General features: G+C 34.0%; 1 protein-coding gene across 8 annotated transcripts; it reads right to left on the bottom strand.

Annotated features, from left to right (window-relative positions):
- Positions 1-26,531: 26,531 nt before the first annotated feature.
- On the bottom strand, positions 26,532-101,281 carry PAPOLA (poly(A) polymerase alpha). Of its 8 annotated transcripts, XR_012473811.1 has the most exons (23): positions 100,465-101,075; positions 85,059-85,232; positions 79,093-79,159; positions 76,070-76,151; positions 73,549-73,658; positions 73,170-73,223; positions 67,852-67,963; positions 67,115-67,204; positions 66,888-67,026; positions 65,128-65,200; positions 63,173-63,293; positions 62,240-62,324; positions 56,946-56,999; positions 56,193-56,312; positions 44,550-44,659; positions 37,901-38,022; positions 35,862-36,001; positions 35,305-35,405; positions 34,870-35,090; positions 33,312-33,377; positions 32,329-32,403; positions 29,906-30,168; positions 26,532-26,807 (listed from the first exon to the last, which is right to left on the bottom strand). XR_012473811.1 is itself a non-coding variant. In XM_074213040.1 (22 exons), the coding sequence occupies exons 1-22, from the start codon at positions 101,130-101,132 to the stop codon at positions 30,073-30,075; spliced, it is 2,220 nt and encodes a 739-aa protein (XP_074069141.1). In that variant the 5' UTR covers positions 101,133-101,281; the 3' UTR covers positions 27,470-30,072. The 8 variants fall into 8 exon arrangements, 7 of the variants coding, with proteins under 7 accessions (XP_074069141.1, XP_074069138.1, XP_074069137.1 ...); XM_074213040.1 differs by lacking the exons at positions 26,532-26,807; positions 100,465-101,075 and adding an exon at positions 101,125-101,281 and having other exon boundaries at positions 27,470-30,168; XM_074213037.1 differs by lacking the exon at positions 26,532-26,807 and having other exon boundaries at positions 27,470-30,168; positions 33,312-33,374; positions 35,305-35,402; positions 100,465-101,077.
- Positions 101,282-101,934: the final 653 nt, after the last annotated feature.

Raw genomic sequence — 101,934 nt, 5'->3', positions numbered from 1 at the left:
GGTTTTGTTTTTATTCTTATTTTTCTCCAGTCTTTCTTATATGTTTGGAATAAATTACGAGTCCCATACCCAATTTACTTTATATATTGAGTACCTTTCTCCCTGTTATCTTTTAGGAAACTTCTTAGACTTGTGAGTCATATCTAATTTATTATAACTAAAAATTCCCTCCAGGTAGCCAGGTGATGGACCATCACCATACGAGGGGCCAGGTTAGTCTGAACACTGATCAAAACCACATACCTACTTGGTTAAAGACAGAGAGAAGTACAGTATTCTGGACCCTATAGGCCCAGATTAGCATTAGCTCAATGCTAGATTTTAAGTCATCCTTTATGATGGAAGTCTTCCTCTGGGTCTTTCAGGATTTACCAGATGCCAGTCTAATACTATATCTGCACACCTATTAGAACTTGATCTCAGTACTTATTTTTCTACTCCTCAATGTTCTCGGTGATATCTTTTACACCATCACTTCTTGTGTTGGCTTTATTTGGAGGCATTATTCTATGATGTGTAGACATGTGATGTCATCCATAAAATATCAGACTAAATCTTAATATTTTAGAATTTAACCTAAAGTCTAAAAAGATGAACTTAATCTTAAAGTCTAAAAGATGGACTTTTGCATCAACGAGTTGCTTGGGAATATTGAAAAACTCACAAACAAAAATCCACCTATTAACAAAAAGCAGTATCCAATTGTATTTCACTAAAGGGGTAGCATTTGTCTCTCCAGCACAGACAGCACAGTTGAACTCAGATTATTAAGGTTAAGTAGATTTTGCCCTTCATGTCTGCCACTTCAAGTCCTTGGAGTCCTGGGTGACATGATCTGCTTTAAAAACTGCCCCTTCTTTGGGACATCTTCAAAGAGGTTTCATTGCTCAGAGAAAACCAACTACCCTGCTGAGAGAATGTGCCGATTGCCTTAGCAAACTGTTAATCTTCTCCACCCACATTCACAACCACACAAAGGCTGTCGGCCAAAGTTCAATTATTTTTGCAAATCTGAATTTGGTACAGTGGGCTGCATGGCTTTGCTTTAAAAGCCCCTAATCTATTTCCTCCTGTACATAAATGTCTGTAAGCCAGGGTGAGTGTGGATGTATGTGAAAATGAACCAACGCAAAGATTTCTTTATAACTTTTCTCAATATTCTGCTGATTGCTAGTTCAGTAGCAGATGTGCTATGCTTAATGATGCATATACAAGAAACAGCCCCTAATCCCTAAATGAACTTCTTATCTCTAAATATATACAGGATAAGCTATATAAACTCAATTTAGCCACTATGCTATTAAATCTACCAGAACTGAAGACTGAAGGAAGATTGTTAAAGCCAAGCACCTGTTATTGCAAGCCAAAGAATAAGGAAAAAGAGCTCTGATGGCCCTAGGGTCAAATAGTAGCTGAGTAGGCCTGGAGTGTGTGTGTGTGTGTGTTGGGGGGGGGGGGGGAGGTGGATCTCACCTCCTAATCAAAGTTTTTTCTGCACTAGTTATAGTTGGCAAGTGCTATGGGGTACCAGAGCCTCTGTTTCCCTAGGTAGTCATCTTCTTGGACCAATCAATCCCCAGTTCTTGGTTTAAAGTTCATGGGAGTTTGGGGTGAGAAGGCGGGGGAGAGAGAGATTGAGATTGATTCATGATTATTACATCACACATCACACATGTTAGAGCAGGATAACCCTCAAGGTTATCTAATCCAAACCCTTGATTTGTCAGATGAGGAAACTGAGGACTAGAGAAGAAGTGAATAACTCAAGTTCATTTAAGGTGGAAATTATAGAGAAAGTACTCACCTCTCTAGATTTGCTTTCTTCATCAGATTTTAAATGTCGTAAGGGCAAAGAAGGATGTTGAAGAAAAGACAAGTTCAAATCCTAAGTCAGATATTTATTGGATGTACAACTCTGTAAAAGTTATTTAATCTCTCTAAACTCCAGTTTCTTCATCTATAAAATGAGGATATAATAGTATCTACCTATTAGGATTCTTGTGATAATCAAATGAAATAATGTATGTACTTTATAAATCTTAAAATCTTATATAAATTTTTATATATGGATGTGTGTATATAAAAATATGCACACATACACACGTGTGTGTCTTTAGTGCCCCCCCCACAAAAGTCCACAAAACTACAGAAGATTTGGAGTGGCTAGGTGGTGCAGTGGATAGAGCACCAGCCCTGGAATCAGGAGTACCTGAGTTCAAATCCAGCCTCAGACACTTAATCATTACCTAGCTGTGTGACCTTGGGTAAGTCACTTAACCCCATTTGCCTTACAAAAAAACTACAGAAGATTTCTCAGATTCTCTGAGTTGGAAGCAATCTCAGAGGTCAGTTAAGCCAAGTCATACATGAACATGAATTTCCTCAACAGCATCCCAAAAAGTAGTCATCCAGGTTCATCTTGAATTCTTCCAGTAATGGGGAACTGTACTTATGGATAGAACTATTGGTTTTTCATTGACTTCTTCTCAATTTCAACCTTTGAAAAATGAAAAGATTGAGTGATTTTCTTTCTTTTTATTTTTTTAAAACCAAATTCTTATGTGAAATCTCTGGGAAGTTTTTTCAAGAAAAACAAAAAAAAAGGTAAGATTGATGCAAAAGCAACCCCATGAGTAGAGTTGGACATAGGTCTATACTACATTATCCAGTGACTGCTTGGCCTTGGTCTTGGAGACTTCTCAAAAGTGACCGGTACTCACTCATACTATATTATCTCATGAGAAGAGTGAACTGAATTGATTGATAGATCAGACTAAAGAGACACTACATAGCCATTCAGAGACATTAATTAGTACAATGCAAGCCTGGGCTAGGTTCACCTCTTACTGGTAGGATTAGATTCTCAAAAAGTAGTTTGGTATAGTGGAAAAAGCACTGGATTTGGAGTCAGTGGAATGGGGTTTGAAACCTGCAGTCTCACTTTACTGGACCTTAAATAAATGCCTCTACCTCTCGGGGTTTCATTTTCTTCCTTTGTAAAATGAGGTAGTTAAACCAAGCAATCTCTAAGATCCCTTTCAATCATATGATAATATGACCTTGCCTGAGCCCTGGGAATTCCCAAAATTTAATGGTGGCACAGAGAAAAACAAACCACATGCCCCCCCCCCCACAAAAAAATCCCTTTTCAAGCACCACCACTAAACTGAAAGAAAGAGCTAATGCATATGCAATACACAGATTCAAAGACTTTTCGATTACACTCATAGAAAAGCTGTGGCCTAGTTTGGGAAATCTATATTTCACTTTATGGTGCACACAGCTGGGTTTAGATTGGCACATATGCTAATATGCAAACTGTAGTATCTGTATTCATAATGACTTGTTTATGAAATACCAGGAGGGCACCTGGTTCCTTTCTCTTTAATTCCACTCAAGAGTAAACAAAAGGAAGCTGTGCTCATGGTCAGGAGCCAAAAGAAGTACAGAGCCATCAGGGCACTCACTCCCTGGAAGGTAACTCTTCTATAGAGGAGATTCCGATCCCCTGGTAAAGACTTGCTGTGTGAAAGACATTCTGAGTTTCAGTTGTTTCAGAAAAAAATCCAATGAGATTTGTAGATTCTTAACAGTCCAAAAGGGTAAAAAAGAGGAATGATCTTGTGTACTAATCACTTTACAAATACCTCATTTGATCCTCACAACAGCCTTGATTGACCCATTTTACAAGAAAAGAAACTGAGGCAGAAAGGATCAGTGATGGTTGGATTAATGTTAGAAGTCAAATTAGGTCTTCTTGACACCAGACTAAGCCTCCCTATAAAAAAGAACCTTAGAGCATAAAACAGAGATTGTTAGAGCTGGAAGGGGGGCATCTTAGAATCCATCTAGTCTAACCCTCTTAAAGCCATCTACTTTTAATACAAGTAGTAGTAATTGAAACCCAAAGCAAGTGACTTGCTCAAATATTAAACAGCACATTGATATTTAAATTAATGAGGGAGAAAACAAGTGAAGAGCTTTAGGAACCAAAGAGATCTTTGAAGTTTTTAGGAAAATCCAATAATAAATCATGTTTGAATATCTACCAGAACCAAGGTGGGGAAGTCAGATCATTGTCTCATAGTGATAGATATACAGGAGAGGAGAAGATAACTTTTCTGAACTACTTCTTATCCATGGTCCTCCCCTGTGTAGTCATCTGCCATCTCCATACCACAGTTTACATTTGAAGTAAATTTGTTGCTACTCCCTTACCAATTAAAGTTGGTGATCATTCCATTACTCTAGAAGCAAGTAGGTGGTGCAGTGGATAGATCACCAGTCTGGAGTCAGAAAGACCCAGGGTCAAATCTGGCCTCAGACACTTGCTACTTATTAGTGTATGACCTTGGACAAGTCACTTAACACTGTCTCACATCCAGGGCCATCTCCAGTCATCCTGATTCATATCTGACCATTGGATGCAGATGGCGAGGTTGGTGAGCAACCGCTCACTCAAAACGAATTCACTTGTTTATTATGACACCTCCTGATGTCATGGTCTTTTTTGAGAAAAATGGACAAACATCATCACACTATAAACTCTTTTTGAAAGAGACAATTGCTATCACATCTCTATGCTTCTCATCTTCCTAAGGGGGTGGGAGATGAGAAGGGGTCAGGGACAAAGGGAAAAGATTAAGGGGGTGATAAAGCAGGGTGGTAGGCCAACCTCTCTGTGAGATAGGTTACCTCTCCACTGATATGACTACACTTAACCACAAACTGCTCAGACATAAGATGGTAACATGGTAAATAAATCCATATGAGAGATCCCAAAGCCTTTCTACACCACAGATGAGTTCTTCTCTAGTTTGGCCCTACCCTTTTCTCTCTACTAGCAACAATAAACCAAGCGTCTTGGGGTTTCTTTCTCCCAACTATGGGGTGTAATCCTAGGGTCTTTCCTCAAAGGGACTTTGAATGTTAAGGTCCAAGGTCATTTCCTAAGGACTCCTCACTTCATACCACCCTATAATTGCTCCAGATTCCAGAATTATGGCTAATGGTTTTGGCTCTTGCTCAGGGTAGTTCTGGACCTCTCATTTTCTTCCTGGGTTTTCCTTTTGCACATTTCAACTTTTGAATTCATTTTAAATAGTAGAGGAAAATGAAGAAAAGTAAACACGTTTGTGGCCCTCAGAAATATTAATCATTATACTAATAGGGTATTACTTATTTGAACAATATCATTTGTATCAGCTTTTTAAAAATTAAAACTCATGCAATAATAATCAATTTGGATCAAAGAGATCAAAATCCTGGGCCCAAAATCAGGTGACTTAAAAATTATACCAATAACAGAATAATTTTATCTGCTAAAATAATGGTAATGCTACTTTTGCACAAACAAATGTATTCAGCTGCTACCATGTAATTTCCAACTTATACTTAAATGCATTCTTAGGCAGGTGATAGAATGAAAGACTTTGGTTAACAGGCAATTAGCTGTAATCCAATAATGGTACTTTAGACACTGATGCTAAGTAATACAGTATAAATCTGATAACAAGAACAGTCAGGGTCAAAGACTACCTTGCAAGGTTATAGATGAAGAAGGCAATACTTCTATCCTTGAATGGGTTTTCTTTCCAGCTACCAAAACTGTCATAGAGTAATAGTTACCCAAAGCTCAAATTTCTTTTTTTAGGTTTTTTTTTTTTTGCAAGGCAAACAGGGTTAAGTGGCTTGCCCAAGGCCACACGGCTAGGTAATTATTAAGTGTCTGAGACCGGATTTGAACCCAAGTACTCCTGACTCCAGGGCTGGTGCTTTATCCACTACGCCACCTAGTCTCCCCTAAAGCTCAAATTTCTAAAGCACTTTGCTCACAACCCCAGTGACAGAGGGAGTAAAAATGGGAAGAGATAATTTGCCTCTTTGCAGCTAGGTGGTAGAATGGCTAGAGCACTGACTTTAAAGTCAGAAGGACAGGAGTTTGAATCCAGCCTTAGACACTTGACACTTACTAGCTGTGTAACCTTGGGTAAGTCATTTAATCTTAATTGCCTTGCATCCAGAGGCATCTCCAATCATACAGATCTAGCCAACTGGATCCAGATAACTCTGAAGGAGAAAGTGAGGCTAGTGACTTAGCATCCCATCACTATAATTCAATTCATGTATCTGTCATGGCATCATCTCCCTGATGTCATGGTCTTCTTCAAGGACAAAGGATAAGCATCATCAGGATCTGCTTTGTTGTCACAATGAGAATCTTTGGGGGAGGGGACGGTGGCAAGGCAATGGGGTTAAGTGACTTGCCCAAGGTCACACAGTTAACTAAGTATTAAGTGTCTGAGGCCGAATTTGAACTCAGGTCCTCCTGACTGCAGGGCCAGTGCTCTATCTGCTTCACTATGTAGCTACCCTCCACAATGAGAATCTTAACTGATGCCCAACTTTCCCTCATCACTTACTAGAATGGGCAATTTGATATGGTGGAAGAAGAACTAATTTGGAGTCAGACAATCCTGTGTCCAATTCCTGATTTTTGGAAGATGTGGCAGCTATGAGACCTTGAAAAATCACTTTACCTCTCTAGAGACCAATCCTATCTTCTCTAAATTGAGAAAATTACATATATTGATCTTAGTTGTTTCTAAATCTCTATAATCTCCTATCTGAAGTAAACTTTATCATTACTTAACTAGAAACTTTTCAAACCACAGTTATGATTGCTAGACTTAGAAGGGACTTAAAAGATTATCTAATCCTAAAAAATTATCTAACCCAATCCCCTTATTTTATGACCAAGGAAATGGAGATCCCCAAATAAAGGAAGTTACCTGCCCCAAAAGACCAGGGAATTATTAGTAATCTAAAACTCAAACCCAATATAAGGAAGGGAAGAAGAGAAGGGGGTGATATACAATTATCACTAAGCCATGAAGAGTTCATTGACTCAAGGAAATGTCAAATTTGTCTCTTTAGAGTCCTTTCAAAATGCCTTTAAACAGTAACAGTTCCTATTTCTATAGTGCTTTGCAATTTACAAAGCATTTTACCCATAGTAGCCTTGGGGAATCAATAGTACAATAATATTTTTTCATATTATTGATGAGGAAACTCAAATAACTAATCCAATTACATTTTTAACTTCTGTATATAACTTTTCAGTCTTCAATGTAGATTATTATAATTAGAAACAGAACACCAATTAAAAGAGCAATATTAAAAGAATAAACTTTTCTCAAAGCATTCTATTTGATGTGTATTTTCTTTCTCCTGAATTTGTTTCACAAATTGAATCAAATATCATGAAGGAGGATTCATATTACTATACTATGAAGATGAAGATCTAGGGACCTACTGCACATTCTTAGTGAGTTGATGAAACAGAGAAATCCAGTTCCCAACTTTGTCTAGCTTTCTGCATAGTAGGGCAGGAGGTCAGATGGCAATTCTCTATAGGGAGCAAGAGAGACAATAAAGGAGAATAGGGATAAATGCCAAGCATTGCCTTGGGACTAGCAGTTTCATGTATCAGGACTGTCCATATTTCAATTGCTGGTTTATCAGTGAAAATATAAAGGACTGTGTTTTAGTCCTAATTAAATAAGGCCTCATAAATATTCAACCATGTATAGTATTTGATGGATCTCCAAAGAACTAGAAAGGTTTTCATATACAGAGTCTTCAATAAGATGTATTTCTCTACCTTAAAAAGTTAAATATTGGTCCAAGGATTGACTGCATGGAAACTATACCTCTTACTCAGCACTTTTGTTAACTTCAGTGACACATTTTTACTCTTAACATGCCTTGGAAACCAAATGCAAACTGTGTTTGGTACACTTAAGCTCTGTGGTCCTTAAACTACATGAAGAAAATTGCTTCCTTCTCTACTCATGTTTTTGGTTACTAGTGCTAATCTAAACAACCCTAAAAGACATATTAATTTTCAGAGCCCTGAGCCTCCCATATAGCAAAAAGAAGGGGGGAAAAAATCTTAAGACTGATGAATTGTCAAAAGTATGCTGAGGAAATCAGTAGATTTTGTTTTGCTTTTTAAATTATAGATTCCCTGAAGGAGATAGAGAGATCATTAATAGAAAACTAAGTAAGATACTTTGGGACTGAAATTGTTACTATTAATGTTAATAAGGTTCATTAACAATATTCTGATTAATAATTAATGCCTATTAATAAGGACTATTAATAATATGTAATTATTAGGGTAAACAATGAAGTAAAACCAGAATTCAGTAAGTGCAGAGTGAATTGGATTGCATTTAAGAAATGATTTAATGATTTTAATCATAGTGGAACAAAGACACATCTTTTATATACCAATGCTCCACTTGTGATGTTGATCTATTAAATAATCAATCAATAGGAATTTATTAAAAGTTTACTACAGGGGAGGCTAGGTGGCACAGTGGATAGAGCACTGGCCCTGGAGTCAGGAGTACCTGAGTTCAAATCCAGCCTCAGACACTTAATAATTACCTAGCTGTGTGGTCTTGGGCAAGCCACTTAACCCCATTTGCCTTGCAAAAACCTAAAATAAAAAATAAAAAATAAAAAGTCTACTACAGAAAAAGCACTGAGCACACAAAACCAAAACCAAAATAGCCTCTGACTTTAAAGAGTTTTCATTCCATCAGAGGAAACAATATGTGCTCATGTAAGTAGAAGCAATTATGTATGTGGGTATATATGTGTGTGTGTTTGCATGTTTGTATATGTATGTGCATATACATACACAAATATACCAAGTAAATACACCATAGCACAGTGGATAGAACATTGGGCCTGAAGTCAAAACAATTACTAGCTATGTACCCTAGATTAAGTCACTTAAACTGTATTTATCTCAGTTTCCATAACTATAAAATGGGGATAATAACAGGGCCCCCAGCTGTTGCAAGGATCACTTTTTTTGAGGCGGTGGGGGGAGCGGGTTGCAAGGCAATGGGGTTAAGTGGCCTTCCCAAGGAGTACTGTGAAAAGTCACCAGCCTCACTTTCTCCTCTGGAGCCATCTGGGTTCAGTGGTCAAATATGGTCAGGATGACTGGAGATGACCCTGGTGGCAAACCTAGATTATTCCCAGATCACAGCTCAACTGAAACAACACCCCTTCAGTCATTAAGGTTAGGTAAAAGAGAGAGATGAGGTAAAGAGACCAAGAATGATCACTCAAAAAAAATTGTTGGGAGAGTAAGACTGTCATAGTATCTCTGTAATTAAGGCAGTTAAGAAAGAAAAGAAGCAAGAACTACCAGGAGTCTGAGATAGAAATCAGGAATTAAGGAAGAGAGTTGGATTTACCTAATTAGATGAACAGCAGTGTTAACACTACAAAGGGAATAAGATCAAACAATACCTACCTAACTAACCTAGATGGTCAGAGGGAACTGGCCTAAGTATAAAACCCCAATCCAATTACTAAGGCTGAAAATCTAAATGGGACAATAAATTTAGAGATGGAAAGGACTTGGAAAAGAAGTTGAGTGAAGCCCCTTTAATTTACAGAGAAGGAAATAAGAACAAAAGAGTGATTTGTCCAAGGTCATACTAATAAATGCCTAAAACAAGAATAGAACTCAATTCTTCTTCAACTCTAGATTTTATCTATATTGAACAAAATAAATGAGTTAATAGAAACCCAAGAGATAAAAAAGAAGAGGGTAACCACAAAAGGAAAAGACTAACTACAGCAGCTATAAGCAGAGTTTCAAAAGGAAAAAAAAATAACTTGGATACAAGGATTGATGTTTGTCCTTCATTCTTGAAGAATATCAGGACATGAGGGTGATGATGCCATGGCAGCACATGAATTGGATTTGAATGAGGGATGCTGTGCTAAGTCAACAGTCTCAATTTCTCCTCCAGAAAATCTGGAGCCAGTGGTCAGATATGAGTCGGGATGACTGGAGATGGCCCGGGATGTGAGGCAGGCAGGGTTAAGTGATTTGCCCAAGGTCACAAAGTTAGTAACTAACAAGTGTCTGAGGCTGAATTTGAACTCCTGTCCTCCTGATTCTAAAGCCAGTGCTTTACCCACTAGGCCACCTAGTTCCCCAAAGAAGATCATAACTTCAGGGAGGTGATGCCATGACAAGCCGTGAATTGAATTTGAGTGAGAGGGTGCTGTGCTGACTCATCAGACTCACTTTTTCCTCCAGAACCATCTGAGTCCAGTGGTCAGATATGAATCAAGGTGACTAGAGATGGCCCTGGATGTGAGGCAATCAGGATTAAATGACTTGACTAAGTCCATACAGTAGGTGTGTGAAGGGTCTGAGGCCAGATTTAAACTCCTGTCCCTTGACTCCAAGGCTCTATCCTCTGTACCAACTAGCTGCCCTAGACACAAGGATTACAAGATTGACTTCAAGAAATAAAGGAAGAAATGAAATAAAAAGTGGGAGGGAAAAATGAAAGAAGAATTAATAGCTTAGATAAGTAGGAGTAAAATCTTATCCAAGTAGCCAAATTTTTGACAAAAGAAATAGAATAAACAACCCACTTCTCAATATCACAACAGACAATAAGAAATATTATAACAATCTGAAAAAAAGTTTCAAAATTTTTAAAAATGTAAATGTAAATCATCTACTGGAAAAACACCTGACATAGAAAACTAGTTGATGGGGGTGGCTAGGTGGCCCTGGAGTCACGAGTACTTGGGTTCAAATCCGGTCTCAGACAATTAATAATTACCTAGCTGTGTGGCCTTGGACAAGCCACTTAACCCCATTTGCCTTGCAAAAACCTAAAAAACCTAAAAAAACCCTAAAAAACCTAAAAAAAACTAGTTGAGTAGAACTAACTCATGAATCATCAGGGATGGGGCAGCTAGGTAAAACAATACATAGAACACTGATCCTAGAGTCAGGATAGCTGAGTTCAAATCCAGTCTCAGAAACTTGATACCTACAAACTGGGTGACCTTGGGCAAGTCACTTAATCCCATTGCCCCACAAAAAAAAGAATCATAGAGGAAAACATTTCAGATCAATTAGAACCATAGGACAAAGTAAAAAATAAAAAGAACTTATAAGTCTCCTCAAGAAAGAAACCTCAAACTATATCATAGCCAAAATCCAGAGTTCCATGTCAAAGAAAAAATACTGCAAGATGCCAGAAAGAAATATTCCAAGAAGCCAAAGTCAGAATTACACAAAACTTAACAACTTTTGCATAAAAGAGAAAATTTTACAATGTGTCAAAAAAGTACCTTCCACCCCATGTCTCCAAAAAACCAAGAACCCCTTAAAACTAAGAACTCACTCTGAAAAAAAAATGAGTATACTCCTTCAAAGGAAAAAATGGAAACTTTAATAGAATAGGGAAATTTCAAACATTCCTGGTGCAAAGACCAGAATTAAGTAGAAATTCTGAAATGCAAATGTAAGAGGCAAGAGAAACCCAGGAAGGGAAAGGTACCTGAGTAAGTGGAAAAGACAAAATGACAAAGAAGTTCAAACATTCCGATAAGAATATCCTTTCAGGGGCAGCTAGGTGGTATAGTGGATAAAGCACTGGCCTTGGAGTCAGGAGTACCTGGGTTCAAATCCAGTCTCAGACACTTAATAATTACCTAGCTGTGTGGCCTTGGGCAAGCCACTTAACCCCATTTGCCTTGCAAAAACCTAAAAAAAATATCCTTTCAGAATCCTAATGTTTTCAAGAATGATAGGAATTAAAAAGGACAAACATATTACTCTTACAACATGATTATTGTGGTAATGTTTGTCATGACTATACATTTCTAACCTATATCAGATAACTTGTTTCTCAATGAGAGGGTTAGGGCTAGGAGGAAGGGAGAGAATTCAGAACTCAAGGTTTTAAAAGTGAATGCTGAAAATAGTTTTTGCATGTAACCGGGGAAATATTTTTTTTTTGCAAGGCAAAAAGTGGCTTGCCCAAGGCCACAGAGCTAGGTAATTATTAAGTGTCTGAGGTTGGATTTGAACTCAGGTCCTCCTGACTCCAGGGCCGTTGCTCTATCCACTGTGTCACCCAACCACCATGAAATTTTTTTTAAAGGACAAATAAATGTATGTCCTATGTTTGATTTTATTCTATTTCATTAGTAATAAATTATGAAGTAAAAGGGAGAAAAAGAATTCACTAAGAAATAATTATTCTATTATTTTCCATATATGGGCCACGTAAGAGTGCAAAAACACAAGAAAGGATGGGAGAAGTGTCTATCTAAAAGAATGAGAGAGCAGAAGAAGGAACAAGATGAGGGGTTAGTGTAGAACTACATTAACTCAAAAAGAGTTAACTAGGAAAGGAGATAATAAAGAAGATTTGAGAATGGAGTGGATAAAAGCAAAATTTTAGAGAGTTTATCAGATAGAAAGAATTAAAAATAAAGAGTATAAGAAAAATAGGAATCCAGCTTTGAAGAAGAGAGGAGGGCCAGAGGATTAGGAATAGACCACTTCAACTATAAAATTACTTCTCTTTTCAGCACTGCTTTATTCTTTGTAAAGAGTGAGATAGAAGGAAAATAGAAGAAAAAGTATAAGAAGTTATGAAGTAAGGAAATACACAATTAATTTAAAGTCAGCAGTAAATTCCAATGAAATTAATTCACCCATTAGAACAGAGAAGCATAGTAGGCTAGATTAAAAAGCATAATCCAAAAATAAACTGCTTACAAGAAACACAAATGAAACATAAAGATTTAAATCAAGTTTTAAATTAGGGGATCCTGGGGTGGCCAGGTGGCGCAATGAATAGAGCACCGGCCCTGAAGTCAGGAGTACCTGAGTTCAAATTTGACCTCAGATACTTAAAATTTACCTAGCTGTGTAGCCTTGGGAAAGCCACTTAACTCCATTTGCCTTGCAAAAAAATAAAATAAAATAAAATAAGGGATCATAGCTGTTTATTTTGCTTCAATTAAATTTTTTAAATTATGCAATTATGACTTGAGACAACAGTAAAATAATCATGAGAAGAAGAAATAGAGGTAAACAATGCATCATTAGCCTTAATGACTAAGTCTAAATAATGAAGCAATGTAAAAACTTTATACTTGCTAATAAGCCCATTTTAAACTTAGATAATGCTACCAAAAAAAGTAAACAGCAAAGAATTTAGGATTCTGAATAGAATTTTAGAAAAGTTGAATGCATTCATCTTTGGAAATTACTAAATGGAAATAAAAAAGAATATACATGTTGCTAAGTTAAAGTTATGTAAGACATTTTTACAAAAACTAAATATGTTCCAGATCATAAAAACCTCATAAATGCAGAAAAACTAATATCAACCATATCCTTTACTAATAACAAAATTATAATCAATAAAGAACATTTGAGGAAAAGTTTCAAACTTAAACAGAAATGAAATTATTAATTTTAAAGAATTGGTAAGATCAAAGAACAAATAATAGAAGCGATAGATAATTAAAGAAAATGACAATGAGACAATACCTGAAATAAAGATTTTGGTAACCAAACAATCCTTTGGGGATTAATGCATATCTTAATGTTTTCACAAGAAGAAATAAATGAATTGGGAATGGACTAAAATAATTGCTTTTCTAAAGCAACAAATTAAAAAAATATATAAATAGCAAAATAGAAATTCTAAAAAATAATTAGCTAGAAGCACTCTGTGTGTCTCTCTTCCCCCCTCCCTTTCTGATTCTCATCTCTGATTCTCTGCCTTGCCTCTGTGTGTGTGTGTGTGTGTCTCTCTCACACACACACACATATACACACACACACATGGACAAACATATACACAATGTTCACTCTGGGACATTGGAGGTAATGGTGAGTGGATTGATCTGCTGCAAGGAAGAACTGAGAAGGTCATCTAACTATGGAACTGGCTTCTCACAAAATACATAATCTCTGCTACATGTGTTGGGATGGGAAATTCACTCAGCCACTGGGCTGCTTTATCACAAGGCATGACTGCTGTCAAACTAAACATCTGATAGTCTGACTTTTTACAGGGGGTAGCTGCAGCTCTGCAAGGCTGGGTAGGTTTCTCAGGCAGTAAGCTGGCTCCTCAAATGTATGGATCAATCTTCTGGATTTCCTAGCTATTTGATAGATAACAAGTATTTACAACTTTAACCTCAGGAAATTATTAAAAACTATTTCCCCCAATTATATATCAACAAAACTGATAGAGCCAGGTAATCACTGGGGAGAATTATCATAACTGGGGAGTCAGCATCTCCAAGAAATGCAGCCTGAAGGCCTGAAATTACATATTTCTTAAGCGTGGCAGACAAATTCAGGGCTCATAGTACATTTACAAAGGATGACAGACAAATTTCTATACTGGTTATCCTCAGTGAGGCTCTTCACAGGAGGTTTTATGTGCTTCCTTTCCTCTTGGGCATTCAAGTCCAAGGAAAGATCCCGAAATTTGGTCTTAAACTACTCTTCAGTTCCCATAGTATCTTCACATCTTTGATCTCAGTAAAGACAGGACCCATTACCTGCTTGGGATTTAGAGCCATGCATTTGAAAATTATTATTCATAACTTTATCTGAATTGGTTTCTTGACCTTCCTAGAGCCAAGGAGAGAATGGGACAGAATGAGAGTGAGTGATAAGGGGAAAAGTCAGACTGCTGATCCTTGAATTAGAACACTAGAAAAGAATTAAATTGTTCAAAGTTGCAGAATTCCTTTCATTTACATGTAAAAGTACCTTATCATTATATCTCACTGGTCTTTGTATTGATGTTTGCCCCTGAAGAACTTTAATTTTGCTAAAGTCTAAATAAAACTAAAGCAGATTTAAAAAATTAGAAAGATGTTGATTGTTCATAGCTGAGTTGTGCCAACATAAAAAAATAAAAATGCTATTTAAAATAATTTGCAAAGCCATGCCATATGTACCAAACTACCAAAATATTACTTTATGGAATTAGATAAAATAACAAGAAAATGCATCTAGAGAGACAAAAAGTCAAGAATCTCAAAGGAATTTTTTTAAAGTGGGAATGAAGGGAAGCTATAGCAGATCTAAAACATATTACAAAAAAGATGATCATCTTAATTCTTTGGAATTTTTTAAAACATAGAAAAGTTTGTATCTAAAACAGGTTAAGCACACATGTCCCAGAAATATTTAAAAAGAGTAGCAAGAACACCAATTGTTGAAGCTGACAAGAACTGTTGGGAAAACTGGAAACAGTCTGATAAAATTAAATTTAGACAAAATCTCACATCATAAAATAGATAAATGACCCAAATATAAAAGATATCATAAATAAATTACAACAGGGAAAGAGATACTTTTCACAATCATAGGTAAAGAGTTCTTGTTTGATAATAAGGAATAAAGATGACTTCATGAAATGAGTAATTTTGTTCGCAATAAAATTCAAAAGTTTTTACACTCAAAAAATGCTATTAGAATTAGCAGGGGAAGAGTTAACTGAAAAAGTTTCTATCACAACTTTCTATAATGATATACATGAAATATGAAGAAGGGTATGAATATATAACAATAAGAGTCATTCTGCAATGGATAAATGGTTAAAGGAGATGAATAAGCGGTTCTCCAAAGAAAACCAAATTATCAACAGCCATACAAAAAAAAATGCTCCAAATCACTATAAATAAAATAACTACAAATTAAAACAACTCTCTGAGGTTCAATCTCTTCTTTATCAGATTGGCAAAGATGATTTTTTTAAATGATAATTTTTTCTAAAGTTGTGGGAGATGGGGCGGCTAGGTTGCACAGTGGATAGAGCACCAGCCCTGGAGTCAGGAGTGTCTGAATTCAAATCTGACCTCAGACACTTAATAATTACCTAGCTGTGTGGCCTTCTGCTAGCCACTTAACCTCAATGGCTTGCAAAAAAAAAAATTGTGGGAGAAAATGCCCATTAATTGGTAGATCAATGGTCTAGAGAGCATTTTGGAACTAAATCCAAAAAGTCATTAAACTATACATATTTTCTGACTCAATGATACCACTAATAATCATATATTCCAAAGAAATTAAAGAGGGATAAGATTCATATACAAATAAATTCATAGGGATACTTTGTGTTATGGCAAAGAAATAGAAATACAGTAGATGCTCATCAAATAAGAACTGAACAAGTTATGATATATGAATGCAATGGGATATTTTTAGAAAACTGGAAAAGACTGGCAGAAATTAGGTATAGATTAACAACCAGAAATGCCATATGGATACTTTAAACATAAAAATTGACATAGTAAAGTAGAAAAAAATTGACATAGTAGAGTAGAGGAACAAGGAAGTTATCTTTCAGATCACTGAATAGAGAAAAATTTCATAAACAAACCAGGGATATCACAGAAAGTATCACAGAAGATAAAATAAGCAATTTCTATTCTATAAAATTTAAAAATTATAGCTCAAAAAAGTCCAATGTAACGAAAATTCAGAAGGAAACAAGTAAATGGGAAAATAACATTTTTAGTCAGTCTCTTTGATAAGGGTCTCATATCCAAGTTATACAAGAAACTAATTCAAATTTTTAAGTCTAAGAGCCATTTTTCCAACTGATAAATTATCAAAGGATATGAATGGACATTTTTCAAAGGTAGAAATCTAATCTGTCAGCATCAGTATGAAATGGCATGCTCTAAATCCTAATTGTGAAATTGAAAATACATGTTCTAAACAGCTGTAAAAGGTGTTTCCTAATAATAATACTAATATTAATAATACTCAAGGATTGATTCATGTATAGAATGACTTGCACATAGATTTTGTAAAGTTAGAAGAGTAGATTTATAGGCCAATAGATGTTAATATTTTCTGAGTTGGTTATTTTTTGCCTAAGATCTTAGGAGTTTTTTTTTAAGTCTTCAGTATCTTTTCCTCTTTCAGATACTTACAAATTGTGTCTCCTCTACTGATGATTATTTATATTTGGTCCCATCCCATTTTTGTTCTTTTGTGCCATTTCTAAAACTCATATAAATATATTCAGGACAATGAGGTCCAGGGTCCAAGTGAGTCCTTAATCTTATCCCTAATGCTCAAAAGTTTGTTAACAAAAATCTTTCTTCTTCCTCTTCCTCCCCCTCCCTCTCCTCCTTCTTCTCCTATTTATCATCTTTTATCTTTACCTCCTGTATCATGGCCTTGTCATATTGGAGGGGTTTTCACAGCTCATTGAAACTGGGCTATCCTGTACAGAATTAACCAAGAAGGACAAGTCGCAGTAAAGAGTTTTGACAAAAGTTGATTTACCAGAGAAAGAAATGGCAAACCACCTCAGTATGTTTACCAGGTAAAAACAACTAACAGATAGTATTAAATGATAAAAGATATGAAACCAGAAGAGCCCCTCTGGTCAAAAAGTGTCCAACATGCTACTGAGGAAGAGTAAGATACAAGCAGCTCCAGAAAAAATTAAGTGACTGGGTCAAAACTGAAAGGAAGTTCATTCTGTGCTTGTATTTTGTGACAAAAGGAAAGTCTGATGATTTAAAAAAAACAATATTGCATAGACACCCGGAACATAAGGTGGATACAGACAAACGGAAAATGGAAAGATAAAACATTGACATCTTGGGTGTCAGTGAATTTAAATGGATGGGAATGGGTAAATTTAATTGCTATATAATAAAATATTGTGAGCAAGAATCCCTCAGAAGAAATGAAATAGTCTTCATAATAAATTAAAAAAGCAAGGAAAGTATTATTAGTGTATGATTTCAAAAATCACAGAATACTATCTGTTTGAACCAAAGGCAAACTGTTCAACATTACAGTGATAAAAATCTCCAATTACTGATGTCAAAATTGATCAGTTTTACACAAACTTAAAACATTATCCAGAAATAACATTAAAGAGGTGTCACATTTATAAGAGTTGAAATGCTAAAGCATAAATTAAAAGGCAAATTTGGTCTTGAAACAGGGTAGAAGCTAATAAGAGTTTTGTCAAAATAACTTGCTACTCATAGCAAACACCAAGAAATACTAGAATTGTAAATATGTTGACATGACATCAGAGAGATGATGCCATGACAAACACATGAATTGAATTTGAGTGAAGGGGTGCTCTCCTAAGTCACCAGTCTCATTTTCTCCTCCAGAACCATCTGGGTCCAGTGGCCACATATGAATCTGAGTGACTGGAGACGGCCATAAATGTGAGGCAGTCAGGGTTAAGTGATTTGCCCAAAGTCACACAGCTAGCATCAAGTGTCTAAGGTTGGATTCAATCTTATGTCCTCCTGACTCCAAGATCAGTGGTCTATCCACTGCACAATCTAGCTGTCCTACTAGAAATGTGGACTGGTTTTGTGGACTGGTTTTCGAAGAGGAAGAGGAACTAGAAACCAAATTGCTAACATTCACTGAAATATGGAGAAAGCAAGAGTTCCAGAAAAATATCTACTTCTGCTTTATTGAATGCACTAAGCCTTTGACTATGTGGATCACAATAAAATGTGGCATATCTCAAATGGGAATACCAGATCATCATATGTATCTTGAGAAACCTATATATGGGCCAAGAAGCAACACGTAGAACTGAACAAGGAACAACTGATTGTTTTAAGATTGGAAAAGGAGTATGAAAAGGCAGTATACTGCCACCTTATTTATTTAACATATTTATAGTACATTATGCATATGACAGGTTGGACAAATGAAAAGATAGAATTAAGGTCACTGGGAGAAACATCAGTAATCTCAGATATGCAGACAATACCCCTTTGATGGCAGAAAGTAAAGAAGCAATAAGAAGTGTCTTGTTGAGGTTTAAAGAGGAGTGTGAAAGCTGGTTTGAAGTTTAATATTAAAAAAAAAAAACTAAAATCTTGGCAACTGTTCCTATCACTTCCTGGCAAACAGTTGGGAAAAAATGGAAATTGTGTCAGATTTTATATTCTTGAGCTGCAGACAGGCTAATGCAGTCATGAAATTAAAAGATGCTAGCTCCTTGAAAGGAAAGCTATGGCAAATTGGGACAGCAAAGCCAACAAAGGTCCATATAGTCAAAGGATTGGTTTTCCCAATAGTAACATTATGGCTCTGAGAACTGGATCATAAGGAATCACATCACAGAATCAATGCTTTTGAATTGTGGTACTGGAAAATATTTTAAGACTGCCTTGTTCAGCATGGAGATCAAAACAGTCAATACTTAAAGAAATTAATTCAGATTACTCATTGGACGGACAAATACTGAAGCTGGAACTTTAAAATTTTGGCAATATAATGAAAACAGGAGATTCACTGGAAAAGCCCCTGTTGGAAAAAGTTGAAGCAAAAGGAGAAGGGGACACTAGAGGATGAGATGGATAGTCTGTGGAAGCAAAGAACAAGAGCTTAAATAGCCTTCTAGTTACAGTGGAGATTGGATCCCTTGGGATATTTGCTTAGTTGGTTGGATCTCTTGCCAAAATTTCTTTAAATTGGTTTTATCTTCCAGGCATGCTCTTTCCTTTGTGATATGAAGTTAATCTTAATTATCTTCCTTCTTCATAAAATTTGGCAAATGAATTTATATTCTAAACCATAATTGTCTTTAGGTGCCATCTCTCCCACTCCCCACTACCTTATGCTTGACAAAGAACCTAAATGTTTGCTGACTCTGGTTTCCTAAAATATTAATAGATTTAGAGCAATAAAGGTAGAAATGCTACTATTGTGTAAACTTCCTCACGTTACTCCCTCAGAGAGGTTGAGCACCTTGTCCAAGGTGACATGGGTTCTAAGCTTTATAGGCAGGATTTGAACCCAAGTCCAAGGATTCCAAACAAGTACTCTTTCCATTTGTTATATCAAATTGCTGATGCAAACACAAAGGTAATCAGTACACATCTAATTTCTAAAGTACTACAAGGTTTACAAAACACTTTTGCTCATGTCAGCTCTCTATAGTAGCTAATTAAAGTTTGGAATTTTTTCTGTTATTTTAATTGTTCTAATTGTGATTTCACTGGTACAGGCAAGATGCAGATAAGCTTTTCCTCTAGAACTAATGGTCTTTAGAGGGTTTCCCAAGTCACTAAGAAATTGAGACTTGTTAATGATCACAAAGCTAATGCATGGAGATAGGATTTGAACTCAGGTCTTCCCAACTCCAAGACCAATCTTTCCTCCAATTAAATCAAGTTAAAATTCAATACAATTATTCATTTTAGAGAAAAGCTGAACATAAAGTAATTCACCTAAAGTCACACACACACACACACACACACACACAGAGTCCATCTGCAGAGACAAAATACAAAGTTAAGCCTTCAAACAAACAGATCCATTACTCTTGCCTCTTCCCCCACACCTTTAGATGATTGGCTTTCAAAGTTCTTCAAATAACTATACCCTTCTTAACTTTTATTTTCAGGACCTAGTATAGTAACCCCCTTAGTAAGTGTTTCCTGAATTGAATTGCTTTTATATTACACCTACTGGGTACATACAATGTTGTAGGGTGGGAAAAGATACATAAATTAAAGTCTTAGTCCTTTCCCCAAAGGATATATTTCAGTAAGAGAATTGAGCTAAATAGTAAAGATACTTAACCAACCTAGGTGGAAAAACAGCATTCCCAGACAAAGTGAACCATCTTGAGAGCAGCTTCTGAGAAATGGAGGAAATGGTCTAACTAGAATTAAAGGTTCTGTTCATTTCTCCTTTTAGGAAAGAGCATAATTTCTCCCTCTTCCCTTAATGACCACACTTGGCACCTATCTTATCCAAAGGCATAAATCTATACTCTCTGATTTAGAAAAGCAAAGTCATTTGGGAGATATTTTTATTTAGATAATGACGATACCCAGAAAGCTACATAGGTAATTTTTAAAGTTTTCCCCGTATCTATTAAATGTATTTGGTCTATCCAGTTCCCCCCCACCCACCCTCTTCATTTCTACAAATGTCACTTTTTTTTTAATGGCAGTTTAACTCAGGTAGTGGAAAATTATTTCCAGTGGAGTCCAAGATCTGTTCTCTAAAAGCTGATTGAACCATTTTTAGCATCAATACATAGTTTTGTACAAGGTTGAACTATTTCATTTTTTGAGTTTTTAGTAAAAACTTGGGTGACCCATGATTGCATTCAGATTCTGAATGAGAAGGGGATGTGAAGAAAGAATAAAAGAGCAACAAGATTCTTATAGTGCTTGAAGGTTTTTAAAGCACTTTACAGTAAATATTAGTTCATTTCATCCTGAGAAGCCTGGAAAGCAGGTAGCATCATTAGCTCCCTCCTACAGATGAAATGGAAGTAGATCAAGGTGAAGTGGCTTGTCAAGAGTCACACAGCTAGTTAAGAGAGAACTTGAACTCAGGTCTTCCTGACTTCAGGCCCAGTGCTCTCTTCACTTATAACCCCTAGTCATCTACAAAGAGATGACCATCAGAATGCAGGAGCCATTGTCATGCTAAGATTAGTCATGATGAAACTTGGCATAGAAATTGCCCTTTGCTCCAAAGAATCTAGTCTTGGCCTGTGCAAGACAAAAGTCTTTGTTGTCAGTTTTTCCAGAGCTATATCCCCTTAGTCTAGTATATAAAAATGAAGTTAACCTAGTTTTTTCCTCAATAAAGCTTTTATTTTTTTCCAATTAAATGCTGATAGTTTTCCAACAGTCATCCTTCTGCAAGCTTTTAAATTCCACATTTTTCTGCCACCCTCCCTTCCCCATGGTAGTAAGCAATCTGATATAGGTTGAACATGGAGTTAAACCTAGTTTTTTTGTGGTTAAGTTGTGATCATTTCAAAACACTTTAATTTACTCTCATTCATACACTGATTATTCCACTACCTGTGGACCTATGAATTGGTCCAAAATTCTATAAAATAATTTAAAACTATACTAAGTTTTAAATATGCTTTCATTCACTAAGAATGTAACATTGGGAAAGGTCCCATATTTCTAGCTAGGGACTCAAGTTCCTCTGTAAAATGAGATTGCTCTGGTTGTCCTTAATCTCCCACAGCTTTCAAGCAATTTTCCTTATGGCAATCTAACAGGAAAAAGGATTCCCCTATTCCACGGATTCACTCCTGTTTCTAGTATTTAGCTTTTAAAGCCCTGCACAACCTATCTTTCCAGTTTCATCTTGTTAGCCACCCAAATTTGTATTGTTTCTTCTACAAATTCTATCTTGTCTCCATAACTTTGAGCTAATATCTCATTCCCAGAATGCATCATTCCCCTTCATCTCAAAACTTCCAACTTCAAACATCTCATGTACCACTTATGTGAATCCTTTTGTGAACCCTCCAGCAGGAGCTAGTGCTTTCTTTGCAAACTACATTTAACTACTTCTTATATTTTTTTTAAAATTCTTTTGTCATCAGATCCAGTAGAACACAAAATCAATCAAAATTAGATTGTATCATGCTTCTATTTTATTTCCTGGTACCTAGCACTTAATAAATATTCTCGTGCACGCGCATGTGGAGTTGAAGCAGTTCATTTCGGATGTAGTAATAGCCTAGATGAGGAATGAAAGCAATGTACAATAAACACCTGTCAACTGAGTGAGAAAGAGGAACCTGCGAAGCCTTGAAGAAGATAAAATAGGAAAAGTGGAGGGAGATTTAAAAAAATTATTGCTTTTTGGAATGCCGAGAAGAAAGTAGAAAAGTTCATAGGACAAAATGAGCTCTGGGGAGGAGTCTTGAATATCCTCAAAGACCATCCCTTTCCCTCACCTCAATATTCCTTGATTTTTAGAAAAAGGTTGGCTGAACTATGACAGTGGTCCTTACAAAACCAAATGCTACCCCACTACCAATTGCCAAACCATTTCCAAAATTTGGATAATCTGACTTAATAACATGAAATATAAACTGTTACTTAGGAAAAAGGGTAAGGATAACAAAATTTAATTCTCCATTTTTTAAGTTGAAATATTTAGGGAATTTTATGGGTCTTATTCACAGTCCAAACCTTAAATCTTAGAAATTTTTTTTAAGGTTTTTGCAAGGCAAATGGGGTTATGTGGCTTGCCCAAGGCCACACAGCTAGGTAATGATTGTCTGGGGGCGTATTTGAATTCAGGTCCTCTTGACTTCCAGGGCCAGTGAGCTATCCACTGAGCCACCTAGCTGCCCCTATCTTAGAATTCCTAATGGCATACATGGATCTGTAGAAAATAGATTAACCAACTACTCCTACTCCATGGTGATTTTCATCCAATGTTCAAGAAATTCAAGAATATTAATGCAAACAATGATTCAAATAAACCTCCTTCCCGTTCAAGAACACTTATGAGTCCATCATAGAACTTCAGATTTTTAGTAAACTCATGTCCAAAAAAATGAATGCATTCATGTGAAGGCCTCATTTAAGAATTTAAACACTTTAGGAGCAGCTAGGTGGTACAATGGATAAAGCACAAGTCCTGGAATCAGGAGGACCAGAGTTCAAATCTAGTCTCAGACAATACTTAGCTGTGTGATCTTGGCCAAGTCACTTTTAACCCCATTGCCTTGTAAAAAAAACAAAAAAGAAAATAGAATTTAAGTACTTTAAAAAGATTTGTTAAAATAGGATCAGAATTTTTCTGTTTTTTAAAATTCAATTGTAACTCCCCCCTCCAAAAAAAATTCATGGTTTTTCAATCTGAAAATGCACAGGTGTCCCTTTAATAAATGTATTTGTTCAGAGCATGTCAAACTGAACGATGAAAAAGTAAGTGTGAAGAGAGCCTAGATTTTTAAATAAATAAATAAATGTCGTGTAGTAGGCTAATAGTGTAAAAGAGCTCCTTCTAACAGTCTTGGCACAGTGTCCAGGCACGGTCGGCTCTCTGCTGGGGGCGGTTTTCTTGGCTGTGAAGGCAGATCACGGCCTCTGTCATTCATGGGGAGTAGTTCTGTCCAACTGTCTCTTTCCGACAACTTTATCATCAATCTCTTTATTAACAGCTCCACTGCAGACAGAAAACGCAAACAAGGACCAATTCTCATGCCAGATTTCTGGAAATCACATAGCACCAGGCACCATACAGTGCGAAAGTTTGTAAGGAGGGTGTTGTGCCAGGAAAAACACAGCATCCATAAGAAATAAAGCAAAAAGTTGGGGACTTTCAAGTAATTGTCTTATAATAATCATGTCCATTTTTTTATGCCTAAGGTACTATTTAAGCATGCATTGAATTTTCACTAATTTTGAAGAGTAAGAGAAAGATTAATTTTGAAGACTGTTTAACTTGGCTTCATTGTGTACTTTCATTTGAAAAGTTGAATTAGTCAAGAGGTGTGAGGTCTAATATACCATTCAGCATTAATAAATAATTCACTGTTTTATAAAAAAAATTTAAATGCCTTAGGAATGAAATCTTAATACTTAAGAAACATACACAGAATACTGAGGTGATTCCCTTCAATGGGTTTTAACAAACGAACAAATGGGGTCAGATAAATGAAAAATCATTAATAAATGAAAAACAAACTTAGCTTTTTCTACCTAATTCTGAAAAAGCTACATTAGACCAATACAAACAACCAAAAACAACAAAACCAAAGGAAAAATTAGGTCTTTTACAGTAATGGTGCTGAACTCAAATCTACAAAACCACATACTGACCACATAGTCAACAAAAAATTTATATCCATGTTGTATTGTATTTTTATTTTGTTAAATATTTCCCAATTAGCATTTTTATGTTTCAGGAAATTCCAGAGTTTTGTGGACTGAGAATTTGACACCTATTTCAAAGGACTCTCAGAGTAAAATAGTTCAGAAAATAAAATTAAACATCTATAAATTCAGTGTACTGTAATGCAGAGAATAAACTAACTTTTGAGTCATAAGACTTAGATTTGAGTCCTATGTCTGACAGTGAATTCATTTGACTTTCGTCAACTTTTTTTTTAAATTTCTGAGGCTGCTATATAAAATAAATTTACTACTCATCACAACGCTATAGGAATATTGTGGGAAAAAAGTAGAAATGGATAATCCTATTCCTATTTTATACACATTTGGATGAAAAGTGATTCAAATAAGTCAAAGTACAAAGTCCTTTTCATTGAATGTTTCCTATCCTTTATACAACCTGGGGGCAGATTTTGTCCAGGGCTTGTTTTTCCTTCTTATCCTGTTTCCCATTTAAATCTATTAGGACAACTGTACTTCAGAACAATTTTGTTGAAAATGCTATTTGATAGCATTAAAAACTTCAAGAAATATTTCAATCTTTATTCAAAATTAGGACATTACTGAAAATGAACTTACCTTTTTCCAAAATTAAATAAAGTATTAGTATATAACATCTCAGACTATATTTCAAATCTGTGGGGCTTGGTTAATTCAGATGGCTAAAGCATGGTGCCATGCTAGCTAATAAAACCACAATTACAAAAAAGTAGTTTTATAAAGATCTATTGGTTCTGGCCTGTTTCCAGACCACATGCTGCATTCCTAACCTTAGTCAACAAATGAAATACATGTGCTATTGGTCACAAAATGGGCATGAGGTAAATGTGTCAGGATCTGTGTCAAATCACTCACAATTAAAAGTTCTTCTCCTTAATTAACTCCCTCCCTACTTCCACCAAAAAAAATATAAAAGTTCCTGACCTGATAGTACCAACCTAAGATGTAAGAACACTGATTAAATTAAAAATATTTTTTAAAATCTTCATAAAAACTAACTGGTCAAAAAAGTTTATTAACCATTTGAATGCAAATACCTATAACTAAAATTTTAAAATCCTCTAACAAAATGAACAGGGACAACCTCCTCAACTAGGTATTTAATAAATGCTTATTGAAATGAATACCATATAAATTTATATGCAAGTGTAAATATTTGCATATATAAATAACATTTTAACCAGTGGCTGTTTTAAATCTGAGTATTTCAAATAGTACTGACTTTTGTGAACAAAATTTTCACAAAAAAAAAAACTCTTTATGTTTTTGTGGAACAGGTCTTTAAGGATAATTAAAGTAAAAAGTATAATAATTTACACATCATCTTTCCATATGGACATGAAAAGCCTCTGAAATATGAACTTGGGTGTTCCCTCAATCCCTTTCTTTCAAGCAAAGGCTTGTGAATTATAAAAGGATAAGAAAAGAAAGGTACTTAAAATTCCATCATTTTGAACAAAATGCTTGTGTGGTTTACTCAGCTGCAACGATGTTCCCAGAATGATGAAGAAAAAACATGTCTCATAGGGGTAAAAAACCAGGAAGTTGAAATGACGTTCATGAAATTGTTTCTAAAATGAAACAATGCCATGATATGAAATGCTTGAGCTGGCTCTCAATTACTTAATGTCAATTTACGTATTATATTAATTTGAAAAGAACTTTAGCCTGATAATTATGCAGAAAGATATGGCTAAATTATTGAATCAGCAAATATTTGCGGCAGCAATCCCACAGAATTAAGCAGATCATTTGCCTCTATTTAACTGAAGTTCATGATTCTAATCGAAGACCCTTATTATTCCATTTACTATGTTCAAACCTGAATTTAAGATAGCACCAAATTTTTAGCTACATCTTAGGAAAGCATTGTAACTAAACAGGAGAAGGAAAAGTTTGTGGAGAGCAAGGGAAAAGAGAAAGGAAATGGAAAACCCCCCAAAATGCAATTCAAGCTAACAGGCAACTAATTTTCCTCGTACTGTTCATTTTTATTAAGAGTAAAATAAGCAAAAGTATATGCAAAGGATTGTTCAATGCCTTTTTAAGTAAACAGTTTATCTTTTTGTTTAAATGAAGCATTTAAGTGCTCTAACGGTTTAGATTTCCAGAGCTTGTTCTACAAGTTTGTATATTTAGTGATTTATCCTTTCATATGACAATTACTACTTGGAGCTGCTGATCATTTATTGCCACCTTGAGTGCAGCCAGAATTAATGCTACGAAGAACTCTAAACATTTTTCTGTGTGGAGAGAAAAACAAAGGTTTTAATTAGAAAGGTGCAAAACTATATTCTAGAATACACCCTGTTCCACATAACACATAATTTTCCATTACTTTAAGAGTACCATACTAAATTGATTTTTAAAAAAAGAGTCAGTTTACTGAAATTAAAGGTATAGTATTTTTTTTAAATGTCTACATCAAAAGTGCCAGTCAGTTTGGAAGATAAGAGACTGGAAAGATTAATTCTGTACAGGTTTACAAAAGCGGCTAGAATCAATTTAATATAATGGCTGAGATTAAACTACAAAGAGTACAAAAATAAAGTTTGTTTCGAGTACAATTACTTTTGCCCTTTAACCACATGTGTTATATATACTTAAAGTGATTTCTAATTTCTAAATCTGCAATTTGAATATTCAAGTGCTTTTACTTATAAAGGTTTTTCACAATACTCAATCCTTTCTCTAAAGAAAAAAACAAGCAGCTTGGGACATTTAAGCAGAATAGTTGAATTAACAAAACTGTAACATGAGTACATCTTTCCCCCTTACCCAAAAGAATTTAGTGTGTCAATACTAAATGATTTGGTGTCTTGTAAAGAAGAGAAAGTATGCCTAACTAGTTTTTTAATAATGAATAATAAATGCAGAATTGTGCTGGATGCTTCTGTCTGTAAGCTTTAAAAAAAAAAAAAAAAAAAAAAAAGAGAACTCACTGCTGCAAGTGAAGCAACAGTGCCACCTACTGACACCAAAGAAAAACAATAGTGCTACCTCAAAAAATCAAGAATATTTTAAAATGAAGACAGAAACTACAAATACTGGATGAATACTGCTTTTGAGATAGATTAAAGGGAATTTCTCAATTAATTACATTTCTTCAATAACATGTAGGAAACTGAATAGTAGGAAACAAATATCTTATGAGTAATATATCAATTTAAATATATTTACTTTAACACCCTATTTTCCCCAGGCATAACAATTACTAAAGGACTATAGCTATCATACAACATATATAACATGCTAAAAATCAGCAAATTAAGATAAATTTTCTTCCATGTAATGTTGTTTTATGCGATATTACAAATCATCTGCTAGAGTAAACAATTAACCAATTAAGTCAAATCCTAATATAAAATGAAAAGAAAAAAGTAATTTAAGTCAGTCAAAAGAAATCAGGCAACTGTGGGATTGTGCTGTTTTTTATTGTGTTTTCAATGGAGAAATACATCATCTGTTTACAAAATAGCTCTTGAAAAATACAAGGAGTACAGATACTATAAAACAAAGCAAACTCCAGTCATGAGACACTACATACATCATGCGAAAGCAACAGTCTGATCTCCAGATTATGAAAACTAGAATTAAAAAGTCACTATACAGAAAAATTCCAAGTTTCCTGCTTGGAAAAACTTGGGTGCAGTTACATGAAACGTTTAATAAACTGAATTTTATTTTCCCCAATGTGTAAACAAAATGACAAGACTAAATTTGTGCCTGGCAATTTCGATCTAAACTCCATAGCTACACAAAATACACAGACACCTTGTACGCTTCAACTGTTAGTATAATCATCTTTTCATAGGTGGTAGAAAGGGAGGGCAAGGTGGCTGCACAAGGCAGAAGATAAGGGAAATAGAAATATTGTATACTAGACATCTTAAAGAAATGGTGAAAAAAAAAGCCTCAATTACTGCATAGCCTAAGGGGAAAAAGAAACTACACTCCAACTTTATAAAATTAATTTAGAAGGACAGTGGAAGAGTGTAAGTAATTGCAGTTTAACATGAAAAATGCACATGTAATAAGATGGAGCACAATGGGGGATTCATAAAACATGCTAATCAGAAAATATGGGAAGGTTTTTGTTGGTTTTGCTTTTTCCCCCCCAGATTAAGAATAAGTAACTAAGTTTAAGTTTGCTATCTACATCTGGTATCCCTCACAATTTCTAGATACTGGTATTCTGTTGCAATCAGGAAGGATTTTAAAATTCCTTTTAAAGAAAGAAACTCCTATATCTTTTTGATAGGACTAAAGAAAACAAAAAGGAGTAAAGAGAGCTGACTAGATGTCAAGTGCTTGCTAGAAATGATTTTTTAAGTATGCTTTTTTTCTATCTAAAATTTACTGACAATTTTTGGTGAGCCATCTAAAAATAAAAATCAGTTTTTAAATTTTTGGAGAAAATAGCTTTGCCTTTATGTTCAAAATTTGAAATGTTTTACTTGGCTGCAGCAGGAAATCTATGGAGTGTACATACAAAACTTTTTTATGTTAAGTGATCAAATGGCCATCCCGAGAGATGTTTTGCTTTACAGGCACCATTTAGTCACCCAAAAGTTTGAAGCATATAAGACCAAAATTTGGTGTTAAGTGCCATGTGGTCATAAGGATGGTTTGTTTCACATCATGGCTTAAGTAAATACTGGCATTCATTTTTGATGAAATTATTCCTATTGTGTGCATACAAACGGAAAAAAGGAACAAAAGCTTTTTTTCAAAGAGAAAAGATTGGAGGCAAGGGAGAAAAATGGAGCTTTGTTAGCTCAAAGAAAAAATATTTGCTTGCTTGATCGCTGATTTGTATGCACTATAAAAGTTTATAAATAAAACCAATATACTATTTCTTAATCATGTCCCATTCAAAACCAACTAATTTCCAATTATTCTTTTAATGTCACATACCCAAGATTTAATATTTCATTTTCAAGGGTTATGGCTACATCAATGGGACTGAACTAGATGAACCCTTATCATTTTTCTCAAGTACAATAGTATAACCACTGTACAATATTATCCAATTTATAGAATGATGAAGAAACTTCAGGAAAAAATAAAAAGCATCAAGCTCAAGATCTAAAAATTAGTTCTACCTTCTAATAAAAAATACATAAAAGTGCATCATCAATATAAGGAATTCTTATGCCAGTTTGTATTGCAAATTTTTCAAACAATGCATCAAACAGAAATCCAATCAGATGTTAAATATGGATACAAATATAACTTGAGGTTTTTTTCCTTTTTTCTTTTAAAGGCAGTAATCCTTTGAAATAGTTAATGCAACTGTTGCTAACACATTACTATAGTACTCCTGGCTTCACATACTAACCTGGACTTCCGATCAAGTGCTGATTAGCCCAGTAAGGGAGGTTCACCAAATAAACCTAAATCCATTTTCAGTCATGTCTAGTCTTGCACCCTCCATTCTCCTTTTTAGCATTAGAAGACAACAGGTTGAAGTTGGCAGATATTGTTTATGGACCCCTGAGGTTGTTTTTACCGGTTCAATCTCAGTTTTATTGAATTCTTGATAACAGGAATAGGATTTGCAGGGAGAGCAGGGATATCTGAAAGGTCTGTACTGGATGTTTTCTGAGAAAGAAGGTGAAAATAACAACATGGTTGAAAGTTTTATAACTCTTCAATGTAACTACCAACTTTTCACTTACTATGAACTGGGTGAAAGCTGGCTCACCATGAAAGAATAAATGTTTTATAAACCCAACACAGGTATTCCAAATGTTAGCTGAATAATCATGATAAAATTAATGAATGTGCAAAATTAAGCATGGACATATCTGGAACACATCTAAAATTTAAACAATATATATATATATATATATATATATATATATAATGTAAACAATTTAATGCTAACACTTTAAGCAAAGTGAAGTTAACTTCAAAGGAACATCAAATTTTTTTAAAAGTCTCGTAACAAGTATAATCAACAACTGTAATACAAGTTTTACAGTTTTCTTTTATGAAGTCAGTGAAGATTCATTTCAATATATCTATATTTCGTATTAAAAATTATATATATGACAACAGTAAAACCTTAATGTTTGTTTCCTAATCTGTATGTTTCAAGGAAGCTTTGTTTTTCCTTTCCCAGTGATTTTTCAAAAGTCACTTTAAATTATATAGATTTACATTTGTTATCAGTAAAAGTGCAGGATTGATATATTTCCAAATTTCACAAAGTAATAAAAATATAAACTACTAGCATTGTTTCAAAAGAATTTAGGGTTGCCTTTGTGAACATAAAATTTTTATCCAAGGCACGCAGTTCTTGCTTATGAAAATACCCCAAAGTATGATATTCTATACCCATATCTTATTTAATATTTCTTCTCAACAGTAAAAACATTTCCCTAGACTGTAATGTCATATGGTAATTGAAGTGTGCTATTCATAAGAGTTAATCATAAGGAAAAGGTCTAAAGCAAAGTAACTTATTTATCCCCATATGCATTTCATACATCTATGTATTTAAAACATTGATTGATAAGGCATTTAGGAAGAAAAATAAAGTAAAAAAAAAATACTAAATCATGATACATACATGCTTGTCTCCTACAACAGACTATATACTCCCCTTAGAACAAAAAATGTTTCTATTATTGTCTGAATTCCCAGAAACTAGTATAGGGCTCTGGCGCATAGTAAGTGCTTACTTAATAAATGCTTACTGGTTGATAATAGAAATTAACAAGAATAAGCACTGGTCAGGCTATACTGATCTGCTTTTTGAAGGGCTTGCCAAATTTACTAAAATAAAACTCTGCATACCTTCTGTGCAAATGAATAGAAATGTTCCTAAGTTAAGCAAGAAAAGTGAAATGTTTATACTATTCTTGGAAACTGTTAGGAAGGTTTTAATTTTCACGTGTCCACTGGATTTAAAGTTTCAGAAAAATACTTCCTTTGAAGCAAAGAGGAGCTGGATATCTTAGTGCTGTTTCTAATTCAAAAGAATTCAAGTGAAAATAGTGGTCATTTAAAAAGAAAAAGATAAGAGTTCACCAATCAGTATGTAAAGCAATATTCATAAAACATAACAAGGAAATGCTTCTGGAAAGAGCAGTAAAAAATTGTTTAAAGATCATTATTTACATGCTATCTTTTTTTACTTCACTCATTCTAATCACAAAACTGCACTAATTTATTTCTTACTATGGTGTATTTTTCTTATTTTTGCATGTATATATTTACATTTTGCACACATCTTTTAAAATTTACACATAAGGATCCATGAGTACCACTGGTACAAAGCATTAAAATGAACACAGTGAAATATTATTTGGTCAAGGAAAAATACATAAGTTAACTAGCAACAAAACTGGGTAACAATGTACAAATTAAAAGTAAAACAATCAAAATTACAAAGAATTACAATTTTCAAATAATTTTTTAATCTTTATCCCCTTTGTCCTGTAATCCAAATTTTTACATATCACAATGTGAATATAGCAAGTGAAGATTAAAACAACACTTCTTGAATCATCAACTACTATTAAAGAGATGAGTCAGCATCTTTACACACTAAAAAAAGAAAAGGTTTGGCCAAATTTGGTCCCTTATTGTCTTCAGCCTGCACAAAAAACTCATATTAGTTGAATAAGTCACTTTCACACAACTGAAATTAGGAAATTTAGTTTCATAAGCACTGTAATTATTCCTGAAGCCTTACTCATCTTAGGAACATTAAAAAAAAAAAAAACCAAAGCCCAACTCTACTTGCTTTAGTACCTGAGCAGCCAACAGAGGAGCCGCTGTCTGAAGAGTTTCAGATTGAGTTGTACTTGTTTCTGTATCAAGTTGTTCCTAAAGAGGGGGAGGGGGGAGTTGTTAATTCTTAAATGAGAGTATCACTGGAATTTTGTACTTTAATAAAGAGCGCCATAAACTAGGTAGCTTAGAATCCTGCCAAGGATTCCAACATGGAGAGATCCAAAAAAAAAAAAAAAAGCTAAATATTATAACCAAATACAATCAAGGTTTTTCTTGAAAAATAAGTATTTTTTTCCCTGACTCAAATATTCCATTTTGTCATCTTCCATTTGAGTAAAATATCTCAAGATCTTCAATAATCCTCCAAATTGGTGGGATTCAATCAGGCAATGAAATAATCCATTATGTATAATGTACTAAAATGTAAATGAGTGCTGAGATAGTATTTCACAGAAAAGAAAGTAGAAGAAAAGCACTTCTAGGTGAGGGGAGTTGGGAACATCTTCCAAATAACTTTTGTTGGATTTACAGACATTCAAAATGGCAGTTAGTTAAAGAATTAGAGTAAAGCCTTATCCTATGGACAGGGAGAAAGTTAAGCAGGTTTTCAGCAAAAAACAAAAAAAACAAAAAAAAAACTGGCAGTTTCTTTAACTCCCCTACTAAAGCACTAGCAAAAGAAGTGAAGGAAAAAACTGTTATTCAGAGTCAATAGAACAATAATTTCAATCTTCAAATTTTACTGCTAAATCTTAATTATTTATAATATACTGCAGCATAGCAACAGAAATGCATAAAGACAAACATTTCCATCTCAGCAGCAAATCCCAGACCATGTTTTCAGGCTAAAAGGAACTGTTACTTTGGTTATGAAAATAAAAAAAAGAAAGTTAATTATGGAGGGTAGAAAGTAGAATGAAACCCTGTCATCTAGCTCTAGAAGATTCTAGTTCTGTGAGAGTTAGATGGCACTATTTTACACACAGAGTAAAGGAGCATACCTTAGTTTCCTGTTTATCATGTTCAATCAAATCAAGACAGTTGGCATCTTCACTTGTCTCATCCTGCTATTTAAAAAACAAAAAGGAAAAATGTAAAAACCTATAATGAGAAAAATAAAACACGTTTACAATAACCTATCAACTTATGCTTTAAACTCTAAAAACTACTTAATGAAGTGTTTCAATTGAATGAAGATGTGAATTCTGATTTAAAAGAAATTATTACTCTTTCTAAAAGCAATTTTTAAGATGAATTAAATCCATAATTATTAGTGAATACAAGAAGAATTGGAGAAAAAACATCTATTTTATGGAGATATTCAATTGCATAAAAAGATAGCTAATAAAAATATCCATAAATAATCCATCTTTGATCAAAAAGGCAAAGAAAGAAGTCAAACTGTAAAACAAAATACAGTAATGTTAAAAAAAATTCTTTCCTCTGATCAAGTCTAGTTATACTTACAACAAATGATTCTGATCTTGATTCAAATCACTGAACTGTTTTTTTCTGGCTTACTTAGGGAATAAAGCTAAAACTTAAGCAATAAACATAACTTGGGAAAAATATAATCAGCCAATTTAAATGGGGAGGGATTTTTTTTCCTGTTTTCAAAGACAGATGTAAAACAGACACTCCTTCAAGTTTCCTTCTGGCTATTATTTTATAAAACTTTGTGACTCCTCCTTTTGTCAGTTAAATGTGTACTGAGCATCTATATGAAATACCATGAGAGAATACAAAACTTTTTTGCGATAGAAAACTGAAGAGCACTGTCCACCTTAGAAAAAGCTAACTATCAAAAAACAAATGTAATTTATTGAGAAAAAAGAAACCAACACAATGCTAAACAATGGAACACTAAAGACTGAAGAGCTGAGAGAAAAGGTAGGCACTGATTAGCCTTTAATGGTTTGCAGTTTACCCAGGGACCCAAGAAATCAAAGCAAGATGACATAATTTCCAAATTATGCAATATAGAGCATTGGAATTCAGATTTAAGTGTCTTACTGTTACATTTCTCTTATTTATCTTACCAGACTATAACTTCTCTTCCCTAGCTACCATTTCCCAACATGAGAATGGAAACTCTTTAAGAGCATGGGTAGTCTTTCAAGGTCAATAAGGACTGCTATCAAAGAAAAGGAATAAATGGAGGGAAGATCTGAATGCAGATCTAGAGCTGGAAGGGATCCTAAAAGAAGGCTTCCAGGATAATTTCCTCATTTCCTAAGAAAGAAAAAGTCCAGGAAGGCTATATGACATACCTACAATCACAAAGGTTATAAAAATCAGAGGTGGTATTTGAGCCCAGGTCCTCTGATTCCACAATCTGTTCACTTCCACTGTACCATACAATATACTGTAACCTCAGAATATCTTAGATTTAACAACTATTAAAAGTCCTGATCATCTACTCTTTCTTCCCCTCACTAAAAGCTACTTTACTACTTTTCTGATATACAAATAATAAACATGACTTAGTCATAATTTCCCAGGTATTTATAAAACTATTGATGAATGATTAATAATTTTACTTCTAAAAATATAAATTACCTCTTCTGTTTTGGTTTTCTTGGGACTCTCTTCTTTATGAGGTGAAGACGTCCTTTTGACTCCTACGATAGGATTAGGTACTTTTGTTGCCGTGTTTCCTGAAGGTCTTGGTGGTTGGTTTACCAGACGTGTTGAGGAAACAACTCTGGAGACCGTAGGCTTTGGTGGTGGAGAAATGGCTGGCTGTGTGGCAGTTTGAGGAATGCTTTCACTTGAAGTACCTACAGAGGAAATAAAAACACATCAAACAATAATAAAGCCAGATAACCCACATAAAGGTTTCTTCAATGTCTCTGAATTAAATTAAGGTCTAATGTATAAGTTAGTAATACTGCATATATTTTCCCCAAAATACTATAGCCACAAGCTATTTAAAATCACAATTGAAATTATAATGTCCCACCTTCACATTGTACATTCAATGAATTTTCTTACCCCCTGAGCTTTCACTGGAATTTACTTGTGGCACAGAAACCTCAGTTGCCTGGATGTTGGTCACAGATGCTGCTGTTACAGCTGGAGCAGGACTGTTTCTGCTAATGCACAAAAAAGTAGTATAAGAAAAGTCAATACATATGCACAAACTATTTTCAATATGGAACTTATTACCTATAACCACTTTATATACAAATTTTGACTTGATTCAGTTAAGAAACATGAACAACTCAAAAAAAATGTGATTAAAAAAAATCATTAACTACCCTTCATGGTTTTTTTAACTATTTGGAAAAGTGAAAGTTAGGTTTTTTCCAATTATGAGAACTCTTTTTGCATGCATTTAGGGCACAGGTGAAAAGACTTAATGACTCATGAGAACAGACTTAGCTCTACTTCCTCTGCATCCCTCCAGTATTTAAGGAATTTTGAAGCAAGGACAGTTGTTTCTCATGACATCTGTATCCTCCCCCCAATTTTTAGTAGTGTCTACAGAGGTCATGTCTACTCTTCAGTGATTAGTACATGAATACTTATACTGTCTTTTCTTGTCTTACCCCTGAGAGCTGCCAGAACTATTCAATGGACTGGTTTTCATAGCACTGGTAGGAGAAGGCACAGACATGCTGTTGTCACTATCCATAGACAAGTCTAGGCTGCTGTCATTCAGAGCTGTCAATCGAACTTCTGATGAATGCTGCAACCAAAGAGACAATGAATCATACATCTCTATTTTATGAAAGATACTAAGACATGATTAATAAGTGGCATTTCAAACACACATATAAATTAAAGTTCTAAAATAATTTTTTCATGTAATATTAAAATTATAAAATTTATTCATGATATAAAGCAGCACTTAAAACTTGGGAGTTTTAATGATATACACATGCATTCACAAACATGGAAAGAGTCTATGGTTTCAACATTATAAGCAATTCCAGGCAAATCTTAAAAAATATACCTGAGATCCTGAGCGGACTTTGACCAGGGTCACATGACTAATTAGTTCCAAGAGCAGAATTTTAACTCAATTCTTATTAATGGCTACCATTTAAATTTAACACTATTATTAGGTTGCTACAATAATACATTGCAAAAGACTAAGAGTAAGAAATAAACTATTGAGATTTCTAGATGAACCATTTAATACTACCTTATTAATGAATATAGAAAAACATTTTAAAATTATAAAATTTAATAGGGCTCAATATTACTATGAAATTTTTAATGGAGCAACATCTATGAATAATTAGAAAATATGCTTTAATTTGCATTCAACAGTTCACAGAACAAGAGTTTTGTATTTCTTTCTTAAATACTGTAGATTTAAAAGATAATGTAAGCCTAAAGAGACAGGTATCATCTGATAGTAAATCTGTGAAATCAACTTGTATTTCCTGAAAAGAGTTAAGTACTTAGTAATTTTAACTGATAAATCTGCATTCTATTTAAAAGTACTGAAGTAGGTTAGATGCTTGAAGTTTTTTTTCCCTTATAATAACTGAGCTCTCCATATTTTCTCATCCCTTCTCCTTATAATTAAGTTTATATTCTTTAAAAGGCTTATTAGACTTAGGAATGTGTCCTCTGAATGTAACAAGTTAACTTCTGGTGAACTCTAATGTCTTTTATCTTGTCTATACTCTAAATGAGTTATTGGAATTTATCAATGTCAGTCTCAGAGTAAAAAAACTAAAAAAAGTAAATGTTAAGTTTCAAAATTGGTTGAGAAGAAATGAATTGAACTGATTTTCTAAAAATAAAGCAAGGATACATAAGGGAGAGAGAGAGACAGAGAGAGAGACAGAGAGAGACAGAGAGACAGAGAGAGAGACAGAGAGACAGAGAGACACAGAAATATAAAAACATTCTGGTGTTGAAGGATTTAACCTTTGGTATATATTTAACATATTATATACAGAAATATATTAAGCTTTAAACAAAAAATTTGCAAATAGCCAAATATATTTATCATTGTTCACATACATCAACTATACTAACATAATAATTTATTTCATAAGAGGAACTTGGGTATAACATAAATTAAGCATTTGGTTCTAAATTTTTATGTTTTATTGCCATTTGATGATTTCCTCGAATTAAAATAATCAGTTTAAAAAACTTGTCAATCATTTACTGATTACATAGTAATAATATCAATTAACATTTAGCTGTGGCAATAAGAATTAAGTCCAGATACTTTTAAAGTTTTTACTTGGCAGAAAATTGCATTTCAAAATGTCTTATTGTAATTTTCATATAGACAGATATGTCAAATAGTTAAGTTGCTCAAAAATCAACATTAAGACAAATATCACTTCCTCCAGATTTATATAATTTGGAAATAAAGCAGAGAGGGCTGCAATAAATTCTTACTGAATAGTATACATGCTTAAAATACATTTTCTTGAAGCAGGAAAGTATACCAAAATTTTATTAGCACAATGCAATCTAACAGAAGAGGTAAAAATTCTTATGTTGCATTTCATAATTGTCATACTCCTCTAATACCTTTGGCTAACTCAGAATTCTATGTTATATATTCAATAATGATGTTTCATTAATGTTTTTTAATAGTTATTTCTAACTTTACCTTTTTCTTTTTCTGAAGCACGTGATTAGGCAGGAGCTGATGAAGTTGCCTTCTTTTAACATGCATTGCAGCAATTTTCATATCCATCTCAAACATTTTGCTATTTATTGCTTGCCTATAAACTACAATTAGAAGAAGATTATGATAATATTTAAACATTTTTCAGGAAAGCATTTATTCAACCTAAAGGAAACTATCCTATAAAACAAATAATTTTTCTTCTTCCTCATTTCCTTTCCTTCTAAAATGTCTTTTCTAATCAGATATCAGATATTGCCAAAGTTATATTACCCATCCTAGTGGAATGGAGAAAAGGAAATGGAATTAAATTTGTTATAATAATTGGGGTCCTATTGTAGTTTTGAGACTTCCTAGATGTGTGATGACAATGCAAGTCCCTATCAACCCTCTGGGCCTCAGTTTCTTCAAGTATAAATTTGGGAAATCACACTTGCAGAACAAGGTTATTATGAAGAAAATACTTTAGAGATCATAAAGCACTGTAAAAGAATTACCATGTAAAAAAAGGAAAAGAACCATTTCTTGTTGCTTATAGTATTTAACTGAAGAAAGTAATACTAATTATTAGGTCTTATCAAAGACATTATTTGGTGACAAGAACTACCCTATCACGCATGAGATTAAATTGTCAATTTCACTACCTTTTCTGCATTTGACAGGCATTTGCTTTCAGGACACTATTAAGTCAAATATTTGGTAACTTTGATCCAGAGCTATGTCAAATGCTATGGACAAGTAGAATATTCTGTAATGGATAACAACTTTTAAAATTTTCATTCTCAAATGAACAAAAAAACATGGTCAGGTAAAATCATTTTCTTTTGAATCCAAAGCCTCAAGATGGAATATATTCATCAGGACATATTTCAAAAAACTTTCATGTGATTTTTTAGAACCAAATTATAAATATACAACAACTTTACATTTCCTTCATAATACACCCAAGTTAGTATCTTGAGAGGCATCTCATAATAGTTTTGTGGTACAACTTTCATTTAAGAGTCTAATAAGCACTACCACATATTACAGTATTAAAGAGGCACAGTGGGGTGAAAGAAAGGAAGTAAGGGAAGATCAACAAAGAATGTAGAAGAGAGTTGCAATGGCGAATTTCTCACTAATAAATATGCATTAAGTCTCAATTCCTTCATAGCCAATTACTCCTTCTACATATACTCCATATATGTATCTTGAAACAAGTATAGCAATAGCAACAAGCACTGAACTATATTTTTATTGCTATATAAAATAAACTATTTCTAATGCAATTTAAGGATTCAACTCAAGAGTTTTTTTAATATAAAAATATTAATCAACTTATCCAAATATTAAAAAAATTAATCTTGCTGGGCTAAAAGACGAGTATTACCTCAAAGACAACTCTTAACAAAACAAAAACATAGGTAGTTAAAATTAGCTACTCCAATCTATATTTCCTAAAAACTCTTCCTTGACTATAGTTATCTAATATCTGTTAAAAGAAACATTTGCTAAATAAAGACATCTCAGTAAGAAATGGCAATATTTGTACAAATCACAGTAAATTACTACAAATATTGAATAAAAATAAGCCAAATAAACCATTTAACTGTAAGAGTATTCTGTAGCTGCAGATCACATCAACCAACAATTATTTATTAAGTTCATATTATGTATGACTGTACTAGTCATTGTAATACACTATACTGTAAGGATACAAATAAAAAAAATCATCCATCCCTACTCTGGAAGATTATTATATTCTAAAGGGAGAGACAAGCATTTATGTATATATGAACATTTAGAGAATAAAAGACTTCAGATACACGAGAGTTTTAAACTTTTTCATAGACCCCCCCCTACCCTTTTGCAGTCTGTGAAGGTTATAGACGTCTTCTAAAATGCATTTAAGATTACAGAAGACAACAAATTGAAATAATTATCAAAAATTTTTTTGAAAATTCAGATTCCAGGTTAAGAACTTCTGAGGAAGAAGGTGGAACAAGAACTATCTTGAAAGAGAAGAATTCTATGAAAAAGAGAAAAAAAAAATTCTAAGAATACATGCCAGATACATGGAGAACCATATGTTAGGAAAAGAAAGGAGATGAGTATGGCTAGCTAGATTGAACTAAGGAAAATAAGTAATGTGCAATGAAACTGAAAAAAAAATACAGTGGGGATAAGTTATAAAGGACTTTAAAAGTCAAAGAAAAGAGTATATTTTGTCCTAAGACCAATAGAGAACTGATAGAATTTACATGGACAAAAATACCCAAGTAAAATCACTTTGGAAGCATTAAGGAGGTTGAACCTGAGGCAGTGGAGATCAATTAAGAAACTAAGGCAAAATCTAGGTAAGAGGTAAAAGTGATGACTGAGTGACAAACAAGAAAAAGGGACAGCTGTATAAATAATTATGGCAAGAAATGCAACAAATGAAAAGATATGTAGAGAGTAACTAACAGTTCAGATTAACATTAAGAACAAGCAAATGAAGAAAGATAGCGCCCACAACAGAAATAGGAAAAGTTTAGTAGAGCTATGAGGCAGTGAAGAAGATAATGAATTGTTTTAGATATGTTGAACTGGACTATATTTGTGCTATTCAGTTTGAAATGTTAAACAGAGATTTGGTGATAAGGGTTGAAGATTGGGGGGGGGGGGGGCCACTGGGTGGGTGAAAATTAAGTTCATAGAAACTAAGGAAATCTCCGAGAGAGAAAATATGCACATAGAGTCTCAGAGAGTAATTCTATATATTTTAAGGGAGGAGGGACATGTTACATATAATAGAAAGCTAAACAGAGATAAAAATTTCATAGCATAAAAAGTACTAGACCCTGGAGTCGAGAGACCTGGGTTCTAACACTAGTTATATGACCATGGGGACTCTAAAAGCTTCCATTCATGAAGTAGAGAGAAACATACTACCTGTTTCACAAGGTTGCATCAAAAAAAGAAAGTGATTAATCATGTGTATCTAGCAAAACACTTTAACAAAATGAGCTTAGAAAGAATAAAACAAGTATATACTTTAATGACCTTAGAAGTTTAAAGACAAATGAAGGAAATAAAACAAATGCGAAAAACAAATGCCCACCTTGGGATACAGATAGTCAAAACTGCAGTTAAGAAAGGATTGTACTCATCTTACCCTCATGGCTCAGGTTAAACTTTTTTTGCACAGTACTTTCAACTATGACAAAACTTTTTGATAACTGTCTCATTTTAAAAAGCATCTGAAAAGCATTTCCAATTTTATAATTGAAGACTTGAAGAATATTTGTGTAAAAATGAGAAAAAGGGGCGGCTAGGTGGCACGGTGGATAAAGCACCGGCCCTGGAGTCAGGAGTACCTGGGTTCAAATACGGTCTCAAATACTTATTAATTACCTAGCTGTGTGGCCTTGGGCAAGCCACTTAACTCCATTTGCCTTGCAAAAAATTAAAAAAAAGACAGAAAATTATTTTTATATCTTAACCAAAAATAGATATTAAATAAAATTATTGTTTTTAACATAAACTCAAAATAAAATGGATACACATTCAAAAACTTAAAAGTTACAATATAATCAATATACTTAATTTGAATCTATTTTTATGTCTGAGGATGAAAAGTCATTTATTAACAAAGCCTTCATAAGACAAATGTTTCTCATGTACAGCATTCTACAATCTTCAAAATGATTTTCTCCACTATAGGTCAGCCTCTTATATTGGCTAAGTCTAGAGATTTCTATTTTGGGAAAACTTCCCAAAAGAGTAAAATATTTTTAAATCATCCAGAAGTTACAATTAATCCTTAAAGGGTTAAGGATGGGAGAAGAACTATCATAAATATCCACTATGCCTACAAGGAGAAAAATTCCAGGATTTAGAACTGAAAAGGCCTTGGCGTTTATCTGATTACTAGCTCTCTCATTTTATGAATTATTAAATAACTTAAAGAGAGGCTTTTGTCCAAAATCACAAGGGTAGAAGCAAGACTTTTAACTTATGATTCATTATTGTATAAATATAACCCTAGTCCACTATCCTGCCCAATCTTTAGGAAAGGTTTACTGCCTTTCAGTCCCATGTCAATATAATAAAAATGGCACCCACACACACGAAAAATGGCACATCTATAACCTTTTTTTTTTTTTTAGGTTTTTGCAAGGCAATGGGGTTAAGTGGCTTGCCCAAGGCCACACAGCTAGGTAATTATTAAGTGTCTGAGGCTGGATTTGAACTCAGGTATTCCTGACTCCAGGGCCGGTGCTCTATCCACTGCGCAACCTAGCCACTCCCGCATCTATAACCAAACTAATAAGGGAGATACTTCATAGAGATTGACACTAACACAATTAATTTGGAGGAAATCAAGGTCTGGAAACTCATAGATAATGGGGGGGGGGTGACAAAGAAGAAATAGCACTTCCACAGTTCGAGTTATATCGTAAAGCAGCAAAGAAAGAACAAAAATATTTTACATTAATTAAAAAATGTCATCATTTAACTCAGTAACCTGGTGTTCATAAAGTCTGAAAACAAATTATCTAGGGAAGAATTTCCTATTTGACAAGAATTGCTGGAAAAACTGGAAAACAGATGGCAGAAATTAAATTTAGAGCAATATATCCTAATATACACAACAATTAACTCCAAGCGGATATTTTGGATTTAAATATTAAAGTTTATACTAAATATAAAAAAAAGAAGAGAACCAAATCTTTCTTTTCCTTTTACAAAACCATAGAAAAAATAATGAATTCATAACCAAAAATGGAGGAGATAATCACAAATAATCAAAAAGATCAATCAGATTACATCAAAACATTTCCAAACAAACAAGAAACAACTGGAATAAGAAAGTGGTCAAAAGTAAAAACATGCTTGTATCAAATATTTCTGATAAAAGCCTATTGCCTGGTATATATTGATAACAAAAAATACGGAAACCCAAGTCAATCCCCAATAAACAAATGAAAGTATAAACTAACCAATCACATGAAAGTCCCTAACAATAAGAAAAAAAACAAAACCCAAATCAGAACACCTTAAGCTTCACCCTCACACCCAACCAAATTGGCAAAGATGTCAAAAGATGAGAACAGTAAATATTGTAGGTGCCATGTAAAGACAAATAACTCACAGAGTGAAGTTGTGAAATGATCCAACTACCTTAGAAAGCAATTCAGAAAATTACGTGCTAATGAAGTGGCTGAAATGTCCATATCTTTTGCCACTAGATTCTAATGTTAGACATTCTCTGGCATTCTCTCTCTCTCTCTCTCTCTCTCTCTCTCTCTCTCTCTCTCTCTCTCTCTCACACACACACACACACACACACAAACACACACACACAGGCTACATTGGGAAATGCATGATCTAAAAAAAAATCAATGAAAGGCTTATTTTTTTTAGGTTTTTGCAAGGCAAATGGGGTTAAGTGGCTTGCCCAAGGCCACACAACTAGGTAATTATTAAGTGTCTGAGACAAGATTTGAACCCAGGTACTCCTGACTCCAAGGCCAGTGCTTTATCCACTATGCCACCTAGCCGCCCCAAGGCTTATTTCTTTAAAAACCATTTATACCATGATATACATCAACCTGATTATTAGGGAGGGGAAAACTCCTCAATTTTTTCCTATAAAAGTACAATTGACCTATAGGTGCTGTAAAGACCAAACCTCCTACAGCAGCTGGTGGATTAGGTGCAACCTCCAATTCCAAGATTCAGAGTAGGAAGCAGGGCAGGAATGCCAAGCTATCCAGATTTCAGTACATTTATTCAGATCATTTCAAGTTCCAAGCAATTCACATACAAGGTTCAACTAGATTGTATACAGATGAAATATATTTTAAAGTCAGTATGTCCTATGTTTTAAGTTTCCCTTACAGTAACAGTAAGCCAGATTTCCTTCTATATTAGACAGTGACTACAATACCCCCAAAGCAATTAAAAATCATCCTGAGGGAATGTTGTTTTGTCTCTAGTTTTTCTGATCTCTCCCAAAACTGAAAGAACATTTACAGGAGGTCATCTATTGCTCTGGATATTCAGTATGTCTCCCTCGTTCTGCCTAACAACTTTGACTCCTTTTCTGAAAATATTCATACCTTATTTTGGATTTAATTTTATTTGTTTATAATTCCTAGCATCTCCACATCTGTGAAATCAGAGACAGAAAACCACCTGACCATCCTTCCTTGATAAAAGCATGATGCTCACCTGGCTCAGTCAGTTGCCCATCTGAAGAAGAAAGCCAAGTATGTCAAATCTAAGGGCAATCACTCTAAAGAAACAATGCTGAATCCCATATTACACTTTATAGTAAGTGAAAGTCAGATTGCATGCTTTCCCTCCCAGAACTGAAACCCAGATATCCTTTCCTTTGAATCTTCATGTCTTTGCCTCTTACATCTCAACTTAGGCCATGATCCTTCCTGACCTTCTGTGAGCTATAGTGTGCCATAATAAAGATCTGCTGCTTTATGTATTACTGGCCTAATTCTTTTCTGAAATGTGTGTATCACCCAAATGCAAAATAAAACTGGGGCACTTTCACAGATAACACTATCACAAAGACTATTCGAAATTCAACGAAAATACATGCTAAGTATCTTAAATTTAAAATATTTTTTTAAATTACAGAACTTACCTGTATCTGTGAAAGACTGAATGTCATATGTAAGGTCAACACTGAGGTTTTCAGAGTTTTCTGTTTTTTTAAACACTAATCCAATCACCCACATTGTACGAAATTCTTCCCTGAAAAAGGGAAGTACGTTGTCATAAAATTTCTTAAAACTGTTTCAATTTGATCAATGTAGACATTCAAATTTTTTAAATTGTTATACATAGAAAAGTGAAAAGTAAACTTCCTAAAAAATTATACAGATGTTAAATCCTTTATAAAAGTTTATCACAGATATATGATTGAACCCAAATAGTAAAATTTAAATTATATAAAATCCAAATAATTTAGAACACGTCTAAAATGAATTCAATCTCTGTTACAAGGGACGGCTCTTTAAGTGGGAGAGCAGAGAAGGAAATAGAAATGAGAATGATGTAAAAGCAAAGGACATCAATAAAAATTTTAAAATGCAATCAAAAAACTATGCAAAAATTTTCAGTTATCTCAACACAATCTCACTTACATTTTCTATATTTAGGTTCCTATACACAACAAGTTCATAATGACACTTGAAAGCACAAGAAATAAAGCAATATATATATAAAAAAACTGTTTGACTCAACAAAGAAGATCAAACCAAACTCTTAAACTTCTATAACTATAGAACTTACCTGTCTGTATTTGTGAAAGACAGATTTGGAGCAGAAAGGTAACATCAAGTGGGGTAGTAGAATAAGCAGTGGATTTGGACCTAGGTTCAAATCCTTGCTCCACCCTACTAATTTAGACAAGTCACTTAACGTTTCTGGGCTTCAGACTCCCCAAATATAAAAAGAGAGTCCATGACTGGATGACTTATGAGGTTCTTTTCAAAGTCTAATTATATGATTCTATTATCATATACCTCTAAGGTTCAATTCTAATCTAAAATAAGCATTAAGTATGGCAAAGGATCAAATCTTATTTCTATTACCTTACTTAGGCAAGTTACTTAACATTTTTTGGCCCTCAACTTACTCTATTACAAAATAAGGATTATAATGGATAGCTTCCAAATTCTCCCTCCAAGTCTAGAGACTAAGATTCTATGATTCTTTATTTCTAAGATTTATAATTCAACTTGGTTAAAGATGAGGAAATTGAGGTTTCAAGACTCCTAAGTGACTTGCCCAATTCCATAAAAAGCACAATCTCTCTTCTAAAATTCATTTGTGCATATCCAACTTGCTAGACATCTAAATTTGGATGTCCATCTGGCACCTCAAACCCAACAAAAGTCCAAAAATGAACACATTTTTCCCTTTCCCTCAACTTGCATTGCCCCCCCCAAAAAAAATTTTCCTGTCTTTGTTGAGGGCAAGACCTTTCATATTTATCACTTTGATGTCAATAATATTTCCTTGGGGTGGCTAGGTGGTGCAGTGAATAAAGCACCAACCCTGGAGTCAGGAGCACCTGAGTTCAAATCTGGCCTCAAACACTTAATAATTACCTAGCTGTGTGGCCTTGGGCAAACCACTTAACTCCAATGCCTTGCAAAAAAAACACTTCCTCCCTGTACCCTTGGTGCTATAACTCAGTCCTGTCACTTCTACCTCAACACCTGCAATCATTTATTGAGTATATACCATAGTCCTGATGATTCTAAGAAAAAATGAAATATTCTGTGTCCTTAAGATGCTTGTCTTCAACTGAGGGATACAAAATGTACACAAAAATTGTATTTAATTTAGAAGGAGAAGCACTAGTACCTATGAAGTTCAGGAAAAGTTTCATTTAGGAAGCAGTGCTTGATGTAAGCTTTGAGGGAAACAAAGGGTTCCCATGAGGTGAAAGTGAGAACAAAATAAAATCAAGGAGTGAGGAAATGGGAGGTAGAATGCAATATATGAACAGAAAGGTCAATTTGCCTGGACTAAAGAATATAGGCAATGGTGATATATGTTTTAGGACTTTTAAAGGTAAGTTGGGGTCAGTTTGTAAAGGAAGGGCTCTATTAAGAGAGAAGTTAATAACTGACACTACACAGCAGAGGAAAAAAGAGAGGAGAGTGAGTCAGAGAAGGATATAACATAGTACGACATTAAAGTACAAAGTAAAACCTGTGATTTAGAGAAGTCATTGGCCTAGCTATGTAAAGGATAGAACTTAGTTGGGAGAAGTTTCAGGAAAGAAGACCAATCAAAAGGCTCCTGCAAATAGTCTGAATGAGAGGTGACAGTGGCTGGCTTCAACTAGTATGCAGTATGAGAGGAAAGAAGGAACGAAGTATATGTGGAAAAGGAAGAATGAGGACTCAAGAATATAATGCTGAGATGAAGCTAATAGCATTATCCTTAACAAAAATTGACAATTTGGAAAAAAAATAGGTTTTAGGGAATAATAAATTCCATTTTAGGATAGGATGAGTTTGAAATGTCTTAGGGGATACCAGATCTGAAAAGTTCAAAAGGAAAATTAGTGATAGAAAACTGGAGATTAGAATAGAATTATATAATTGAATCCAAAGAAGCTGAAAAGATCATTAAAAGAACATTTATTAAAAAAGAGGAACCAGGAAAAAGCCCTGGAGGCAAACCCATAGTTTAAAGATAAGGTATAGATGAATCAGGAAAATGAAAAAAGTACTGGGAGCTTGCAGAGAGAGCAAGAAAGATAATTATGAAAAGGTCACTAACTGCCAATTAAGAAATTAAACTACATATTATCACTAACACAGCAAAACCACTACTAAGCATATGACCTGTAGGAGTCAGAGACAGAGGTAAAAAAAATCTATATGAACAAAAACATTTATAGCATGACTTTTTGTAGTGGCAAAGAATTGGAAACAAAGCAGGGACACATTTGGAAAATGGATGAACCAACTGAGATACGTAAATAAAACCAATCTTGTCAAAAAAGGAAGATGTGAATTAGTGCAAAATGAAATGAGCAGAATGAGAGGACCACATGGTAAAGAATAAAAACTCTGAAAGATTCCAGAACTCTTATCAAAGCAATGGTAGATCATACTTCAAAAAAACTGGTGATAAAATATGTCTCTCCTAGTTCTAGTCAAAAAAGGCAGACTAGAGATTTAAAATGAGATAGCCATTTTCAGACACAATCAATATATTTACTAAACTTGTTAATTCTAATTGGGGGGAAGAGGAAGGTTTACTGAATATTTATCCAAATGCAAAAAAAAAACTACCCAAAACAAAAGTCATTCAAAAGGAAACACAAACAGGACACCTTTGTTACTACTTTTTCCTAAATTTAAGATACACTTAAAACTGCATACACAACCCTCTGTTTTTATTCTCATATATAGTGAAATGTTTGTTTTGGTGATTGAGTTGATTTTTTTTTACAAGGCAATGGGGTTAAGTGGCTTGCCAAAGAACACACAGCTAGGTAATTATTAAGTATCTGAGGCCGGATCTGAAATCAGGTCCTCCTGACTCCAGGGCCAGTGCTGTATCCACTGTGCCACCTAGCTGCCCCAAAAAGATTAGTGGGGTTTTTGAGAGAGTTGAGTGGTAAGATTGTAAGTCAGTTATTCAGAAGTGAGAAAACAAGAAATAGAACAAAGAGTTGTAGATAACTTTCCAGGGATTTTAACTGTAAAAGAAAGAAGAGATAAAGGGATAACACAGCTTGAGAACATGGTGGAGTTAAAGTAAGGGTTTTGTCAGGTTGAAGAAAGCTGGGCAGGTTTGTAGATATTAAGAGGAAAAAAACAGTAGAAAAAGACTGAAAATGACAAGAGACCGACAAGAATGAGACTGACTGAAAATGAGAGAAGAAAGATAGATGAGGGAAAGAAGAAACTTCAGAGGAGATGGGATCAAGAATACAAATAGACAAGGTGGCACCAGCCCTGGAGTCAAGAGTACCTGAGTTCAAATCCGGCCTCAGACACTTAATAATTACCTAACTGTGTGGCCTTGGGCTGGGCAGGCCACTTAACCCCACTGCCTTGCAAAAAAAAAAAAAACACTAAAAAAAAGGAATATAAATAGAAGAGACAAAAAGAGAGTACATAAAGAGTAAATGACCATGGAAAGGAAAAGGTGAACTCTTCATGAAAAAAAGGTAAAACAGGAGAGAATGAGGAATAATTTCAAGGTCTAAAGAGTTCAATTAGGGAATAAAAAAGAAGTGACAGCAAAATTTTCTCAAAATAAGGTGAGGATCTGAGCTATAAAAGTGGAGAGGCTTAAGGAGAAAAGCGGTCTGGCATAGCCACTATAGGAACTGAGATGTAACAACAACTTACATTTATACAGCACTTACTAAGCACCAGGTACTGTGCTAATTAAGCACTTTACTAATACTATCTCATTTGGTCTTCATAATAAACTTGGAAGGTTAAGTGCTATTATTATCACTATTGTAAAGATGAGGAAAACTGAGTCAAACATAAATTAAGTGACTTGCTATCACACAGCTCATGCCTGTTGCCCTGTGAGGTCTCAGATGATATAAAATAATGTGTATTATGTATATAAAATATGTATTATGTATTAGACCCAGTGGAAAAGATTATATGTTCATGAAAAGGAACGGAGAGTACTGGTAAGAATAATTAATGACTGGGGTCAGAGAAAGTATGAGCTGCAATGGGACAAGGCAGCAAAAGATTTGAAAAGTACAAAATAGTTTTATAGTTCAAGAGAGATGGACACTTTCACAAGCAGGTCAGACTTAAGAATTTTTTTAAAAAGTTTATTAATAAGGGAGGTAGATTGGAATTTTACTTTAAGGGTAGAAAAAATGGTGGCCCTGGTTAGTACAAAGAAAAGGGTTTAAGAGGAATGAGGCACAAGTGGTATGAAAAGTTAAAGAAAATTAGAAAACTTGATAATACAAATTTGTGAGTGATGGTCACCACTCAAGTGTCCCACTTCTGTTGTGACTGGGATAGAATGGAAGAGTAGACTGAGGAACTAAAATATCTGAGCAAATCTCAGTGTGCATGTTGAAGTGATCTAATATAAAAAGCAGAGAAGAAAATACCGAATCAATGCCAAACTCGAGGAAAAAAAAAGAAAAAATGACCTAAAATTCTTAATAAACTATCACAAGGAAATGAAATGGGTAATATATTTGATATACTTGACCCATAGAAGAGAAATTGCTGAGTGACAAAGTGAAAAAGGGAATGCATGTGTCAGGACACATAAAAAAATGTAATCATTAGTGAACAGGATGAGGTGGTATCTTCTGTAAAGGATCTAGGTTTCCTTGAGTGACAGAAAGAAGGAAGAAGCAAATGAGGAAGAGATGAAAGATGAAGAGGCGCTTGCAAAGAATCGGGATTTCAGGAATTACAATGAGAGGGATTATTGGAACTATATTGTGATATGGAAGGGTAGAATTTAGTAGATTAAAGGAACTGAGATAAAAAGAAATGGTGGGAGAGAAGAGGAATTATCACTTAAGCAACCAGAAATTTATTGTTATTGAAAAAGTGAAGCAATTTTGCTAACCATAAGTTTTTTAGTCTGACTAGGTTCGAAAAGTCAAGAATACACTAGATAGTGCAGTGGACAGAGAACTCCTGGAGTCAGGAGGACCTGAGTTCAATCAGACATTGGTAACTTACTAGCTGTGACCTTGGGCAAGTCACTTAAGTCCTCTAAATGGGAATATCACTTCTTTTTCAAGTGCTAGGGCAAAAAAGTAGCTTGGATTTGATGTTAGTAAGTACCTAGATATGAAGCTCTTATGGCATAAGATCTACTGTCTAAGCCTTTGAGTCTAACCCAAGTCATTAAAGGGAGACTCTGCTCCTAGTGGTGAAGAAACTTGTATCTGATAAATGGGCATCAGGGAGGGTACTAAAGTATTTGATAACATATGAGAGCAAATTCAGGAGGCTTAAACTGCAAGACATGGGATTTATTTTGGTCTCAGCACAATGGCAAGAAAGCAGCAAGATGTCATACCAGATGAAGTTAACAGTAAATCCCAGCAACTTCACCAATAATGACTGACTTAAGTCTGACTTCGGCAAGACTCCTTTAGTGTCAATTTCACTAGGGTCTCAGAATCACTCCACAATGTTTCACATAAGTCTCTATAATAAGTCTATGATAACCAATCTTTTCAGATTATCACCTCTCATCTGGTATATTGCAAAAGTCTTCTAAGAAGTCTGTTTGGCAGGGCGGCTAGGATAAAGTGGATAAAGCACCAGCCCTGGAGTCAGGAGTACCTGAGCTCAAATCTGGTCTCAGACACTTAACAATTGCCTAGCTGTGTGGCCTTGGGCAAGCCACTTAACCCCATTTGCCTTGCAAAAAACTAAAAAAAAAAAAAAGTCTCTTTGTCTATATAACCATACCTCCCCAATCAAACCATCAAAGACAGATTAAATAAATTTTTGGAAACAAATTTTCCACCCTACCACACAAAAACTTGGTTCCCTATTCCTTGGGGGGGGGGGGGGGGGGCCAGGGGAAATATGCAAACTTTTTAGTCTCTACCACACAAAAACTTGGTTCCCTATTATTTGGGGGGGGGGGCCCAGGGGAAATATGCAAACATTTTGGGCTATCAGTTAATATGCAATCAGATTTCAATTTATCTGTTTCTGTGGTAAATTACTTCTCTTCAAACTGTATTATGTGCTATTCTCCAAACCATCTTCCACTTCTTTTTGCATTTGTATGAGCAATTCCCCATGCCTGAAATATACTTGGCTCATCTCAAAATTTCAGACTCCTGCTCTGTAGGCAGACTTTTCTGCAAGCCATATTCTACAGAATCATACAAATGAAAGAAGCAGACCAGAAAGGCCAATGATCATTGTTGGAAGGGTTATGAGAAATCTGGGAAACTAATACATTGGTGGAGCTGTGAACTCATCCAACCTTTCTGGAGAGTAATTTGGAACTACACCCAAAGGGCAACAAAAATGTGTATACCCTTTGATCCAGCAATACCACTAGGGTCTATACCCTGAAGAGATAATGAAAAAGGGTAAAAACATCACTTGTACAAAAATTTCATAGCAGCCCTGTTTGTGTTGGCAAAGAATTGGAAATCAAGTATGCCCTTCAATTGGTGAATGGCTTAGCAAACTGTGGTAAATGTATGTCATGGAATACTGCTGTTCTATCAGAAACCAAGAGGGGTGGAAATTCAGGAAAGCCTGGAGGGATCTGCATGAACTGATGCTGAGTGAGATGAGCAGAACCAGAAAAACACTGTATACCCTAACAGCAACATGGGGGTGATGATCAACCTCAATAGACTTGATCATTCCATCAGTGCAACAAGCAGACACAATTTTGGGATATCTGTGATGGAGAATACCATCTGTATCCAGAGAAAGAACTGTGGAGTTTGAACAAAGACCAAGGACTATTACCTTTAATTTAGGGGAAAAAAACTGGTATCTTATTGTCTGACCTTGCTATCTCTTATACTTTATGTTTCTTCCTTAGGGATATAATTTCTCTCTCATCACATTCAATTATGATCAATGTATTCCATGGAAACAATGTAAAGACTGACAAATTGACTTCTGTGGGGGGGAGGGGAAATTAGATTGGGGAAAACTGTAAAACTCAAAATAATCTAAAAAAAAGACGCAGAGACTTCAAGATCTTACTTTGTTACTAATTTGTCTCAAAAACATGGCATGATTCAGTAAAAAAACCCAACAAAATGTTACTTTAAAGGACATCTCCAAAGTAACTCCTGTATTTGTTAAAAAAAAAAAATTTCCAAGATTACTTTAAAGATGGAACTGAGGGGTGGCTAGGTGGCAAAGTGGATAAAGCACTGGCCCTGGAGTCAGAAGGACCTCGGTTCAAATCTCTCAGACACTTAATTACCTAGCTGCATGGCCTTGGGCAAGCCACTTAACCCCATCTGCCTTGCAAAAACCTTAAAAAAAAAAAGAAAAAGATGGAACTGAATTACTTTGTTCATAGGATTTGTTTATAGGATTTGGACATTCTCTTAGAAGACACACAGTGAAGAATCCAGTAAGAAGAGAGATTCCTAATAATGAGGCTCTCCAAATGATTCTCTTCAAGAAATTTTGATTTCATTAAACTCTTGAAACACCGCATAGCTTTCTAAATAAAACTCACAATTAATAAAGAATTAGATCTAATTATTCTCATAGTAAAATCCAATGAAGCTCCAATCAAGGATATGATTTGTCACAGAACATAAGACAAAACTGGTCCATATGCATTTACATCTTGCATTAGAGACACTAAATAAAACAATGAACTAGTATTAAAATGAAACAGAAGAAAAAGAGCAGGCTAAATTATCTTTGGGAAACTTTTGAATGACCCCATGCTTTCCCCTGACATAAATACCTATCTTTTTTAATATTCTTGCAGCATTGCTATATGGCTATAAACCATGGAATAGCAATCTCCCCCCAAAAAAATAAAGTTGTGGATTACCCAAAGTGCAATGGGTCACACAAGGTAATCATGAGTATGCTGTAAAACATAATCAATAACAAACTGCACTGTCCTGAAATGAGAGCAACCAAAACAGGCAGCCCACATACTGTACCATTACCAATGCAGTAAGACCCCAAAGAATTCAGACTGGACACCCTAACCTTATTTAAGATTCATGAGTGACAGAGGAAAAGGTGGGGATGAGCTGAAATCTGCACTGTTGGAAGGCATTCAAAATTTGAAGATTCTTTGCCATATTTAGATATTTTTCTTCAAGCTTTAACTAGGGAGCCATCTCATCATTAAGTCTCCCTTGATCTCCTTAGCTATGGCACACTCTCCTTCCTCAAACATTCCTGGATGTTTGCCAGATTCTTTACTCACCATATTCTAATATTTAGTTATGCTCAATTTTGTATCTCACCCTACCCCAACAGATCTTAAACCCCTTCACAAGGCAGGATTCATTAGAATATCATCGTTTAAATGCATACAAAATACAATAGGTTTTTTAAAGAGAAATTTGATAAATAGAACCTAAGTCATCTACCAGTGTCATCAATAGTTATCAATTAGATGCCCTCATTAGAAAAGCCTGTTAAGGGCAGCTAGGTGTCACAGTGGATAGAGCACCAGCCCTAGTGTCAGGAGTACCTGAGTTCAAATCTGAGCCTCAGACACTTAATAATTACCTAGGTGTGTGGCCTTGGACAAGCCACTTAACCCCATTTGCCTTGCAAAAAAAAAAAACCCTAAAAAAAAAAGCCTGTTAAAAGTCTTTTAATTGTTAAGTCTTTCTAGAGAGTAAATTTGGTTTCTATCATTGATAGATTTCTTCTACAGCTATTTTCTCCTATCCATTCGTCTAGAATTTGAAGATTGTCATTCATGGTTACCCACAATTCTCACTGACCAAGTTAAATATTCTCAGTACCTTCAAACATTTATTGTTCATATGGCAATGATTCTTAGACTGTTCACCATTGTATGTTTTATTTTATTTTCCCCCAATTACATGCAAAAAAAGTTCTAACATTCATTTTTTAAAATTTTTGAGTTTTGAACTGCTCATCATTTTGATTGTCCTTTAATATTCTAGCTTATTAAATATCTTCTAAAATTTTACATCTAGAATTTGCTAACACAGAAATCCAGATGAACAGTTCAATGTACAGTTATTAAGTATCTGATTTGTACCAAATACTTTATTAGGTACAAAGAAAAATGCCTTAAAGGTGCTTAATACAAAGTATTAGGCAAACTAGAATTAGGAGAACTAGAAAAAGTCTTCTGAAGGAAGTAGCATTCAAGAGACTTAATACAAACCAGGCCAGGCACTATGATGTAAAGGTGAGAAGGGGGATGACACCATGTGCCAAAGACTCAAATATGAGAGAGGGACATTCCTCTAGGAAAAACTAGATTTTACTGGAGTGCAATAAAAGGGCTTAATTTGATAAGTCTGAAAAGAAAAACTGAAGCCAGATTGTGAAGGCCTTTAAATGTCAAGAGAAATTTGTGTTTTATTCTAGAGGATGTAAAAAATCCAGCTATGTCAAGGATGGACTGGATAGAGAAGAGGGTGGTAGCCGAAAAATCTATCAAAAACTATCAAACTAGTCTGTGTGAGCAGTTGTAAGGGTCTGAACTAGGGTGATGATTAGATATAACAGATGTTTCAAAGACAGAATCACTAAGGTCTGGCAACTGATTAAATATGGAGAGTGAGGGAAAGGGAAGAGTTGGAAATGACCGAGGTGAATATCAATGATTAGGAAAATAGTGTTCATGAGAGGAAAAAGAAAGTTTAGAAAAAAGGAAGAGTTTAAATGAAGAGATAAATGAATTCTATTTTGGACATGGATGAGCTTCTGATACCTACAAGACATCCAGGTGGAGATATCTAGGAGGCAGTTGGTAATGCAGAATTGGAGGTCAGGAGAGAGATGACAACTGGATATGTAGATCTGGGTGTCATCTGCACAGAGATATTAGTTGAGTCCATGGGAACTGATGAGATCATGTACAGGAGGGCCTAGGACAAAGCCCTGGTATACACTCATGCACAGAGGGCAGACACAGATGGTGATCCAACCAGGTAGACTGAGAAGGATCAGTATTAGTCAGGAGAAACAGAAGAGAGCAATGTCACAATAACCTAGGGAGGAAAAAGTATGCAAGGAGGACAGGATGGTCAATGGTATAAAAAGCTGCGGGGAGGTAAAGAAGAATAAGAACTGAGAAAAGACCACTGGATTTAGCACTTAAAGAGATTTTACTCTTGGAGAAAAAAAAAAGCAGTTTCAGTTAGGCAGTGAGACTGGAGTTAAATGGTTGAGAAGGGAATGGAAATTGAGGAAGTAAAGGAAATAAATGGAGACTAACCCAAAGTATAATAGAATTATCAGATTTTTTTTGCTGAATTTTATTAATGTAGGCCAAGACAGCATTTTTGGGAAAGCATGTAATGGTACTACTTCTTTTTAAAATATAAGTTAAAATACCAGAATTTTTATAAAGTATCAAATCATACATGTCTATACTACTTTCTATTTGTTACATATTTCCCCCATAAAATACATTCATTTCTACTTTTCATAATATTTAGATTCAAATCGTTTTTCTACAACGTCCAAGTCTTTCTAGATAACATTTAAACCATAAATTCAATGAATACATCATTTGTCTTTAAGACACTGCAATTTTTAGTACACTGCAAAGATCTTTAAAGAGAACTTAAAAAAAAACCCAGAATTTCTGGTTAAACTTCCAATTATACATAGTCAAGAAATTATATAGTATCCCTTGAAAAAACAACAGGTTAGCTGAATGTATTTATTACCAAAAAATACATTTTTTAAAACCACTTAAAAAACAAAGCTAAAAATACTAAAACAGTTATAGTATTACATTCCGGTTTTAGCTATCAATATGGGAAAAAAGTATTATCTTGAAATATGAATTATACATGTTAATATAGTTTAAAAACTTAAATGAAGCAAACATTCTTTAATTATATATAAGCTTTATGGTATTTCAGTTTTTAATCTGCTTTCAGTAAGGTCAATCTAAAAAATAACAGTTTTAATATTTTTGAAAAGCAAAGGAAAAAACATTTTCTGTATAGTTTTAGAAAGCGATATTCTCTGAACTATGGAAAATTAGTCTTAAAATTTGTTACGTCAGATTAACATTTTATTCTTACAGCTACTGAAAACTTTAAAGGAAAAAGTTTGCTTACTTGTCAGGATTTTCCTTGGGTGCTGGAAATGACTGAGGATTCACATGAGCCAGTGTAATAAATTCATTCTTCTCCAAACTTCCAACCAGGATTCGGATTTTTGATTCCACCAAGCCCACCCTGAACAAATGCCACTTAGTATTACTAAAAGTCTGTTTACTTTTAAACAAAAATAAAAGTTAAGCAAAATGTACAGAAATAGAAGAATTATATTGAAAGAAGTTATGGTACTCTTTAAAAAAAATAAGAATACCAAAATAAGCAGTTTAATGGACTAATTGTCCCCTGTAACTCAAGTTGTTAGTAACTTTATAGTACTCTCTCTACCTTAAAGGTCAAGAGATAATATTTACCCTCTTTCAAAAAAAAAGAAGTTTTAATCAAATCAATAAATTCAAGAAACCAAGTCTTTTCTCAAGACCTTTAAGGAAAAGATATTAATAGAGCAGTTTTAAAAATGAATAGCTTTAAGTGAACTTCAGGTAATAGTAAAAACCATAGTAGTAAATAAAAAAACTAAAGATATTATTGGCAGTTATGTGGCATCCATTCACTGAACAAAAAAAAAAACAGACCTAATTTCAATGTCCTAGCAACTTATATGACTAAAAAAAAATTTAAGTCAAATTGAAGGGTTCATTGAGTTATTCTTCCTATTATCCAGTGTCCATTTTATTTAGATCTGTGCTCTTAATTCAAAGGGTCATTTGGAAGTTTATGGTTTCTTTTCTGTGAATCTTATCTTATACTCACCATTCTAGTCGCTGCTTTTCTGTTGGTGCACTTGCTAGAAGTACAATATAATGCCTTTGAAGATAAAGACAATATGCTATTTATTTTATTTATATGTTTGGAGTTGGATATTCAAGCCATAATGCTATAAGCTTCCTTGAATTGTTCTAACTTTAGAACAGCTAGCCCAAAATTCATTGCAAAGTGAAAATTTCACCTAATGTACATTAATGGATAATAGTTTATAAATATTTCACAAATGCTCAAACTACAGGATAGTTTAATCTCTTCTGAAAGAAATATACATTAACAGATTATGTTAAAAACATAAAAAACAAGAAAACCAAAACAACTGTTGCAATAGAGAGCAACACAGATATGGCATCTTGCCCCTCAAAACTACTTAAAAACAATTCAATCAACACATCAATTAAAATAAACTTGTTTTAAAGGGACAATGGACAAAATTCAGTGCTTCAGTCATGTACCTTACAACTAATTATGAAAACTTTGCTAATAAACTAGTAAATGAAAATTGGATTCAATTATTATAAAGATTGTAAAGGAAAATACTTCTAAAAGGAAAACCTCAAAAAGCTAAATTTAGAAACTGATACCAAACTAAAGTAGAAAGGAAAAAAAATCTAGCTCCATCTAGAAGTATTTGCAATTTTTAAAACTTTATTATAACTTCCTCATCTTGATCAATTACCTTTTCTTTACAACGAAAGTAATAGTGTATTAAGTACAACTGATGTACTTCAATTACACACACACACACACACACACACACACACACACATTTATAAAGCATTCATAAGTGTTAGAAACAAGGTTTCTTCCAAAACATTTAAACCGCAAAACAGATCAAATTTAACAAGTCAAGAATACCACCAAAATCAGTATAGTTTGATCATCTCTGAAATAACTACTTGCCCACTGCTCTAAAAGACTGGCAATAGTCTGTGGACAAAATAATATTCTGACCTAAATCATAATAAAGTCACCTAATAAAGTTCTGGTTTACCAAGAAAAATTATTTTAAAAGATACTACAAATCTTTCAAAAGTAGGAAAAAAAGAAAAAGGAGAAAACTTTATTAAGCTTAACTATGTTCAGTCCATATTCTCCTGTGTTTATTTTTGCTGACAAAGAATTGTTGCTAATGGTTAAAAGAAAAAGTTATCTGTGATTTAAAAAAAAGTTAATTTGCTAACTTTTATACACAGGCACAGGCTAACAACATTCACTTATCCAGACCTTAAAACTATGTGGAGCAAAAAAACAAAACTAACAAAACAAGTCCACCAAGTCTCTGAGCAGTAAAAAAAAAAAAAATTTCAAATAGCTACAAACTAAAGGCTCTTAAAGCTAACAGAACCTGACTGATTTTTGTTGATACAGAATTATAAAGTCTGATCGTATGGTTTTCTAATCCATGGCAATCAAGGTGGGAGTTTACTAAGGTGGGGGAGAGGGAAGTAGGGAGAAAGCAAATACAAGAATAACCAAAAAATTTTATAACATTTTTTCTGGCTCACTTCTTAAACTTGTAGGTGTTTTACTAGTTATACACTAACTGTATATTCACACTATACTATGTTTATGGCTTCCCTCTAAAATTTAGCTCTGTAAGTTTTCATCTTTTCATCTCCAATGTTTTGTTATTGCTTACAAAAATGTGTTCAATGAATAGCATTGGGAAGAAACTTCATATATGGGATAAATAGATTTATATATAAAATAAACTATTTTTGGTGCACTACAAGCTAGGATAACTAAAGTTCATAATGATTGTAATCAAGGAAATGTTAATTGATAGTCCTAGTTTTAAAAAGCAAGAAACTACATAATATCTTTTTAAAATACATCAAAAATGATTGAAGGTATTTAATCTAAGGTTTGGTATTCAGAAAAGTGGATTATTTTCTTAATCCTAATGACACTAGAGAAATGAAGTACTACTATGTGCCCATAGCCATGCCACAAAACTAATAAGCAATTCGATTTGTACAGTGAGAAAATGCTAGAGAGCTACAAACACAGAAGTGGACACTAAATTAACATTTTTAACAATCTTTAGGATATAATTATTCAGATGTTTAAAACTTTAGGGAGTAATCTTTGAAAGTAAATTATAAAGTTTCTAAGATGCTAAAAATCAGATATTTACACACAAAGCAAACTTTCCCCTACCTTTCTACAACTAGGCATATTGACTAAAGAAAAGGCAAATGATGAATCCATCAGAGTTCCCTTGACCCTCTCCAAAAATTATTCTCTCCTCACAAAGATAAAAAATTCATATTGAAAAAGAGTAGAAATTTACCTTACATCTAAATTATTTTTAACTTTCTATTAAAAATCTTTCAAAATAGTTTACAAAAATGACTGTCATATTAAATGTTTAGTGGATTGAGTACTTGAATGAGGCAAATCAAACCTGAAAAGATTTCATGCATGTTTCAAGTATTAGATTGCTACGTTAAAATGAGTAAAAAATTACTGGTAAACAAAGAACCTTGGATGAATCAAGTTATTATAAACATTCTATCAAATCAATGTAAAGTTTGATATTTTTAAATTCAGTTCTAAAAATATTTTGTAGCAAATTCAGAATGGAATTTAGAATTGAAATTAAGACCCAAACAAGTATTATATCTTTAGGCCACTGATGCTCACCTAATCAGCCACATCTCAATCTGAGAAATGTAGAAATGCCATAAAAAGTTATATTAGCTTCTTAAAAAACTGCAGCCTAATGATAAGAGAATTGTTTATAAAATCCAAAGTTGAGATACTAGCCATTGAAACTTGGATACTTCCTCTAATATTATTTATTACAAGTACCTCTCCAAAAATGCCTAGATACCTAAATTAACTGGGTATAAAAATCAGAACACATCTCAATTACCCTTATATCTCAACTGCTGATGTCTTCTTTGTTAAATCTTTTTTTTTGGCATATTGTGTTTTGTCTTTCAATATTTTTCATCAAAGGAAAGTCTTTTCACTATCAGTGCACAATTAAGTTATCTTGAATCTGATGCAGTCAAAAGTCATTCCCAAAGTTGTGTCTTTCTCAAAGTTCTTAAAGAAATGTGAGCCTCAATTTTATCACATTAAGTGTCCTTAATACATTGAGTTTAAAAATGAGAAGTCAAATGCCTTTCTGTTCTCAAAAATAATTTCATATAAAGTACTAAGCATTTCCAAGACACCACAAATCAATGTGCTGTGAATTCACATTTATACTTATAAAAGATGTTGACAATTTGGTTTCCTGGAAGTTTGGTTGTAAAGAAAGGAAACATTCTTGCAATTTTCTGGATGATTTCCTTCATATAGAAACACTTGAATATAATGAATGAATGGCAGAAGAGTATGTAGTAAATTGTATTTTAAGACAATTGCAATAATGAAGGATGCTAGACAAATTTAGGTAGTTTATGCTACAAGAGATACATATTTCTGAAAGAATATTATTAATAAAATAATTCTCAATATTTGTTGTATCTAATGGGTTTAGACATATCCACAACTTGAGACTATAATAAAGAGTGTCTACAAACCTTTTATCATCAAGAGGTTTTTATTGTTTAATATTTCTAATGCTTAACTTCCTTTGTAAAAATGGATCCTTTGGAGACGAATAGCAAAAATAAAAGAAATTTTGTGCGATATAGCTGACATGTCATGATTTTAAGCATTCAAATTTAGATGATTTTTGTTACATATTTAAAATATATCCATATCACCAACTTCATATATTTTCTGAATTAATAGATGAAAGCAAACTACATTACACATATGCAGCAAAATAATATGTATGCTTTCAGGTTGAAAATTTAGAAAAAACAAATTAGAATTGACTTTAAAAACTACTATTTAAGTTAAAAGAGATCCCTGTCAAGGTGTTCTCAAATAAAAAAAAAATTTTTTTTTAGCTTTCTTTAAAAAGTACATAGGTCATTGGGTTCTAAAGAAGAAAATATAAGTTTGTTGCTTCCCTACTTGCATGAGATGAACTAATAAGTCCAACACCTGAATATTAAAATTACAAAGGGAAAATTTGGGTGGATGAGGCTTCTTAAGAAGTTCGAGTGGTATCACTACATATTTTTGATGATTTTTTGTTCTTCAGTTGTCAACTACTATTCTAATTGATTTGTACTAAATTAGAAAGAGTAGTACCTAAGCCTATATCAAACTTAAATGCTCCTGAAAAGTAAAAAGGGAGAAAATCTATACACCAACAAAATTACTAACGAAAAGGTAGAAATTATGAATATTATAAATTATTTAAATTGCCACTGATAACACAATCTTCCAAATGCAATTCCCAGAACACAATTCAAGTGCTCTAATATTGTTTTTTTTCCATGCAAAAGATACAGAAACAAAACACAGAGACATTATGATGGTCATCATTCATTTTTTTAATTGGGGAATAGCATATTAAAATCTTGCTTAGATTATTACATAACACAATCCAATACAAGATCAGATGGTTAGAAAAGTTTCAAATCTTAAAAAAAATTGAAAAGAAAAAAAAATGGGACTCTGGCAAAATTTCATCTCAGGGCAAATAAAAATGCAGTCCATTTTTTTTCAAGTAAGATTTATTATAAAACTTACAATTTTCATCAAAACCAAATACATTTAAAACAGGCTTCTGACCTGTACTAAAAAGGTATTAAACTATTAAACATTTATATTAAAAAATATTAGTTCTTCTAGGCTCCTAGGAAAACTTTTAAGTATTTGAAGGGACTTCCTTATTTATGAAAAAATAAGGATGGGTAATATTATACTATAGCCTACTGAAAATGCTTAACAGCTGGCTAGGTGTTGAGCAAATATTTCAGTGAGAAGTAATTTTACAAATTGAAGTGACTATAATCTTTCCGAATATAAACTTTTAACAAGAACTGCTCCCCTCTAATAATCTTAGTTTTTCATCCTTTAATCAGCAACACATACCCTTCTGCTGGCCTAATAGAAATGAATAGAAAAACCTCATATTTAGCATTTGTCCTTCTAACCAAATCAGTGACACCAATTTTTACTCATGTGATGTTTTCATTAAAAAAAAATAGTTAAAATTATTTGACAAGCAATTATAAAGGCTCAAAAAGGAAGAAATACATCAATAAAAACTGTTTACTATTCTAAATATTAGATTCACAGGAAAATGAAAACCCTCAAATCTAATTCTATTGGAAATGTTTGTCTAACAAAAAGTGTCATATATACAGATATATCACTGTGAATATTAAGAAAGCAGAATGTCTGCCATGCCTTAAAATACATACTTGTACTTTTGAAAGAAGTTGGGAGCTTCAAAAAGTTTGGACCACTCTGCCTTACTCAGCAAAATTTCATCTGTGATAGCAAGACCTAAATTAAAGACATATTAAACTTCTTTGCATATTTCACTATAAATATTAGCAATCTGACAATTTAAAAACCTTTATCATACCACATGCATACATTATACTGCAACATCATTATTTATTAAATTTATAAAGTCTTTCTCATTTTAAAAGTACTAATTATGGGGAAAATACATAAATATTTTACACAAGTTGAGTCATTACTGAATCAAGTCAGTTATCAATAATAATAGTAATAATATTCTAATACTTTCTATAAGTATTGGATTAGATTAAATAATATAATGTTCTATATAAGTAACTACAAAAATTGAAGTTATCTAGCTAGGAGAGGAAAAACCTAAGGTAGTTTTCTTCCCTTTGGGATTTTCTTTCTACTAAAATTGATTATGGGAGACTTATGCATTCCCCATAAAGGAAAACACAAAGTGGAAAACTTTACTGAAAGGTTTTAATTTCATGGTAGTTTTAGAGTTTTTTGTTGCAAAATGGAAGGCAATGATTCCCATTTTTGCCAAACTTCCTTCCTTAAGGACTTTTATCTTCCTATTAACTTAATCTCTACTTGTAGAAGAGACTTGAAATTGTCATTCTATTTGGGTGAAGATGCCAATATGCATAAAATATTTAAAAATTGTAACTTTTTCTATTTGTGTGAAGACAAATACAAATTTTTTTCTGAAAAAAAATATAAAGTATTACACTCATTTCTTGAGAATATATTGCAATCCTTAAATAATAGCAAAGTTCTAGCTTGGAAATTATCATTTTAGTCAATATATAATGTTCCTAGGATTATAACAATATTTTAAATTTTTGCATGAAGAAAAGGGTAAGGATAAAAGAACTTACCTTGTTTAAACTCCTCAACCATGACCATCCGTGTAGAAACGGACACATTGTACGTAGAATTCTGTTGTGGGTATGCTGGTGTAATTATAGGCATAAGATGGTACCTATCACTGGGGTTTACCTATATATAACAACAGCCAATCAGTTTCTTCAAGTACACATGCAACAGAAATTTGGACTTTTATCCTTTTTGATAAACTGAACAATGATCAATTTTAATTGTATTCATTGTTGAAGGTGAAATCAAGAAAATGTAGGTAAATCCTGTTTTGATATTGTTTTAGCGTACCAGAAAAATAAATCTAATCTAACAGTCAAAATTCAAGGTAAACAAATGAGCATGTCACACTAAATTTTTCAGGACATCCAAGTGAATATAGAATGTTAGAAAGCCTAATTTAATACATTACCCTAATGTAAACTTTTAAAAAAAAAATCAATAAAACTTCTGAACTGTACTTTGGTTTCAATTACAAATTCATTTTCATAAAAGTACTACATTAAAACATCTACTCAGAAGAGGTTTTTAGTAGTCTACCTTTACACAATTACTAACTAGGAACAAGGGACCTAAAAAGAAAATAGAAGTTTTATAGACCCTAATTATTAGGATATTAATATAGTATCCAAAAATAAAACAAACTCTCCCCCCCAAAAAAAAACAAGAATTACTACAGACAAAACAAAGCAAGGAATTATTACAGAAAAAAACCACATTTCCTAAAACATTATACTTTAAGGTCTCCAAAGTAAAGTTTTAATATTAAAAAAATATATATCAAAATTATAATCATGTTCTTAAACATATCCTAGAATCAAAGGATGTCAGAACTGGAAGGTACAGAAATGATCTAGCCCAATGTTTGAATTTTACTGATGAGGAAATTGAAGCCCAAAGAAGGTCTTGCCACTGGTTAAACAAATTGTAAATGGCAGAAATCAGGCCTAGAACTCAAGTCTCCTAACTCCCTAGACCACTATACTTTGCTGTACCATACTATAAATTTTACATAATAGATCTATGAAATACTTAAATTATACTGTTCATGCTGATTATGCCTTTTAAAAATGTCAACAGTATTATTTAAGGACCCAGGTCTATTCTGAGGAGTTGAATTTCTGTTATCTCAAATGTAAGACCCTGAATTATAATTCAATTGGTTTACCCTTTAAGTTTGGAAACTTTTAAATATAGTCCTTTTTGATTAAAAGAAAACAGAAAAAATAGTTTTAGTGCAGTGATGAGAGCAGCAAAATCAATACTGGCACAAAATATAATGTGTGTGTGTGTGTGTGTGTGTTTGTGTATGTGTGTGTGTGTGTGTGTGTGTGTGTGTGTGTGTGTGTATGAATGAATTTTTCTCAGTAGTGATAGTAACACCCCAAAAGAACTACAATTAAAGCTATTCCTTGGTTCAAACTCAATGCAATTTCCAGAAATTCAAACCAACTGTAACATTTACATCACGGATGGTTAAAAAGATAACTTTTTGAAAGTGGTCAACAGCTTTTATATTACAACTCAGTTTTAACAAAATATTTACATAAAATAAATACAGGGAATATTTTTAGTAGCCTTTTATTTTATTTTCTTATGCACAAATGCCCATACAACTTTTACTTACACAGTATTAATTGTATGATTAAGTATATATTGTAGGTTGCAAATCTCTTACTGAAGTCAGTATGTTCATCTAGATATTATATATATATATATATATATTATTAAGTATATTTTAAGATCACAGGGTACAAAGTAATTATGTCCTATAAATTATAGGACCATTACAGTTGATGTTATAATAAAAAATATAATAATTGTTGAAATAATTGCCAGTAGTCAGCTACATCCATAAATACCTAAAACATGAAGTCTCAGTGGAGTTTCTTTAAGCAGTCGATTTCACTTTTTACTGTACAGTGTGAATTTATAGGGGAAAAAATAATACACTAACCCTTGGGTCCCATACAGGCAAATTAAGATTGCATTCTTCAGGTTGTTTCAATAGCACTGGATTTGGCCATTCCCTGTTTAAAAAGATTGTAGCACTTGATAAGACTATTGGATATTACCATCTATACTTTTTTAATTACAAGTATTTTGTGAAATGTGATCCTTCTTCATTTTGCCCTCTTGACAAATCAATAGATGAAAGACTTGTTATTCTTTTTTCTTCAAGTTAAGTCTATGTAAGGCGCCTTCTTTCTAAACTACAGAATCACAAGAATCATTTGAAAAATATCTCATTTTGCAACCCTGAAATGGCTGATTAAAGCCATTATATAGTAATAACAATTAGCTCTATTGTAATATATCTTGAAATGTTCTTCAGATCAAAGACAACAATGGAACAAGGAAAACCCACCCTTTTCAGAAAGAGTATCCATTCTTTATTCTACCTCAATCCATAGGCAACTGGAGAAATAGCTAAGGCAGCAGGATCAATTATAAAAACTTCATGCAATAAACAAAAGATTTTTCCACTAAGATGCTTAAGATGATGTAGCATTAACCATTGGATGAAATAAAGTACTTTTCCTATGTGGTGGGACCATTCATTTAAAGTCATATACATTAAACTACAAATATTTAACCCACTTTAAAGGCTGGAGAGAGGGCTTTCTAAAACTTATCAGCAATGTTATGGAAACTTTAAAAGTATTTGACTTAAAATGTTTTTTCAATTCAAATAATAAAGCCAAATGAGTAGGAAACAAGTGACTAAATGTAAAGGGCTACAGGCCAAGATCAAAATCAAAATGATAGGGAAGGGAACCTCAGCCTGTATATAAGACCATGAAATCATGTGGTCTGGCACTAAGGCAACCACAGGCAGGACTCAAAATTCAATAAACCTAGATTTTTAGGGGTGAATTAATTAATGCTTGACCAAATATATAGCAAGCTAAATTTAAGTTTTGGCCTTTGGCAGAAAAAAAGTTTCCCACCCCCTGCTTTAAGGGAATGGTGAAAATCATCAGTTTAATAAAAAAAAAATGCAATGGAATTCCAGAAAATAACTAATTATTTTTCTTAAGCCTTAAACATCTTGAAAATTAAAAAATTGAAGTCACTAATTCCATTCATAAAGACAAAAACAACTAAAGATCTAGTCAGGATCTTTAACAAATGAATGTCTATAGTATTAAGTGGTAAATTTTATTAGCTATATGAGAAAAATCTAGAATGACTAACATTTCAAGTGTCACAAAAAATTTTTTGCATTTATCTGTGAATGTATTCTTCTTATATGTTTCTTGTGTATGTTATAGCCTCAATATTTTATTGACAATAACTGATTAACTGAGTGTTCCCCAAGTATACAACTTTAAATTTAAAGAGGTTCCAATGTGGAGGAAAAAAGGGAGCTTTCTCAAAAAGCTAATGGATATCCCAAGTTACCATTTTTATTTGATTAAGCATGACATTCAGGTTAAAATTAAAGTAAGAGTTTATGTGGAGATTACTTAATGTTGAAATATAAGCATATTGCTAGTCTGCTTCATCCTTTTTGGTCAGATACAGTAATGTGAAATGAAATAGGACTTAGGTTTCCTCTTTTAAAAAATAACACAAATTCTGGGTCCCCATTAAACTAAACTGTTACTCATGTACAATTTTAAAATCTGGAACCAGCTGCAGAAGTGTCATAGAAATAAGACTAAACTTCAGTGTCTACAATCAATTTTATTTTAATATAATCTAAACACATACCATTTAGAAAATACCAAGAAAAATTTATGTACAAGAGTTGATGCTATTGCATTTGGATAAAGCTGGCAAGTTCTTGCTACTAGCATAGCCCAGGAAACACCACCGAGGAAACCTAATATATTGGAATAGATGTTGTGGCCTGTTGATAAGGGAAAAACAAAAAGTGAGTTACTGGAAAACAAAACATACATCATTTTAATTAGCTACCTAGCAAATTCTGAACTCACGTTTGGCCCAAAGTTTGATAGCTCTCAGAGTTAACCTGAAGTTGTCAATGTTTGGTACTAGATGTAAAATTTCGTCGGTTACCCTGCAACCTAATGAACAAAAAAACATATTTTAGATTATCAAAAGTTCATTTTAAAATGTTATATAATTTACCAAAACTTTCCTAGACCCATGACTATGAAACAACTTAAAAGTACCATCAGATTACTTTATATATTGTAAAGTTTATAGTATTAAGTGGTTAATTTTATTAGCTATATGAGAAACAAATTTAGATATGATATAATCCCAGAAAAAGCCTACCACATTGGATAATGTCCATAAAACAGGGGATGGGAGGACATTTAAATACCAAAATTCACATTTCAGCTGATAACTGACACTTGCTACTCCAATTAGAGAATATTAAACTATAAGGGATGCATCAACTAAAATGATCAACATGTTTAAGTTATTAAAAATAACCTGCTCACATTATTACTTGAATACTTGAACCCATCATCCAAATTAAGGAATAATGGTGTATCAAAACCTTTAGTTTCAGAAAGGAAAAGATCCAAGTTTTTTTCCTTTTTAAACTAAATCAAACTGGTCACATCCTTGAGTCCTACTATTAATTCAGCTTTGAGTATACTGATTAATTCAAAGTAAGACTGAACTATTAATGTACCAGAAAAGCTCAAAGATCTTTATTTCTTATTTGACAAGAAAATTTGATGATATGCATTTTACATACCATTAAGACTTCTTATGCATCTAATATCTAAATTTTTTAGTAGACTGTCATCACGTAGGTCCAAATCTTCAGGAATAGTCTGCAGTGCTAATCTTGCAAACAAAATATCAATCTAAATCAAAACAAAAAGTAATCATTCCACATTCATCAAACTATAGAATTATGTTTAAAAGGTAAATTTCCAGAATACATAGAAAATTATTCTTTTGAAGTTTATGTTATCTAATGACATAATAAATCCTGATAACGTCCTGCTACCCACATGAAGAGTTAAATTTATTCATCTAGGCCCTTCCATCTAGATAGTGCAAAAACACTGTAATAGTTCAAATTACAACTGAAATAGCTGCAATTCTGACCATATTTAGCCAACTCATTTATAAAAGTCTTACTATGTACATACAATTATTCATGCTAGCTTAATTTCAATGGTAGCATATTACCAAAAAAGTTTAGCAGATTTTTTATAAATTAATTAAAAATAGTAAGACAAAGCTTTATTGATAGGGAAAAGAAAGAATTTTAATGAAGGTAAAAAAATTTAAAACATTACTATTGTTGTTTTTGGCATACTATCCTAAGGAGTTGGAGAGTCAGACAATTTTAAATAGATAAAATTAGTACATCATTGAAGCAATAAAAGGAAACTTAGCCAATTTAGCATAAGATTAGAATTACAAATTGAAACATAGCAAATTATTGCTAATGATAAGTTTAAATCTACAAATTCACCTTAAAGACTTCTTACCGATGAAGTTTATAAAGACAGGCTAATAGAATCTACCTTAAAAGAATACTTATGAGAAAAGGTAGGTACAAAGCCAAGATGAAATTGAAAATTACAAGTTAGAAAATAAATAACTTTTCCCAAATCTAAAATATAAACCATTTTCATTCCTTTGTAGTCACAAAATTTCTGCAGTATAGTATACCAACAAATAATTAGACATCTCACAATGAAATAGAAGTATTTTAGATTAGGGAGATGATACAAACAACTAATGGGGAAAAGTTTTCACCTAAAAATCTTCAATATCAAAGAAAGGATTTCAGGTAAAGAGATCCTTTCAAAATTGATCATATATCCACTTTGCTTTTTCATTTTTCTGAAACATTAGAAAACCTTTGAATCAATTATAAAGAACAGCAAAACATAGAATTTTACACACAGGATAATGTAGTTTTTAAAGAACAATGATCTAGAAAATAAAATGAATGTGTGCATACACACATACACACATTCAGAAAAAGCAAACGGGGCAGCTAGGCGGCACAGTGGATAGAGCACCGGCCCTGGAGTCTGGAGTACCTGAGTTCAAATCTGGCCTCAGACACTACTAATTACCTAGCTGTGTGACCTTGGGCAAGTCACTTGACCCCATAGCCTTGCAAAAACCTAAAAGAAAAAAAAAAGAAAAAGCAAGAAATAGTCTAATGGCTAGAGATTAGTCTAAGTATAGTTATATCCCAGTGGTGTATTTCCCATTTCCAAAGTTCTGTCCAAAGCAGACTTCCAAACCAAAAAAGCATTTACTTCAAATAAGGAGAACTTGTTATTTTCATATATTCAAATACTTAGATAGGTTTAGATGGAAAATTTTTTTAATTGTCCTAAAAGGAATAAAATACTGAATTACTATGTTTAGTTTTCTTGTTTAAGGGGTGGGAAGAGTAAGGTAATAGATGAGATTCAATTGTGTAGAAAACTCCCAATAAGGAAAACTACATCTACTTTTGCAGTTCTTAAACAACTGATTAAGGAACTAAAAAGTTAAGTGACTTAGTCAAGGATCACACAACTAGTAAGCTTCCCCAAGCTTGGAATTCACTCAGAATTTCTAGTTTCCATCAGAGCTATGCTGAAGGCCACTTTATAAATGAATCCTTTTTAATTTCCCTAGATTGGTGGTTTTCAATGTTTTTTCAATAGCAAGTTACAGTTCAAAATCTCACACTCTCCAGTAGGATCCCATGTAGAAGAAACAGAAACTAATTTGGCTACACCACCATATATGTAAAAGGGAGTTGAAATATGTTAAAGTCAGGTAGTAAAAAAATTTTAATCCCAAACATCTATTTGATCCTGGAAGCAACAGAATGTAATTTTATTAACAAAAAAAGTGTGGGGTTAGGAGGCTGAAAAAATGGTTTTCTAATATTTCAGTGAATGAAATATTAAGGATGACAATGAGCTTACAAATCTGAGGGGAGTGGGATGATAGTGGTGGCCAAGACACAAACACAAATGTTCAAAATTGGGATGGGTATTAGGGAAAAATTAATGAGTTCTACTATAAGGTATTTGGAATTTTTTAAAATGCAAAGAAGAGGGGCAGCTAGGTGGCAAGTGAGGAGCCCTGGAATCAGGAGGACATGAATTCAAATCTGGCCTCAGACACTTAATAATTACCTAGCTGTGTGGCCTTGGGTAAGCCTTAACCCCACTGTCTTGCAAAAACTTTAAAAAAAAAAAGCAAGTAAGAGAGATGCTCAGATGGGAATAGAACAGGCCCAACCTGCTGAATGTAATATGTAAAAAAAATTTTGGAGGAAGTTCACTTTCATATATGACCTTTTCATTCTTTAGAAATAACTGTTAAATTCATTTAAAAAATTGTTTAAAGATCAATGATAACTGTAGATAGAGTGACTGAAGGTGAGAAAGGAGGGCAATTGTTGTGGGGATAATCCAGGATATTATGTAAAAATTTTCATTGGAAGATGATTAAGGATGACATCAAAGGGTCAAGATGTAGAGTAGGGAAGAAGAGGGAATTTAAAGCGAATGTCCTCTATTTTCTCAGTAAATTATGAGGTGAAGGCTTCAGCTGAGAGGATTAGGGAAATACGTTGTGGGGGGGGGGCTTTCAGGGAGAGGCGAAGATAATTTATAATTGTTTCTGTGACAAGCATGATAAGAGAAATCAATTCTTAAAGAGAACAAGAATTGTCTTGTTATAATGAGGGTTCAATAAGAATAGATAACATGAATTTTTAACTTACCCCATTAGTAAGGTTGCACAATTTCTTCTAGCTTAGTTACATAGTACACAGGTAGAAATGGAGAATAAAAGAATAATCCATGATTGGGGTTAACAAAACATAAGTTGTAATTCAATGAGACAGAGAGGGATTCAAGCATATAATACATAAAATTGACACAGTACACTAAAGGGTTGAGTCTGGGAAGGAAAGGGAAGAGAATTTAATCAGAACAAAGGATATGGTAATGGAGGTTGGCAGATCTGGAGGTCACAGTGAAGACAAAGATAGATTTAGACAAGAATAAGGCCTTGGATGGAATTGGAATGATAGGAGGCTATGATTTAATAAAAGAATTGTGGAGTTCTTTATATGGAAATGAACTGTGAATGATGGCCAGATCATAGGTGAAAATTCTGTGTGTGGAGGAGGTAAAGTATAGAAATTCTAAGAGTTGAATGAAGAACTGGGAGGTTAGGAGTTTGAGAGAATTTGAACATTTAAGTTGATGTCCTATACTCTAAGCAGGATCCAAGAAGACAAAGAACATAAATGGGGAAGAAGGAAAACCTGGCAGGGTCAATACACAATCACCAAAATCTAGACTGAATGATAAATTTGGATAACATGGACCCTAAAAAGGAAGAAGTAGTAGAGAAGTAATGGTAGTGGAAGGATTATAAACAGCAATGAGGAGCCAAGAATATTCCAAATGCGAATCCAGGAACTTGTGATGTCTAGAGCATGAGAAAAAGTACAAGTGAAAATAATGGACAGGAACACAGTAATATTGGGGTGAATCAGGTAAAAGTAAAAAAATGCCAGAAGGCGAAAAGAACTCTAGAGGAAGAAGTGTCAAGTGAAAGGAAGCTTGCTACTTATGGGAAATAAGTTCTAGAAGAAACAATGCAAAAAGTGAGTAGAGTTGGATACACTGCAGACCTAGAGCTGAAATGAGTGGGAATAGGGAACAGGAAGCAGAATGTGAGGAGGGGTATGGTTTACGCTTATGAAACAAAGAATTCAGCTATCACTGGGATTAGGAGAGTAAAAGTAGAAGTGTGTTAACATAGAAAGAAAATAGAGTTTAGGAATAAAGTAATCAATTGAACTTTACTATTAGTATTTCTGGCCATACTTTACTAGTTCTTATATGAAAAGATTCATCTTAAAAAGGAAGAAAAAAAAGACACGCTTGTAAGCTAAGCAGTAACTGCAACAATTTAACAAACCTGTTTTAAAAGTAGACAAAGACACATCTAGATGCTGCAAGTGATATATAAAGAAAGAATTTCGAATAATTCTTTTTAAGTTCTAATGTCAATAGTTTTCATGGTAGATTACACTCTAAAGAAAAGAAGACTATAAGGTCTTTGAAAGTAAGGAAAACTTCACTGTTGTCTTTATATTGCTGAAACACAGTATATTCAAATTCGTAATTTAAAACTTCAAGGTCAAGAATGTAATGGACATGAACAGATCAAAATATGACATACTTAGGAATCATCAATAAGTGGCATTATCAAAGTAATATCTTGAGGGGAAAAAAAATGAGTTCATTAATATTGGGAGAACAAAAGCAATCCATGTTTCATTTGCATCTGTGTTAGGCAAAAGGGCAGGTAGAGTCAATAAAGCACTTAGTCTAGTCAGGAAAACTTAAAATCCAATCTGGTCTCAAGATACTAGATAGATGACCTGAGTAAGTCACTTAACCTTCATTTGCCTCAATTTCCTCATCTGTAAAATGGAGCTAATAATAGTATCTATCTCCCAGGGTTGTTGTGAGGAAGAAATATAATTATAAAGTGCTTACCACAGTCCTGGCACATAATAGGTGTTACATAGTAAATAGCCATTTTTATTATTGGTGAGATGATGATGATGATGATGATGATAATGAAATGATAGTTCAGTGGTGGTGTTGGTGGTGTTGATGATGATGTTAAAAGTATATATAAGGAAGGGCCTCAGACCAACATGTGAATTACTTTTAGTTATCGCATGGTAGAGACATGGATAAGAATAGAATAGACAGGTATGGATGAATTGTAATCTGAAAGGAATACCTATCATTAATGAGATCAGAGATGTACATACTAGATAAGAAAAGTATAAGAATAATATAGGATTGGCACTGCTACCTACCATCAGTTAAAAAACTCCTGCAAACATCAAGCAGGCAAATATAAAAGTTTCAAAGCTGTACCATGCATCATCACAAAGTTCATTAATCCTACTCTCCTTAAAGTAAAATTAGGTTCCACACATGTCAATTATTAGAATTATGCTAAGACATAAACAAAAAAACAAGTCAAATTAAAATTTTACTTTACCTCTATACCATCAAAACATAACTTGATAACTGGTACAAACGCCTCTTCAACAGCCTAAAACCAAATTGAAAATTTTCAGTATCTAAAAAACCATGTTCATAATAGAATAGTAAATAAAGTTAAATTAAATTTCAGCAGTATACTCAAATTAAGTAAAATAATTATTTTGAGGGGCACTGGACAAGGGAAAGACAGGACCATAACACTGCTTTATATTTGAACTATAAAAATAATTGGTTACTACAAATTAATTAGGTTATATAGTTTGAAACATTTTAACACAGCTACACTATTTCAAATAATCCTGTATATTATTAATATGTGACTGAAATCCTTTACACCTTCTTAAAACATAATCAATAGATGCATTAAACTTTACCCTTAAATCTTTTACTTCTTCTTGTAGCTTCAATTTTTCATAGAATGAGGTGAAAAAGTCACTTCGGTCAACATGTCTTGGTGCAACACACAATGCATCAATATCAGCACCTGAAAGAAATAAATCCATCAATGGCAAAGAGCACTCCAGAGAATGGCATACTACAGAAAAATGGTATACTACAGAATCTTTTAGCTCTACTGGGCTATATTACCCAACAAAAAATTGTCAAGGGCCACATTAAAATTTATTATTTATTTTTGACTAGTATATAACCTCTATTACCAATGACTATAATAACAATAATGTGTAATAATGTCTACATGAATGAGCTTTGAGGGTCACAGGTTGGACACACCTATTTAGAACCTAGAGTCTAGAGATCAAGGGTTCTTAGTCTGGAACTTATTTTTCTTAATGTCTTGATAACTCCATTTCAATATAATAGGCTTTCTTGACAATCCCATTATTTTCTTTAAAACATGAGATATGAGATGGTATTGAACTTAAGGAACAAGTGGTTAAGGGTGGCTTGAAAAAAATAGTGCATGAAAGAAAGCAATATGGAATAATAGAGACACCTTTAATGCAGTGGATAGGCCTGGAGTCAGGAGGAGCTGAGTTCTGACCTCAGACACTTAATAATTGCCTAACTGTGTGACCTTGGGCAAGTCACTTAATCCCATTGCCTAAAAATAAATAAAAGTTAAAAAATATATGGAACAATGTCCAAATGGTAAACTGATGCCAGATTACAGATTGATTTAAATTTAGTTCAAGTTACTTATGTATAAAGTACCTACTATGTACATGTAAGCTTCCTGAGAGTTGAAATTATTCCACTATTTGTATTTATGATCTCTGCATCTATCAGTATCTGATGCACAGACATGAGTGGTTTTAACATAATAAAAAAGTTTTGAGTATTCATTACTATTTACTCTAAGTACTCATTTGAGTACTCATTACTATTTACTCTAAGATTTCACAAGACTGTCAAAGGAGTCCATGACAAAAAAAAGTTAAACCAAAAAATCTGTTTTCTAACAGTTAATGGCAATCCATCTACTAAGGATACACATCTTTCAAAGAAATAGTTTTACCACTAAAACCACAGTAAATAGACAGAGTAATTAGTCAGAATTTTACAATGTCTCACTATGCTCTATCACTGTACATGCAAAATACAGTATGTGCTTAATCATAAAAATTTTGCAATAAAAGAATTCAGAAGTTTATTATGTATAAAACCTTAAATGGGATGAGCATTGATGGGGAGGGGCAGGAGCCACATTGATTCAGGAATATGATTTCATTAAGGTAAGGAATACTCTGGAAGTAAATCTTCCTCAATCAATTAAAGATATATAACATTCTGCAACTTTAAAGTTCTTAGGAGACAAAGCTGAGGTACTGAAAGATTAAACAACCTGCCATGGTCACAAATTCAGTATGAGACTTCAACTGAAGTCTTTTTGATTCTTAGTCTGGTACTTTATGCACTGTAACATAATAAAAAGAAGTATATTGTAATATAATTACTAGCTTTTCAATTATTGCCTCTCCTTATAAGTGGATACAGGCTACCTCCTATGGATTTAAGGAAAGACTGATAAAGGATACCATTGGGAGGGAAAACAGTTTAGATGAGACAATCAAACCAAAAACAAGGGTTAAAAATTAGGAATTAGTTTCATTCAATGTTCTTAATAATATAATACAAATTATTTTTACTACCCTCAACCCCCAAATCTTATCAAATCACCCCCTTAGCATAGGAGGACCCAGAGAACAGTCCTGGAGCCAGATTTAAGATTCAAATTCCACTTCTACCGCAAAAGTGACCATGTGACCACAGGCAAGTCATTTAATAACCTCGAACTTTAGTTTTCCTATCTCTAAAATGGGAATGTTGGGTGAGAAGCTCAATTCTAGATCTGCAGTCATCACTGTCAACCCATCCACAACCTACCACTCAAATCCCTTCTGAATCAGAATAGAACTGTTTCCTCCACAAAACCTTTCCCCTCAATGCTAGCCTATAGTGGATTTTTCCTTCTCTATCTTCATTACTCAGTGGGCTCCTCCTTTCAACTCTCTAAAGCTTCTGTATTACCTCTTCCAGGCTGCTAGATTCGTATGAATCAGGAATATCTACCTTTTATAATCTCTGTAATACCCTATTAACTTTTATAACCTCTATACCATAACAGGCCTCCAATCAATATAGATGAATGGCTAATAGCAATCATAAAGTCAACCATTATGTCCTTTTTTCCTACCCTTCCTAGTTGAGCAAGGGGAGCACTCTTGGTGGACTGCAAAGCATAAAAGAAATGATCTTTAAGAACACTAATCCCTTACCAATTCAGAAACTACCAACTATAAATTTTTCCCTCAGACTCACTCAAATCCCTTCTATGGTACAAAGAATAAAGTAACATTCTTTTTTTCCCCACCCAAACCAACAAAAACCATCCCCAGTAAACAATATAAAACTGACTTCCAAGTAAACCTTTACCTTTTGTATGAACTCCTAATCTGTAGGATCCAAATGTAAAAATTTTTCCTCCAACATTTTCAATTACAGACTGTGGAAGATTCTATTAAAACAAAAGACACAGGTTTATCTTTCAAATGTAAAAGATTGAAAATTATTTTTGATCATTTTTACTTTCTGAACCAGCACCAAGAAAAGTTTTTAAAACAGACTTAGATCTAAAAGGTTTTCAGAGTTCCTATTAAATTGAGCAAGCTCTATAAATTTATGTGCCCTTCACATACCAACTTTCAAAAATCTTCATTAATTTCATTTTTCAAGATATTTTTTAATTTAACCAGGCTCCAAGACTGAAGGCCCATGCCTATCAAAATAATTTTGTTTCACACACACACAGACACACAATTTAATGACTACAATATTCAATTTTGAATGTTAACATTTTCCACTTTTAATTGCAATACATTCCTGCTCTTGTGGATCAGCTTTTCCCAGAGGAACAATGTAATAATTGAGTTTTCATTCCCAAATGACTAAAAAGTAACTACATTCATCAAGGAGTTACTACATGCCTTTTAATAACTATACTATAACACCATATCCTACAAAATGAACGTGTCTTTATTTTCCTTTTCCCTTCCCTTCTTCCCTCTCCTCTTTCTTTGAGCGTATATATGTATATATACAAACAGTTCTTGCTTTATTTAAATTCACATTAAGCAAATTCAACTTTACTTAATTCTGAAAGAATGCATTCCAAAAAAAATCACCTATATTAATTTTACTATTTAATACAGTGCACACACTCTCTCTCTCCCCCTCCCTCCCTCCCCCATCCCTCATTCCCTCTTGGCTGAGCACTGTGTGGTCTCTCACTCCTACCCCCCCCCCAAAAAAAACAAAAACAAAAGCAAAAACTGCCTTCCAAGTTAAAGCAGAAGAACTAACATTAAGAAATTTCTAGCCACGATGCTACTGAATTTGGGGAGGAAGGAAAGAGTACAATGTGGAAGCTTGGCTTAATATCTTAGCACCAAGAGACCTCTGCCCCTTTATATCCATCCATCCAAATGTCAGGCCCCCAAAGGTCTATCTTCCAACCATCCGTGCACTCCAATACTGTGTGTTTTTCCATGGTCCCTTTATATTCCTTCTGCTCTCACTTCTCTATCTCTGGCACCCCCTTGAACTATGAGCCAGTTCCTACATTCCACAGGCTGGTCCCCTTATTACCTCTCTCTCTCTCTCTCTCTCTCTCTCTCTCTCTCTCCCTCCCTCCCTCCCTCCCTCCCAATTTTCCTTACTCAAAAAACAGAATGGTCCAATTATATACATAAAATATATGTAAACTCTGTGTGTATGTGTGCCTGCTTATGAACACAGTGTATTAATTTGCACAACGATGTTCCGTTTGCTGACATTTCTTCTAATAAAAATTATTTTTAACCCAAAGGTTGTTCTATTTTACTCTTTTGCTATCCAAACATTATTCAAAATTCTATTCTATTCTCCCTTATCTTTATTTCCTAGCTGACCCAGTTTCCTTCAATTCCTACCTTCTGCAAAATATCTTCCTCAATTATCCTTTTATGCTAGAACTTTCCCTCTATTTTTCTAATCTCCAATGATATGACATCTATCTAGCTTGTTTATACATAGTTGTTTATACAATGCCTCCTCTCCCAGTAGACTTTAAGCTCCTTGAGAAAGAATGGAATATCTTTTGCCTTTCTGAACACATTACCTGGGACACAAAAGGTGCTTAATTAAATACTAGTTCACTAACAACAGGACTACATACTTCAATGCAAAGCATGAAAATAAAAAAATTGGGGCATTGGAAATACCTAAAAATTGTTTCAAAACATTTGCAGAATTGATAAAGCAACATAAAAGTAAACATAGATAATCGCTCCATGTTCTGATGACTTGAACTGAAGTCTGTTTGCTAATTATATAGCTAGAAATAATGGAAACTGAAATATAAGATATCTATTTCAGTTATTCATAATAGCTAAAAAAACTAACTTTTGAAATCAATATTTGATACCATCCTTTGAGCTCCTATTCTAGGTCTTCATTTTTATAATAAGTTATAGTAAAGTTAAGCAACTCAGGAAATTAACCACCATTTTAAACATTAATTCTATGGGTAAAATGTCCTACAGCAAGAAAAGAATGTGGAAGATTGATGACCAGCCCAGCACTGGTTATGTATCTCACACTCTCTAAAAGGGAATAAGGCTACTCAGAAAATAATCTCTTTCTCATTGGGTCAAAGTGTGGGATGATAGACAGTTTTGAGCGTGTGTGTGTAAATAAAAAATGTGTTTGTAAGCTAGATAACTATAACTCAAGACTGTCTAATACTAATTGTTTAGTCAACTCAAATTTAAATGCAGGTGACTTTACTTCAAGAAAATTAAACATATGAAAATACACATATAAAAAATAAACGAAATGAGAATTATTCACATTGCAAATGCTTTACTTCATAAAAGGAGAACTGAAGACTTAAAGAACAATTCCCCACATTACTTAAATTATATTATTTACCTATATTTGATTTTTATATAACTTTTAAATAATACAACTATTGTCCAAAGCAAAGTTCAACTCAAACAAGAAATGAATTTAAATTCTGAAATACATTAGTCAAAAAATATATCTAAACCTTAATCTGGAGTTTAGGACTCAAAGTTATAACAACCTAGTTATAAATTTTTATGTCAATAATTCAGAATAATGGAGCAGCTAGGTGGCACAGTAGATAGAGCCCCAACCCTGGAATCAGGAGAACCTGAGTTCAAATCCAGCCTCAGATAATTACCTAGCTGTGTGGTCTTGGGCAAGCCACTTAATCCCATTTGCCTTGAAAAAACTAAAATGAGTAAATAAAAATAATTCAGAATATACCATATATTAATAACTATTAAACAATTTCTGACTTCCAATTTTGTCAACAATACAAAACCATTCAATATAAAGAATGGAACAAGCTCACTGTTATTACTCCACCAATAAAAGTCTTAAAATTTCCATACCTTGCTTTCACTGATTTCCCGTATCCATTCTTTTACCAGGTTATTTAATTTTCCCAAAATTAAAATCCTGTTGAGAAAACATTAATATTTTCTATATTATCATTTACATTGCTCGTGATTCAATATCAACACAGATAAGATGGATAAAACTAATTTCAAAAAGCTTTTCATAGCTGAATCGTTTCAATAGTTCCAGGAGTTATGTGATGAGTTCTCTAATGTCTAGGTTTTGTCTATGAAAGATATTACATGTAGCAGCAGCAATGAATTATTCTAAATGGCTACTATATCATACACAAAATTCTCCATTTCTCTCAATAAATTCCTAACCATAAACAGATTTCTTTAAAAAAAAAAAAATTCACTGTGCTATAAAGAGGGAGGTAAAGTGGGAACACAATCTGAGCCTCCACAGAAGAACATAAACTACTTTGAGTAAATGCAAACAGTAAAGGAAGCTTCAACTATTCCATGGGAAAACTTGCACATGGCCCTAAACCACCCCTCACATTGTGGCTTCTTAGTTCTGCTGATACCTGATCTACCTTAGGGTTGGTATAAGGCTCCATAATGTTACTTTTTTCCTGTTGTCACCCAAGAGGAATGGCTTCTTTTGAGTAAACTCTTCCAATTAACCTAATTAAACCTATTAATAACCAAGTTTCTATGAACCCCTCTTTTTTTTTCGTTATCTCAGGTTTCTCTTAGAGGGTATGCCAACTGACAACTGACAAGATTTTGCTCCTTACATTTGGCATAGTTGGGTAAAATAGTAAATAAAGGGGCCTGGGAAATAAGGCTACCACAAGAGGAATTCTGGACTTGCTCATCCTTGACCACCCACATCTAAGTAGATGTGGAAAGGGTGGCCTGAACCACACAAGTGTGGAGACACCCAGAAAATGAGCATTTGTGCGTGCCTTGATAGACTTCAAGAAAGAGAAAGTCAATAGGCAAGCTATTTCTATTGCTTAATGTAAGATTTATAGCTAGGCAAAGATAAGAGACCTTAAAATGGTAACTGCTCCTAGTATCAGAAGAGTTTTCTCTTCTTCCACTCCCAATCCCTCCCCATCTACCTCCCTCCCTTTCTAATGGCTTACAACAAAGGGCCAGGAGGTAGAGGAAAAACTCAGTGAAGATTTGGGATATGATTGAAAAAGGAAGCGTCAAAAAAACATGCTGTCTTAAAAGGGTAATAATTTCTTAGGCTGTGTATATCTGTATGTGATGTATATGATAGACAGCATGGCCTCTGGAAATATCTAGTAAGCCAGGCAAGGAGAAGCAACTTTTAATAATGGAGCCACTGTCTCAACAGTTGTCAACCTATTTGTGTTTTCTGTGTCTATGTTTGTGTTTTTATCTCAAAGCCTGAAATTATGTGCACAGAGTTTAGAAGGAAAAGTTTGGCCGCAAATCTACCTTTCTGTGCCTTGTTAACTAACGTGAACCTCTAGAACCTTTCTCTCCCTTAACATTCCCAAATTGTGACAAGTTTAAAAAGAAGAGAGGGAAACTTTCTCTCTAAAACCTATACTGTGGCTTTAATGTCTTTATATATGTTAACAGTAAGTGATAATAACTGAGTTAATATTCTTCAGAATTGTATGTCATGGAACACTACTGTTCTATTAGAAACCAAGAGGGACAAGAATTTAGAGAAGCCTGGAGGGATTTGCATGAACTGATGCTGAGCAAGATGAGCAGAACCAGAAAAACACTGTACACCCTTAACAGTAATATGGGGGTGATGATCAACCTTGATGGACTTGCTCATTCCATCAGTGCAACAATCAGGGACAATTTGGGGCTGTGTGCGATGGAGAATACTATCTGTATCCAGAGAAAGAAGTGTGGAGTTTGAACAAAGACCAAGGACTATTACCTTTAAGTTAGGAAAAAGAAAACTGATATCTTACTGTCTGACCTTGCTATCTCTTATACTTTGTTTCTTCCTTAAGGATATGATTTCTCTCTTATCACATTCAATTTGGATCAATGTATATGTAAAGACTGGCAAAATGCCTTCTGTGAGGGGTGGGGGGAGGGAAGTAAGATTAGGGGGAAAATTGTAAAACTCAAAATAAATAAAATCTTTTTAAAAATATTCTTCATAATTTGTTTTAAGGGAATTAAAATTATTTCCCACTTCTCATCCCTGAAATGAAAAATTTATTGTTTCACAGAAAAGTTTGTTTCACAGAAAAGGTAACCTAACCTAACTGATTATACAGATGGTTTGGGAATCAGGTCATTGAAAGTACAGGAAAAAAAAAATTTTGAGTTGACAATTAGAAACTGCCTGCCTAGATTGTTATTAAACTCTTTTTTTTAAGGGGGAAGTTCAAGACTTTCTAAAATCTCCCAGATAAATGAGCTACAAATAGCTTGGATAAAAAATCCTGCTAGTTAAACCTATTACTGAGTGATGAAACTTGGTAAGGACTAGGAATAAAAATTTTTTAAAGAGGTGGAGGAAAAAAATTAGTAATTGCTATGGAGAAAACAATTTGCAGATTCCCCTTTATCTCTTTGGGAAAGGCAACAGGCCTGGTATGGGTTATGAAATTCCTTAAAAAATATAATTAAATTGGGTTACTGATAATTTACAAACTGCTTTACAACAGGATGAATTCAAATTCAAGAAGAGAAAAAGAAAAACAAGAGGGGGGGATTTAGTGAAATCACTTGTGTATTATGAGACCTAGTAAACTTTTATTGCTTATTACAACTCCATGAGAGTAAAAATAATTGCATCTAGCCTTAAGCTGTGATTAATGAAATTTGTCATTTGAGGCAAAAATTTTTAAAGCTGTGACTGATATTTTTTAGAGTTTTGAATTCAGGTATCTGATGAATCATTGAGTCAACAATTCATCAATGGAGAGTTATACCACAAACTACTCAGAAGGAATCTGGTGCTGAACAAATGAAAACGATTGGAGGGACACCAAGAGGACAACCTTAGCATAACTAAAGGTAGGATCCTTTTGGTTCAGCTTTCCCATTGTATCACTTCTTCTGAAACAGAAATGTTTCCCACCTGGCTAATCCTGAGTCTGGTTATGAAGTAGAAATATAACCGCATGTTTGGCTGTCAACTATGACTCTTGCCTGGAATCAAAGAGAGTTAAGGATGCTATATCCTGTCATAAATGTGTTGAGTCATTCTGTGCCTTCAATATTACGTCTGAAGGGCCAGTTTGATGCTTTTATAAACACGTTCCTGTTTTTTCCTTCTTATAGCATATTTTTATAATCACAGCAAGTGATAAGTAGAGGATACAGATAAAATCCAATTATGTTTTCAATATAATGTGTAGTCATTTCATATCCTAAACAATTAAGTAAATTAGTACTTGGGTTTATCATCTGCCTGCTAATACACATAATCATGTATAAGATTAAGGAAGTCCCTGAAATATTTCATTCTTTAAGAATGCTAGGGGAATAATTAAATACAGATATGAATGCATTAATTTAAGAGGTTTTAAAGTCAGAAACGTCTTCTGCTTTAAGAAATGGATTTTCAGTACCATTAGTCATCTGAGTCAAAAGTAATGTTTGTATAATATCTATTCCAACAAATGATGCTTGTCCTTCATTTTTGAAGACTATATCATCAAGGGAAGTGATGTCATGACAAGCACATGAATTGGATTTTATGAGCAGGGTGTTATGCCAAGTCATCACAGTCACACTTTCTCCTCCAGATTCATCTGGGTCCAGTAGCCAGATATTAATCAGGATGACAGGAGGTTGCCCTGGATGCAAAGCAATCAAGATTAAGTGACTTGCCCAAGGTCGCATAGCTAATAAGTGGCAAGTGTCTGAGGTAAAATTTGAATTCAGATCTTTCTGGTTTCAGAGCCGATACTCAATCCACTGAACACTTAACTGCCCTATTTCATTTAAATATACTTAACTGAATGTGTTTTACAACAGGCAACATATTTAATATACACCGTGTTTCTATAAAATTGAGAATTAATTACCTAAGTGGACCTACACATCCCATCCCAAGTCTTCTGTTACAACTGGAATAAAATCAAATCTCTTGTAAGTAAATTAGTTTGTGCAACCACTGAACCTAGGCACGGAAAGCTTCTACATATCAAAAAGTGTTGGTGTCTATATTATCATATATAGAATTAGATCCTCATTAGTATCTAACCCTCCCAAAGCCATTGGAATTGTGTCAAATGTAAATGATTCTAATGGGGTATATAAAATTTTTAAATTCTCTAAAGTTTCAAGTAAACTTTGGATCCCTAATTTGATGTTGTTCATATAGCTCAATTGTTAGTAAGATCAGAGCCATGAGGTTTGAATTACTCTTTACTACATGAACTAGCTATTAGAGAATCAAAATTTGAAAGGCTAAACTAACTTCTTTTGAGATTTTTTGTAAAAGATTTTAGCAAGAATATCTAAAAGAGTCTCAACAAGATACTTAGAACCAGTGAAGCAAATCTACTGAAATCATCTTTACTGAAGAGGTGTCCGTGAGAACATCTTGCAGCTCAAGAAAAGATGTTGCAGAGAACAGACAACTGCTTGAGACATCTCAGATCCAAGATGAAATGAACAGATTAAATGCATATTGGAAGCAAGTTACTTGCTATTAGCAAATATAAGCTAATGTTGTTGGTACCATGGTCATTATTGTACTTCTGACCTTTTGCTTTACTGAATTTGTATACTGAGTTCTCTCAATTATCTTTTTGTCATATAAATGTCCTCTCTAAAATTAAGTCCACGGCTTTAAACATTTCTTGCTATGGCATGTACTATGATTATTCTTCTTATTCGTACATTAACTTGTCAGGGAAAATTGTGACAAGTTTCTCCCTTTGACAAAAGGAGAAAATTAAGAAAATCAAATTATTCCAAATCATCCATTTTGAATTGATTCTGATCCCATTCGGTTTCACCCTTAATGTGATGTAGAACTTCCCAAGTGATCTTTCTTTGACTCCGATTTTGGTTAAGATAGCCTGTAATAGCCTGTAATAAGTTTAGAAATACATTTTCCTACTAATCACCAAATGCTATAGATTCCCTTCACTTCCTTGGGGTGGAATAGAAGAAAATTTTGACAACTGTTATAACTTTCATATTGGTCATATTGTTTGACTTCATGTGCTCTTATTGTTGTTGTAAATTGTACCTTTGCTTCCTTCATGGTAACAAAACTATTCATGGCACCACTTGGGAAAATTTGCAAAAGATATTATCAGAAAGACTGTATGAGCAAGGGCAAAAAGAGTAGAGTGTACGGTGGTAGCCAGAGTGGGAACTTGGCCTATGGCTTCACAGAAAAATGTAAACTACCTTAATTAAATGTAAGCAGCAAAACAAATTCCAACTATAACATAGGAAAACTTGCAAAAGACCCTGGATCATCCCTGGCACTGCCTTCTTTGCTGTTTCTATATGAAAACTGACTCGACCCAGAGTTGGTGTGGGAATTTATGACCATGGTTACTTTGTCCTGCAGTCACTCAAGAGAATTAGGCTCTTGTGAGTAAACTCTTCCAATTAATCTAATTAACAAACCTAACTAATATAACCTATTAATACCCAAGTTGGTATGAAGCCTTCTTTCTTTGGCATCTCAGTATTCTCTTAGAGGATATGCCACCCTGAAATTGGCATAATTAGGACAGAACAGACTTTGCCCCCTTCCAGGGAGAAGCAGAGTGAACAAGGAACCTATTAAGAAAACTCAGGTTTGGTTTTTTGGTTTGGGGTTTTGTTTTGGTTTTTTTTGGAGGGGGGAGATGAAAAGAGACTAAAGGGGGAGAGGAGAACACAAAGTATGACTGATATCAAACAGAAACTTAAAAATGAATAGGTAATAAATTTGGAGGAAAGGAATCAGCCAATTTAGAAATGAAAACACCTCCTATATAGTAATTAATTTATACTAGTAAGCAATTATAAAAAGTAAATTTACTTACCTGCGCTGCAGTTCCTCTTCCTCTTCAAAAACCCCAAAGGGCTTTAGGGTTTCAATTAGTTTCTGTGTGAGTATGCAGTCTGTCTCTTTGGGGGCCGCTAAACTGATAGGAGAGGTAATGCCATAATGCTTCTGTGGCGGTTGTGTTTGTTGTGATCCCTGGGTTGTAACTGGACTAATAAATGTAATTAGATAAAATTACTGCAAAAAATTTCTATTTTGTAACAAACATGCATGACTAGAGAATGTTTTGTACAAAATATATATATTCTTTCCCCAATTTTGTTTGAAGTTTTAAAACAATGAACCAAGTATTAGAAGAAAAGGAAAGTCAATAAAAATCTCAAGCTTAAGAAACATTTTTAAACTATAATGTTATCTAGATTAATCAGGTTTTGAGAAATTATTTGCCAACTCTCCTTAAAGGTGGGTACACCTCACAGGTGTTATGGAACAGTGTTTCTTTCACTGAAACCAAGAATCCTTTCCATTACATTATAGTTTATCTGTATAACAAAAGTTCCCAGGAGAGTGTTCAGTATCTAAACTACATAGGAAAAAAAAATTGCTAAAGTTTAAAAAAACTTCAATCCTTTGGACAATAAAGTGAATTGTAAATTCTCGTTACCTTTCCAAACTTCCAGCTTTAAAGAATGACCTGAAAATTCCCTTGGAAAAAATAAAACATATTTACCAATTTTTTATACCTTGAAGCATTTTTTGAAATTCTCTATTGGAAGTGCCTTCAGAACCTATAGTCCATTCTTTTAAATTTCTTTAATTGTAAATTTTTGTCCTTTAGAATTGGATTTATTATTTGTAAATAATCAAACATCATTTAGGACTATGAATAATTTGGATGAATTGATGTTGATTTTTTAAATAGAGAGTACTGTTAAGATGCAAAGACTTGCCAGGTTGACACCAATCCTTGGGTTCAAAAAGCTCTCTCCTCTTTTAGAGTTTCAAAGAATCTTTCAAGAACCATCACAATAACTTCTACTTAAGTAAAAGTGCTACTGACTATATGATTTTGTGATATTCAGCAAGTTATTAGAATAGCAATTTCAATCTGATACCTCTTTTATTTTGGATATGCATAATTTCCAGGCTCTTTTTAAATCTTAATAAAACTTTAACAATAATATTTATATTTAAGCTGTTTTTATATACAAAACTGGTTTTTTTCAAAGTATCTATTCGTCTCTGGACATACATTTATAAACATTTTCTACTATCTCTGAATTTTAAATCTTATATCCCAAACAAACAAAAAAAATTTCCTCAATAATTAATTCTAAGAAAATCAACAATTCAAAATGCAAAGTTTTAACTGTACACAACATGTGCTATTGTTTCTTAAATGTTTTAATTTTAAGGGAGAAAAACAAGTAAGTTATCCGTTTTACCTTTAAAGATGCTTTTTCAAGTTAAAATATGTTGTAATATGTCTTAGGCTAGATCAAATCTCCCTAGCTTCCATAATCAATATATAACAACTTAATGTAAGACATTAATATGCTATATGTATAAAAAAATCAGAGTTTGACTTTATTATTTCTATTTTGATTCATAACTGGTTTCATCCCATGAGGAAAATCCTTCCTTCATACTATGCAGAAATTTATATGTAATTTACAGGGCAGAGACTTTCCAGAGATACTGAGAGATGCCTTTGAGAGGTCATTTTCCAAATCTCCCCGCCCCATGACAGTGTAAATTATCTTGTTCTTCATTTCACATTAAGATCCCAGGATCCTTACAGGTCACCTGGAAAACTGAGGCCCAAGGAAGGATTGTTTCATTTTTAACTTTATATCCCAAATATCCAGCATCTGGAACGCTATCTGGAACTGAAAGCTCCTAAATGAAAGCACTGTTCTCCTTTACTGTTCCTTGAACAAGACACTCCTCATCTCCCAACTAAGGTAATTTACACTAATCTTCCATCCCTCCTAACTTCCCTCAAATTCCAGCTAAAAATCTTTCACAACAATGGTTTCAAATTCAAAAAAGAAACAGGGACCAATAAATTAGGCATAAGGATTCTTACAAGTTATACAGCTATAGTTTTAAAACATATTAACTAAATTGTATTGTATTTTTGTCACTTGTTTCCCAGTTACATTTCATTCTGGTATAGTCCTTAATCAGGAGGATGTATATTTGATAATTCTTTTCTACAGAAAGACTTTCCCCCCAATCTCTGTTAATTCTAGTAGTGTTTTTTTTTCCCTCTATGGATTATTTTCAATTAATCCTGTCCATAATTTATCTGTACTTAATTATCTGCATGTTGTCTTCCCCATTAGACTTGAGAGATCCTTGAGAGTAGGGACTGTCTTTTACCTTCCTCTGCAACCCCAACTAAGAGCTAGTACAGTACCTGGCACAAAGAAGGTACTTAATATTATTAACTTGACTGACTTGTCCATGATCTTGACTCTAAAACCAGTTCTCTATCCAAAGTCAGCCTGCCTCTCAACCAGAAATAGATTTAGAACTAGAAGAGACTTTAGAGGACATCTAATTCAATTCTACATTTACTAAAGGACAACAATGGCCAAGAGAAATTAGATAACTTGCCCAAGTTCACACAGGTAGTAAAATGAAAAATCAGGTCCAATATTTATATATAATATATACAATATTCACTATAAATATTATCATGTACTTAAATCAATAATCAGTCTCATTGCTGAAGAGATTATAAAGATCTACAACTCATTCATACTTACCTGCCCTATATTTTAGCCCTGTCTTCTCACAAGTTTAACATATGAGATTAACTGGGGGAAGGGGTCCCCTTCCTCACCTTTTCTTAAAATCACAATACTACAAGTGTTCCTGGACTCTCCAAAGAACTAGTATATTTTCTTTTGATCATAAATTTCTTTGATAATAGATGAAATTACCAAAGCATAAAAACATGATTATACCCTTTCAAGGACAAGTATTTTTAAAACTTGATTAATTAATTAATTATATCAATAGGAAATGATATAAATGTCCTCTCTATGGGGTAAGAGATGAAAAAATTGGAATGTTCTTTTGTTCCTACTCCTTGAAGAAGAAACTAATAAACTGAATATCCATTCTATTCTTGAGGAGGCAATTAATGCAAAGGGAACAAAACTTTAAAAGCTTACTACATGCAAGCTGCTATATGTTGCTAAAGAGTCATTTCAGTCATGTCTGACTCTGTGATCTCTTTTGGATTTTCTTGGTAAAAATACTGGAGTGTTTTGCAATTTCCTTAAATGAAGAAATTAATGCCAATAGGGTTACATGACTTGCCCAGGGTCTCACAACTAATGTCTGAGGCTCGATCTGAATTCAATAAGATGAACCTGCCTGCTTCCAGACCCAGTGCTGTAACCAATGCACCATCTAGCTACCCACATGTAAGGTATCATAAGGTACTATAGGGGAAATAAAGTATGAACATAAGACCCTCTGGATTAAATCAAAATTTATTTTGATACTCTGTGACTTGAATGTAAAACTGGAAAATAAGAGAACAAATGAAAACTATGTCTGAGAAGGAAAAGGGAGCTAGCTTAAGGCATACACACAGAAACTATAGTCTTACATAACAATTTCTTCAAGAAATCAGAAGGCATGGGGCATGCATGACAAGCACCAATTATAAAAAAAAATGGAATCTATTTTAACAGAAATAAACAACTCATTTAATGACATGATAGTAATTCCTGAATGAACTTCCAGGTCAATCTACTGATCTGTTAGCATAAAGATCGAACTATTAAACTAGAAGAATAAAAATAATAAGATAGGGTATATATGCATTCATAACAATTTCAAACTTAACCTCTTTAAAAGAGCTGATGACACAAAAAGTGAAAATAAAAGAATCAATGGTAAAATTATGTTTTTAACGATTTCCTATAATGAGGAACAAATTTTTTCATACCCTTGCAGGTCCAGAGATACTAGAGCTAGAGAAAAAACTTTTTAAAATAAGTTGTATATAGAGTTTTGGTGGACAAAGCAAGATTATAAGCAATATTGCCTCATAAAACACTAAGGAACAATAATTGGAAAAAAACAATTTAAAGAAATCTATTGAGAGATAGAGCAAAGTTATCCAAAACCAAAGATGAATCCAAGATGAAGATGACAAATTAAAAAATTAATTTAAAAAATATAACATTGGGGCAGCTAGGTGGCGCAGTGGATAAAGCACTGGCCCTGGAGTCAAGAGTACTTGGGTTCAAATATGGTCTCAAGCACTTTAATAATTACCTAGCTGTGTGGCCTTGGGCAAGCCACTTAACCCCATTTGCCTTGCAAAAAAAAAAAACCCTTAAAAATATATATAACATTGTTCCCCTCACCAATGATAGTAAAAACACAAAACCTAGATGCTAGTAACACAGGCCTGGATGTGCTACTTAACTGAATGGCACTGAAAACAAAAATGAAAAAAAAAGCAGAGGATTAAACCCAAATACAAATTAAACAAGAGTTAGAGGATGGGAAACATTTTTAAGACAGAACAGAATGAGAAGAAAGTAAATGTTATAAAGTTGGTGTTACAACTGGAAAAAAATTAACAAGATTTATAAAGCTCAAACAGAACTCAGAATGAAGATACAGGAAGACACTCTCAACTACCACTTTGTGGAAATGGGAGGGTAACAGATACATGTTTTCGAGCGTTTTTCAATATGTAGTTCAGTTGTCCTGACTTTTTTCTTACTCCAAAAAACAGTATTTGCCATGGCTCTCTGGTAATAGTAGGAACTTAAATGAAACTTATTTCCTTTCTTCCATAACTCAAAAATCTTAAAGTATTTCCCTCTAAAATAAAATACTTCTCATTTAAAACCCTCAAGGCTAATACTTTTTTACTTTATCAGGCTTCATCAAATTACAGTATCTCATGGAAAAGACTTCAGAAACAGGCTAATTCAACCTATGACTAAACAATAATTCACTCTTAAAAATTCTCCAACAAGTGGATATTCAGTCTTGGGTTATTTCATTAATCTTTTGCTCTTCTCTTTTCCTGTCAAACTGACAGGCTAGTTGTTTCCCAAACATGGAATTTCCCCTTTGACCTCCAAGCTTTTGTATAAATAAAAGATCATCAATCTCTTCAAGTATTAAGAAATCTGTAGATTCCTTCAAAGCACAAATTCTTTCCTGACTGCCCCAACATTAAGATTCCACCAGCAGTCTTGTATATTAAGCCTTAATAAATAATGCTTGAATTGAATGGATGACATATAGTAAAAGTTTGTTGATAGGGCTACAAAAAACAATTATGTCAAGGTTTTTACAATTCTCTGAAAAAGTCCAATATTCTTTAACTCCCACATCATCCAAGGAGCACTGACCCAGGAGCAGAGGCACCTGTGGTCTACAACAATGACCTTTAAACTGTGAATGAATATTCCCTATCAACAAAAAAAGTTATTGAACCATGTACTCTCAATATATTATTTAGAGATTAAAACACCCAATGATGAAGAGATGGCTTACAATTTCAACAATCTAAACAATGAACGTTTTAACCTGCATATAATGATAAATGATAAATGTTGGAGAGGTTATGGGAAGGTTTGGAACATTAATGCATTGCTGATGGAGTTGTGAACTGATTTAACCATTCTGAAGAGCAATATGGAACTATGCCCAAAGAGCATAATATCAATCATACCCTTTGACCCAGCAATACCAGGCCTGTATTGAGAAGAAATCATAATAAAAGGGGAAAGCCCCACATGTTCCAAATTATTCACAGCGGCTCTTTTTGAAGTGGCAAAGAATTGGAATTTGAGGGGATGTCCATCAATTGGAAAATGGCCAAACAAATTATGGCATATGAATGTTACAGGGTATTTTTTTTGATAAGTAACCATAAATGGTCAAACTCAGGAGAAGCATGGAACAAATTATAACTGATGCTGAGCGAAGAGAACAAAACCAAGAGAACACTGTACACATTAACAATAACATTGTGAGGGGGCAGCTAGGTGGCGCAGTGGATAAAGCACTGGCCCTGGAGTCAGGAGTACCTAGGTCCAAATCCGGGCTCAGACACTTAAATTACCTAGCTGTGTGACCTTGGACAAGCCACTTAACCCCATTTGCCTTGCAAAATCCTAAAAAAATAAAATAAAAATAACATCGTGAGTTGATCAGCCTTGATAGAAGCAGCTCCTCTTTCTCAGCAGTTCAGAGACCTAGTACAATCCTTGGAGACCTGTTAGGACAATGTTAGCCATATTCAGAAGAAGAAAAATAAAACAAAACAAAATGAAAAACCTATGCAATCTGAATGAACAATTTGTTCATTTTTTAAATTTCTCTTATATTTTTCTTTCCTATCTGTAAAAAAGGCAAGCACAATTGTGTATATGCAATGTTCACCAGACTGTACACCATTAGAGGGGAAGGGAGTGGGAAAGAAGGGTGGAAAGAAATTACGTAGCTCATAGATATGCATATGTATGTGGATGAATGTTGAAAAACTTTTCATAATATGTAATTGGAAAAAATAAAATATCAATTGTGAAATTAAAAAAAGATTCCTTGACAACAAATAACCTAACAGTACACAATCAAAATATGAATGCTTGAATGAATACTTGAGAGCCCTCACCCCCAATAAAATATAGTAGGGCATGAGTAATATCAAAGAAGCAAGGTAGTAATGAGACTGTTTTTTCTTTCCTCTTCTTCTGGCAAGCTTATCTACAATTACCTATAATTCTGTAATTATCTATAATTCTATTCATGCTCACTGATGAACAATCTTTTAATAAAACAGCAACTAAAGATTTTTGCAAATTTTCACTATCACTACTATACCTTATGTTCAGAAAGAATTAATTATATTTAGGAAATTGAAATACTTCTTTTGTAAACTACAAAAAGTATCAGGGATATCCATTATTTGCCATATCACAGAACTATAGAATTTCAATGTTCTGACATCACTTAAGAGCTCTAGAACTTCTGAATGTACCAAGACAACAGTATTTATTATGGGCTTACTACGGGTCAGGCACTGTGCTAAGCACTAGTGATTATAAATAAAGGTAAAAACTATTCCAAGTCTTCGGGGAATTTCCATTCATGGTTGTGAATATGTGCAAAAAATTAAAAACAAGAGATAATAACAGAGGGAAAGGTAGCCAGTAAGATTTGATTAAAACTAATAGGTGAAGTTGAAAAGGGAGAGTATTCTGGGCATGGGGGGCAGTACGTGTAAAAGCATTGAGTCAGGAGATGGAGTGTGCTATATAACAACAATAAAAGTTAATGAAAATTGCCAGAAACATGAAGGAATTTAAAACAAGATGACTTCATACTTGGATCTTTGAAGTAGCAAGGAGCCACTGGAATTTATGTTCCAGTGAGATTATTGGGGGAGAAGAAGAGGAAGATGGCCTGACTTTAAGATCTTCCCTTTAAGAAATTGATTTTACATCTAGAGAAAGATATTCAAACCTTTTCTTTAAGAAAATCACTTTCAATCTAGAGAAAGAACTGATATAATAGAAGACTGCATCAACTAGTTTTACACACGCACATCTAATGATAGCTATGGGGAGAGAAAAAGGGAAATAAATTTACACACTAACTTTATTATAAACTAAACTGTAATATAGAAATGCTTGTTTTATTACATAAAATAAAATTGTTTTTAAAAAATCACTCTGGCAACTGAATAAGCAGGGAGTTGAAGTAGGGAGGACCACCTAAGAAGCAGAAGGTTATTGCCTGAGTCTAAGTGTGTGGTGATAAAGAGTTTGAATCAGAGTATGAACATGTCCTAATCCTCCCAAATACATAGGAGAAATGACAAGACTTGGCAACAAATTGGATACATAAGGTAAGTGAAAGGAGTTAAGGATGATATCAAAATTATAAGCTTAGGTGTCTAGAAGAAGGGAGGTGCCTCAACAGTAAAAGCAAAAGGAGAATGTATTTGGAGATGTGGTTATCATTTTGAACATAATTGAGTTCAAGATGTTTACAAGAAATTCAGTTCAAGATGTCCAAACGATGACTGATGATATGAGATCAAAGCTCATAAGAGTGATTAGAGTTGATCATATAGCCCTATCAATCATCTGCATGGAGAAAACTTGAACCCATAAGGGCTGCTGAGACTGCCCAGAAAGATAAAATAGAGGGAGAAAAGAGAGAGCCTTAGGAGAATCCCAAGACTAGTGAATTTAACCTAGATGATGATCCAACATAAGAGACTAAGTAAAAAGCACTCAAAAAGAGTGGAGAATCACCAGGAGAAAAACGCTATCATGAAAATCTAGAGGAAAGAGTATCCAGCAGTATTCAGTCAAAGACTGTAACTCAGAAGAATCATAAAAGCCATGTAATTCAACTTTACATGCACAGAACAGTTGTTTATTTAAATCAAGTTTAATTTGTCTCTCCAGCTAAGATCCTAGTTTTGCTCCCTCCTGGTTCAAACAGAGAAAGTAATCAATCCCTCTTCCACATAAGAGTCTTGCATGGCAAGAGCATTGTTTTATCATTATTTTCTTCAACAGAATGATGATAAATCAAAATATAATCAAGTCAATTAGAAGATGTATTATTATGAGTTTTAACATGCTATTTAAAGATTGACACAACGAATACCCAAAAATATTTAAAATTCAAAAGTTAAAACATTAAATAAGTAAATCTCTTCTAACCGGAGCATCCTCATTTATTCGATAAAGAAAATGAGAATGTCAAGTAGTTTGAAAATATTCTACAACCCTAAAAGCGATCTTTGAAAATAGACATTGATTGAGAGACTGTACTAATTATAGGACCCATTCATATTTTGTATTTTTAAAGTCTATATTTACATCAATATCAGTAGCTACACTTGCCAAGGTAAAGAATTAAAACACAGATAAAATACAAAGTATATAAAAAAACACAAGTGTATATAAAAAAAGAAAAGAGGCAGCATGGAGCTGTGGAGAAAGAGCTAGACCTAGAGTCGAGCCACCTTAAGTTAAAAGTCCTGTGTAATCTAAATATGTAACCCCAAAAAAGCCATTTAACTTCTCAGTACCCTAGACAATTTTCTATGTTATAGAACCATTGTTTATCTGAATTGAGTACAAAGTATAAAATCTGAGAGATCAAGATCTTTTTACACTCTTAGCCAAATCAGGACCTGTTATCTGAACATATTACTAAACAATAATTGGATTAAAAAATGCTATTTGCAAAATGCACAAGAATAAGAAATTTTAGCAACAGAACATAAACCCTCTTACATTGGTATTCTCCATTAGATTTGCATTTTTATTAGCTAGTGGTAGAAGGCATTTTAATTTCTTTCCTTCCAAGTAATAATTTTGACTTCACAAAAGTGAACTGAGTATTTTGATCTTTTCTAGTCTTAACTCAATGCCCACTAGTCATAAAGGATGCAAGTAAGGAACCCACCCAAAATAGAAGTATAAAGAGGTGTGTGATATTCTCAAATAAATAAATAAGCATATGTAAGTGGAACTCCATATCCACACACATATTATCAGTCCTATCAAAAATATTGCAATCTTCTCTTTCACAAAATCTTAGCTAATATTTAATGTTTGGGTTTTACTAATAAACAATCATATGATCATTATATACACTAAAGGAATGCTTTAACCCAAGCCTGTACATAATGTGCTTCTCTGTACATTAGATAAATATTCAAAGGTAGTTAACTGCTTTTATTGCATGATCTGTACAAATAGTTCAAGCATGCTCGCAGACATACATACATACACACTTCAAAATTTCCAAACTCAATTATGCCATTAAAACTGTTTAACTTCACCTAGAAGTTCAGACTTACTCAGTTCTATTAACATTTCTCATTCAATCAATCTATCAATACTTATTAAGTAATTTATAAGGTGTCAGATACTTTGCTAGAGACACAAAAACTAAAGTGGAAGTCCCAGTTCTCCCTTACAATCTAGTCATGGTAAACATGCACAATTATCCCTTTCACACACTGGGGTAGTAGAGAAGAGCCCCTGTGATCTGGAAAATCCAAATAAAATTTCCTGATCCTCCCTTTGCATAAGAGAATAAGTTTGAATTTTTTTCTTTTTCTCTTATGGAGTGTTTAGAGTACCTTATTGTAAAACTTGGGTATATTTATGGTATTAAAATATAAAATATATTGATATTATACAATATACATATTTTATGCATTTCTGAGTTTCTGTATAGTCTGTAGACCTTCATATTCTGTCTGAGGCTTCTCAAAACTCTCCATTTAATTTCTTATGCCAACCTGTGATATACTGAACCATAATGGGAAAAGTCTTGAAGGGGAAGGGTTTTATATATACATGTATAATAATAATAATAATAATATACAAAACAGATATTACTCATTTGAGGTCAGAAGATATTAACAGCTGTAGTGTAGAGGCTACCACAGATTTTTCCCAAGGCTATTCAAGGCAAAGGATAGGTTGCTATGGGTCTTACCAAGCTAGAAATGTTTCAAGTACTGACTTGACAACAGCCTACAAAATATGAAACTAGATAGCTACTAGTTAAGACCAGACAGGCTTATCACCAGAAGGTGGACCACTAAGTGATTAATTTAGGGCCAAAGCAATTCTTCAACATTCTTGACACATCCTTCAAAGTACTAAGGCCTACTAAGTGCAAATGGGCAAGAAGAAATAGAAGGAAGAATATCAAAGGAATAACAAAGGATCAAAGAAATAGTATAGGGCAAGCCTTTGTAAAATGATGTAAAAAAATTAGAATATCTACTACCTATTATTAAACCTCTACACATATAAAAAGTACAATTCTTTTTTTCCCCCGTTTGCTCAGCCCAAAGAAAAAATCAAAAGGGTATTGAGAACATCAAAACTGAAAAGCCATTGCCACCTCAAATCCTTTAGAGATAGATGCAGATGGTCAAAGTCATCGCATTCACACACCCTACAAGTCCCAAGTGAAGAAAAGTACAACTTTTTTTAAAAAAATTAAAACTTAGAAGCAGAGGACAAATTCATATCAGTAAAAAGAATGCTTTAGGTCCTGTAACTTGGATTAAACCAATACCTTACACATACCAAAAAGCAACCTAGAGTACATAGAAATTTGTTAATGATTCCAATCATATGCCATGAGCACACAAATGAACATAAATATCCATTTTATTCTTGTAATACTTATTAAAATTTTAAAATATCATTATAACTTATGGCAACTGTATTGTAGGAGTTTACTTAGCCCTTCAGACTAAAGAGTATATTTGGGAAAGACTGAGACATGGAAGGCAGAAGAAACCCATCATGACCCCCCCCAAGTATTTGTTCTTTAAAATGCATCTGAATTTATATTACTTTTCAAAACTATTTTCATGGCAAAAAAAAAAGTAGATATGAAAATACATTCCTACTGAAAGCCACAAAATAATCTCTATATTCTTTTTTTTAAGGTTTTTGCAAGCCAGCAGGGTTAAGTGGCATGCCCAAGGCCACAAAGCTAGGCAATTATTGTGTCTGAGGCAGAATATGAACTCAGGTCCTCCTGACTCCAGGGTCAGTGCTCTCTCTACTGTGCCACCTAGCCGTCCCTAATTTCTGTATTCTTAAGAAAGTTATTCTGTTTCACAGAATTCAATCATTCCAAAGAACAATTGAAAAAACATGTAAACACCTCTAGGGCTGGGGAAAAAAGTAATAATTCAATTGAAAACATTTGTACCAGAAGATTTAAGATGATCTTTGGAATCTCAAGATTTTTCAGAGTATATCATATGAATCAGTTGGTTCATTTGCCTTACTCACATGAACAACCACATCTTCAGTCCACATAAAAATAACCCTAATTCAAGAAATTAATTGGTTATAATTAGCTAGCATTTATATAGCACCTATATGGGTCAAACTTTGCTAAGAGTCTTAAAAATATCTCATTTGAATTGGTTGCTATTATCCTTATTATATATTTGAGGAAACTGAGACAAATTGAAATTAATTAACTTGCCTAAGCTACCAAGTGAGGGGGCCAGATCTGACCTCAGGGCTTCCTGACTCCAGGCTCAGCACTCTATATTGCCTCTTATCAAATGATGCAGAATGTCATAAAAATCATCAGAACACAGAGCACATTAGTTAGAGAAGATAATACGTTATCCATTCAGATGGTCTGTGGTTCTGGATTCTATGTCATTATAAGGAGGCTATAAACTTGCAACAATGGAAGATCCACAATACTCACATCCACACCTGAAAAAAATAATTTCTTTAAGTTACTTAAGTAATCAAAAACTAGTAAAAAAAAAAAGTAAAGAAAAAAATGAGAAAACTAAAAAATCAACTTAACTAGCTTTGCAAAAACTATTTATTTACAAAATTACCTAAAAATAATTGGGAGCAGATTTTAAATGAATGTGGCATAGAAGATAGTGCTGGACTTGGCGACAAGAGATCTAGGTTTTGATCTCTGTCAAGATTCTTACAAGTCATGTTATAGAAAGTCACTGACATAGAGCCTTAGTTTTTCTCATCCATAAAATGAAGATAATACTTGGGATCTACCAGGGATTGTCATAATAAAAGTGCTTGTCAAACTTTAAAGCATTACATTAATGTGAGATTACTGTTAATAATAATGTTGTAACCAATCCAGTTAAAAAAAAGACCATTTCTTTTCTTTTTTTTTAAGGCTTTTGCAAGGCAAATGGGGTTAAGTGGCGTGCCCAAAGCCACACAGGTAGGTAATTATTAAGTGTCTGAGACCGGATTTGAACCCAGGCACTCCTGACTCCAAGGTCAGTGCTTTATCCACTACACCACCTAGCCACCCCAAAAAAGACCATTTCTGAAGAACAGAATGCTTTTTAGATAATCGAAATTTACTGGAAAAATATCAATATTTTTAGAAACTTAGCAGGAAAACTTTTCCCTTGAGAAATCAACCAAAAAGGAAAGAAAAAATTAATATAAAAACATTATACTTTTTTATTATCAACTTTATTTACCCCCAGTCCAAAAACAAAATCATACTGCAAATCTTGAAAAATTCATAACATTGGACATAATATATTCACACATTGTAGTAGTTAATTTAGAATTTCAATTAACTCTGGACTTATTCTCTCCACCCCCAAAAAGGAAAAAATAGACTGCCTTAATCTTACCTGAAAGTGGGAAAAGTTCAAATTGAATGCTTAGCATTCAAGACCACTTAAATGATAATTGAATGTATCAAAAAAGAAAAAAAGACTACAAAAGTTAACAAAGATCTGACCCCCAAAGTTGAAAAAGATTAGTTAGAAAAAAAGGTCAGATTTCAGTAACTTCTAAGATTTTTCCCCACACAAGAAGATTTTACAAAGACTATTTTTTTTAATCATTCTCTTATGTCTGGAAATTCCAAATGCCTGGCACATTTAATAAATATTTATTGAACTGATAGCCCTATTTATATAGACTGTGATTTGTGCCTCAAATAATTGCTCATTTTACATATAAGGAAACTATGGCTCAGAAAGATTAAATGAATAATCTAATTATACAGTCACAGATATAAAGTGCTAGAATCAAGATCTGAACTCCATTACTCTACTGACTCCAAATCAGCCCATATTGTTCATATAAAAAGAACTTTATTATTCAATGGGAGATATGACAGACTTCTGTGGCTGCTACACAGGATACTTAATCTTTATATTCATAGATCTGAAAGTCTGTAAATTAAAATTTCAAATTATGTATCCAGTCCATATCTGGGGTATAGTGTTCACTTCTGGGTTTCCCATTTTAGGAATGATTTGCTAAGTCACAGTGCAGAATGCAACAAGGATGGTTAAAGAGCACTTGATTATTCCTCAGGACTGGATGAATAAACTGAGGGTGTTTATTTCGCCTGGTGACAACAGAGTTGTATTCAAGGATCTATTGACCAGTTGCAAAGTAGCAATTTTAAGTTTGAAAATTTTCCTGGGGTGGCCAGGTGGCACAATGGATAGAGCACAAGCCCTGGAGTCAGGAGTACCTGAGTTCAAATCTGGCCTCACACACCTAATAATTACCTAGCTGTGTGGCCTTGGGCAAGCCACTTAGCCCCATTTGCCTTGCAAAAATCTAAAAAAAAAAAATTTCCTAAAAATTGGTAATAAAAAGTTATCCAAAAGTAGGCAAACTGCCTCAGAAAATAGTGAGCTCTCTCTCCCTAGAAGTCTTTAAAGCAAAGGACTCTTCATCCAGCAGTCTCTTTAAGAGATTCATGATCAGATACTATTTTAGATTAGGCAGTTTCAGTGATCTGTCAACTCAGAAAATTACAGATTCCTGATCAAATATTGTAAAATAGAATTTAACCACAGAACCAGAGAGCCAGAAGGATCTTAGCAATTATGTCATTCAAACATTTTAATTTACAAAGAAACAGGATTAGAAGATTGTCATTAGTTGTAGTAGTAGTAGCAGGAGTTTCTAAGTCTCCTGACTTCCAGTCCAGTTGTCCTTTCCATTATTATCAAGCTACAAGGGTATAAGGCATTTTTAGTTTCCAAAAGGCAAAAATTATTACTATAATTATTTAAGACTATCACCCTGAAATGGATAGGGTGAACCAATTCTGTAACAATTAATCCAATGAAACCACACATATAGGGTTCCTTTAAATCACTAATGAAAATAAAAATCTTGCATGATTACATCATTCCATTAAGAAAAATTAATCCTTAACTTTATAAAGGATTCTTTATAGAATAGAAATACTTTCAGTTAGAACATTGATGAAACTATAAACACATCAGTTCTAACAGAGCCATTTATTCTTTTAAATGAGCAGCTTTCTAGAAGACTAAATTGTAAAGTATTAGACAAGGTATTGCTGCTGCTATTATTAAATAATTGACTAATTCATGGAATCATAACTGCACATGATGAACATAGCATAATATAAATGCAGTACTAGCAACAATGAATTCATATTTTCTTATTAAAAGAAAAACGTGGATATAATATCAGATGCTGTCAAATCATGAAATATTTGGCCTGAAATTAAAGTGATCCTCTTACACATCAATCTAAAACAAATTTAGAAAATACAATTTCACCGTTAAAGGTTCAATCATATTTCAATGCAGGAGATAAAAATACATTGTCCTTATTTATTTTATTTACATAAAAGGTAATTAAAAAACAATCTTCCAATTAGTGGAAGTAGAGAAAATAAAGGCCTTAAAGTATTTGGCAGTTGCAGACTCAGGGCAGAAAAGTTTGGGAAATCTCCCTTCCTCCCCCCCCCCCCCGAAAAAGTACCACAATCCAAACAAGTTAAGAATAAGAACTGCATGGCCTACACCTTTAGTTATCCAAAATTTCCTCATTCACGTTTAAATAATAGGTCTCAAATAAGCTTTCTCTTACGGAACAGCCCCTTCCACTGCGGATGAAGAATCAAAGGAAAACACCAGGGTCCAAAAGGGGGAAAAAAAAATAGGGGGGGGGGTTGGAGGGAAAGGGAGGAGAGGAGATGCTGGCATGCCAAGGGCTGCTCTTCAGCTCTTGCTCAAGAGAAGGTGGAATGAAAAAGAGAGGAATCGCAACTGTAGCGTGCGGGTCATTGCTCAATGAAAGGGACCCGGGGGGGGGGGTGCTATTTCTAGTCACGTGACAAAAATAAGGGTCAGGAGACCCGAGGACCTGGCTTCTGAGGGGGCACCATGAAGCCCCTCGCGTAACTTGCGGACCATTCCCTGCCAGGCCCAAAACTCGAGGGGTTGGGGGTGGGGGGAGGACAAAGGGGAAGTGGGGAAACAGGTTCCTCCCTCTCCTCCCGGAAGGGGAAGGCCCCCGGCCCAATTGCTCCCCTGACCCAGCCAGGAAGGAGTTTGGGGGAGGCGGGGTATCGGGAAGGGGAAGGGAGCGGGAGCGGGGCACGGCTCTTTGCAAGTCTGCCTCCCAGAAACCGGCCGCGTCTCCCCGTCCCGTCCCTTCCACTTGGGCCCCTCCGGGCCCGGAGCGTGTGTTGGAGGGGGTGGGGGGTGGGGGAGGCGGAGGTTGAAAAACAGAATCGAAATGACTTACAACGGCATCGTCCCTCGCGCCGGCACCACCCAGTCACTTCCCCCCCGCAGCCGCCGCCACAGGCACCCTGGGCATGATCTGCTGAGGGGGGTCGCCTCAGCCCTGGCCCCAACCCCACTCCCGCGCCCGCGCCCGCCGCTTTAAGCGCTTCTCCTTCTTCCCCTTCGTCCTAACATGGCGCCCGAGCGCTACCACAGCAACGTTCTAGAACCGCTCACGCCCCCACGTACGCCTTGCGGGCGCCTGCGTACCAGCCACCCCGGAGGGCCCCGCTGCCTCATGGGAATAGTAGTTTTCCCTCCCCCCCCCCGCCGCCTCCCAGCGCGCCGCCACTCGTGGTATCCGGAGCGGGGCGCGATGGCACCTCGCGTTCGTGACCTCGCCGGGCCCAGGGACTTATCCGGATGCTTAACTTCCGAAGCGGCGGGAGGCGGCTCGGGGAGCTTCGATCCGGGGTGCCCCGACCCGAGACAGACGCCCCCTTCCCCACCTAGGCTTGGTCGCCGGCCGGATTCGCCCAGGGGCCGGTCGGCCGGCGCTGCCTCGTGTCCCTCGTCTCTCTGTTAAAATCATCTGATTTTATGGAATTTGGGGGCAGGGGTCGGTCCAGCCATGCTCCGTCCTCCCCAGTCTCTGCCCGAAGCCCCCCACAATGACAGCCCAAACCACACTGGGAAGACCGCACATCCGTAAGGAAGTTTTTCCTGATAGGGGGTCCCAAACTAAAACCCACTGGTCCAAGTTCAACTGTGAGGGGAGAAATGAACCGGCCTGGGCAGACCCTCCACCCCACCCCAAAAATATTCTCTT

Source organism: Macrotis lagotis, chromosome 1, assembly GCF_037893015.1.
Source record: "Macrotis lagotis isolate mMagLag1 chromosome 1, bilby.v1.9.chrom.fasta, whole genome shotgun sequence".
Classification (NCBI taxonomy): Eukaryota; Metazoa; Chordata; class Mammalia; order Peramelemorphia; family Peramelidae; genus Macrotis; species Macrotis lagotis.
The sequence above is the reverse complement of the archived record's forward strand: the minus strand, read 5'-3'. Positions and strand labels throughout refer to the sequence as shown.

Bases quoted from the DNA above. Each gene is read 5' to 3' on its own strand.
- PAPOLA (XM_074213034.1), bottom strand. From the start codon at position 100,580: ATGCCAGCATCTCCTCTCCTCCCTTTCCCTCCAACCCCCCCCCCTATT. The intron at 56,313-56,945 runs GTGAGTATAAGA...GCATTTGTTCAG, and splicing joins GAAAAGCAGCGACTAGAATG to GGTGGGCTTGGTGGAATCAA. The intron at 32,404-33,311 runs GTATGCTCCTTT...CCCCCTCTTTAG, and splicing joins ATGATAAACAGGAAACTAAG to GAACAACTTGATACAGAAAC.